At 38.3% G+C, this 144,179-nt stretch overlaps 3 protein-coding genes across 14 annotated transcripts in view; 2 read left to right on the top strand and 1 right to left on the bottom strand.

The window, feature by feature from the left end:
* The window catches only part of SEL1L2 (SEL1L2 adaptor subunit of ERAD E3 ligase), a 113,436-nt gene extending 81,861 nt beyond the window's left edge, over positions 1–31,575 (top strand). For 3 of the 4 annotated variants that reach the window (XM_032351441.1, XM_032351438.1, XM_032351440.1), the window contains 11 exons: positions 365–421; positions 7,248–7,316; positions 8,241–8,318; positions 12,656–12,718; positions 13,286–13,373; positions 15,936–16,084; positions 17,215–17,380; positions 17,489–17,563; positions 22,485–22,657; positions 31,117–31,245; positions 31,378–31,575. In XM_032351441.1, coding sequence (XP_032207332.1) covers positions 365–421; positions 7,248–7,316; positions 8,241–8,318; positions 12,656–12,718; positions 13,286–13,373; positions 15,936–16,084; positions 17,215–17,380; positions 17,489–17,563; positions 22,485–22,657; positions 31,117–31,245; positions 31,378–31,500 — 1,170 coding nt within the window. In that variant the 3' untranslated portion in view covers positions 31,501–31,575. The remainder of the gene's footprint in view (positions 1–364; positions 422–7,247; positions 7,317–8,240; positions 8,319–12,655; positions 12,719–13,285; positions 13,374–15,935; positions 16,085–17,214; positions 17,381–17,488; positions 17,564–22,484; positions 22,658–31,116; positions 31,246–31,377) is intronic. The other variant, XM_032351439.1, reaches the window with a different exon arrangement.
* A 22,432-nt stretch (positions 31,576–54,007) lies between these two features.
* Positions 54,008–83,351, bottom strand: NDUFAF5 (NADH:ubiquinone oxidoreductase complex assembly factor 5). Of its 8 annotated transcripts, XM_032351434.1 has the most exons (11): positions 83,061–83,351; positions 80,426–80,466; positions 76,613–76,676; positions 73,435–73,482; positions 72,262–72,365; positions 70,664–70,703; positions 67,806–68,003; positions 61,573–61,633; positions 55,035–55,118; positions 54,607–54,689; positions 54,008–54,445 (listed from the first exon to the last, which is right to left on the bottom strand). In XM_032351434.1, the coding sequence occupies exons 1-11, from the start codon at positions 83,280–83,282 to the stop codon at positions 54,353–54,355; spliced, it is 1,038 nt and encodes a 345-aa protein (XP_032207325.1). In that variant the 5' UTR covers positions 83,283–83,351; the 3' UTR covers positions 54,008–54,352. The 8 variants fall into 8 exon arrangements, 4 of the variants coding, with proteins under 4 accessions (XP_032207325.1, XP_032207328.1, XP_032207326.1 ...); XR_004287599.1 differs by having other exon boundaries at positions 54,404–54,445; positions 54,607–55,118; XR_004287601.1 differs by lacking the exons at positions 54,008–54,445; positions 54,607–54,689 and adding an exon at positions 57,413–57,509.
* Positions 83,352–83,376: 25 nt separating this feature from the next.
* Positions 83,377–143,689, top strand: ESF1 (ESF1 nucleolar pre-rRNA processing protein homolog). 2 transcript variants are annotated; one of them, XM_032351432.1, is made up of 14 exons: positions 83,377–83,477; positions 85,054–85,738; positions 89,016–89,410; positions 90,458–90,571; positions 92,622–92,722; positions 93,616–93,768; positions 95,919–96,033; positions 97,674–97,821; positions 103,263–103,424; positions 128,390–128,511; positions 131,730–131,817; positions 139,317–139,396; positions 142,318–142,464; positions 143,173–143,689. In XM_032351432.1, the coding sequence occupies exons 2-14, from the start codon at positions 85,096–85,098 to the stop codon at positions 143,464–143,466; spliced, it is 2,562 nt and encodes an 853-aa protein (XP_032207323.1). In that variant the 5' UTR covers positions 83,377–83,477; positions 85,054–85,095; the 3' UTR covers positions 143,467–143,689. The 2 variants fall into 2 exon arrangements, with proteins under 2 accessions (XP_032207323.1, XP_032207324.1); XM_032351433.1 differs by lacking the exon at positions 83,377–83,477 and adding an exon at positions 84,409–84,773.
* Positions 143,690–144,179: the final 490 nt, after the last annotated feature.

The following is a 144,179-nucleotide window of genomic DNA, read 5'->3' as shown; positions in this document are numbered from 1 at the left end:
GGGAATGGGACAGCATTTGTGTGACATTTTGAGAGCTAAGAGTAAAGGCTGCTAGGCTTATGTTTCCAGGAGTTGCTGTACAGTAGCAGGCCAGCTTCCTGCCACTAAGGAAGCCAGATGCCCAGCATCAATCAATTACCCAATAAAAGATACAGCCTAGAATGTTTTCTTCTGCTTCTTTTTTAGACATGCCAACTGCATCAAACTGAAACAGTGTACTATAATAAAATCACCAAGTAAATTCATTTTTCACTTTTTTCACCCTTTTTATTCATTTATTTTTCAAATTGTGGTATAATTGACTTATTTTCTTCATTCAAATTAATACTATTACTAAATAATTTTCAAAATTTTTCATTTCTAGGTATCTCTTGGACAGTTACATCTAATTGGGAGAAAAGGTCTGGATCAGGATTACTATGTAAGTCAGTCTCAGGATTCAGTCATGTGGGGTAGGGAGGAGAGTGGTGACGGAGGATGGGGTGAGGGAGGCAAAGAGAGAGGAAGGGGGCATGGAAAAGTTGCTGGGGGAGAGCCCATTGCTACACCCTTGGTCAGATCAGCTTTCTAGCTTTTGAGGAAGAACAAAGTTCACTATAGGAAGTTCTTTTCCTACCTACCTCTAAATACTAAGGAGTAGAGGCATTTGGGTCCAGGAAGCATTTGGGTCCTGAAAGAGCATTTGGGTCCAGGGAGTTTCCATGTTCCCTTTGAACCTAGCCTCTTCCCTCCCTAACTGGGGTGAGGTGAAGTAGATACCCTCACCTGCCAGCCTTGGACACACCCATTCCCAAAAGCCAGCTGTGGAGACTCCACCTGGGAGTTTCTTGCTAAGGGTCAGACTGTCTAAAATATAATTAGAAGTATTATTAAACATCTTTATAAATTTGCCAAGCTCCTTTCAGTCATTTTGCTTAACCTTACCTTATCCCAGTGAGGTTAGAAGACTAATTAACAATTCAAATTTATAGTGGAGGAAAGAGCAAATAAGCTTAACCTATACAAGATCTCAGTAAGATACCAGAGCCAGGGGATAAGGTCTTGTCTAGAGTCTAACTATGGTTTCAAGGCCATAGATCTCCCCAGATATGAGGAAGTAACTGGGATTCTTTATAAAAGATGGTTTTCCAGTCCCTGTCATTTTATAGGAGCCACATGCTCACTGTCTCCAAGGAACACATACCCTATTTCAACATAGTCCCAAAGGCTAAGCAATAGAAATAACTACTTTAATCAGGTGGTTACATAAAAGAATAATCTGTTGTTACTGTTCATTTCACTTTATATTGTTTTTATGAGTGTAACTTGTGTTTTATATGAGATAGAGTACACATTGGCTAAATGTCAAAGTTAATTTCATAAAATGTGATAAAACAGGTAGCAATTGAAATAAGCACATGCATCTTAAGACAGCGCAACTGAAGGCCTTAAGATTTTATTAATCCTCATCATAACCAAGGTTCTAGCTTCTTTGATGGGACATTCTAGATTCACAATATTCCTCCTGTGTCATATTTCAGCCTGCAATGAGTTTCTTGTGTTAAATAACAGATGCATAAACTGGGAACAATTACCCGTTTTCCATAGCATGAAATTCTGTTGGGTATGAAGGCACCCAAACCTCAGCTGTAGGGAATACCCATCAATCTTCGCAGAGTACATAAAAGCGCTACAAAGCTAAATACTCCAGGGCAGCTCCAGCCATTATGAACACCAGATGGAAGCTGCCTCCAGAGGAGAACGAGGTATAATCCCAGGGCTGGTGGTGAAGGATTCTGGTGTTGTAGTGGCAACAGCCAGACACTTGGGCGACACCAAGGAGCCCAGTCAGGCTCTCCGATGGGCTCATTCATAGAGGGTTTATTATCTCTATCTTACAGATGAGGAGCTGATTCTGGAGGGATGAAGTAAATTGTTTAAAGTATCACAGCTGAGTAGCAATGTTGTTAAGAATCAGAATGTGAAACTTGGGCTTCAGCATTCTTCCATCAAAGCTTACTTCCTCTTAACCTGGGGGTTGTGGCAGTAGGGGGGATAGTATACAGCCTCTAAAATCTAGTTTCCTCATTTATAAAACAAAAAGAAGGAATGATGTAATTGGGTTTCTTTAGCTCTGACTTCCAAGTGGTCAGCTTGGGCTCCGTGCTTCCCATCCAGATTGCCAAAAGTCTGGTTTAATTCCAGAACCATCAGCGAGGTTCAACACATGCCAGGGGGTTGTCCTTCCAGCTTTCCTTAACCTAATAAACCCAAACCTGCATGGAGGGTTCCAGTCAAGATTTCAAACCTTAAGACTGATTATGTATGGGTTAGTTTAGGCTGCATCCTAAACCACTCCCCAAATTATATGGCTTAAAACAACCACCAGTTATTTAATTCATGATTTTACCAGGTCAGCAGTTTTGGCTGGGCTCAGGTGAGTAATTCTTCTGGTCCAGCCAGGCTCAACCAATCTTGACTAGACTTGTTCATGCATCTGTAGAGTCTTGGCCAGGGTTGACTGGTTTGTGATGACCTCATCTATGAGTTCTCTCCATATGCTCCCTGCTTTCAGCCAGCTATGCCCATGCTTTTCACATGGCGGCCCAGGAATCTTAGAAGACAAGCGCAAAAGTCTCTTAAGGCCGAGAGTTGGAACTCACAAATCACTTCTACCACATTCTTCTGGCCAAAGCAATTTACAAGGCCAGCCAACATTGAAGGGACAGGAAAAAGGACTTCCCTTAATAGGCACAACTGTAAAGTATTTTGGTCGTTGCACCTTCCCACAGCTTAGCTGTACCAGGATCAACTTGAAGTGGCATGGGAGTGAGAGAAATTAAAAGGATAAACCCAATTTCTAAAAGGCTGTTACTATAGCTCTTCCCATGGCTGGTCTCTCATCTTCCAAGACTTACCTCCTTAGAGAGGACTTTCTTGATCAACTCTACTCTCCACCACTTATCCTATCACAGTTTTTGTTTTCCTTTTCCCATATCACCCCCTGAATTATATTGATCTTGTTTACTATCTTCCAACAGTGGAATGTAAGCTCTTGTCTGTCTTGCTCATTCCTATGTATCCTATACTCTGATAGTACATATTAGGTACTTGGTATTTTGTGAATGAATGAATGATAGCATTGTAAACATTATATGTTGGTCCTCAGTCTGAGAACTACCACTTGAGCCAGTATGCTAATGCTTCAATCCACCGAAGAAAATTATTAATGTAATTGTAAGTAATTATTATTTATAATTATAATTTTATAATATTACAATTATAATTTTATAATTATTACAATTATTTATAATTGTAAGTAATGCCCAGTTTACTGCCCAACAAAGTATTAAAATACCAGGAAATAACTAGTTGGCTTTTTTTCCCCTCCTCACTGTTTGATTAAATTAATCTCTCTCCTGAGTTGTCACTATAGGCAACATTTTCACCTCTCGCTCCCCCACTACCAAATTCTTAATTACTGAAAAATATTGTGTATGCAATCCTTGATTACATTATCTTAAATTTCTACACATACATTTTAATGTAATTTGCATTCCTAAATTTATACAGGCTCAGAGTGAATTGGATTAGGAAAACTGGGTATTTGGGTGCATATTATTAAAGTGGATATGGGATAATTAAATTAAACCTAGAAGAGGCATTATATCAGATATGTAAGGGCAACTGCTTTGTCTACTCTAACACCCATTAAAAAGACAAGAGCTAATATCATCCCTTTTCAGGTTGATTTACATATTTTGAGATAAAAAAAAGTATTCATAAATTTATTTTTAATAATACATTTTCTTGGCATTTCATTCTAGAGGAAATATTACAAACTGATTAAACCTAGGAATTTTCTTGAACCAATGAAAAATTATGTTCGTTGTAAGAACATATGTGTTTAAATAATAAAATTTCACTTCACATAATGCCTGGGACATACTATATTTCATCCTATCTAAGATTCCATCAATTATAAGACACTTTATATTCTACTGAGAAAGAAAAACATTGCCAATATAAATTATATGATGCCATTGATAGTAAGAAGTGTCCTGGTTAAGTGTGTGTGGGGGTTACATCCTAGAATCAGTAAAACACGACAGTAGGTACTCAGTAAGTATTTGAAGGAAGGATGGATGTGTCTTAGTCTGTTTTAGCTGCTGTAACAAAAATACCATAGTCTGGGTGTCTGATAAACAACAGAAACTTATTTCTCACATTTTGGAGGCTAGAAGTTTGAGATCAGAGTGCCAGCATGGTTGGATAGGGCCCTCTTCTAATTTATGGACTTCTCATTGTATCCTCACGTAACAGAAAGAAAGAGCTAGCTCTCTAAGGCCTCTTTTATAAAGGCACTAATCCCATTCATGAAGGCTTGGTGCCGGTCACCTTCCAAAGGCCCACCTCCTAATACCATCACCTTGGGTATCAGGCCTTCAAAAATTTGAATTTTGAAAGCACACAAATATCCAGACCACAGTAGATGGATGGATGGATGGATGGATGAGTAGACACATGGATGGGTAGATGGAGGATTGATGGATTGATGGATAGATGGATACTTAAGTGTTTCAGAGCAAGGACTCATCAAATTAGATTGCATGATACTTTTAACTTTAACATAGTGTTTAGTAAATGTTCATACAGTTAAAGCAATAACACTAAAGGCAGGTTCATTTAAAGACAAGTAAAAGAGAACTGAAATGCTAAGTAAACCATGAGAGTAGAAGGGTGTAAAAGGGGAAATTAGAGAAAGCATCAATTCCTTTGGTCTTTATGGGATCATTATATTGAAAGATGGGGAAAACTCTAGGGTTCTTATTTTCTTCTGATTCTTATTTGCTTGTTTTCTTTCAACAGTTCAAATATAGCTTCTCAGAGTGACAATTTTTTCCCAGAATTTTCTATTGCCAAATATTTTGAGAGCCAAATTCTGAAACTGGACAGTGGAAATTATTTCACAGATCATAGTATGAAAGTTATAAAGGACTATAAAGCTTAAAATCCAGTCCTCTTGTTTTAGAGATTTATAAACTTACCCTTTCATCCACTCCCTCATGCATTCATTCCAGAAATATTTCCCAAGTGCCTCATATACAGTAGACTCTGTGCTAAGTTCAGACAGTTAAATCTATGGGTCCATGCCATGATAGTCACCTACATGTGTATTTGTGTCTTGGCTCAGTGGAGGCATTCATAAGAAATACCTTTATTTTCTGTGTTAATGGGGTCTGACAAATGTGATTAGTAAATCATGCATTTGATTTGTTTACTGGTAGGTGATTGATAAATCATACATTGCTACAATTTCCCCCTATCCAACTGACGCTTAGGTTATTCCCAGACATTTTGGACAGTATTTGTGGTTTCAAGATTCCCTTATGCTCATAAATTTCCAATGGCTTCCTTTTTCTAGCATATAAAAGAGAAGTCTTGGCCTAGTATTCAGAATTGTTATAATAAGGCCCCATCATATTCTTGCAAGTCGTAACTTGTAGATATTCTGCTTCAACCATACTGAAGTAATTACTATTTCCTAGACATATGTTGGACATTTCTATCTCTATTCTTTGTTCATATTATTCCTCCAGCCTATGATGCCCTCTGCACTGGTGAATCCTGTCCATCTTTTATAAGACCTTTGCCATTTGAGTCCTCTTTCTTGACAATGTGAAGGCAGAGTACTAAGTGCATGGAAATTGAAATCATGCTACTAATGTGACTCTGGTACCCGCTGCTTGACTTTGAGTGTCACAAAATTGGCTCAAATATTAATAGTACCTTCCTTCTAGTGATGTTATGAACATTAGGTAAGACAAAGCTTGTAAAACACATATGCATAATTCTGTTATTCCATACCTCTTTCATTCTTTTTGGGGTTCCTTTTATTCCAACTATCACTTACTGTCATTGCTACTTGCATATATACCTTTCTTCTCGGCAGTATTGGTAGGGAAAAAATATAGGAATGGTTTTTTTTTATTCCTCTGTGACTCACCTATAATAACAAGCTACCATAGACCATAAACCATATACATGCCATATACATAGCACTTTCAATCAAGTTTCTGAAAAAATAAATGAAGACTAGGAGAGATGGATGGATGCATGGGTGTATGGTGTAGTGAGATGCAGCACTGGTGGCATTTATATTTAGTTGGGTCCACAAAGCAGACTGACTTTAATAACAAGGGTGTGGCTCCCAAATAAATTGGCAATATTTCTGGAGTAAATTTACATATAAAAGGACTACTCATGTTTCTTCCTTAAACCTCCTCTTCTCTTTGAGAAGGAGCAGATCCGTGCCCGTCAACCTAGTCAAAGCTTTTTAAAGAGCAGAAGAGTTTTGTCCTAAAAAGACACTTCAGAGAGTGTCTTCATTTCTTATTCCTGCAGCGGATTTCTGTTAATGCTTCACGTGGTTTCTGAGGAGAATTTCTGAAGGGTCACAATGAGGCCTAGGGAATAGGGTAACAAGGGTCAGGTCGGCCCTTATATGTGCTAAACTGAGCATTTCATTTAATGTGCTAACCTAAAGAGAAGCAGAGGCTGGCTGGTGTCCTTTGTTTTTGATTTAGACAGAATCAGGCTGAAGTTTACCTCTGTAAAAAGACCTGGTCTCAGCAGGCGGCCAGGTGTGCCTTGTTTCACTCACTCTGCCTTAGAAACATTAGGAAGCTACATATCAAATTCTACCAAATTATACAAACTGTCTTATAAAATAAGTACATAGTATCAACATCAAGGCATACTTTTTCAAAATAATAGACTATATGGTTGTAGAGCTGGGATCCATCTGTCCTCCACAAAGTCACATGCCCATCATGCCTTTCCACATGCAAGAAACAAGCCTTCACATTTTAAAATTATTTTTTTTTTTTTAAAGATTTTATTTATTTATTTATTTGAGAGAGAGACAGTGAGAGAGAGCATGAGCAAGGAGAAGGTCAGAGGGAGAAGCAGACTCCCCATGGAGCTGGGAGCCCGATGTGGGACTCGATCCCCGGACTCCGGGATCATGACCTGAGCCGAAGGCAGTCGTCCAACCAACTGAGCCACCCAGGCGTCCCTAAAATTATTTTTAAAATAAACTCTTCAGGTTTGGTTTGAAATAGCATTTGAAATAGTGCCTTAAAAAGTGTAGGCATTTCATAGACTTTTTAAAAAAATGCATGTTAAATGAAATAAAGTTTGGTTTGAAAAGACATTTCATAGAGTATGTATGTGACTATCAATAATACTGTTCCTTTTCTCTCCAGAAAGCGTTATACTACTTCTTAAAGGCAGCAAAGGCTGGGAGTGCAAATGCCATGGCATTTATAGGAAAGGTACATGCTTCATCTTGATTGGTATTTTTTCATTTCTTAAAAGTCTTAAGAAACTAATGGTACCAGTGAACTGAACCCAGTATAGCACGACAGATGTCTTTCATGGGAAGCAGCTGACCAAGGCATTCCATTCCAGATTGAGCATAGTATACTTGAGATGACCACTGGAGAAAAAGCCCCATACAACAGCAGCCTCTATCTGGGGCACCAAAGGTAGCCTTGAAATTGACCTGGCCCAGGCTCCTGGGCTGAGTGTAGTTCAGAGACCCCTACCACCCCCATGACCCTCTGCTCTGCCTTGTAACAAGACATCTGGGTCCGTTGAACATCTAACTAGTATAGGCTTCCACCCAATGAGGTGCCTCCTTCCTACACCGTGGGAATGAGAACCAGCTCTAGGCTGACCAAAATCCATCCTTGGGCCCCTATCAAGGGAGGCTCCTCCTCATATGCTGAGCAAGTTTTGTGGACAATTCCTCTAAAGAGGCACAGTTTTTTTTTTCCCTCTCCTTCAAAGACCACTGACTCCCCCAAGTGCTGCCCTTGGCTCCCTGCGGCCAATTTGCATTAGTAACCATGGGGACAAATGCGCCACTTTCCAAAGCACTACAAACAACTTGAGATGAAAGGAAATGTGAGAAAACACCAACAGGGTCCATTTCTTTGCCCTCCAGCAAGGTCACTCCAGAATGTATGTAAGAGATTATTTCTTGAGTTTTTTCCTTTCTTAAAATTGAGGTGAAATTCAAATAACATAAAATTCACCATAGTCTATCATTCAGTGGCATTTACTGCATTCACAATGTTGTGCAGCCATCACATCTATATAGCTCCAAAACATTTTTTAATCACCCGCAGATTCCATAGTTTATTACATGCTCTTTTTGTTTGGTTGGTTTGTTTTGTTTTGTTTTGTTTTTTTAGATGTATTTAGAAGGGAATGCTGCAGCACCACAAAATAATGCTACTGCCTTCAAATACTTTTCCATGGCAGCCAGTAAGGTATGTCTTCAGCCCATTTTTGTAAGTACAGAAAAACATTTGGCTTTTGTTACATGCAGTTTGATGTCGAAGAGTTGATTCCAAAGCTTCATGTTCAGCTAATGAGCCTGGGAGTTTTGTGTCCTGGAGAAGAAGAATATCATTGACAATAAAATATGGCATTGGGATAGGGGGAGAAGTCGCTTGTCTTCTTGGTAAATAAAGAATGGCAGTGACATATGCTGTTCTAGCAGGAGGCCAGACAAATCTCAGTTTTCCCTCCCCTGTGCAGCAGGTGAGGCCATCTAGCCCAGGAAATGGGAAATAAAAAGGACAAGGACAGAGGAAGGGAAAACTCAGAGAATGTCTGCAGTAAGTTCAGGACAAAAACAAATAAGAAAGGCCCAGTTTTTTCCAGTTCGATCTCTGCCAGAGGCCAGTATCTCCCCTGGCCCAAGAGGAAATCAGACAGGGGCCAGGACAAGATGGTTGAGAGCATGGCTCTGGGGGCTGAATCCATGGTTTAAATGCCAGCCCTGCAGCATACTGCCTGTGTGACCATGGGCAAGTTACTTAACCTCTCTGTGCCTCGATTTCCCCATCTGTAAAATGGGCATATAAGTTTGCCTCATATCGTTGTTGCCAGGATTTAATGGGTTAAAATTTATGGGCCTCATCTTGCAAAGTCCTGAAAGCAGTGCCTAGCTTACAGTAGACACGGTGTGTCAGCTATTATCTTTTGCAGTTTGGGGCCAGTGAGGTGGCGTGAACTTCAAAGCATATCCAAGGCAGAACTGATTGGACCTTGAGGGAATATAAAAAATGGAATAACATGGCTCCTGCCATGAAAATTTTTGTCTTGATTCCTGGGCTCAGTGAGCCTGGCATCCGTCTGATAAAACTTAGCAGACTACTCTGAATGCCTTCAGTGCATTAAGAACATCCTCATTGCAACACCCATCAGCCTAATGCTGGGGAATGGCCCTGATAAACTTCCTAACCCTGCACAGTAGGAAGCACCGTGCAGTCTTACAACCCCATACTGCAACACTGGGAGTAAAGATGTGCTCAAATCGGGGAATATTTTCAACTGCTCTCAGCGTTTAAAAGCCCACACGCTGCTTTAGGAGCCTATTTATAAATGACTAGCACCTCGGAGCTGCTGCTATTGTGGTGTAAATTACTGAGAAGGCTGGTACTCGGCTCCTCTCCCTTGTAATTTGTATGAAATTTTTGCTCAGCAGGCTAGTTATCTGGAGTACCATTAGATTAGGATGACAAGGGAAAGCAGACTGAAAAAGAGGTGGGCTAATGTAACAGGAAGGTCTCTTGTAATCTGGCAAATAATGCTGAATTTGTCAGCCCAAAGGAATAATGCCAGGAAGCTGGGTGTGTAAATTAACCCAGCTCCCAGACTATTCAGGGCTGTGTAACCAGCAGGAATCTGAGCTACTTGTGTTCTAAACCTGAGCTACCTTTCTTTACAGAGAAAATCTGAAATTATCTTTATGGTAATTATTCTGAATGGCATCAGGGGGACATGACCATATATTCCTTTATCATCACCTGGATGGTTTATTAGATTTCTCACTTGGGGTCACTACCAAAGTAAAGGGTTTCCGTCTTCCACTCTGCATATCCGTACAAATACACACATAAATGCATCTTTTAAAATTTGTTTTTAAGGCATATCAGTACCAGGATGCAAAACTACAGTCTTTATGTTTACTCAGAAACATGAGCAGTTATCCTGTCAGGTCCATATTGGACCATATGCTTCTACTTTTCTCTTTAAAAAAGAAAAAGATTTTATTTATTTATTTGTCAGATAGAGAGAGTACAAGCAAGGGGAGTGGCAGCCAAAGGGAGAGGCAGGCCCCAAGCCTCATGAGGGTCCATCCAGGACCCTGGGATCATGACCTGAGCTGAAGGCAGACACCTAATGGACTGAGCCACCCAGGCGTTGCCTTCTGCTTTTCTCTTTCACACCTCTGAACACATCAGGCCCATCCTTGTCTCCACACTTTTGTCATCTTCCTTCCTTCCCCAAACTTCCCATTCTGAATCCCACCCATCCTCCAGAAGAGAGCTCAATCGTCTCTCCTTCTGCAAACCCACCTCTACCCACCTTGGTTCATATAATTTTCCCTTTTCTGCACTTGCCCCACATTCAATCTCTGTACTGCTGGAACTTCAATGCTTCCACCTTGTGCCTTCTCTCCTAGTGTCTGGAGACCATGTCTCCTCAACTAGGAGGATAGTAGTCTTAGTACATAGTAGAGGTTCATCAAATACTTGACAAATAAGTGACCATCTGCTCTCTCAGTTCATGTCCATTAACCTAAGCAAGAGCACTGAGCCCTAAAGTGGAAATTATATATGGGGGGATTGCCTATACATATGCTTCGTTTGGCCCAGAAGGTGTTTCAGAAATCAGGCAATCTCACATGGTGACAGATGGTAGCTACACTTGTGGTGAGCACAGCATAATGCATACAGAGTTGTCAAATCACTATCCTATACACCTAAAACTAATGGAACACCATGTGTCAACTATACTGAAGTAACAAAGATTAGGAAATCTCATATAAAAGTCTGGACATCCAGCTTTCTTTGGAAAATGGAAAGAGCTGACCGTATGAGGCTGCTGTTCCATGTCACGCCGGTGGGCTGGAGCAGAAAGCAGAGGGGCTGCCACTGCCTTTAGACAGGGCAGGAACTCTCTCCTTTTCCTCAGTCCCTGTCACTCTGTCACCCATCAGTGTACTTCATTGTACTTCTTACATTACCTTAATGGTTCCTGGAGGTATATCTGAGTTGGCTACTCCTGACCTGAAAGTTACAAATAAGCCCTCTGGGTCCTTAAACAGTCGGTGAGTCAAAAGTCAGAACCCATCTCCTATTTCCTCCCTTCCTCCTCCCCTCTTCTCATTTCCCTTCCCTTCCATTTTTCTCAACACCTAAAATGAGGATAGTTGGAAGACAGACTCACTAGACTTAACCACAACCATCACAGCAGGCCTTACTATCTCTAGACCAGACTATCCCAAGCACCCTAGGACCACAGGTAGATGTAGGCAGGGGACAAGAGGGAAGAAGAGAGCAGTTGTGTTACATCTCTTTTAAATACAGCTGGACCATCCTTAAGAATTCTTACAATAGCTTGCCCTTTGATATGCAGAAGCTCAAACTTTGGAGTTTTGAAATTATTTTTCAACTATGCCTTTTCTAGTGATGTGCTATTCTTGTGTCACTGAGAGGTACTCTGGTTGCATCCATAATAACTCCATTTAGGAGGTAAGAAGAAATCTGGAGAAACTTTAACCAAAATTTGAGTTCCTGAGGAAATGCTGTAAGTCTGTAAAGCAAACCTACAAATCTGCTGAATGACAGCCAAGTGGCCAAATGTGCCTCCTCATTCAGTCACAAAAGGGTGAAGTGCATGATGGGAGACAAAAAGAAAAGTGAGTTTCCTGGTTAGGAAAGTCACTTTTAAGGTTCACTCTTTATCCTGGATTGATATGCTAAATACCAATATTTTTAAACATGTGTTAAATGCTAAAACATGCTAAAACGCCCTTCCGTAGACTCTTTAGAATACTAATTAGGAAAAAAAAAGGTAATTAATTTAGCATCAAGTGGAAAAGAAGATATTGATGATGTTATAAGCAGACAAATTTGAATAAAGAAGCATATACCAATGATTGAAATTCACAGACTCTCTAAAATGTTATTTGGCCATTTATATCAACCTCCTTTGACCAAAGCAGGTAACAAGTGTCTGGATAGACTTTTCCCTTCTGGAAAAGCTCCTACACATCCTTCAAAGCCAAGTTCAAATGTCAACCACCTTTAACAACTCAATCCTCTCAGTCCCTAGCCTCATCTAGGCAGTTGAGTATCCCTCTTCTAGGTGTCCACAGCATTTCTGAATCTGATTCTACTATGGGACTTACCACATTTGACATGGCTATTTAGGAGGCACTATAGTTGATTGGAGCCCACAAGCCTGTGAACTCTCTGAGGCAGGGATCATTGCTCATCTTTCAACTGTCACCTCCTACCCCAGTCCAACACCTATTACAGAGTCACACACAAAGCGAGCACAAAATAAATGAAGGATGAAAGAATGGAAAAAAGAGTTGGCTTTTGTTTCCCTCTTTTCTAGTCAAACGGGGTTATGAAGGTTTGAAAGGAGAAACTAGAGAGAGACAGAATAAATTACAAACTGCCTGATTAACTTGCCTTGATTTAATCCCTTATTGGGTACATTTTAAATATTTGAAGTGACTTTTTTCATAATTTTTCTTATCATGAATTGTTCTGGGACTTTACTTGGATTTTTAAAACTGTTCCAGGGTAATGCAATTGGTCTTCATGGGCTCGGTCTTCTTTACTTTTATGGGAAAGGAGTTCCTGTGGTAAGTTAAATAATTTCTCTCTCTTTTCAATGTATTTCTAGCAATTTATAAGGTAAAATTCATAATTGTTGACTAACTTAAAGGAATTAGTCTCTAATACCTTGTTTGCCAAACTATCATATTTGACATTAGAAAATAATTCAGTGGAATATTTGCCAAAAGAGACATAAAACAAATTTGTGACAAGAATAGCAACCCTAATTATATCTTAGAATTATAGATTCTAAGTAACCTTAGAAATCAAACAACGCCTGAGGATTTTTTCTGATAGAGAACTTTAGTTTCTTAGTGTAACCTCTGTCTTTTGAGTGACCCTCCCCCAATATCTAACAAAACCTATTGCCAGGGTAGGAAAAGGCATAATTTACAGTGAAAATGAGATAATTATTTCCTAATAGAATCTAACATAATAATGAAATAAAATGCATAAAACTTCTGATACTATTTTAATTAGCCTAAATCACATAAAGCTCTACCTATCCTTTTTTTTTTTTTTTAAGTGGAAGGCAATTGTTACCATGGAGTTATACATACACCTTTGAGTAATAGAATGTAATTATCTTGCAGAATTATGCTGAAGCACTTAAATACTTTCAGAAAGCTGCAGAGAAAGGATGGCCCAATGCACAGTTTCAATTAGGCTTCATGTACTACTGTAAGTGCTACAAATATGGCTGCTGTACCAAGAATGACAAATGCATTATTATTTCTACTCCATTTTTTTTTTACAAAGATAAAATTGTTGGAGTGATTGATTTAGATAGAATACTGAGGCAGCATTATGAGGATGCATTTGAAGACTTAAAGAAAGGACACCCATTGAGAGAGGAGGCAAGGAGGTATAATGAGGAAACTCACTTTTGGAAAGGTTGAGTTTGAGGTGCCTTGTGATAGCAAATGTGCATACTCAAAAGCAAGTATGCAACTCACCAGAAGGGTCAGAGTTGGAGAGAGGATTTGGGAGGCATCAACATAGAGGAGTTAGTTAAAAGTAGCTGAGAGTGCAAAAAGAAAAGAAAGAGCATGAGAAGAACAGTGAGCCATGGTCAGAAATCTGGTGGTCCTCAGTACTGTATTGAAAAGATAGGCAGAGAAAGAGTAGTCATGAAAAGACTGAAAAGACATGGTCAGAGGAATAGAAAGGAAAAGTGATCTTAAGGAAGCCATAGCATGGTACTTTCAAGAAAGAATAAATGAATGGGCCTCCCTGTGAAATGCAATGAGAAGCCTGCTTCTTCAAAACAAAAACAAAATGAAAAGAAAAAAAAGAGAAAAGAAAAGAAAAGGCTAAGAATCAATGGGACTTTTCAATATAGAGAATATTTGTGTGGTCATTGGACTGGTTGGGGGAGAAGCCAGATATGATGGAATGAGATATGAATGGAAGGTGAGAAAGTAGTTGGATAAAAATATTCTTGGAACTTGTGTGCCTTTAAATGGAAGAAAAGAAATGGAACAGTGGCATGAAGGGGATCAAGAACCAGGAGGGAGTTCTTTTTAAGGTGATGAGAGACCTGGGTATAATTTTTGGCGAAAAAGAGCCAGCCAATGGAGATGGTTAATGTATCTTGGGAGTGATGTGATAATTGATGAAGAGATTCTAGAAAAAGTTGAGTGGTATTAGGATCTGAATGCACCCAGGTAAGTAGAGGCCTCCTTAGTTTCAATAAAGAGGAGGGATTTCTCACCCTCAAAGATTGGAGAGTTGGAGGAAAGGATGGTGCAGATATAAATCTGGAGGGAGGGAGAGAGAGGCAAGTGAGAAAAGACAATGTAAGAATTTCCTTGGGTGCCTGGGTGACTCAATCTGTTTGACTTTGGCTTAGGTCATGATCCCAGAGTCCTGGGATCAAGGCCCACGTGGGGCTCCCTGCTCAGCCAGGAGTCTGCTTCTTCCCCTCCCTCTCCCTCTGCCCCGCCTCCCTGCTCATGCTCACTCTCCTTCTCTCTCACACACAAATAAATAAATAAAATATTTTTTTAAAAAGAGAATTTCCTCAATGAACTAGGCACCACCAAGTTCTCTTCTGAGAACAAAGGTAAAGTGATTGGGGTAGGAGGTCTCAGAAAGCCATGAAAGTTTGTTATACTCTGTGGGGATTGAGAGAGGGAGTGCCCAAAATGAGTACCAAGAGATCCTGAACATACCCGAGTATCTCCACTAAGTCCTTCATTTCAGAGGCAGGGCTAGGGCAGCAGGAGTTTGCATCATCAGCAGGCATTTTCCACAGTAGCCCAGGATGATGGCCTGTTTTATATTATTTTGGGTGGTTGCCAAAATGGCCTTGTTCTTCTAGTTCATTACAGGTCCCAGGCCGAGGATCTCTCAGATTCCTCCACCTTCTAGAATAAGAGTAATAGCAATGGCTAATATTTATTAAGTCTTTATGTGTGTCTACTCATTTGGTCCTCTCAACATGTCTAGGGGGTATCCTACAGTTTATAGATGAGCAAACTGAGGCACATCACAGGTCCAACAGCTTGCCCAAGATCACATGGTTAGTGGAGCTGGCATTCAAACGCAAGTGATTTGCCTCCAGAGTCTTTGCTCTTAGTGGCACTGCTTCTAAAGGTTATGGAATGTTGAGAGCTGGAAGACAAGTTAAGGACCGTCTAGTGAAAGCCTCTCCTTTTACAAATGAAGTTCCTAGAGGGTGCCCAACTCACAAAGGGTAACGAGAGAGCCAGGACAAGCTGCTAAGAGCATGCTGATTTTCCACCCTCGCCCTAAATGCTTCTCCTTGCTCCAAGTATGAGTTCAGTCTGAGCAGGGCCTCCTGGAACTGGGATTCACCTGCTTCAAACTCTGTAGTTATGACTGGGAGAAGCTCTACTGGTCTCCTGATGTGGAAAGACAAGAATGGTGAGCCACGTCCTGATGTCCTCGGTCCTCAGAGACCATCTCTTGGTCTCCTTTTCACTAACTTTAGGTACGCCGAATTGAGGAGATATTCTCATGAGACTTAAGAGTCTTTCTTCTTCAGGTCTCTGAATGGGTCAAGAACATAAATTTCCACATTCTTACTTATAAGCAAATTTAACTTCTTTCCCCTCCACATAGTGCATCATAACAGCTTGACTTTTGGTTGGCTTTTCTCATTCTATTTAAAATAATAGGCATCACGTGACCATTATACCCATAGATTATAACACAAAAAAAGATAATAATAATAAATAAAACAAACAAGGGGTGGCTCAAAACAATTTTAATTTTCAGCTGGCTCTGGAGTATGGAAGGATTATAAACTTGCCTTCAAATATTTTTACTTGGCATCTCAGAGTGGGCAGCCCCTTGCCATTTATTACCTGGCCGAGATGTACGCGACAGGAACGGGAGTGTTAAGATCGTGCAGAACTGCTGTGGAGGTAAATAATGGCATATGTTTAAAGCGTTTTTCATTTATCACAGAGAGGAGGTGATACTGTCCTTCAGTTGTTGGTGCCTTTGATTTTATAGATACTATGTCTTCCTGTTGAGAGTGTGATCATGGGTATTGGCCGGGCAGAAAAGCTGTGATGTAACTCGGGCTGGGACAGGAAGAGGAGAAATGATCCCTCCTCTCTTGCTTTTGGCTTTTCATCAGGTTTAAAGCTCATCTCAGAATTCAGTTAAGGAGCTCTGCCTCAGCCTTCATTCAAATGGCCAGGGCAATCTGGCCCTTCTAAGTGGGACTGGGAGTTGTGACTTGGGAAATGAAAGGCTTTGTTTAGCTTAGAAACTGTAGCCCACTTCTTCCCAGAAAGCAAGGTCCTTAAGTTTTTGATGATTTGGATGACAGCTGGAAAAGTGAATCCTTTCAGCCTGAGCCAGTGATGTACTTTTCAAAAGTAAGCTTTTAGGACCTTAATGCCCTTCATTGATTTATTAAACACTTCCGCTGAACCAAAATAAATACCTCCATGTTGCAATCTGGCCCCTCTGAAACTCATTTCAAAGGCTGCCAGCTAATAATCTATCTTTAGATTTGCTCCTTTGCCAACTTCCTAATGAATTATGTATGGCTAACCTCTTTTGGTTACATAAGGGCTATTCAGCTAAGTTGACGCTTGTCCCCACAGAGCTCTGCACACCTCCCTCACAGTTATGTCACCTACACCCTTAGGCACTGTCTTCCCTTCATTCTCTCCTTTCCACATCAGCTGTGGCCTTATAACTCACCCTTGCAGAGCAGCAGTACCCAGAACAGTCCTTTTTTAAAAAACAGAAGTCAAAACATTCTGTCCTGCCAAATAGCCTAAGTCAGGAGAGTTTATTACGTAAATTTAAAATAAGCCTCAGGAAGTTTCAGCTCAAGACCAAAAAATTTACACTTATAATCTTTGTGCCTATGAGAGGTATTATCTCTTCGCCCTAAATAATTTTCAAAAGCCATACTTTAGACCCGAAATCCTTGCCTGACCAGCCAGGAGAAGCCAAAGATTCACTTCATTTATCGTTTGCCTGGGACGAAGCATATAGGCTAACTTGTGTGCTTGATTTCTTTCTCCACGTACAGCTTTATAAAGGTGTCTGCGAACTAGGCCACTGGGCTGAGAAATTCCTGACAGCATACTTTGCCTATAAGGATGGTGACATAGATTCTTCTCTTGTTCAGTATGCACTACTTGCAGAAATGGGGTATGAAGTAGCTCAAAGCAATTCAGCATTCATTTTGGAATCTAGTAAGATAAGTTAAAATTCTCTGCAATTCCCCAATCATACATATGCATAAATGACTTTACTACACGGGTATTTTAAGCCTTCCTAATGAAATGTCTCTCTTTTTTTAGAAAAGGCTAAGATTCTTGAAAAAGAGAAGATGTATCCAATGGCACTTCTCCTTTGGAATCGAGCTGCCATTCAAGGTACAGAACCTAGATAAAAATGAGCACACGCCTAGTCCCTGTCCACTATCAGTCATCAGTTTGCTCCAGCTGAGCTCTCGGGTGTCTAAGCAGAAAGCTGCAGGCTATCAATCAGGTGGTCTTTCCTGCGGTACCATCTTAGGGTCAGCCTTTGATGAGGGGTCATTTCCAGGAATTTCTTTTCTTTGTTTCTTTGTTATGCTCGAGGTCCTTGGTTTGGTAAACCATAGGCACCAGAGTAGTTGTTTGAAACAAGACAGTTTTGACTCAGGAAACCAGTTTTCTTGTTCTGACTTGAGTTCACTCATTTGCTGAGTTTGGGTGTTTGTTTGTTTGTTTGTTTGCTTCTGAACTTATCAGAGAAGTGACCTATGTCTTAATGAATTTATAGGCAAAATTGATTATGGATCTAAGACTCATTTGATTGCTCTTTTAAAATACCACATGGATGATTACTACAAACTTCAGATCTTTATTGTAACTATTAACAGGTTAGCATCAGAAAACGAAAGAGAACAAAACCCAAAGTCAAATATCAAGATCCTCTCCCTATTCCTGGGGTTCCTGTACCCAGCTTGCAGGGTTCACAGCAATGAAGACTATACAGTAACACTGGAGTGAAAATATTGGCAGGTGGCATTAGTAAAAGCAAACAGATGCTGCAAAGCTCTCACGATCAGGATTTAGATATGTGAGGAGCTCTCATGCAGTAAAAGAGCAATTTTATTTCTGATTAAGTTTCTTAAAATTGTCCCATGGTAAGGTTGAATTGTCTCTTTTCCATAAGAAGTGAATGGGATAAAAATGATTCTCAACTGACACTATATGAAGCCGAGGGGGGAAAGTCATAGGGGTGCCTTTGCAGATCCCACTGAGCCAGGGACAGAGCGGCAAGCCAGCCATGCAATTTTAGCAAGAAGTTCCTGAAAGAAGAAAAGCATGTGTTTTCTAAAATGCAATAAAGACCTTGTTTGGTATAGGAAAACAATACCAATCTCTCCACTATGGCAAATCAGCTCAATTGCAACAAATACAGGCTTATTCCAAGCCAGGAAATGTGTGGACATTGCACCAAGGAAAGGAGGCATTGAAAGCAAGAGGACATTAATATTAAACAGAATTCACCAATATAAAAAAAAAAAGTCAGGCCGCTAAAAATAATTACGTGTCACAAGAGAGGTCAGGCATGAGTGTCCTGGAGATGAGGTTGCTGAGTGCCTCACTCGAGGTTAGGAGACATAATAATGAACATAGCTACTCCGCGCTGGTGGTGCTTCTTTCCGCAGTGGCTGTGTGTGAGGAGAGTGCTGACTCAGTCAGGACTCTGTCCCCATGCTGTGACTGTGAAATTCAAGGGGAGAATCCCTCCCACTGTCAAGGGACCCCCTGAGAACCTGCCATGGTCACCATATGTCCCTAGTCAGCCCCTTAATTATGGTGGAGCTGACTTCTCTGGAAAACCTGCTTGTTCACTGCCTTCCTGCTCAGGGATTTCAGAGGTCCTGCTTACTGCTTATAAAACTTGAAAATGCACAGAAGGCCTGTCCTTTTGTGGTTATGGCCCAGGAAGAAACTTAGGGTTAATGGAGGGCACCTTTGGGCAAAATTAGAAATAGAGTGGGTTTCTCATTAAGGCTTTAAGGCTCTTTTGCCTCTCCAGGTCTATCCAGGCCCCTCTCTTGGGTAGCAATGCCATAAGGACTTGTCCCCAGCTACCTGAACATTTTTTTTTTTTTTTTTTTACTTCTGGGAAGTAACCCTGCTAACCAATGTCTTCAGCAGCTTACGAATTTTATGATGATACCCTTACTTAAGAAGGCTAACAATGGCTCATGGTATTACACTTTAATAGAGGATTCTGGAAGATTAAAATAACTTCAGTACCCCAAGGAATCAATTCCAAAGGATTTTAGGCATTTCAGTAAGCCAAATATGGGGAAAATTCTGGGTGGAAGGAGTCCTATAGCCCTCAATTATATACCTCAGACCATAGTACACAGAGCACTTTCCTCCTTTTCCGAGTAAGTCTAGACTGTGCTAGAGGGGTTGGCCACACCTGAGACAGATGTCCTAGATAGATTTAGAGGTCCAGACCTTCCTCATCTTTTCAGTTAACATTTTCCCAATGAATGGAAACATGGACCCCAAAGCCACCCTAAGTGGCCTTTGAAAGATTGAAGTCTCATGTCTTAAAAAGTCAAATGAACTTTTTTCTACTCCTGAATATATCCAAATTTGTTGGAAAATAAGATCCTAAATTATTTAATGTTTGGGAAAAGCATTTTCTGAAGAGTTTTCTACCAGGTCTGTCCATTCATTCCATAAGTGTTTGTCAAGTACCATTTTAGTATGATAAATACCATTTTAGATGATATCAGTGATCAAGAACATCAAAGTTTTTGTCCTCCTAAGACAGAGAAAAATAAAATCATGAGACAGAGACAATAAACAAATAAGATAACAGTGATATGTGCTGTGAAGGAAAGAGAACACGGAGAGAGATAGGTAACTCCTGGGGGTGGGGGGGTGAGAGGACACTTTAGACAAGGCAGTCAGACAAGGCCTGTAGGAGAGAAGTGACATTTACAGTGAGACCCCAATAATGAGAAATCAGCGACATGAAGGGTCAGAGGAAGTCCAAACATGACAGGCAGAGGGACATGAAGAATCTCAGCGCAGAGGTCCTGAGGCAAGAATGAGCTTGGTGTGTTGAAAGAGTATTACGGATTATTAAGAAAGTGAGAGCCTATTAAGAAAATGACATGTGGGGGCGTCTGGGTGGCTCAGTGGGTTAAGCCGCTGCCTTCGGCTCAGGTCATGATCTCAGAGTCCTGGGATTGAGCCCCGCATCGGGCTCTCTGCTCGGCAAGGAGCCTGCTTCCTCCTCTCTCTCTGCCTGCCTTTCTGCCTGCTTGTGATCTCTCTCTGTCAAATAAATAAATAAAATCTTTAAAAAAAAAAAAAAGAAAGAAAGAAAGAAAAAAGAAAATGACATGTGATGCGGCTAGTCAGGGAGCCAGAAGGCAGATGAAGCATGACTGGGAGGTCAGGTCGGGAATCCGGATATTATTCCAAGTGCAAAGTGAAGCACTTTAGGGCTAAAGGGAAATAAAAGGATTTGACTCTACATTTTTTTTTTTAAGTCATCCTGGGGTTGCTCCTGGGCAGCTCAGTCAGTTGCACGACCCACTCTTGATTTCAACTCAGGTCGTGATCTCAGACCTGCTTGGTGCTCTGCGCTCAGTGGGGAGTCTGCTGGAGATTCTCTTTCTCCCTCTGCGCCTCCCCTCTAGTTGTGTGTGCATGCACGTGTGCAAGTACTCTCTCTCTTTCTCAAAAAAATAAATAAATCTTTAAAAGACAATCATCCTGGCTGTTAAATGGAGAATATAATGAAAAGTGGAGATAAAAGGACAGTTTGGAGGCTATTATAGTACTCCAGGCTTGATCTAGGTGGTAAAGGAGACAGCAACAAACCGGTGTCTTTTAGAGGTAGGACCTGCTGAAGCATTCAATAAGAAATGAGGGGGAGGGGCGCCTGGGTGGCTCAGTAGGTTAAGCCTCTGCCTTCAGCTCAGGTTATGATCTGAGTGTCCTTGGATTGAGCCCCGCATCAGGCTCTCTGCTCAGCGGGGAGCCAGCTTCCCATTCTCTCTTTCTGCCTGCCTCTCTCCCTACTTGTGATCTTTCTCTGTTAAATAAATAAATAAAATCTTAAAAAAAAAAAAAAAAGGAGGAGGAAATATCTTACTTACATTTATAGCCTGAGTAATGGTGCTAGTACTGAGATCGGGAAGGAGCTGATGATTTGGTTTGATTTGGTTTGAGGGAGGTAGGTAGCAGGGTGTTAGGAACTGCATGCTTTGAGATCCAAGTAGAGAAGTCAAAGAGATGATTAGAGGAGTTGGGGTTTAGGGAGAGACAGGACTGTAGATAAAATTCAGGAAGAGTGAACATCAAGATTGGCATGGAACTAATCTATATCACCTAGAAAAAGAGATAGAGGAGAGCGGTAGAGAGAGGAGGGGAAGAGAGGAGAGAGAAGAGAAACAAACGAAGAGGAGAAAAGGAAAAAAGGAGTCAACTAATAAACACTTGATGTTCCAACATTTACAAGCTGGGTAGAGGAGGACTGAGGCAAGAGTTTGGAAAGCAGAGGTCTATTAGGCAGAGGGAAATCAAGAAGGTGCAAGGTCACTAGTGTCAAGAGAGGAAAGTGGATGGGCAGATAGGTCCAATGACTCCAGAGCTGCTTAGAGGTCCAGTAAGATGAGGACAGAGACGTGACTGGTGGGTTCACCTGCATGGAGGTTATCAACCACCCTGAAAGAAGCAGTTTCATGGAGAGGAACAGAAGCCAGATTGGAGAGGGTTGAAGAGTGCATGGGAAGTGAAGCTTTGGAGACAATCAATATAGAACACACTTTGGAAAAGACTGAGTGTGAAGAGAACAGAGAAATGGGGAGTAGTTAGAAGGACACACCACGAGATAAAGAGAGGGTGTGTTTTTGTTGACAGAAGATACCAAAATGTGTTTAAATGACAGATGAGGCTGGTCTAGGAAAGAAGGAGACGTGGATGATGCAGGAGAGTAGACCTTCAGGGGTGAAGTTTGCGAACGAGAGAGGTGGGATCTAGTTTCCCAAGAGTTGACCTACCTTCAAAAAAGAATTTAAAAGATAGAACTCCTAATTTTTTTTTCTTTGAGAACATTCATGCTATACCGTGGGAGTGGTCCTGCAATAAAGACTGCTACAGATTAGTGTTGTGTTTTATATTCCAGAAGTTATATCTAATCTTGATTCTAAGATCCCGAGTGTTTTGATTTTTTTTTAATGTATATTACCATTAGGGTGAGTTACTAGGAACTGTACATGAATCATTGGAGTTCTTTTTCTTCTCTTTCTAACATTTCTGTCAGGCAATGCATTCGCTAGAGTCAAAATCGGAGATTACCACTACTATGGCTACGGGACTAAGAAAGACTATCAGACAGCAGCCACACATTACAGCATTGCAGCGGACAAGTACCACAGCGCACAAGCCATGTTCAATCTGGCCTATATGTACGAACACGGTTTAGGTATCGCAAAGGTAATAATCCAAACCTAGTAATGACAGCTGTGTGGGAAGGAAAAAAAGTGTAAATGTTTTTAATTTCATTGACGTCTTCAGTGTAGAAGAAGGAAGAAAAAGACATTTGCTGAGTCCCTCCCCCTGTGCCAATACATAATGCTTACCCTAACGTGAACCCTATGAGAAGGAAATTATTTTCTCCATTTATGCCCAAAGACATAACTAATGAGTTGAGATAAATCTAGTCTAGGCTAATTAGATTCATAACTTCAAGTTTTTCCAGCAATAGTAGTGGGCCCTCCCCCACTCCCTTCCACCTCCAGGCCTTTCTCTGTTAAAATTTCCATTGACACTCAAGCTCTCAGTAAACAAGGAGAAAGTGGGAATGAGGTCAGAGCTGGATAACAAGGGGACATTAATCCAGAAATGTCTTATAAATCACCCACTATGTAGCTGACACCGTGCTGAGCACTCTAGAGTATCCTAAGAAAATAGATCTCCATCCTTCAAAGACTGTACTTTACTTGAGAAGATAAGGCATATATATTTATTCAGAAAGAGAGCTAACACGACAAGGAGATATTGGGAGAATCCCTTAGTAAGTGTAATTAAGGCGAAGATGGCATTGGGTTCTGGTACAGTGAGAGAGGTGTATTAAATATCAATAATGATAGTAACAGCCAGGTATTTGATGTGTTATATATACTATGCCATTTATTTATTTATTTTTAAAAGACTTTGTTTATTCATTTGAGAGGGAGAGAGAGACAGAAAGAGCATAAGTGGAGGGGGGGTGTGGGGGGGTAGGCAGAGAGAGATGAAGAAGCAGATTACCCACTGAGCTGGGAGCCCGACACGGGGTTTGATCCCAGGACCTGGAGATGGTGACCTAAGCCAAAGGCAAACACTCAACCATCTGAGCCACCCAAACACCCCTATACTATGCTATTTAAATCACACAATCACTCAATGAGATAAGCCCTATCATTGCCCTCAGTATATGCATCAGGAAACCAAGAGTGTAGAGAGGTTAACACACATGGCCAACTTTGCAGAACTCACTGGTGGTGGAGTCAGAATTTGAACCCAGGCCTGTCTGACTCCATGTTTTTTAGGGTAAACGGTGAGCCCTGCCTCGAGTCTTTCTTAGTGCGCAAGTATATATTTCATATTAATGTTTATACTCCTGACTGCATTTTTAAAAACTTTTTATTTTTTATTAACATGTAATGTGTTATTAGCCCCAGGGGTGCAGGTCTGTGAATCGCCAGATTGACACACTTCACAGCACTCACCATAGCACATACCTTCCCCAATGTCCATAACCCAACCACCCTCTCCCTGCACCCCCCCGCCTCCCCCTCCCATCCCCCCACAACCCTCTGACTTCATTTTGAGAGCTAAATAATGAGGGGGTTATCTGCTTTTCTGTGCTTTCTTCTTTCTTCCAGTTGTACTAGTAGTTGAGTGTTATTGATGGGGAATTTCTTATTTGACTGCTAATGGCAGACCCTGAAACAACCAAGGGCTTCATATTCAGGCACTGACAATTAAGATTCCTGCCTTTCTGAGCTCTTCCTGTGGCCTGCCTTTTGGCTGATCACTTTTCATCATCCCCAGCACCCTAAGCTGTGGAAAGACTGTCAAATCCAAATCTAGTCTGTTTTCCCCATTCTTAGCATGTACAGGCTTCCTGTGTTTATAAAATGGGATCAAAGAGCTAAATCAGAAGATTTCTTTGGATGTCATTTAGCCACACCCCACTCCCTTCCAAGGATCCTCCACAGCTGTAAAACAGAAAAATGATACCTCCCCTCCCCAGGTTTAGAAATAAAACAATAAGCCTTTGTGAAGGAGCTCTGTAGTACTTGTGTGGAATGACTCGTGTTTAGATCAGAAGAGAATTTGAGTGACTGCTAAGTAAAGTTTCCGTAAGATTAAAGCTTTTATTCACAATTCCTCATGCAAAATGTAACAATAATGGTGACAAGAGCACTGTGTGTATCATGGATAAAGTGACCCCACTCTATGGGTTAAATTCAAATTAGCTTACCTGTCCTATGTGATTCAAGGAGCAGGTGCCTGTGACAGCCTTATCCTCACCATAGTGAGACCAGTTTGCCTTAAGACTCTGGGGCAGGGAGGATACAGGGCCACCTGTGAAGAGAGGACACTGTCTATGGGAGCCCAGATGGCCCACTGTGTCAGAGGGCCTGGTTTTCCTCCTTGGAGTCACCGCTAACCTCTCTCCCAGGCTCTTTCTTCACAATGTCAAATAGCAGTTGTCAAAACATACATTTCATACACTTGGAAAAACTTAGAAATTTCTCTCTGGCCACATTTCTGTTCTTGCCCATCCAGGTCCCACTGATCAGTGTGTCACAGTTATTACGGGTGTATTTTTTCCTCTAAAAAGTCTCTACATGCAAAAACAAAAACAAACAGGGCTGTATTCATACCTGGATGTGAGAATTTTAGATTTAGTTAATGAGGAGTCATTGCTCTTTGTCCTCATTAATTTCTTCAGTTTCACAATTAGAAAAATAATAACCAAGTACCCAGGGGCCTGGTTTCTTAATCTTTCTGTCTCATAGTCAAATTAAGAAGAAGATACCATGTTTTCTAATCTTTAAAATGAATATGCTGATAATTAAAAGCCGAAATCTTGTTCCAGCGATGGTTAATGAAAGCAAAGCAATTAGGAGAACAGACTTCCACAGCATTTAAGTCATCAAGTAATTAAGCATTTCTTTGGCAAGGCACTTCACAATTCTCTTTATTAGTTAATCCTCATGCAAACCAGTGGGAAAGATAATAATATCATTAGCAGGATTTCTCTGAATATCGAAAAAGGCTTTGTAAACATAAAGCCCTCTGGGAGAAGGAAGTGAAGTATACATCAACCATTGGTAAATCAATATAAAAATGTGGGTCGTCGTTGTCCTCATCTGTCTTTAGGAAAGGACATTGGGACAAGGGTGATGTAGGTGATTTACCCTAATAGCTTCACTGAGAAGCATCTCATTCCCCAATTTACGACTTTGAATTAAGCTCAATAAGCTTCTTGACTTAAACTGTGAGCCAAGACTGACTGCATCATTGTTTTGGGAATACAAAATAATGCCTGAGGAAAAACTGGGAGAGGAACTGAACTAATGTAGAAATATAAGCACTCAGCTCACAAGTTGTTACAAAACTCTATCTCAATTTACACTTGATTCAGAAGTACTTCAGAAATTTAACCATGAACAAAACATGTTGCCCATCCCCCTCCCGCCCATTCCTTCTGTCTGTTTCCTGGCTCAGGCCAGAGTTTCTACTCATGTAGGCTTATTGTAAAGGCTTCTCAGTGGTTTCCCATTCTGGTGTTCTTCCTTTAAATCTGCAGCAGAGAAAGCCATGTCTGTCAAAGATTTTAATCCCCAGTTCACAGAGAGGCCTAAGAAATGTGTCTCTTAGTGAGAGACTACATTTCCCAGCTCCCCTTCATCCACATGAATAGTTCTTACCAAAGGAATAGAAGTAAAAGTGAAGGGTGTCATTTCTGGGCTAAGGCAGCTAAGAAGCTTCTCCTTTCTCTCTTTGCCCTTCTTGAATGCAGAACACTTAGAGGCTCAAGGGATGGCAGAACCAAATGATGGAAGGAGCTTGGGTCCCTCAGTTACCATGTAAAGAAAACTCATCTCCAACAGGGAATACCTATGTTGAAATTTGGGGATTTACTTGTTATAGATGTTAGCATTACTTTAATTAATACATAATCCATCTAACAAAGCACTATCAGTTTATTTTTGATAAAATACATATGTGGTAGTGTTACTTCTCTCCCTCACTCTTTCCAAAATTATGCATTTACACAAAAAAATGCAAGCAAACACAAAACTAAAAGCATCTTATTGACTTTGTACTCTCCAATGAAGTCTGAACTTCTTATTCTGGCATTCAAAACCCTCCTTGACCTAACCTACTTACTTCCTTATATTCTAGACTACTTTTCCTTCCCTGCCTTGCCCACCCCCAATCAGAGACCTTGAACTAAACCCTCCTGACCTTTAGTCATATCAGCCCATTTTCTGGAATGATCTTCTCCTATAGTTTTGGCCATTGAAGACCCCTCTCTGTGTCTTTCAAAGATAGTTCCCATATGATCTCCTCCATGAACTCTCCAGTGATATGAAAGATATCTGCATCTGCTTCTAAACTGCCATGGTACTCTGCCTGGCTGTTCTTTATTCACTCAAAAATTTATTGAGTGCTTGTTTTGTGCCAGAAAGCACTGTGCTTTGTTCTAGGAATACAAGAATAAGACAATCTTCAAAGAGCTCGTAGTCTACTATGGAAGAGACAGTCTGCAGCTATAGTGAAAGCCTAAAATGGCACTAGAGCATACCCACACAAGTAAAGTGCTGTGAAAATATGAACGAGGGAACAATGAATTCAGGTGGACAGATCAGTGCTGCCCGGTCTGTTCTAAAATTATTTTATACCATGAAGTATAAAGAACACATGACAGTTTTTTTAATGGAAGAAAGCATGTATATTTTAAGATAAAGACTAAGAAATCTTTCATAAAGTAAGACAAAAGGGGGGAAGAATAGCCTCTGGAGATGAGTTTCCAACATGTATAGTTAGACCTACAAGATAACACGTTTTCAGGATCCTACAGGGAAAACAAAACCGCATTCATTGAATAAATTATAAATAGACCTGTCACAAATAAAAGTAATTATGGCATGAAGCATTTTAATTTCTCATTTGTCTGGTCTGACCACTTAAGGAGTGTTAGAGCTGAAGCTTTAAACACCAGAATAGAATTATTTTCTGGAAAGGACAAGTTCAAGTTAGATATTTAAAATGGCCTTCTCAGAAATACGACAGAACAGAACACACATCACTTAGAAATGGCCATGACTTCTCTTGAAATAAATGCCTTATCACCTAATAATTAGAAATGTGCAAAACAAAAAAACTTTATGTAGATAACTTTATTTATTACAGACAAAAACCCTGCAAGCACGAGCGTCTGGGTGGCTCAGTGGGTTAATCCTCTGCCTGAGGTCGTGATCTCAAGGTACTGGAATCGAGCCCTGCATCGGGCTCTCTGCTCAGCAGGGAGCCTGCTTCCCCCGCTGTCTCTGCCTGCTGCTCTGCCTACTTGTGATCTCTCTCTGTCCAATAAATAAATTTTAAAAATCTTAAAAAAAGAAAAACCCTACAAATAAACAAACTGCTCCAAAATAGAAGGCATGTTCTGTAAGTCATCATGTGGTAGTATACCATTGCATTCTGTATTCTATGGCCCTATGGTTAAGTGAGCAGGCTAGAAGGAGAATATTGGATTTGAATCTCAGCTCTGCTACTCACAAGTCGCAAGAACTTAAGTAAGTGACTTAAACTCTCTGTGCCTCAGTTTCTTCATATTTACGGTATCATATCTGTATCATCTGTCCTATATAATTGTCATGAGGTTTAAAATAAATGACAGTGGTGACTGGCACAGAGTACAAGTATTTAATAAGAATTAGCCTTTGTGGGGTGCCTGGGTGGCTAAGCAGGTTAAAGCCTCTGCCTTTGGCTCAGATCATGATCCCAGGGTCCTGGGATTGAGCCCCACATCAGGCTCTCTGCTTAGCAGGGAGCCCGTTTCCTCCTCTCTCTCTCTCTCTCTGCCTGCCTCTCTGCCTACTTATGATCTCTATCTGTCAAATAAATAAATAAAAATATTTTTTAAAAAAAGAATTAGCCTTTGTTATGAAATACTGTGCAACTATTAAAAATAAAAATATTATAGACTGAAGGAATATCTGAGGACATGGTATGTTGTTTGAAATACATTGTTAAGAAAGCAAAAGGCAAATATTAGGCAAAGTGAAAAATTCCTAAGTTAAAAGTATGTGTATATGAATATATATAAAAACGCTGGAATGCTGGAAGGTTGTGTATAAAATATGATCAGTACTTATCTCTGTAGAGTGAAATTGTAGGTGGGCTTTTAATAATTGTTCAGCTCTATGTTTTCAAAATTTTCTCCAATTAGAATATGGTATATTTATAGTAAGAAAACAAGGTTAAGTTATTTTAAAAATGACCTCTGTCCCCATATAAAAAGTTTTTGATGACACCCAAAGATTTAGGGCTGGAGAACTCCCACATCATGTAATTAAACAATTTTCATAAACCAGAGACTTTCTGGAGAATTCTGTATTTTTGAATTATAAGAAGCTATTTTGAACGTGTGAATATTGGGCAGTACTTTGGCAGAGCTGATATTTTAGTTGGAAACACATTATTTAAGAAGAGTCTGCAGATCACTTTACATCATCTCCTCAGTCGGTGAATTTAAAGCAAACTAAGCTCAAATGTACCACAGGAAGGTTAAATATAAGTGGATTGAGTGTGCAATTGATTTATTTAATGAAACTTGGCCATCGTCAAAACACTTCTGAAAGGAAATTTTTTGTTTGAAAGACTTGGATTTCTTTTCCTAAGTAAGGATCAAAGAACAAGGAGTCTTTTCTAGAGCCTACTAATAAAATTTCTTGTACATGGGTTGCCCTAATTAGCCAGTGGGTTCAGGAATTTCTCTGGAAATTTTAAAGAACAACTTTCTTGTTGGACCCCACCCCCACTGAGAATTGTGAGGCCCCTGGGGCAAGGAGTGAGCTCATCCCTCTTTAATGATACTTCTTGCTAGTTTTTATTATAAACTAAGCAACTGATTTGTGATGCTTGTGCCTCAAGAAATAAATTAATAACTATTGCCTGCTTCATATGAGAATGAATGCCTGAGAGATTGGCAAAGGCTGCTCTTCCCTGAATGCCCTATTAAAGTCAATATGCCTTTCATGTGTGGGGGTGACATAGCCATTATAATTTGCAGGGTGCTTTCAAATGAACCCCCACTGAATTTGTTGGAATTAGAGACACAAATCAGAGATTTTATGGCATCCATCTTCTCTGTTGTCAGGAAGGTTTGTTCAGAACAGTCTCCCGCATTTTAAATTTTTAAGCAAGAACATTCCTCTTTCTCCAACAAATCAATTCATGAGACCGCAAAGCTTTGGAAAAAATTTTAGAAAATGATAAGCAGAGCACAACTAAGAGAGAATACCACAGAAAAAGTGGGTTTAGCAGGGCCACAGGGATTCGCAACTATTGCACTCCGTGTAATGGAAGTTTGTGAGATGGAGAAGAAAGACAAAGAGATACAGGATAACCACGGTTTGTGAAAAATCTATCTTCCAATCCATTGGAAAATAATCCGAAAGCACCCAGCTAAGTACAATTCTGGTATTGGCCCAAGGCCCTTCAACCTTTAAAAGAAACTCTATTTAGCCTTTTCATTACTTTGTTTGGGAGAACAAGCAAATATAAAGCAAAGAAATAAAAACAAGTCGTAAGTAGGTGAAAATCAAAGAAAAACAATTTTTTTTATCTTCCATGGCTTAATTTAGTAGAGAAAAAAGTCCCCAGAAATATAGTATGTCATTTGAGGAATCAAATCCCAGCCTGAGAACTAAATAGATTATGCATTCATTCTGTAAGTATTATCAGAGACCAACTATGTACTCGGCATTTTACTAAGCACAAGGAATTGATTGGCTAACAGGTTGTCCAGGTCCTTGAGGACAAGGACAAATGAAGAAACAAATTCTGGAACTTCAGGTCTGATAAGTACTATGAAGAAAATTAGGAATGTTATATGCTTGTTAGTATCTGTATTGTTATTTGTTTGGGGAGCTGTACTGTTGGCATCTAGGGTTCTGCCTCTTTAACAGGAATCATATCTAAGGTCTGATCCAGCAGTATCCAAGAAAGCTTTTTGTGTTAGTTTCCTATGGCTATTGTAACAGATCACCACAAATGCAGTGCCTTAAGACAGCTTACATTTAGTATCTTGCAGTTTCTGTGGGTCAAAAGTCTGGGTGAGCTTGACCGGTCCTCTGCGTAGGGCCTCACAGGCTAAAATCAATCTGTGATCTTTCCTGGGAACTTTGGGGAAGAATCACTTCCAGGCTCCCCTGAGTTGCTGGGCATATTTAGTTTCCTGTGCCTGGATGGGACAGATGGTCCCATTTCTTTGCTGGCTGTCCACATTCCTTCTCATTCTTCCCACATGGCCCTTCCAGCCATGGTGAGTGGTGCCCTTCCAAAGCCTTCTGCCATATCTGACTTTTTCTTCTGTGCTCAGCCATGAGAAAACCACGTTTATGGGCTCATGAGATTCTATGGAGTCTGTGCAGGTAATCCAGGATCATCTCTCTATCTTAAGGTCTGTAACATTAATGACATTTTCAAAGTCCCCTTTGCCATGTAACACAACATATTCATAGGTTCCAAGGGTTAGGGCATGAATATCTTGGTGGGGATGGAGGGGCCTACCAAAGATAAATAGTGATATTTCAAACTGTGACTTTCATTGAATTACCCCTGAAGAATCTGTACCTAATGAGTAGGGGCTGTTCTTCTATTTCTAGGACATTCACTTGGCCAGGAGATTATATGATATGGCTGCTCAAACGAGTCCGGATGCTCACATACCTGTTTTCTTTGCTCTTATGAAACTGGAAACCATGCATTTTCTCCAAGATATCCTGTTTTTTAATGTAAGTTTGTATCAATAGGTCTCAAATCTCTGAAAACAACAATAAGGAACTTTTGGATGGTGGGATGGGAGGAGATGATGGCTCTGGATCGAGTAGGAGGCTTGGATTTTTTTGACATGATGTTTCTCCCAGCAGTTTACAATGAGATGGAAATGGATGAAATTGGACAACACCCTTGGACCATACTGGGATTTATTTGTCATTGGCCTAATTGTTGCTGTGCTGGTCTTCTTGCTTAGAAATCGCTATGGGTAGGATCTGGACCATAGGAAAACCTGCTCACGGGAACAGTTTACTTCAAGTTATCCTCGCTAAATAAAGAATTTCCTCCTCAAACTCAGGAGTCTGCTGCAGATTTCCACACAAGCCTATGATGGAAAATGGACAAAACTTAGGACCTGGCTTGAGAAACCATTTCAGACTTCCTACTTAGGTAGGGTGACCACTTGTGGTGGAGTGAGGTGCTGGAGACTGGTCACCAGAGGTTTCCTTATAAACTTGTTGTCTTGGTGATCCAGTCCCTAGCTAGGATAAAGGCCACCCCTTAACTAGGCCATCCTAGTTAGGATAAAGGCTGTGGTAACAGCCTTTCGTCTCTTAAGAGGACAACTGGGCTTCTCGGCTCCTTCATACATACAGAAGTAGGGAGGACGGGGAGTTTTGGGAGGGCAGGAACACAGTTCCCTCGGAATCTGATAAAGAGACTTACAAATAGACCCTTCATCATGCAAGAATGATCCTGTGAACCACATTGTAGTTCTGATGAGCGAAATTTCCTTGTGGCATGCTGTGCTGCTTTATGATGATGATGTGTATCATCATCATCACTTATGATGATGAGTATATCATCACGGGGGGACCTCTATCAAAGCTGCCCTTAGCACTTGTGCAGTGAACAGTGCCACCTGGATCTGTCCAGCATTGTACCCTTCTCTGCCATTCTTCACTAGAACCCTGTTTTCCCTGGGGAATCCCCTCTGAAGTTCCCATAGAGTGAGAGGATAGAGCTGAAGAGTCTGGTTCCCTGACTCCTGTGGCAGGGAGAGCAAGGACCTGGGGCTGGGGTAGGGTGGCTGAGGAGAGAGCAGGAGGCTGAGGACTTCTGTCAAGGGCCAAGCTTGAATCTCAGCTCCATAGCTCTTTAGCTATTTGACATCTTTGAGACTCAGTCTCCTGATCTGCAATGGGAAGATCTCAGCAAGCTGGTACAAGGATTAATGGGATAATGTACCTAAAGGAACTATCCCAAGGTCTGGTATTCTAGAATGAACTCCTCAAATGGTAACATCTAATACTCTTTAAAAGCTCATGGAAAATTGAATGGAATATGGGGGTAGCCGAGTTGATAACAGTCAGTGTGGCTTCAGTGCCCTGCAGTTGGTTATCCAGCCAAAATCCCAGGTGTTTTGGTAGGAAAAAATCATACTTGCCTACTTGAAAATCCAACCCAGGGACAGGAAAAGAGTGAATTAGTAATGTTCCTTGTAATCAGAAAGTGGAATGAAATGGTGAGAGAGCACTGAATTTAGAACAAAACAGCTTGGAGTTGAGGTCCAGCTCTGTCCCTTATCAGCTCTATATATGACGTTGGGCACAATTTCTATAAACGTCAGTTTTTCCCCTATAAAATGGGATTAATTCTTACCTCACTGGAGAGTTGTGAGGTTTAACATAAGCCTAACTTCAAAAATGCTTATAAACATTACGTGTCCAAATACTAGCCATAGTCATTTATTTGACCATGAATAATCCACACCTTTCTGAGGTCCAGGTGTTTAGAATTTCCTGGACAGAATCCATCACTTACTAGAAAGTTCCACTTCTTTTTTTTTCTTTTCAAATTTTTATTTAAATTCTAGTTAACATAAAATGCAATATTGTTTCAGAAGTAGAATTCAGTGATTCATCACTTATATATAACACCCAGTGCTCATCACAAGTGCCCTCCTTAATACCCATCATCCATGTTGCCCATTCCCTCCATCAACCCTGTTTGTTCTCTATAGTTAAGAATCGCTTATGGTTTGTTTCCCTCTCTTTTTCCCTCCTTCCCATATGTTCGTCTGTTTTGTTTCCTAAGTTCCACGTATGAGTGAAATCCTATGGTATTTGTCTTTCTCTGACTGAGTTATTCACTCAGCATAATACCCTCTAGCTACATCCATGCCATTTCAAATGGCAAGATTTCAGTCTTTTTCATGACTGGGTAATATCTATATCTATCTATCTATCTATATATCACATCTTTATCCATTCATCAGTCGGTGGACATTTGGGCTCTTTCCATAATTTGCCTATTGTGAATATAGAGCTCCACTTCTGAAGGAACTTTCACTTACAAACATGCAAAGAAGGAGCAGGCATCCAAACCTCAGGTCAGGGCCTAACAGGCCTGCAGTGAATTATACCCCACAAGTGCCTGCAGTGTGAGCACTTCAGTGACAGGGATAAGGACAACTAGGGGAGTATGGAAGGCAGATGGGGGGTCCTGTCTCAAAGTCTGGATGAATGAAGATTGAGCTTCTTAGAGGTAAAGCTTGTGAACAGAGCTGCTGGCAGGGAAGAAAGGGTGACTCTGCTGTGTAGAGAAGAGCACTGTCAGAAATACAGGAGCAAGGGCAGTGTGAGCTCATCAGTTTCCCATTTCTGTTAATCATACCAAGTAAATGTGGCAAAGCCACTGAAAGCATGAGCGGCTTAGGGTGATTGAGCCATTCAAATGTCCATTTCTGGACCTCTTGTCTGGAGCTGTGGCAGAGGCGGCTGGTGCCTGCATGAGCCCCTGCCACACCCATGCAGCTGCCTGACAACTGGCCAAGGGTGAAGGAGCCTCCCGCCTGTCCAACCCTTCTTTCTGCTTATGACAATCCCGCCTCCTCCACCGGCACACAGAGCTCGTATATTCCTTCTGCTTCTGATAGCTTCCTTGACTATAAGCTTTTTGTTTTTCTAAATCCAGTTTTCTTTGTAACTCCTTTTTCCCTCTACATTTTCTCCCCTGGTTCTTTATTAAAGCCCAGTAGGTATTCAAGTCAATAAATTTTTTTAAAAGTCAAGTATGATTAATTTTTTTTCCCTAGAGCAAGGGTCCAGAGTCATTTTATAAGGAGCATGCTTTCAGAATTCTGTGCTTTCCCCCAACATCTTAAGGGGTGGGTTTTGACAGCTGTGGCCGAGAGTGGCTGGTGAAAGCAAGAGAAGAGAATACAGTCTTGTGGGAAGCAGTGGCATGGTACAGCTTGCTGCAGCCTTTTTCTAGGAATCCCAGGAAGCACAGAGAAAAGGGTGTGGGGAGGCTAAGGAGACTCTTCTGTTTTTCCTTTTTTTTTTTTTTTTTTAAGATTTTATTTATTTATTTGACACAGAGAGACGCACCAAGAGAGGGAACAGGAGCAGGGGGAGTGAGAGAGGGAGAAGCAGGCTTCCCATTGAGCAGGGAGCTGACAGGGGGCTGGATCCCAGGACCCTGGGATCAGGACCTAAGCCCAAGGCAGACACTTAACCGACTGAGCCACCCAGGTGCCCCCTCTTCTGCTTTTCGCATTTCATCTTCACGATGAGGCTGGAGGTGCACATAATTACCTCTGTATTCCACAGAAGGAAACAGAGGCTAGGAGAAGCTATGCAACTTGTTAAGATCACACAATAATGTGATCACATAATAAACAATAAAGCTAGAATTTGAGTCCAGACCTGACTCCAAAATACCTATTCCTCCATATTACTGTTCCAGTTATTTCTTACTGCTTAACAAACTACTCAGAACTCAGCTGTTTAAAACAACCATCATTATATCTCAGGCATTTTGGGCAGGGAGTGGCTGTGTGATTCTTCTGTTCCACATGGCATTGACAGAGGTCACTGGTTGGTGTTCAGCTGGTGGACAGATGGTTCTAGAGACTCGAAGACAGTTTTGCAATCCTGGCACCTTGGCAAGGTCGCTGAAGGCTAGACTTAGCTGTGAGGGGTGACCGGACTCTCTGTATGTCATGATCTCTTCTGCATGATGGATGGAGTCATGGGACTTTTTACACAGCATCTCAGGACTCCCAGAGAGGTTCACAGAGACCCAGGCAGAAGCTGCAGGTTTCCTAAGACCAAGGCTCAGAAAATCCCAGAATATTACTTCTGCCACATGCTGTTGACTCCATCTCTCAATGGGAGTAGCAACAAAGAATTTGTAGCCATATTTAACCTACTACAAATAGACGATCTAAAAACTGACCAAGGAGGGGGAAAAAACACCTACCTACCAAGGGTTATATAAATTCACTGAGGCATTGAGCTACTTGGAAGACAGGATTGTCTGTGAGGTGAGATTCTTCTTCCATGTTATAGACTTCCCGCTGCAGTGATCTGATTACTTCTTCAGAATAGCGTGACTATTAGCAGAAGATACTTAAAAGCAGAATCATAGTATTTTGATACTAACTGATGAATCGGTTCTGTCTCAAGAAGAAAGGTACGTGTAAGCAAAGTACATGGATTGGCAAATGTAAGGAGTATGTCGAAAGAACTGAATGCAACAAGTAGGCCTGCTTCAGCCTGGAACCCCTGACTGAGGAGCAAGGGAGCATGGGAAATGGTCAGTTTGAGCTGTTTCCTCTCCTATCCTCAGCTGCCCTGATTCTGGCTCTTCCATGGTAGAGGGAGAAGGAGTGGCAAGAGGTGTGGCTTAAGGACTAGGCCAGGTTATGCTAAAGCTGCCTGGAAGAAATCTTGCAAAAAGTGCTCGCTGAACATGGAAGTTTACCATGTCCGTTCCCATGGAATACTTTTGTGACTTTCTTGTGGATTCCACTGCTGGGAACGTTTTTGTTTGGGATCTCCTGAAAGCTAAGCCTGAGACCAGGATTTGTGTCTAGACTATTCAACTGGAAGGTGATCCCAGGATTCAGAGTGAGGGAGCCAGAAGGATGAAAAGTCATAAAAGAAGGTGTATTATTGAGGTCACTACTGTGACCTCAATAGGTAGGACCTTGGGGGTCCTACCAAGGACCAAAAGTTTACAAAATATCTCCCAGAATTTTATGTCTGGAAAATGAGAGGCTGGGTCACTTGCCCATCAGTTACCTTCTCCAACATCTGAGGATTGCGCAGGGCTGCAATAACTCCCCCTCATCCCTTTCCAGGCTATTTCTCAGAGGCTTTGGGGATGTCTCTGAGATAAAGACCTGTGCCTTCCCTCAACATTGGGCACAGCTAGCAGGAGTCTGGGGTTGCAGGAAAAGGCCCTCCACAGCTCTAACTGAAATCAGAGCTGACCAAGAAAAGCATCTACTTCATGAGTGAGGCCTCCTGAGCCCAAAAGCCCTGCTCATCCATTAGTCCATCCAACAGATTCTCTGGTGGGACTCCCTACCTATGGTAGGCTGAATAATGGGCCCTCAAGGACATCCATGTCCTAATCCCGGGAACCTATAAATGTTAACTCCTATGTCAAAAATAAAACTCTGCAGAAGTGATTGCATTATGGATTATCGAGATGGGGAGATCATCTTGATTATCTGGTAAGACCTAAAAATCCAGTCACAAGTGTCCTAATAAGAGAGGGGCAGAGAAGCCTGAAACAGACAGAAGAGGAGGAGGCAGTGTGACCACAGTGGAGTGATGTGGGTGCAGCCAAGGAATGCCAGCAGCCATCAGAAGCTGGAAGAGGCAAGGAATGGATTCTCCCTTAGAACATATGGAGGTAATGTGGTCTGGCCAACACCCTGATTTCAGACTTCTGACCTCCAGAACTGTGAAGGAATGACTACCCATCATTTTAAGCCACCAATCTCGTGGTGATATCTTTACAATAGTTCTAGGAAACTAATGAAGTGCCCTCTCTCCAGGCAAGCTCTAGGCTGGCTCTATCCTTGTGTCCTTCATCTGGTCCCAGAAGAACACACATTCTTGACCCTGCCCTTGGTGGAAGAGCAGCCAGCTCTAAGGACAGCCCATTAGCGAAGGATGATATGGGAAAGCAGAATCATGGTATTTGATACTAGCTCATGAACAGTGTCTGTATCAAAAGGAAATGCAGGTGCAACAAAGTAAATAGATTAACAAATGTAAGGAGTATGTTGAAAGAACTGAATGCAGTAAGCAGCTCTTACTGCCTACTTCAGCCTGGGACTTCTGAGAAAGGGGAAAGGAATGCTCCTCTGATTCTGTTGGTCTCATTCTCTCTCTCTCCTCTGGGGCAGGTAGCCATAGCCTCTCCCCACTCAGCGTCTGTCACACTCCAGGTTACCATCCCCCACATTCTAGGCACTGCAGATGAAGTTCTCCAAGCTGCTTCCTTTGAGCCCCTCTCCTTTGGTGACAGTTGATGGCAGAGGTCCCTCTCTCCCTCCTGCCTTGGGAAATACAACAGCAATCAGAAAACTCCCTGCAAAAAAAGTTGCTTCAAATACTCGAGCCCCCAATCTCCACCACTTTGCAAATCCACGGAGGATATCCAGCCACTCAGTTTAGAAAATTGGCTCTTTTAGTTAATTCTCAGCCTATAGGCCTCAACATAAATCTAGGCACCAAGAAATCCCCATCTGACGATGTCATCACTGAGAAATGTGCGCCGAGCTGGGAACAAGCAAACAAAGAGCTCCAGTTCTAACTGTGCCAGAAACTACTGCTGTGGGCTCCATTAGTTTCTTTCTCAGGAAAGTACGAAGGTTAGAAGAGTCTGCAGTTCCAAAGCCACGAAACCAACAGTGAGGTGCACAAAAGTAGCTTCAGAGCTAAGATGGCCCCCCTACCACTGGCAAGTTAGAAAAGGCTCCTTCAGTTTGTAATGGGTTCATAAAAATAGTCTCAGCCAACTCTATTCCACACCCACGGAAAACACCTGAGGCATCAGAAAAGAAATTTATTATTATTATTTTTTTATAAAAGTCATTGTTACCAAAAAAAAAGAAAATGCAGAATGGGTGGAAACATAAATCATGGATTTCACATTAAATTTGGCTCCATGTGAGGTTACAGGTTTCCCCACCACTTCTGTGTTCCCTTCATTCCTTATTCTGCGAGAATGAATTCTTTCCCCATGGAGTATTTTCTTAATATGATTAACATGGAAAAGCTATTTACCTCCTATAAGATGTATCCTTTTCATAAGGAAAAGTAGCAACCCATAGCAAATATAAACGTGCCATTGTAACAATGGCTTATTATTAATAGAAAACTAAAAATAGTGATTCCACTAGCGCTACCTGGAGGAAAGCAATCTTGTGCTGAACATGCATTTCCAGAGGCACCATGGACCTGAAGGGTTTATAGTTCCCCAAACTCCAAATCTTCTCTTCTCAGCGTCTTCTGGGAAAACCCAAACTAAAATAATCTGTTGAAGAACGAATTGTCACATCTTCCAGATAAGAATATCCTGGCTCAGAGAACACATAGGCAATGTGCCCAAGGTCATACTGATGAGGGAACAGAAGGCTGGCTGAAGACAAAGCACCACCTCCCCAAGCCCCCTTGCCCCCACTCCTGGGTGGGACACATGTGACATTCTTCCAGAAATCTCCCAACTATGTTAATGTTAATGCCTTGCTAGAGGGGAAAGCAAATCTTTTTTAAGATTTTATTTATTTATTTATTTATTTATTTGTCAGAGAGAGAGAGAGAGTGCACAAGCACGCAGAGGCAGAGAGAAGCAGGCTCCCTGCTGCGCAAGGAGTGTAGGACTTGATCCCAGGACCCTGGGATTGTGACCTGAGCCAAACCCAGTGGCTTAACTCACTGAGCCACCCAGGTGTCCCAGGAAAAACAATCTTAACCTGACAATGGTAAGTCCTCTGGTATCTTGTAGGTCCTCTTTAGCATATGAAAGTTCATAATCAGCCACTCCTCACAACCCCAGGGCAGCAACCCTTTCTACCCACAGGTCCTGTCCTCGTGCTTTAATAAAATCACCTTTGACACCAGAGACGTCTTAAGAATTCTTTCTTGGTACTCGGCTCTGGACCTCAGTTATATTCTAAAACTTCATCAACACTGCCAGTTAGTGGAAAGATTTAGGATTCAAACTCAGAGCCAACCTCAAAGCCAGTGCGCTCTCTTCCATTCTATCCACCCTCCCCATTATGCTATTATCTTATTGTCAAATATAGCTTTTAACATGGCATCTATTATTTTTCCTTCTTCCCATTAAAAATATTAAAGTGAACTAAAGTTAAAATTTATATGTTTCTTTAGAAAAATCCTTGTTTTAATCATGTTTCAAAAGCATCACAGAGAAAACCTTGCCAACATACAAAAATCCAAAAGGCTATCATTAATCTTGCCATGTAATTCACTGACAACTCAAAATGGAATGTGAAATCTTGATCATCATCAATCAATGCCATTGACCAATACTGTGGGTCATTCTCTGAGCTATACTGACTTTCCTCACTGTCTGGTTTTTTCTCCCATTCCCAACCCCTTCCCCACACTGTGTAAATTTGCTTTCCAAAGATGGCTCCCTTTTCCAGATGAACAGTGTCAGTATCAGCGCCCCATCCGGGTCCTCTCAGGCCAGTTCTCAGATCACCTGCATCTTCCATGTGCAGTCCCTGCACGTGGCTTCCTACCTCCAGCACCTGCATTCCTCGGTCTGAGGACGGTCCTTGGCTGCAGGAGAATTCTTGGCCACACACAGGGCACTGGGACCAGGCCTCAGCCAAAGAAGAAGAGGAATTTCCCAGTCTCCTTGCCTGAGCAGGCTGATTTGGAGTATTTAGAGCTCTCAGAAGGTGTCCAAGCAGGATTGAACCCCAATAGTCCCCTTTAGTAACCTACTAACTAGCACTTTTTTTTTACAGACTTTTTCTCCCTTTCATTTTTCCATTCCCTCACTTCCCCACTCCCTTTCCAAATAAACTACTTGCCCTCAAATGTTTGTCTCAGGGTGTGCTTTGGGGGGAATTCAAACCAAGAAAGAATCTAAGGAAAGATCATATTTAAAATACCAGAAAACAGAGATAATAACCAAGTTGGAATGAAATCAGCATCTATTTCCATACGCACTAGATTGTACACTCTGTGGGAACAGGGATCATGTTTAATTTGTTCACTATGTATCTTGAAAATAGTTTATACTGTTTGGCCCCACTGTATAAAAACTGAGAAGTATGTATTTATATATGTAATATATTAGAAAATTCTATAAAAGCATACATGAAAATGGAACATGGATCTCTGAGGCACTATATAGAGACCCTCTCCCCAAATCCTGCAGACTTGTCCTGAATGAGAAATTAATTTTTGCTGTGCAAGCCACTAGTAATTCAGAGTTTATTTGTAACTGCTGCCTAGTCTAGACTAGTATAACTAAAATAAATAACAGGTAGATTAAACCACTTTATACAGAAGCATTAAGAATTAGCCTAGAAAAAAAAAATCAAGAAAAATATTTAACATCCCAGCATGAAGAAATAATTTTTAAGCACCAAAGCAGTGAAAGTTATCACAAAGGAAAATATTACAGATATGAGTAGAAATGAAATAAAATTTCAGTACATTAAGAAAGCCACCACATACAAAATGACAGAAATGTGGAAAAATGTATGGAATGAATAGGTCAGAGAGTTAAGGTCCTTAAAGTTTAAAATAAACTATGAAATAGAAAAAAGTGGGGAAAACACATGAAAAGACAAATAATTTAAAACATGATCAACATTGATTTGCTCTACATTTGCCTGCACTACACTTTATATGTTATATTATTCTTCATCACAGTGATTCTATAAAGGGGGGTACTATTATCATTTCTGTTTTAAAAGGAGATCACAGGCTTAGTGAAGCATTTTGCAAAACTCAAAAAATTGCACAGCTAGTAAGTGTATGTGAACTTGAATCCTATCAAATGCCAGAATGAGCCAATACCCTTTCACAGGAAAATACATGAGCTCATACTTAATGATCAAAGTAGTATTTGAAAACAATAATATATCATTTTTCACTTATCAAATTGGCAAAGATCCATTAAAAATTATAACTGAAATAGCGAGGGTGTGGTAAGACATCCATTCACTCACTCTTCATTCATCTGTAATTTCTGACCATTAAGTAATTGTTGAAAATCCATGAGGAACCAGGTACTTTCTAGGTCCTGAGAGTGTAACAATGAACAAAACAGACCAAAGTTTTTGCCTTTCTGGAACTGTCCTCTATCTAGCAGGTATATATTGGTACAACTTTACTAGGGGTGAAGCTTGATAATAATGATCAAGAACCCTACTTATGTTCGTGATTTTAATCTAGTAATCCCACTCCTAGTAATTTATGCTATTCATGTTATAGTTGTCTATGATGAGAAAAAAAATAGAAAAAGTTACAATCCTACAAAACAGAAATCTCTTACTAATATATGACTTACTCACATGATGAAATGTTACATTGTCATTAAAAAGTTGTGTTTTTTAAAGAATGACAGGAAAATGCTCACAGTATGATATGTGAAAAGGACAGGATGCCAGATGATATACTATATTTGATTTTTGTTATCTAGTTAGCTAGTAGTATAATACTGGAGAGATAGACACTGAAAATTTAATGGTGGTTGATGGGATTTCAGGGTTTTAAGAATTATCTCCCCAAATGTCCACAGTAAACCCATACAACATTTATAATGACAGTAGGAGGTAATTAGGAAACATGTTTTCAAAAAGTCTTGGTCATCTTTTAATGGACAGCTCAAATGGGAAGGAAGCTCCCTGCCTGTGTGGTATTTACTTCTCACTGGATACATTCTTCCTTCTCTCTAGCATTCTCCATCTTCTTCCCAGCTTCCAAGCTGATCAGTCAGTCATGGGTTCTCACTGATGACCACCTCGAACAGCTCCCGTCCTCACCTGTCAGTGTAGACTCACCTTCATCACCATCTGTTCCTCCATTTGGGATGCTTCAACCTCTTTGGACACTTAGCTCTCTGGACCTAAATGTTCTGTCTCCCTCATGGCATTCCTCACACTGTATCAAAAAGAAATGATGTTCCTCACACTGTATCAAAAAGAAATTACGTTCTTTTTCAAAAAGAAATGATGTACCACTCCTCAATTAAAATTCATCAATGACTCTACATTGTCTTTAGGATGAAGGTCAAACTCCCTATTATTCGTTTGGGTTCCCTGAAGAAAACCTTGAAACAAGGACTTGGTGTAAATCATTTACTCTTGTCTGGGCCATAGAAAGCACTCTGAATGATCTATTCCTACCTTATTTCATTAATTCTAAAATACATATTTTCCCCAAATTTAACATCTCTAAAATTAGGATACAAATCACAATGAACAGCACTTAGAATTGAAAAAAAAAAAAAAAATCCTGTATTTTTTGTTGTTGTTCTGCCCCAGCTCACTGAGGGCCCTTAAAGACTGCAGCCTCTTCATCATTACACCCTAGTACCTGGCACGATGTCTGGGACCTAGTAGGTGCCCAGATAATTGGTGAAATAAACAACACAATTAGCAAAGTCTTCTCTGATACCATCCCCACCCATACAGACAGCATATCATCTCTCTCCTTGAGTTCCCCACATGTTTTGGCCAGACTTCTTTTCTGGCATTTCTCATAGTCCATTACAAACTATAGGGGGGCACCTGTGTTACCCTGAACCCTGAAATGAAAGTAGGATCCCTGCCCTATTTATTTGAGAATCACCACACACTAATTTGTATAGTGTCTTCACACACGTGTCTCAATCAGAGTATTGTTGGTTGCAAACAAACAAACAAACAAACAACAAAAAAACACATAATGTCAGCTTCACTGTGGTCTCTAGTCAGCCCAGGGAGAGCTCTGTGAGGGCAGCGATTAGGTCCTGCTTATCACTGGGTATCCAGTGCCTTGTCTAGTAGATGCTCCGTAAGTACTGAATGACGAACTTGCACACACCCACCTTTCTTCAGCCTCCAACCCAGTCTGACACACTCTCTCTCTCCAACACAAGCTCATCACCAAGCGCACAAAGAAAGACTCATGTGTTTTTATAACCAATATGGCAGCACAAGTCCTTCAAAATCCGCAACCACAAGAGAAGAGAGGTTAAAAATGGGGTCTATCTGTGATTCAGTCCCGCTGCAGGAAAAGCTGTTGCTCTAGAGCAAGTTTTTAGCTTTTAACGCCCCCACCCCAGCTCTCCACCCACCCCTGCCCAAGCCAAATTAAACCAGAATCTCTGGGGTAGGAGCCAGGCAGTAGTACTTTTCAGTTCTCAACATTCAGTCTACTATAATCTGCAACATAGAAATTTGCTCTAAATAAATCCCACATAAGGGGTGACTCCAAGTTTTGCAAAGAACTCAATATGGAAAGCCCTTAAATGGAGTGTTGTGCAAGGGACCTCAAGGACATTCACTTGGCATGCTTCACGACTCTACATCCAGCGTAGGGGAGGTGTGGCAGCCGGGCCCCAGCTCTGCTGGGATTGCATGAAGGATGTCAGCCTTCCACAGGTTCCTACACCAGACTCCCTGGAACACCTGCACTGCAGACCCGACTCTCCACCACAAGCTAGTGACTTCAGGCAAATCCATCCCTGAATATGGAAACTAAGGAACTCCGTTTCCTCAATGGTAAAACGAGATTTCTCTGATGTCTTATACCTCAAAAGTTTTATAATTCTAATCTAGCCTCTAGAGAAGAAACAAAATGTCTACAATAGAAAAATGCTTTAAAATCTTTTCATGTGTGGCAAGAATAGAATTATTTTTTAAGCTATGAGGTTTATTTTAATTCTTAGTTGTTGGGTTTTTTTGACACCCAATTAATTTCATCCAGCATTGGTATCTATGTTTTGATACAGAAATTTTTTTTATCATGTGCTTGTGTGAAATAAATTATCCTAACTTGCATTTAATTAATCAGAAAATAATGTCTAAGTGCCTCTAAGAAAGAAACATTCAATCTTCACCTAAGAGAGAATTAGAACAAATCTCACTTAACTGAGATCTATTTGAATTTTGTGATAGAGGCTAAACAGCTGTCTGAGGTTGTGCAATTTATTCCTTTTTATTTTCTTAAAGATTTAATTTATTTATTTGACAGAGAGAGAGAGAGAGATCACAAGTAGGCAGAAAGGCAGGCGAGAGAGGGGGAAGCAGGCTCCCTGTTGAGCAGAGAGCCTAATGTGGGGCTCAATCCCAGGACCCTGAGATCATGACCTGAGCCCAAGGAATAGGTTTTAAAAAACTGAGCCACCCACAATTTATTCCTTTTTAAAAAGAGATAATGACTTTAAAAGTAGTGTCTGTTTATTAATCAATCTTCTTGTGTGGGCAAGAGGGAATTTTATGTAGGACAAATGGTAAGCTAGCATCACAACATAAGTCAGTAATTTATTCCTGAAAGCATCCTTAAAATTCATTCTGTCTAGAATAATAATAGCTAACATTTCATGCTTATTATGTGCCAAGCACTGTTCTAACCGAATATATTATTAACTCATTTGATCTTCACAGCTACCTTCCCAGGAGAATAGCCTATCATCTTTCCTCTTTTACAGAAGAGGAAACTGGGTCAAGAAACTTGTCCAAGGCCACATATTCAGGACAACCAGGTCAGAGTCCATGCTCTTAACCACTGCACTGGAATGCCTTGAGAAAGTTCATAAACAATTTTTCAGGTGAGTAGATTCTGACAATTGAATGTAGGTTCTCCCACAACTATTGAATTCAACAAGGCTATATAATGCCTAGCTTTATCTAGGCTAATGTTCCCTCAAACAGGTTCAAGGTCTTGCAAAGCACTCCTTGATAAAACGGTTATTGGGTCATTAAGTCCATTAGTCTGAAATTCAATGACGACAGCTGGACATCTTGCCTGGACTTGAGACCTACCATTCCAGCATAATGCCCACCAGCACCACTGCAGACCTTGCTTTGATTCCCATCATAGCTCTAGTCTTATTCTCTAGGACTGAGCTCTTCCCTGTTTCCCAGTCCCAGCAACTGTGTCCTGTACCGTTATCCGTATCTGCTTTGTTTGATACCCAGATCCCACCACAATAAGAATCTGGCCTTGAAGTCCAATCAAGTGGCTGATTCTTAGGATTTGCAGCTGAATATGCCCAATGCAACTGCTGGTCTTTCCTGTCTCCTGCTGTTTTCTGTGCTCACAGAATCCCATTGTCTGCTTGGCAGTGACTCCTCTGGGAGTTTCCTGAGGCACATGAAACTCTGATTATAGCAATGTCAATAGTTCAAAGAACTGAATATTTAGCTGAAGAGGAAGAACTTAAGGATGGGAAATAACATATAAATGGAGAAAGGAGAATGAACTAACAAAAGTTCAAGATAGTCTGGGACAAGAAAGTAAGATGAACTTGAGCTGGATTTCTTTTTTTTAAATTATTTTTAAAGACAAATTTATTTATTTGAGAGACAGCATGAGTGGGGTGAGGGGCAGAGGGAAAAGCAGACTCCCTACTGATCCTGGGACTCTGGATCATGACCTGAGCCAAAGGCAGCCGCCTAACCAACTCAGCCACCCAGGCATCCCAAGCTGGATTTAAAGGATGGCTGAGTGTAGAGCGGGAGGGATGCGGAAGAGGTCGGAGGGCAGGAAGCTCTGCAGGAACAGATTCAAACACAGGGGTGAGCATGTTTTGGACAGTGGATGGAATCACCTGCCTGGTGTGTACAGTGTTGCGGCAGATTGGGGAGACATAGAGGGAAAGAATGGTAGCTCTTGGAAGGCTTTGACCTTCCTTTGACCTGAATTGCACTGTTTGTCATCTATGAGACTGAAGTCCCATATTGTCTGTGCCATTTATGTGACTCTAAAGAACAGTCTCCCTGAAACCGTTTCCTCCTCTGAAAAATAGGGACAATCGGACTAGTATCCACCCCATAAGGAGCTGTGAGGATGAAATAATTGAGAATGCATATCAAAGGCTTGGCACAATACAAGAGTGCAAGAATGCACTTTAGAGAAAGGTCTCTACCAACCCATGACATTTTGGTACAGGGTAAAGGAAGCTGCCTTTGTTGAGAAGTTCAGCTGGCTTCTCAAGACACAATGCAGATTTCCTGATTCAGAGATCACAAGGTACTTCCTATCTGTGCCTTTGCTTGGTCTTCCAGAGTGCTGCCACTTGCAGCCAGAGCACCGTCTCTTCCGATCTTACTGACAGAACCTCGTCACCTGGACAAATAACTGGGAACTTCCTGTGAGATTCAGGAACACTTCCTAAATGCTAAATGTTTGGTGACTGTGAATAAATGGCATGTTCCATGAAAAATGTAGAAGGCAGTCCACGCTGACTATGTAAGGATGTGGAGCCCTCCTTTGTGGCCCGTGGACTTAGAGTAACAATGATGCATTTGGACCACTTCTAAGACCAGGAGACCCAAGGTAAACCGCACTGTGCCTACCTTATCCTCAAATGAAATCCAAGATAATTTTGAAAGGAGAAGTCTTGGGGCACCTGGGTGGCTCAGGGGGTTAAGCCGCTGCCTTCGGCTCAGGTCATGATCTCAGGGTCCTGGGATCAAGCCCTGCATCGGGCTCTCTGCTCAGCAGGGAGCCTGCTTCCTCCTCTCTCTCTCTACCTGCCTCTCTGCCTGCTTGTCATCTCTGTCAAATAAATAAATAAAATCTTTAAAAAAAAAAAGGGAGAAGTCCTCAAACATCAGCATGGGGTCTGAAAAACAGCAAAGGGAGGAAAAAGAAATGCAAACCAAGAAAGAGACTCTTAACTATATAGCCAATCTGATGGTTACTGGAAGGGAGGTAGGTGGGGGACGGTGAAATAGGTGATGGGGATTAAGGAGTACATTTGTGATAAAAACCAGGTGTTGTATGGAAGTGTTGAATCATTGCATTGTACACCTGAACCTAATATTACACTGTACGCTATCTGGAATTTAAATATTTATGGGGAAAAAAACCAATAAAATAAATCAGTATTGTAAAGGATTTCAAAAAAAAGGAAGAAAGAAATAAGGATGGAGGGAAGGAAGGAAGGACGGACGGACGGATGGGTGGACAGATGGAGAAGGAAGGATTGTGCAGCTGGGAGGGCAATCTTATCAACTTGTCTTGGGACCCAGCTCCAAGTACTGGGCTAAATGCTTATGATATCATCCCGCTGAATGGCTCACTGCCATCTTCCCACCATGACATGATGAAGGGATGTCCCATAGTCCCTTCAGTGACAGAAGATCCCTGTGGCCAAGGTTTCCAAACAATAGGGAGATGGTAGAAATGTTCCATTTGAAAAAGCCCCTCAGGAACATGGAAGCAGGCCTGTGCCCTCCTTTGAGACTGAGTATCAAACCTGTGATTTCACAGATGAAAACCCTGAGGTCAGAGATGGAGTTTGCCCAAATGTTAGGAACCAGCAGGGCCAGGACTAAACCCAGACCATGACTCCCAGGCACTGCACTGACAGAGCTACCGATGGCATCCTGAGCACCTGCATGACGGTCTTGAATAAGGAATCTGGAGAATGTCCAGACTACATGGGCCACTCCGAAAGTGCAGGCAGTTTACCTTTACCTTTTGGCAACAGCTAGCAAGCCTAGATCAATCCTAGCTTTAGGAAAGCCTTTACCTACTTCCACAGCATCACGCTCATCTGACAGCCTGGCAATTAAGTGCACAGTGCACAGTCTATACTGGTAACAAGTTGTCAGGAACTCAACAGTTAAAGCAAAAGGGAAGGGAGTGAGGAAGCCACATGTACTTTTTACACTGAATCCTCATGGTCAGAATTTGACTTTATGGTTTCATTTGACTTTACATAATTTGAAATAGCAGGCTATCTTCTATACTTAAAGCAACAGCTTGGCATACCCCAGGCACCCAACGTTTCTCGGACAGTATTGTCGGTTATCTATTGCTACATTAAGACATGACTGCAAAGACAGTAGCTTAAATGACATTTATTATCTCAGTTTTCGGGCTTTGGAAATTTGGGAGAGGCTTAGCTGGGTGGTTCTGGCTCAGGGTCTCTCAGGAGGCTGCATCGAGGTGTGTCAGCCAGGACTGTGATGACATGAGTTAGACAGAGTGGAGGATCTGCTTCCAACATGGCTCCCTCACACGGCTGCTGGCATTTCCTCACCTCTATATCTTCTCTACGGTGCTGCTTGAATGCCCTCACGCTATGGCCACTGGCTTTCACATAAGTGATCCGGGACAGAGCGAGGTGGAAGCAATGCTTTTCATCATCTTCTCTCAGAAGTGACACACCTTCTCTTCGGTATTTTACTTGTTGGAAGGGAATCACTCAATTCAGCCCGTGCTCAAAGGGAGGGAAATTAAGCTCCTCCACTTAGAAAGGAACATATCGCACAATCTGTGGATAGATTTTAAAACCACCACAAGTCCAAAGCATTATTTACTCATTTGTTAACAACTTAACAGTGCCCACTGTACCTTCCATTATTTTCAAATTAATTGTTTTTATACCAGCAAGATAAATCTCTGTCAAGTATCCAGGCAGAGAACCACAGCATATCAATTTCTGAAAGGGCAGGCCCACTTATGGTAAGTTTCCCAAGATAAACTTCACATTATTAATGGCAACAGTAATAAAACACTACTTCAAACCTCTCCCTGCAACCCAAAGCTCAAAACATTTCTTCTTGGGCAAGAGAATAAAACAGTAACTTACAAAGGAGTAAAATAACAATGACTGTGCCAAATATCCTTCTTTTTCCCCAGATATCTATTAATCTTCTTTCCTACACAGAATCCAATCCTGATAAAATACTTTGATCTCATCCTTATTTAAGGGCCAGATGTGGAGTATAAAAACTGTGTCTTCAGTACAGGCCATACTGTAATTGTTCCCATCTAACAGATAAAATGGTACTAAAACAGTCTGAAAAGCACAACCTGCTTCATACTTTATGAGTTACACACTTGTGTCACTTTTTACGGTCATATCACATACTTTTTTTTTTTTTAAAAAAGATTTTATTTATTTACTTGACACAGAGAGAGAGATCACAAGTAGGCAGAGAAGCAGGCAGAGAGAGAGGGAGAAGCAGGCTCCCTGCTGAGCAGAGAGCCCAATGTGGGGCTCGATCCCAGGACCCCGAGATCACGACCTGGGCCAAAGGCAAAGGCTTAACCCACCGAGCCACCCAGGTGCCTTTCATATCACATATTTGATGTCTAGGAGTGGCTTCCATCTCAATAAATCCTGCAAAATGTTTCTATAAAGCAACAATCTTTATTTTGTTTTTAAAATATTTTATGTATTTGACAGAAAGACACAGGGAGAGAGAGAACACAAGTGGGGGAGTAGGAGAGGGAGAAGCAGTCTTCCCACCAAGCAAGGAGCCCAACGTGGGGCTCAATCCCAGGACGCGGGGATCATGACGTGAGCCAAAGGCAGTAGCTTAACGACTGAGCCACCCAGGTGCCCCAACAATCTTTGTGGGGTTTTTTTTTTCCCCTTAAAGTTTTTATTTATTTATTTGACAGAGAGAGCGATCACAAGTAGGCAGAGGTAGGCAGAGAGAGAGGGGGAAGCAGGCTCCCTGCTTCCTGCCAGATGCGGGGCTCGATCCCAGGATCTTAAGATCATAACCTAAGCCGAAGGCAGAGGCTTAACCCACTGAGCCACCCAGGTGCCCCAATCTTTGTTTTAAAAATATAAATTTTCATATACACTGCCTGTTCTGGAACTCTCCATACCAACAATGTGGAATACTGTTAAGAACCAGAGAATAACCCAAAGTCTCCCAGCAGCCAACAGACGTCCCAGTGGCCACAGGTGGAAGCCATGTTAAACAAAAAGTATCCTCAATTAGTTATGCTAGTTTTTCTTTCCTTTGATTTTTTTAAGATGGTATTTAGACTGACAACTAAAAACAGCGAATTGGAAGCCTAGCACAAGAGACTCAAAGGAGATTTGTTAAGGGAACCAATAAAACCCAATGCATTTTACTGCAAAGGAGAGTCCTTTTCCCAAAACCTTGCTCCTCTTTCCTACCTTACACACTAGTCTAGAAACCTTCTAATCTGAACTCTAATAGATCAGAAAGTAGAATGGATTCAATAAAGTTCATTTTTGCTGAGCTGATGAAAGTGACAAGTGGCAGTAAATTTAAAAAGTGTTGGATAAGAGACAAACCACATCATTCCAATGTCAGAATAAGCAATAAAGTACAACTTGAATTTATGATAATAACTGTGGAGTTATAAAGAAATGGCCATGTCCTACACACCACTCAAGAATGTGACATATTGGGGCGCCTGGGTGGCTCAGTGGGTTAAGCCGCTGCCTTCGGCTCAGGTCATGATCTCAGAGTCCTGGGATCGAGTCCCACATCGGGCTCCCTGCTCAGCAGAGAGCCTGCTTCCCTCTCTCTCTCTCTGCCTGCCTCTCCATCTACTTGTGATTTCTCTCTGTCAAATAAATAAATAAAATCTTTAAAAAAAAAAAAAAAAAAAAAAAGAATGTGACATATTTTGGACTTATTATTGCTTAAATATTTTTCTAGATATGTCTCCTCAGGCAAGAGAAAAAAAAGGAAAAATAAACCACTGGGACTATACAAAAATAAGAAGCTTGCACAAGAAGGAAACCATGAACCAAATGAAAAGGAAACTTACTAAAAGGAGAAAACAGTTACAAATGATACAACTGATAAGGAGTTAATATCCAGAAACATATAAAGAACTTATACAACTTAACACCAAAAACCTCCAAACAATCCAATTAAAACATGGGCAGAGGACCCAAACAGACATTTTTCCAAAGACATACAGATGGCTAAAAGCCACATGAAAAAATATGTTTAATATCACTCATTAGAGAAATACAAATCAAAAGCACAATGAACTGTCACCTGCACTTATCAGAATGGCTAGAGTCAAAGAGGTAAGAAATAACAATTGTTGGCCAGGATGTGGAATAAAAGGAACACTCATACGCTATCAGTGGGAATACAAATTGGGCCAGCCACTGTGGAAAACACTGGAAGTTCCTCAAAAAATTAAAAATAAAAATACCATATTATGCAGTAATTCCACTACTGGGCATTTACCCCAAGAAAACAAAAACACTAAATAAAAAAAAAAATATGCATCCCTATATATATTGCAGTGTTATTTTATTTATTTGAAAGAGAGATAAAGAGGGAGAAAGAACAAGTGCACACTCAAGCAGGGGGAGGAGCAGAGGGAGAGGGACAAGTAGACTCCCCAGTGAACAGGGATCCCGGCCGGGGCTCAATCCCGGGACCCCAGAATCATGACCTGATCTGAAGGTAGACACTTAACTGAGTCACCTGGGTGACCCTACTGCGGTGTTATTTATTATAGCCAAGAAGCAACCCAAGCATCCATCAATTGATGAATGGATCAAGAGATGGTATTTATATACATATATACAATGGATACAATGGAATGTTATTCATAAAAGAATGAATTCTTGCCATTTGCAACAACATGAATGGGCCTTGAGGGTATTAAGCTAAGTGAAATAAATCAGGTAGAGAAAGACAAATACTATATGATTTCATGTGTAAGTTGAATCTAAAAAAACAAAGAAACAAAAACAGAAACAGACCCATAAATACAGAGAACAGATGGTTTCCAGAGGGGAGGGGCGTGGGGGTAGGCAAAATGGGTAAAGGGGAGTGGGAGATACAGTCTTCCAGTTATGCAATGAATAAATCTTGGGGATGAAATGTACAGCATAAGGAACATAATTAATGGTACTGTGATAGCATTGTATGCTGATAGATGGTAGCTACACTTATAGTGAGTACAACATAACATAAACTTGTCCAATCACTATGTTGTACACGCAACATTAATGAATGTGTCAACTATACTTCAGTTTTTAAAAATAAATTTAAAAAAATAAAGTATTGTTACTTAAAAAGAATGAGATTTTAATCACTTGGAAAACACAGCTATTCAGAAAAATGAATTGCCTGAGGTTTTCAAACAATTAAAGCTTGATAGATACTTCAAGCAGATATTAACTAAAAAAATAATTTCACTACTGTCACTCATGTTAAACAAAAAATATCCTCAATTAGTTGTGCTAATTTTTCTTTCCTTTGTTTTTTTAAGCCATGATCTTATTTATTTGCTTTTTAAATAGCCCAGGGTAGACTCCTTCCCAGGCTACCCCACCATCCATGTATCCATAATCAGCATGAAATAAACAGGTAATATTCTTGGTAAGAAACTTCAAATTTCACAGAAACATTAAAAAAAAAAAAAAAATGAAAAGTACAAGTCTCCTTCCGGCTTCTGGCCACCTCCTGCACCCAACATTCAAACCTGACAGATGCACACACACTGAGTTCCTCAGTCCCATTCCTCAGCAATAAGCACTTCACAAGTTTGTATGCATTCCTCCAAAAACAAATAATGCATACAAAACACATGTCCTTTAGGAAATACAGTCACCATAGAATATCCGTTCCTCAGTTATCAGTTTGCAATTTTAACAATAGGGTCTTTTATTATTTTTCTCTTCTTTCAAATTCTGAAAATTAAGCTTAAAAACTTGACCAAATCTTACTTCCTGAATATTATTTTCCTGTGTTAAAAACAAAATAAAATAAAATAAGAGTTAAAAAGAGTATCCCAGTTTCTATACTATACCTCTATCAGAAAGGATGAAACCCAACTTTTGTATCAATATGGATGAGACTGAAGGAGATTATGCTGAGTGAAATATGTCAAGCAGAGAAAGTCAATTTTTGTATGGTTTCACTTACTTGTGGAGCATAAGAAATAACATGGAGGACACGAGGAGAAGGAAAGGAAAAATAGGGGGGGAGTTAGAGGAGGAGACGAAGCACAAGAGACTGTGGACTCTGAGAAACAAACTGAGGGTTTTGGAGGGGAGGGAGGTGTGAGGTTGGGTGAGCCTGGTATTGTGGAGGGCACGTATTGCATAGAGCACTAGGTGTGGCAACGTAACTGAGTATCTACTATGTGCAAAGCACTATGCTGCGGACAAGGCAGATTAGTGCCCTTACCCAGGAAGAGCTTGGTGCCAGTGTGGTCAAGGGAAGGCAGGCAGGGGGAGATAAACAGTAGTAACTTAACTAAGGCTGAAGAGGGAGCTGAGGCCCATGCCTGGTGAAACGGTGAACTGTAAAGGGCAGCAATGGCTCTCCACCGCCTAGTGAATCAGACTCAGTTCTCACCATTTTTTTTTTCGAAAGTATGGTTAGTTTTGTACCTTATTCCATGTGAACTGGCATAGACCTGTCTCTGCTGGGTTTATTTCACCTGGCATTTACCAGTGAGGATGAAGTTTTAACACACCTGCTCAGGGTCCCACAGTTAGAAAGCTGTCAGCACTACTCCCTAACTCCCTAACTCAATGGAGCAATGGAAGTCGCCTCCTCCCTGCTTCCTCATCACCATCTTCTTCCCTCCATTCTAAGCTGTCTGAGCCTGACAGCTTCCACATGATGGTGATCCCCGCTAGATGATAATGGGACAGTGCGCCCGGATTAGAATAATAGTGTCAAAGGCCTGAAATGACAAAAGAAAATCAAACAACAAAGAGCACTTTTCATCACTGTGTGGATACTTTCACACAGGATTTTTCTTCTGTAATTCTTTAAAATGGTCCCTTCTTACCTAAGGTTGCATGGGGTCTAAAACCCTAGGGTCTTACACAGATCATGAAGGCAAAAAAGAATGACTGAATTCAGATGTTTAAAAAAAAAAATGGTGAGGAAAGATTTAGTAAAGGTCCACACTTTCCTGAAGTATAAAACTATGTAATAGCTCTGGAGAGACATATAACCCTATACTGTCTTCACAACAAAGATGACAGTGTGACAAATAATTTAGCTTGAATAACTTAGTCATTATAAAAACTGTTTTTATTCCAAATGATCCATAACTCTAGATAATCAATCAACTTGTCTTCTCATCTCCATAGCTATCACCCTCTCATGGCAATAACAAAAGATCAGGAGAAAAAGGTACAAAATGTCAGTGTGAGCAATGTCTTTCCATCAAGTCAGCATTTATAAATGTGAACATATTTGTAGATTTTTTTCATTGAAGTATCTTCCTGCTTTTGGCTGAATGTGTAAATAAGACATTCGAATCACCAGATAACAGTATCCATATGAAAACAGAAACCACATTAAAACTGAAAGGGTTACCAAATGTAGATTAGAATTGAATAAAATATTTATTGTGATTTTTTCCCCTGTGACATAAGATTGTTTATCTTTCCCAGTTCTCCAAATGACACAGTGGCCGAACCTCTTTCAGCTGGTCTTGCCTGAAAATAATGAAACATTGAAGATATTAGAAATAGATACACAGCTCTACATGAAATCCCTTAATGCCATCATATTTTTTTTTAAAGCCCACCCTATGTAAATAAAAAGTAAATGAAAACATGAACCCACTAAGAGAAATGATTTGTCTTAATAATATTACCTGTGAATCATGGTATTTCCATCCTATCATGTAATAGACCTGATATGTGGCAGGTACTGAACCATCCTCATTTTTGTACATTTCTATAAAGACAAATAATGGTTACAATCTGAAAAAAATGGAAGTAGGAAGAAAAAAACCCGCTCAGTAAAAGTCATGTCTCCGAAGAGAAATGGATATTGGGATATTTGGAGGACTTTGAGAATGCCTTACATGAAAAATCCTCAAAGCTGAGAAGCTGACAGAAATACAGTTAAGGGCTATTTGGAAAAAGGATATGGAACTACAGGATCTGTTCTGAAAGGAAGGACAAAAAATCTGATGCCTCAACGGGAAAGGAAAAAGTACTAGCAACTTTAAGGGATAAACCCGGCAGGGCACACGTTCCTTAGTGAGGCGAGGGTGGGAAAGACGGCCCGCTCGCTTACCTCCGTACACCGCTGCGGCTGCCAGCATCGTGTCTCGGTGCAGCAGGCCTTTTCTATTCCAAGCACAGTTACTCTCACCCATACCTAAAAATACACTACAGGCAGTTTTAGATAATACCGCCAACAGCTGAGCTGCTCAAAGCACAATTTTAACCTCACATCCAACAGTCTACCCATCCCCATTCCCTAATAGGTTGTAGCTAGGCTCCTTAGGGACTCTAAGGCAAAAACTACTTGAAGTTTCTAGATATTAAGACCAGAGAAGTCAAATTTCAGGAGGCAAGTCCCATAAGCACACCTCACTTGCTAACAGTGGCCAGGTGGGCAAAAGCAAGGCAACTGACCCTCCAGGTGAGTCACAAGGAGTTGAAAGTACCTTTCCAAGGATGCCACCTTTCATGCCCCTTTTAGATGTTCTTCAGAGGACAGAGCACTGCTACAATGCCTCACTCCCTCTAAGCCACAAATGTCTGACTATGAAACCTGGGAGAGGGCTCTGAAATTCATTAGACAGTATCCGAACTACAATGTGTTTTCAGATTTTACAATCTTTTCTTACTCCCAGATTAGGAAGAAATTATGTGCATTCTTTACAGGGGCACTTTTCCTAATGTTTTAAAATTTAGACTTCTGGGACACTTGGGTGGCTCAGTTGATTAAGTATCTGACTCATAATTTCAGCTCAGGTCTTGATCTCAGGATTGTGAGTTCAAGCCCCACATTTAATCCAAGTCCAGTTTGGAGCCTACCTACATACATATATACATACATAAAATTTTAGACTTTTCAAAAAAAAGATTATTTATTTGTCAGAGAGAGAGAGCACACACAAATAGGGAACAGCAGGCAGAGGGAAAAGCAGACTCCCCACTGAGTAAGGAACCCATTGTGGGACTCGATTCCAGGACCCTGGGATCAAGACCTGAGCTGAAGGCAGATGCTTGACCCACTGAGCCACCGAGGCATCCCTAGACTTCTTTTCAAGTTGATAGCTAAAAGCTAGGATTGATATTTTTCTACAATGAGTGCTGTGTATTTAATTTTTTTATGCACATATTTAAAATTCCACTGAAAGGTCACATTTTAAACTAGTCCAAGAAGAAATTAAAACAAATTTCCAAAGTAAAAATCCTTTACATTTATTCTCTATATAGCATACCATCAAAAATCAGTTTACTTTTGTTTTTCTCCTTTCACAAAAAAGCCCCAACAATCTTCCCAATATCAGTTGTTCTTTAGAAGTTTTCAATGGCTTTATTAAAAACAATCAACAAATCAGCTCTAATAAGTGAACGCTTTTTTTTTCCTCCAATCCCAAAAGGTTCCTATTATTCCTTAAAATAATGATTCTCTGATACTAAAAGCAATGTCCAGCATCCTGTGAGTACAACAGCCCCAATTCATGAAACAACAGACATATGAACTAGACTGCCATGAAGAAAAAGGCGGATCGTATTCTTACTGTCACAACGATGCAGCTATGACCTTAGACCAATTGCTGTGGGTCTTCTAGGTGGCCAGACCAGATGACCTCTGAAGGCTTCTATGGCTAACATTAGAGACCTATTACATAACCTGATTTAAAAACATTCTCCTACACTGTGAGTACCAAACATATCAAGTGACCAGAGGTAAACTGGAAGCTGGATTGAAAGACTCTAAGTTGATGACGGCTGTGGTGTTTTCATTCCAGCTCACCTTCCCAGTGTCATGACTTACTACACATTAGATATAGGCAATACCAGTGGAAAACAGGTTTAATTTATTTAATGTAAATATTTAATACACAAGGATGGGGGGAATGCTTAATACACCAGAAATTCTAAAATGCCTTTTAAATAATTGGTATTGATATACTAATTAAGATGATCAGGCATAGTGTTCTCTCTGATAAAGAAATTCAAGAACACTACTGCATAACACAGTCAGTAACTCTGCTGCTAGAGGAGCACACTCTTCCCTCACAAGAGAAGCAAACCACCATACCAACCTTCCTTTCTCTGCATGGTAGCAGTGTGGTGTGGTGCAGGAAGTCTAGACTTTAGGATCATAATCCCAGTTCTGATCCTTAAGTAATCTCGGGCAACGTCACTTAACTCTAATTATAAACTGTTTTATCATCTTCAAAATGGAATGACAGCACTTCATAATGCATCATGGTAGACCTTTACTGAAGACAACCTGGGAAACACATCTAGGAATTTCTGACCAGCTCTGGGTTTTGGGATAACAGAAAAATCCTGGAAGCAAGTGACTGTTATAGACTCTCACAGTGTTTTTAAGGTTAAGTTCAACTGCTAGTATAAAAATCTAATCTATTCTGCTTTAGGAGGAACAATACTGAGTATTGTCTTTTTAAAAAAACAAACTGAACTTACCTTAAAACTACTGTGAAAGCCTCCAAAACTTTTCATGCATTCATCAGCTGATACACACTTGTTTTGTAAAATTATGTCAACATTCTGGACTTTTTTTCTGTGAATTAATAACAATGGCAGCTCAAATGAGAAACACTACAACATCAAGAAAAAGTGTAACAATATAAAATACCAAAAACTAATCTGAAGGTAACACCATCTTCCGGTTGGCAAAGCAGCATACCTGGAAGTAGTCACCCAAGCTCCTCCCCTCCTCCGTTCATCCCTGGACTACTCTTCTTCCCATCTCAGCTGCCTCTGACCTTTTGAAGGCAGAGTGGTTGAGATTTCAGAATCTGAGTTGGGCTGCTCCACTGGACTTAAATCCTGTCTCTATCACTTATATCACCTTAAGCAAGTTACTTAATTTCTCTCTGTGCCTCAGTTTACTCATGTGTAACATGAGAAATGAACTATATTAGTTCTCGTCTAACCTTTCTCATAGAGTATGCCTTATAAACAATGCTGGAGGATGAGTTTTTTTTAACACAGTGATCTGACAGTCACTCTTCTGCATGAAATTCTCCCCCACAGTACCAGGCTCACCTGATAAAATCTGGAAGCCTCTGGTGGACTATGCTGCATCACTTCCCATCATCTCTCCATTCTACATATTCAAGCAATAGAGAATTACTGTAGAGTTTCTTAATTAGGAATGTGAAGGAAGTTGTGTATCCTCTCGCATCTCCGTGATTTTACACAGACCATTCCCTTGACTTGGAAGGCAATGTCCCAAACCTGCACCCATTGACCCACTTTCCTGGCAAACTCATTTTAGCTTAGGTTCTGTCTCTTCTACAAAAGCATCCCTGACACCTTAAGCAAATTTAGGGATTCTGTTTTTCCCTATACTTTAAACCACAATTATCTCATTTTACAGTTAAATGGCTATGTCTCTCTCTTTATTTTGGTGTCTCTACTAGAGCACATGCTCCCTGAGATTAGGAACTATGTAATTTCATCGCTGGCTCAATAGTTGGCACATGGTAGATAGATGTTCAATAAATGGTAGGGGAATGAATATAAAATCAACCATTTACTGTTTATATCTACTTTGTTAAATACCACTTCTTCAAGTTATCTTTACATAATTCTTCTTAATTCTCCTAAGGATAAGAGACTCCAAGACTAAAATATATGATTTATGTAAAAGGCTTAACAGTAAAAATAAGAGGCAAAGCCTCTTAAGGTAAATAGTAGGCAACGGGTCCTCAAAATAAATGACCATTTAAAACGTGTGGGGGAAGCAGAGGTTCTCAACTGGATAGTGGCATGAGGCAACCTTCTGAGGGGCTGGAAATGTTCTAGTCCTTGTCTGGATAGTGACTAAAAATACAAGCAACTATACAGGTAAGACTGGAGCATTATACTATGCTAACTTCAACAACAAAAAAAAATGCGCACAGATAAGTAGGCAGTATTGGACTTCGGATCCAGATCCAGTGTGACCATGAACAAGATACTCCTCAATGTCTCTATTTGCTCATTTGTAAAATTAGGATATCAGAAAATGTCACAGAACTGCACCCAGCACAGAGTAAGTCTGTATTTTTAAATCAGTGGGTAGTAAACTTTTCCAGCTGATGCATCTAATTTCTAGTCTCTTTGTTGCTTCTCTCTTGAAATCAATCATGAGCATAGCATTTATTATAGAGCAGAATGAAAAAAATGCTGCATTTGGGAAATATTTTTATCATTAGAGTCTGAATGATACATCATCAGCCCACCACCACCGGCCTTTAGATGAAGGGGCTCCATGACTATGTCATGGGAAGCTAAGTGTTTGGGGCAGTGCCTGGGAAGGGATGTGTGATTGATCATAGATCCAATCCTTGAAGCACACACGATAGTAATTTAATCCCTGTATTAAATTATAATAAACAAAGAGTGACTATAGTAGTAAGTTTTTAGCTACATAGCTTTCTCCTTGTAAAGCCAACAGAAGTACCATACTCAGAGGAGGCTGGATGATGGGTAAAATGGACTGTTATTAAACAGGCAGCCAAATGAAGTAGAGTCGGGTAAGAAAGTGCCAGAACAGGAGTCAAGAAGGCAAGAGTTTGGTACCTAATTCTGCCACTAACAGGCAAGTGTTCCCTTTGGGCCCCATATTCATTCCGCACTTGTAATACAGGCATTCAGTAGTTACCAGAGGACTACCGAGAGAAGCAACTCAATAGCATTTAAGAAAAACTATGTATCTGTAAACAACTGCAGGGTATTTAGTCCTCCAATCTCTTGCTTGAATCATCTTATCACTTTTCAGGATCCAGATTAAGGTTGCCCTAGGTAAGCACAGTTCTGGTTTCAAGGAACATACCTTTAATCTCTTCAGCTTCCCTCATTTATCAAAACTGCCTATGCCATTTGTTTAATACAAAGTCAAAGCTCATCATTTCTTAGGCAAGTCGAAGTTCTTCTTAGAAAAAATCACTTCTCCAGCAGCGCCGTTTGTGGCAGACATGTGTGTCTGAATGCCTTACCTCCTTCAGAATTAGGAGGTAAGGATTTGTATCTCTGGTGTTCCTCCGAGCCTCTTCCAGGCCATTTTTTTCTCTAACTTGTTAAAAACCCTTGCTCTGCTGGGACTCACACTATTTGGCCGTCACCTTCTCCCACTCCTGCATGCTGTGACACAGACATCAGGCTCCCAGTCTCTCTTCTCATTACTGGAGGGTTGGCACCTGGTTCAGGTCCCATCTGTACCCCAAGTCCTGCCACCACCTTAGGTGACTTTAGTTTTAACAATCACCAGTACCACGGTTTCCAAGATTCTTTAGTCTCCCCACCGCCAACGGATCTCTGTTACTCTGCCTCTGCCACCATTCAGTAATACGTCCAGACACGTCCTGCTTCTACACAGTCACTGTCTATTAGGTTCCTAACGGCTCCGAATCTGGCCGTGTTCTCTTCTTACTTCATGCTCTCGTTTCAGGCAATTGCTTCAAATACCACCAATTCACAAGTGACTCATGATATTTTAACCAGGCAATCACCTCCTCTAAAACGGCACACCCACACACACAGCCACCTACTTGACATCTCCTCTTAGACATTTCACAAGCACTTCAAACCCAAAATACCCACATGTGAACTCAAGAGGTGTCCCTGCCTGTACTTGGTCTTCTTCTACTATTTTCTCTGTCAGCGAAGGGGCACCATCTGTCTGGTTATGTGAGCCAGAAACTTAGCAGTTATGTTTGAAATAGCTCTCTCCATGCACCCACAGGTAACCCATCAGCAAGGACAGCCAAATTTACATCCTAATTATCTCTAGAATCCATTCACTTCTCTCAAATCTCCATGGCCACCACCTTAGTCTAAGCTGCCATCATTTCTCAATAAGCTTTACAGCAATGAGTCTCCCCTACTAGTTGATCTGCCAATCCACTTTATCCAAAATGCAAATCTGGAATCATGACTTTCCCCCCCTCTCATTCCATTAAATGCCTCAAAGGGGTTTTAAGATAAAGACAATCTCAACAGAGACAAAAGGTCCCCATTTACTCACTAAGTTCATTATTTAATGCTCTTTTTATTCCCTATACTCCAGTCAAAATGCCCTGCTTTTAGTACCTGCCATGCTTTCTTGCCACAGAGCCTTTGCACCTGCTATTCTCCCTGCCTGCAACTCACTTCCCTCCCCTCTTCACCTAGTTAACTCATCATCATTTTTTAGAGCACAATCACCACTTCCTCAGACATGACTTCATTGATTTTCTCCCACTAGGGTTTATCCCTTTAATAAACCCCAAACCTACACTAGCCCAACGACCCCGCTTTCTTGTGCCTGGATCTGAACTGCCAACTGTTGTTGGAGAAAGTCACTGATGTGCTCTACCAGCCTCAATGCACCCTTCCAGAAAGTCCTGCCCTCTTTTTAGAAGCAGTCACAGCACTATGCACTTTCATTTAGTAGCACTTATCACAATTCTAATTTAACATTTATCTTTACGGCAGCTGTGTGATGTCTGCCTCATCCATTTATTTTATAAGCTCCATGAAGACAGTCTGCGTTCTCCTCACCAATGTATCCACAGTGCTTAGCCCCAGTACCTGCCATTGGGTCTGCTCTCAAATGGTTCTCAAATAGAGATTAAACATTCTTTAAAGGGTGTTACCTTGTAAATCTTCCATCAATTCAAACATCCCAGGATAGTTAACTTGAATTTCATCAGTATCCTATTTTAAAAAGAAAAAGGAATATTCATTTGACATTCATCATAAAAGACCCAGATTTGAAAACAGGCCACAGAGATTACCTAGACCTGTTTCTCATGGCAAACAGGAATGTTCTTTATAATAATCTTCACAAGGGCGCCTGGGTGGCTTAGTGGGTTAAGCCTCTGCCTTTGGCTCAGGTCATAACCTCAGGGTCCTGGGATGGAGCCCCACAACGAGCTCCCAGCTCTGTGGGGAGTCTGCTTCCCCTTCTCTGTCTGCCTGCCTCTCTGCCTACTTGTGACCTCTCTTTCTCTGTCAAATTAAAAAAAAAATCTATAATAATCTTCACAAATGTCATCTTGATTATGCTTGATATAGGAAAATGTCAAATTTCAGAATAAATACTCACTATTCTAAAAGAAATCTTCCTAAAACTCCATCAACCCAGTTCTAGTTCTCTCCCTGGAAACAACACAGAACAAATCTATTTTGTATCTACAAACCATCACCCTCTTCTTCAAGTCTTTGAAATTTTCCAGGACACTATAGATTTTAGAAGGAGGAATTAATCTTCTGGACAAAATTTCTAGATTTATAAATCCTAACACACCTTTACTGTGTTACATTAATGTAACACATTAATTAATTAGTTAATTAATTAATGTACTAACTACATCGTCAGTTATCAGTCTCTTAAAATGTGGCACCCAGGGGCACCTGGGTCATTCAGTCATTAAACGTCCAGATCTTGGTTTCAGCTAAGGTTGTGAACTCAGAGTCATGAGACTGAGCTCCACATTGGGCTCTGTGTTCAATTCAGAGTCTGCTTGGGGTTCTTTCTCTTTCCCCACCTTCCCTGTCTCTAAAAATCCTTAAAAAAAATGTGGCACCCCAAATCAAGCCAAATAGGGTCACCTCCCAAGATGTTTCCAATCTGGGCGCCTGGGTGGCTCAGTGGGTTAAGCCGCTGCCTTCGGTTCAGGTCATGATCTCAGGGTCCTGGGATCGAGGCCCGCATCGGGCTCTCTGCTCAGCAGGGAGCCTGCTTCCCTCTCTCTCTCTCTGCCTGCCTCTCCATCTACTTGTGATTTCTCTCTGTCAAATAAATAAATAAAATCTTTAAAAAAAAAAAAAAAAAAAAGATGTTTCCAATCTGCTTCTAGTAATGCAGCCATACTGCACTGCTCACTTGGGAGATAGGCACACCACTGGTATATTTCTCAAATGGACTTCTGGGAAATTATGTTCCATTCTTTCTGAAGCCTGAAACAAGAGTTTACTGTTGGTACAGTGGCTGAGACTGATGCTCCCCAAATAACCTGGTGCTCCTTGATACTTCCCAGACCTCAGAAGGCATTTCTTCTGGCCTACCACAGCAAAAGGAAAGGAAAGAGCAGGTAATAAAGAACTAGTGAGGCTTTTCCAGGCATCCCTTTTGCTGTGGTAACCTAAGAAGATGCCAAGGCCAGGTGGCACAACTACGGGACGGAGAAAAGCTGCCCAGCCAGCACAGGGCTGTGATGTGATAAAATTCTGTGTTAAGCACAAAGATATAGAAGTTTGTCCATATTGGAAATTGGCTCCCAAATACAGGACACATACTTTTTATTTTTTTTCCAAGTTTGGTATCAAAATGCTGCATTTATCTCAAACTTTATCTTATTTGCACTAACTACTTTTGAAGTGTCTAGATCTTTGCACGTTTTCTAACTTTATTAAATGTGTTCATTATTCCTCCTTATTTTGGACTTTAACGTTGAACAGAATCAAGATAAAGCCCAGGGGCGCCTGGGTGGCTCAGTGGGTTAAATCCTCTGCCTTCGGCTCGGGTCATGATCCCAGGGTCCTGGGATGGAGCCCCACATCGGGCTCTCTGCTCAGCAGGGAGCCTGCTTCCCTCTCTCTCTCTGCCTGCCTCTCTGCCTACTTGTGAACTCTACCTGTCAAATAAATAAATAAATAAAAATATTTGGAAAAAAAAGAAAAAAAGATAAAGCCCAAAGAACACTTATCAAAAACATCCATTCTAGGAGTGCCTGGGTGGCTCAGTCAGTTAAGTGTCTGACTTCGGCTCAGGTCATGATCCCAGGGTCCCAGGATTGAGTCCTGCATCAGGCTCCCTGATTCTTATATTGTTGATCGGGCACATAAATTGATGCTACATTTGGAAAGTCATCTGACCCTATCTGTCAAAATTTCAGTGTAGAGCTTCTTTGACCCAGCAATTCCATGCTAGAAATTGACCTGACAGATATGCCAAAATTATGTGAAAGGAAATTCACTGCATTGAATTAGAATTGAAACAGCAACAAAACAACAACGAGAAACCAAAAAACTAGCTGTAAATAATCTAAATGTCCATTAATGGAGAAATAGGTATATGCAGGGGAAGATCTCCAAGATATGCTATTTAAGTAGGGCATGTGGGTGGCTCAGTCAGTGAAGCGACTGTCTTTGGCTCATGTCATGATCCCAGGGTTCTGGGGTTGAGCCCTATATCGTGCTCCCTGCTCAGTGGGGGAGTCTGCTTCTCCTCTCCCTCTGTTCCTCTCTCTGTCCAATAAACAAATAAAATCTTAGAAAAAAAAATATGCTATTAACTAAAAAGAAACCTAAGAGTACTTATAGAAAAAAAAAAGCAACCAAATATACATATTGTTGCAAATATACGTTTAAATGACATAACTGTATAGCGGTGTATAATGAAAAATTGTTCTGAAAGAAATATACACACAACAATTGTCATCTTTGGGGCAAGGGTCCAGGTATCAGAAGTTGGGAGGAGGAGACTTCTTTTACTTTAGACCTGCTCTTCTCATCTCATTTTATCTATACATTTTTAAAAAATTTCTTTCCTTGTTAACACACGCATGGCAATGTTGTATGTGTACTTTTTAATAAGACCATCTCTGGGTAGTCACTTTCTTTTAAAATTTCCTTTCTTGTTAACATATGCATGACAATGTTGTATGTGCACTTTTTAATAAGACCATCTTTGGGTAGACACTTTCTTCTCTATGTTTTTCTACCTTAGGAAACTATTTTTTAATAAGAAATCATAAGATCGGGGTACCTGGGTAGCTCAGTGGGTTAAAACCTGCCTTCAGGTCAGGTCATGATCCCAGGGTCCTGGGATCTAGCCCCATATCTGGCTCTCTGCTCAGCGGGGAGCCTGCTTCCTCCTCTCTGCCTGTCTCTCCACCTAATTGTGATCTCTGTCTGTCAAATAAATAAAAAAAGTCTTAAAAAAAAATCATAAGATTAAAAACAAAATTCCTTCCAGCCTGAAACATAGCCATTAAGCAAGATCTGTCAAAAACAATCTTTCAATGAAACTAAAAGCACTATCTCCATCTCAATCCAAAGAATACTATAACTGCTTTGTCAAAGTCCTTATTCAAATTAAGATGGACCATATCTGCTGTTTCCTCCTAATATATTAGTCTGGCAACTCTAAAAGGAAATGAGCCTCATTCAGAATGCCCACTAACTCTGAAAATAATTCATTATGAAAGTCACATAAATGTAAACAGGCAAATCTTGAATTCATGTTAAAAATAAAAACCGACTGCAGTATAAAAATGATATACCTAATGTTGTATGCACCATAAACCTGTGTAACGAATTTTATTAGCTGTTTGGGATGAGATATTTTAGACAACGAACCATGATATAATGTTAATACAACATATTAGAGACAGTGTAAATGTACCAAGGAACAAATCTGTATATATTTATTATTAAACTTGCAAATTTCTTAATTTTTATAAACCACAAAGAAGATTCCACACCAATATTTTTGTATTATCTTATTGAGTTATTCAGCTCATTTTTAGAGAAGAATACAGAAGGTATTTCAATAGATTTCCCAACTAACAGAAATGTAGTATTTTAAGTGCTATGTTAGGCTAAACATTTTTAGTAGAAAATTTTAAAATTTTATTTATCTATGAAGCATGCATGTGCTAGTCGGGTGGGGCAGGGGAGAGAATCTCAAGCAGACTCTGCACTGAGCACAGAGCCCGATATGGGACTCAATCTCACGACCCCAAGATCCTGAACCTGAGCCAACATCAAGTTGAACACTTAACTGACGGAGCCACCCAGGGTCCCAGCAGAAATTTTTCTAAAATGCACAGTCCACTTTACAACATAGAAAACTGCAAGAAGGCACACCTTTGGGGGTCCACAAAGTCAAAAGTTAAAACTATTCTCCCCCCCCCCACCAAAACTATTCTTATAATAATACTAAGATGCTATTTGGCTTTTTCACCTCTCAATCTCTCATGAGTACAATGGATTTTTCATAAGTTACGCGACATGTGATACTTTAATAGTCTTATGACTACAGGAGGAGGATGAGAATTTAGCACTTTTATTATGTCATACATCTAAGAAATTTGTAAAAATGTAAAGCAATGACATTCTTCTAAATTTTTCTTTTAAAAAATAGTTTCTTTCATAGGTTTTTTTATGTTAACACATAATAGGTACACTATGTTAGTTTTTAAACTTATTAGTAAAAACTAAAATTCAGTTTTAATTTCTAATTTGGTTAATATTGATAAATATAACCCACATAACCAAAGATCTCTAAGGTCCCAATAATTTTAAGTGTGTAGCATGGTCCTAAAAGCAAAATTTTGAGAACTGTTTCTTAAAGGAGAGAGCTAAGATTTGGGGGATTAAAGGCAAATAAACTGCCACTTTATATGTACAGTTTAATGTTTACAAAATATGTTTGTGTTATTGCTTATATAATTAAAAAGTGTTGAAAAATACACAGTGATCCCTCTTGTACAACTGCCTGTGCTTGCCAGTGTTTGCTTTAATTACAAAGCAGAACCCTCACATGAGGCAGAGCTTTCCCCTTTCCAGCTGCCAACAGCTGACTGTTGTCTGCTGACTCAGGCCATTAGCAGTTTACAAAAGACACAGCTGTGAAATCTTGAGGGTTGCTATCATTTCCTAGCCTACTGCCTCCTCCCTTCTTAAGGCCCCTTTCCAACTTCAGAGACCTTAGTGGTCTATGGTTTATGCCCTGTGCTTTGTACCCAAACAAGGAAGGACAGGACAACCTTTTCTTGGTTGGTTGATTTTATGAAATATATTCACATTGAATCTCCTTAAATGCTTATTTCAGTCTTAAGCCTATCATCAATGAGAAGCTTTCTTCGTCAGTAAATTCCTATTTCCTCAAAACAGAGATGTGTTTAAAGCTGAGGGGTTTGGAAATCATAGCAAGTCTGACCTCTGAAGGCAGAGTGACTATCCTTTAGAGTGACTATGCTAGTGAAAGGAGCTGGAAGGGGGCAACTGTCTCTCCAGATACTCCCTGTTGGAAGCCTTGGATAGCAAAGTACTAGATGTATGAGGAGGGGGAGAGAGGAAGGCAGGAGCAAATATTAATTGAGCATCTACCATGGTCCAGGCATTTCACATCCTTTATCTTAATTCTAATTGCCACCTGAGGTGAGAAACATTGGACTTTCTTAATTAAAAAAAAAAAAAAAAAAAAAAAAAAAGAATGCTCAAAGAAGAGAATTAAATCTCTCAAATTTCCCCAGCTAGTAAAGGGACAAGATGAGGAACCAAATTATCCCTGTCAGACATCTAGGCCCCATACCATCACTGTACCATGCCGACTCTATGTTTCTTCTGACAGCCTACAGGTCCTCTTTGCAGATCTCTCTAGCCCTAATGGAGTATAGCCCTCTTTCCTACCATTTTGGTTTTTTTCCCCCTACCATCTACCATTGATTTTCTACTGTTGACCGAAAATGCACATACCTTCATCTCTGCCTCATTTCAGTTAAGGGCTGGTGGTAGAGGTAGAGCTGTGCTCCTGCACATCTCCTTTTCTCCATCATCTGAAATGCTGTCTCATACTACGTCTAACTCTGGTTTTAAAGATTATAATGGAATAGTAAGTCTTGGAAAACAATCTCCTTGTTAACTGAGGTTTGGATTTTTTGAGCTACATTTTCAGACACCAAATACTAAAAATTTCACTTCCTACCTTTATCAATCAAGACGTGTTTATACAAACTAAATTTAAAGAGAGAAAAAGTGCAAAAACCTCTCTATGATACCATCAATACCTACATATTTTTACTTTAAAATGAGAAGTTGTTTCTGAACTGTGTGATTAATGGGTTAATGAAAATTAATCAACTCTCTTGATAGTTACCACAGTCAGTGTATTAAAGCCAGCTCTCCCAAGCAGATGTCCTAAGTCACTGACAGCAGTGAAAGGAGAAACATGTGGAGAAAATCCTCCTTCCCTTTCTGTTTCTGCCAACTGTAGTGAACACCGAAGTTCATAGAGTGTGTCACCTCCAAACATTGCACCAATAAATACTCCATCCGGTTTTAAAACATAATGAATCTGTAATAAATACAAGACAACAAAAGTAGTTAAAATTTTATATTAAAAATGTTAGAAGGAGAAAAACGTTAAAAGAACATACGCTAAATTAGTATTTTACAATTACCATTCTTATTTTGTCAAATAATGAAAAAATAAATAACACCCAAGGCAACCAAATGTCAGAAAGGAACTGCAGTGTAATATTACAAAGATAGGCAATAATTCATTGATAGCATTAATACCTCTAAAATATACTGAATGTTTTCAATTCTTCTAACAATAGACAAAAATTACTTTTATAATGAGAAAATACTGAAAGAAAAAAATTTAAAAGTGTGGTAGACTGCAAAAATCACAAACCTCTACTATGCCCTTTACACATCACTCCCATCAAACAATTCCATCAGAAAATGAAGCTATTTCCCCTCTCCCTGAATCTGGGACAGCCTTGTGACTTGCTGCAGCCAAAAGAATGCAGTGCAAGTGGCAGTGTGCCAGGGTCACACCAAAGTTCGAAATGGCCTTACCTGATTCCCTATGCTGCCACCATGCTGTGAACAAGCCTGAGCTAGCCTGGTGAGGGCTGAGAGGTATGAGGAGCAGAGATCTCTGAGATGTCCCAGCTAATGCCATTCTTGAGAGGCCAGCTCTGATCTAGCAATAGATCACAGATACCGGCTTCATGAGCCAAGCCAGACCCAGAAGGATTTCCTAACTAATGCCAACACAAATTCCCACCCAATCCACAAAATCCTGAGCTAAGTAAACTGTTGTTTTAAACTGTTAAGCTGGGGTCACTTTTTAGCAGAATAAGCTAATTTATACAGAAATTATTATGATTCACATTAACCCAATCAGTTTCCTTTAAGGAGAAGTAACTAACTTATTTCCAACTTTCAAACAAAAGCAATTTTTAATTGATAACTCAAGCAAAATAGTGGTTATAATGGCTTCCAGAATCACAAATGTTTACTCACTGACTCTCTTAGAACTACCATCTGCAACTAGATTTGATGGACTATTCTCAACAATGAGGAACATTACAGGAAAAGGTAGATTCTAAAGTAAACCCCAAATCATAGTAGGCCCTCTCATCGAAGTATCCATCTTAAAATTTATATTTAAATTTATGAAGCAATTACAAAACAGTGTATAAGCAAACCAACCATAAAATCTGCTTTCTTCCCTTCTACCTCTTTGCTTCCTTCTCTTATCACCAAACTATAATATAGCAGGGACCTAAGATTCAGTCCTCAGCTCTCTGCGGCTTCTTTCTACCTCAGAGGGGCTTATCAATTCCCATGGATTTCATAAGGATGACTTCCAATCACTATCTTCAGTCTGGACATCTTCCCAGAACTCTAAACTCATTTTCATTTGCCTGTGCCATGGCCACTTGTATCTTGGCAATCCGCCCCCCAACACAACCAACACACACATACAACACTTAATTCTCAAACCCACTCCCCTCTCCAGTTGCTGTATTTCTGTCAGTTACCATTTTCCATTCCCTTTATCTGATCATTACCATTCTTTCCTCTGTTTCTACTAATTACTCTTTCAGGCATCCAGACTTAACTTTAAGGTGAGCTTGGACCCCTCCCTGTCTTTGATCTTCAGATCCAACCCGCCACCAAACCGAATACCCTCTCTTCCTGTTAACTCCTGCCACTGCCACCTAGCTTTAGTTTCTCTCATATCTGGACCATGGAAACAGTCTCTTTAATTGAACCAAAACTAAGAGCGTAAGTTTTCCAAGTAGCAAAATGAAGACATCCTACAGAGTTATTTATTTAATGCACATATAAAACAGGGCACAGCAATTGGCAAACAGTATGTGCTTAAGATGTGGTAGTTATCCTGCCTACCAGCCTTTTAATCACATCACTTTCCTCTTCACAATTCTCCAGCAGCTCTGAATTGCAAAAAGAATGAACTCAAAATTCCTTAATCTGTTACCCAAGTCTCCCTAAATCTGGTCCCAATATGCCCTATCTCCTAGTATATTAATCTCCCAACAGGCTTCCTCTCTGTCCCTCATGCTCCTGAGGCTCTTTTACCTCCCACCTACCTACCCTGTGATTCTGCCTTCCTGCCCCAAGTCTGACCTAATCCCAAAGGCCCTGCTCAAGTAATTTCTGCTTCTTGAAGCTTTCTGAGGCCACTCCAAGTCACAGTGATCCCCTTCCCTCTTCTGAACACAATGCTTTTTACTTACTCTTCACCAGTTCACTGATAAATGTCAACCAACAAATATACCTCACACTAATTATAAGCTGCAGGGAAGACACAAATATGAAGAAATAGTATCCTCCCCACACAAAACTTATAGACAATTAAGAAAAGGGACCCACATAGGAAATGTCTTATATCAATGTGATGTCAATATTATTTTGTCCAAGTTATTTTGTATGACTTTTCATAAATATTTGGAACATCTCCATAATTAGATTTCAATTCCTAGACAAGGGAGTCACTCAATGTACTTCTTAATATGCCAAAGGGCACCAACTATATCTGGCCCCTAGAAGATAATAAATATTTGATTTGGTTCCATTTCCAACTGTCAAAAGCATAAAATGGAGAATATCTGAAGTTTCTGGTAAAAAGTAGAAATATTTAGAAGTTTCTACTAATAAAATAACACAGGCTATTAGAATCAACATTAAGTTTCTTACCTGTTCAAGCGCTCTAGGAAGGTCATTCACCCAGTGTAAACTAGAATATTAATAACATATTGCTTTTAGCTTAATTCATGTAATTAATTGGTATAATTATCACTCCTATAAATAAAAGCCAACAAAAAGATATTAATTTTGAAGTGTGAAGTTGCATATCAAAATTCACTGATTGTTTTCATATGTTTTAAAGTAAAAAATATTCCTGGGGAAAACCTTCCTTCTATGACACTAAAAAATGTGACAGTACTATAAATACTACAAAGCGTTTAGAACTTAATTTAGTAAATCTCTTGCATTTTATTTTGCCTCTATTCACCCCCTACCAGTGTGTGGTGATATGTGATGGCAAGAATCACAGTCTCTGTAGAGTATGGTCATACTTTCCTGACAGAAGTGGCATCCTCTTATACTGACATCCAGGATAGCACTGAATACCCATTTCAAACCATACTATGTTAAGATCACATTTATCTTTCATAATGCTTTTTAGTAATTATTAGGTAGTTTAAAAATGAAGAAGGTCATACCACAAGCTCTATCATACTTATGGGGAAACTGAAAGCAACAGAATTAGGTACTTGCAAACAGCAAGTAGAAGAGCCAAAACTCATTCTTACTCCCCGTCCAGGACTCTTTCCCTTAGACCAACATTCTTTATAATGTTTTTCATTTCCTGATAGAATGTACTTTTCTAAATTTGCTTAGCATACCTTAAAAAGCATGGAAGAAATTACAAACTCACTGAAGAAAAAGCTAGATTATGACTCTCCCAGTCTGGGAATGAGGGGTTCCCGGGAGATAGGCCTTTCAGTGCTAACACTACCAAAGTCTTAGGTGAACCACAGTGACTGGTCACCCTAAAAACAGCTATCAAAAGGGCTGGGCTGACATGAAGAGCATGTTGAATTTTTGTAAGAAAATAGGACTATAAAATGAGGTAGGGGAAATAAAGTTACATACAAACTATTACTGCTGAGTTGTTTGAGGACAGGATCTCTGTCCGGACTCATTTGTGTATTTCCCCAAAGCATCAAGCTCAGAGCCTCACATATTACAAACTATTCAATAAATATTAATATGTTTATGTAATCAATGTGGAGGGGACATGGTAGGAAGCACAAATGGGAAAACATAACCTTAAGGACTATATTTCTGTGTGAAGAAAAACTGAAGTTGAAGGAAATACTAGCTTTTCCTTACTGGCCGAGATGAGTTTCTAAGACTGCTTTAATATTTGAATGCTGGAGCCAGTATACTCTTTCCAAATCCTGCCTCCATCAATATGGATACTAAGTTATGTATACTGGGGAAGAAACTCTTCTATCACAGATGAGCTTCAGCAAATTGAAAAAAAGTTGTGGAGAAAAAAGTTAAGATACTATACCATATCAACTCCACTAGGGAGCATATAATTCGTTATTCTTTCCCAGAGAAATCTTATAGTTTATAACATAAGAAAACTGGTTTGTGACTTAAAAAAAAATTATTAAGAATTTATTTCATTATTTTTTCTTTACCCCCTAATATTAAAACTGTACATCATGAATTATTTATTTATAACATACATTTTTAAGAAGTACAAATGGATTACCAACCTTAAACTGCTAACCACCAAGTCAAATGTATTTTCTCTGAAGGGAAGGAACTCTTCATCAGCTAAAATGCTGACAGTAGGAATTTCCATTTCTATGATATTTTTCTAGTGGTTAAAAAAAAAAATTCAAAATACATTCATATAGAATCTCAGTTACTAATGCAATCATTGTTAAATTTAAGTCAATGTCATATTTACTTGGCAGTTTCTATTCCTTCCCAAAAAAAGCCACAAAAAAGCTCAAGAAATATTTCTTTTTTTTAAATATATATATATATATATATTTAATTTATTTGACAGACAGAGATCATAAGTAGGCAGAGAAGCAGGCAGGGAGAGAGGAGGAAGCAGGCTCCCTGCCGAGCAGAGAGCCCAATGCGGGGCTTGATCCCAGGATCCTGGGATTATGACCTGAGCTGAAGGCTGAGCCACCCAGGTGCCCCTCTTTTTTTTTTTTTTTTTTAAAGATTATTTATTTATTTGACAGAGAGAGAGAAAGAGTTTGAGGGAGGGAACACAAGCACAGGGAGCAGGAGAGGGAGAAGCAGGCTTCCTGCTGAGCAGGGAGCCAGATGCTGGGCTCAATCCTAAAACCCTTTATTCTTTCTAATGGCAGTCTGATGTATATGAAAAATTTAAAGATGAACATCAATGAATCTGTAAATTCTACTAGTAGGAATTTATTTCCGGGAGAAAAAGAAATCAAACGTACCAAGTTGCTTTATATAAGGATGTTCTTTACAGTATCAGTTATTAAGAAAACAGAAATATAGCTGCCCTTCAATAGAAATTTAGCTAAATACACCATGGAATATTCTTATATTGGAATACTATATAGCCATTTAAAAAGGTGGAATTTGGGCTTATATGTATCATTTGCTGATATAAAAGAATGATACCCTGTGAAAAACATGGCATGTTACCTGAATAAAATTGTATGTTGGGAGACAGTTATACATCTGCAAAGGTGAAGATCAAAATGTCACCCGTGGTTGCCCCTGAATGGTGGAACCAGGGATGATATTTTCTTTCCCTTTACATTTCCTGTATTGTTTAATTCTTTATATGTATTATATATAATCAGGAAAAAAAAACTATTTTCATTTTGAAGGAAATAAAAAACTAAAAATAAAACCAAGAGATCAGAAATCATGACTGTTATAAAGGTACCTACCAAAGCATTTTCTGCAATGTCTACTTGGAAAAACTTTCCAACAGTTTCCTGCAATGGAATAAAGTTAATCAGGTAAGACAAAACAAACAAAAAGCCACTGACAAAACAAAATAACTGCTGAAATTGCTAAAAGAGAAAGTGGCAATCATAGAGTCATTTTGAGCTTTGTAAGGGTATTTTTCTGCAATAAAACCAGTATAGTAAACTATCAGCTTTAATAACATATAGGAAGTCACACAGATTTGAATAAATGCAATCATGCCTATATTTAACACATTTAACTATATTTAAAAAACACACAACATATGTATGAGTAATCAGCCTCTTCAGTTCACGTCACTGGATTAAGGCTTATGTGTTAACTTTTCCATAGCACAACAGGCTGAGAGTTGGTCTCCACTCCTGGGCCACAAAAGACCTGGACCTTTCAGTTGTTCATTCCAAGAGTTTACAAAGAGTAAAGAAAGACTTAATAAACGCAGACACTTGGGGAGAAGGGGAACTCACTGGTTTCATTTTTCCCTGTTTCATCTCTCCTTTCTTTCTTCCGAGAGCCCTGCACCATTTCTTTCCCAGAATAACACTTTCCACTATGCTCTTTTCTCCAGGATTCTGCTGCCCCCATCATCATCTCTATTAATCTTCCATCTCTGTCTTCTGTGTCTCCTTCCCTTACCTTGAAACAGGCATAAGCCTCCCAATCTCTCCTCACCTCTACCTTCTAGTTGTTCTGTTTGCAATCTACAACTCCAATCTCAATGTTTTTCTCAATTCTTCGTAACCTATTCCAACTTTCACTGCTCTAACAACACTATTTACAAACACTATTAACAACCTAATCAACTACAACAGCATGTCTGCTCTCAGTCCTACTTTACTTGACCTCTCTGAAGTCCAGCACTGTTGGTGGTCTCCTAGAAACTTCTTCAGTACTTTCTACTCTGCCTCCCCTCCTTCTGATCCTTTCCACTTCATGCACACCCCCTTCTTAAAGACCTTTCTTGCCCACAACTTGGAAAGGGTACCCTATTATTGCCTGGTCACTGCTAACTAGTCAAGTGCAACTGGTGTGCAAGTGAATGTTTAACTACAGGCTGTAGTGTTTGCCAGTTTCTGTGGTGTAATTCCTCTTCATTCTCCCACCCCCAGAAATAATTGTGGACGGTTCTTTTCTATATGCTTCTCAAGTAAGCTTATATTCCCATGGCTTCAGTTATCACCTCTGATAGGCTTCCAAATAAGAACAATAGCCTCCACGTAACCTTGTCTCACTTTATCCTGTTACTAACCTTTGGAGATAGGTATTACTGCTCACATTTTACAGCAATTGAAGTCTGGAGAAGTTGGGTAACTGGCCCAACAGTATATAGTCAGTAAGTGGCAGAGCAGAATTTGAAATCCCTAACTGTCCAAGTTCGAGTCAGTGCTCTTAACCTCAACACCCCAATTCCAGTTTCCAGCTACCTGTCAGACATTAACGCTAAAAACAGTCCACTGTTACCTCAAACGTAACATATTTAAAATGGGAAATTCCCGGGCTCCTTGCCCCATTACATCCCCTGACTTTTTCCGGTCACTGAAGTAACTTCAAAGTTATCTTGCATTTATTCATGCAATATTAACTTAACAAATCTTCACTGTGTATTCTAGGTATTGAGAACTTAGCAGTGACCTCAAATGAGCAAGACTATGGCGTTTATATTCCAGTAAGAAAAGAGAGACACCAATTAAACAAACATATATCAGATGCCATGAAATAAGCTATGGAGAGACGCAAATACCCAGTGGTGAGTGGGGACCCTATTCTATAGAACAGTCAGGAAAGGAATCTTTGATGAAGAGTCATTTGAACAAAGACCTGAAACAGGTAAAGAAGTAAGCCACCCAGATATCATGAGGAAGAACAGAGAACAACAAGTATAATGCAAAGCCCTGGCCAGTTTGAGAGACAGAGAGAAGGTCAGGGTTGCTGAAAAGTAAGGAATCAGGGTAAGGACATAAGGCCAGATAAATGTTAGGGGAGCCAGATCACTGAGGGTCTTATGGATTAAGAATCTGGATTATTACTGAATTAGAGGAGAAGCCAACAGCTCTGAGCAGAGGGCTGGCAATGAAATGACTTGTGCTTTAAAAGAATTACTTTGCTGTGAGAATGGACTGCTGAGGGTGAGGGTAGAAGCAGGGAGGCCAGTAAGGAGGCTACTGCAGTATAGACCAATATGATAATAATGAAAGTAGTAGGAAGTGGTAGTTACGGATATATTTTGAAATCCAAGTAATATTTGTTGATGGATTCAATGTGGGAGGTGAGGACAAAAGAGGCATCAATGAACAAGTTTTCTGGCCTGAGCAACTAGAAGAATAGATTTGCCCTGTCCATGACAACAGTGTTTTGGGAGCTTCTCACACCCTATTCCTACCAGCCTAGCCCAAGTGTATGTTTTTGTTGAAGTAGATTCAATATAGAAAGCCCACTATAATCTGGTGTCCAACACAGTGTCACATATACAGGAGCTAAGATGATAAACAAATGTCTTTATTGTCTGAATTAGAAAATGCAAAATAAAATGGTATAAGCCTTAAAAAAGATACTTATATAAAATCACATAGAAATATTTCTAATAACAATATTAATATTTTTCTCAGATAAAAGATTAGCTTAATAATACTTTCCAAATGAATGTCAATCTGATTTTACTTGAAGTATCAAAAACATTTGCACAAAATGGGAATGAAGAGCAACACATCTCATACAGATTTAAAGAAATTTTAAGTCGGAATCACTGTATAAAACAGATTGAAAAAAAAAACCCACTTTAAGAAAAAAATACTTAGGAGAAGACACAAAACCACCACTGGCTCACCATTTTTTAAAAATTTAGTGATTTTGATAAAATCTAAATATGAGGGGCATCTGGGTGGCTCAGTGGGTTAACCCTCTGCCTTCAGCCCAGGTCAGGATCCCAGGATCCTGGGATTGAGCTCCACATCAGGCTCTCTGCTCAGCCTCTTTCTGCCTGCCTCTCTGCCTACTTGTGATCTCTGTTAAATAAACTAAAAAAACAAACAAACAAACAAACAAAAAACTAAATATGATACAAACTGAACTAAGGAAGACTTTCTTTAACAACAGTCAATTTTATTTCTTAAGGTAAATTAAGTCACTGAATACATATACCTTATTCAAATGTTGTGCTATGTATCCTCTTCCACAACCAACATCCAAAGCAAGGGAAAAATTTCTAAAAAATAGACACAGAAGTTATATTTTGTCTGTAATAACACAGTCTACAGAACAATTGCTAAAACTGATTTTTCTTAAGTAAAAACATTTTAATGAACACAACTTTCAAAAAGTTACACCATCCGCCTTTTCTGCCTCACCTTATAAGCTGTTTCTACCAGAGAACATATTAAAGGAGCAAGTCTATCTGTTCCAGACATTCACAGGACCTCACAGTCAACTGGCTTCCCATGAGGTTGGTCCATGATGCGGATTCAAAGAACAAATTTAGTGGGGATACTTTAATTTAATTACAGAAATAAAGAATGAAAAGAAGCTAACATAAGTTAACATGAAAATATCAGCATAGCTGTCAGGAACGTAATGATCCCTTTTTCTCAAATTTGTCGAGGCAGCAGATAACTTAAAATCATGTAAAATACCGTGAAATACTAATATGTTAAAATAAAAAACAAAACAAAACACCAACTAAATAGTAGCTAACTTTTACTAAAATCATAGCAGGTTCAAAGCAATATGCTAAGTGTTCAAAGTAAGTCAACCCAAGGTCACTCAACTAATAAGCAGTAATCAGAACTTGAATTCAGTTAGTCAGAATCCTGAACCAGAATTTTTTTTTATTAACATATAATGTATTATTAGCCCCAGGGGTACAGATCTGCCAATCATCAGTCTTACACAATCCACAGCACTCACCATAGCACATACCCTCCCCAATGTCCCTAACTTAGCCACCCTATCCGTCCCTGCCCACCCCCAGCAATCTTCAGTTTGTTTTTTGAGATTAAGAGTCTCTTATGGTTTGTCTCCCTCCCTGTTCCCATCTTGTTTCATTTTTTCCCTCCCTATCTCCCACAACCCCCTCCCTGTCTCTCAAATTCCTCATATCAGAAAGATCATACAATAGTTGTCTTTCTCTGATTGACTTATTTCACTCAGCATAATACCCTCTAGGTTCCATCCCTGTTGTTGCAAATGGCAGGATTTCGTTTTTTTTTTTTTTTTTTGATGGCTGCATAGTATTCCAGTGTGTGTGTGTGTGTGTGTGTGTGTGTGTGTACACCACATCTTCTTTATCCATTCATCTGTTGATGGACATCTAGGTTCTTTCCATAGTTTGGCTATTGTGGACATTGCTGCTATAAACATTCAGGTGCACAGACCTCTTCGGATCACTACATTTGTATCTTTAGGGTAAATACCCAGTGATGTGATTGCTGGGTCATAGGGTAGCTCTATTTTCAACTTTTTGAGGAACCTCCATACTGTTTTCCAGAGTGGCTGTACCAGCTTGCAATCCCACCAACAGTGTAGGAGGGCTCCCCTTTCTTTGCATCCTCAACAACATCTGTTGTTTCCTGACTAGTTAATTTTAGCTATTCTGACTGGTGTGAGATGGTATCTCACTGTGCTAAACGAGAATTATTATCTCTCATACTACACTGCCTCCTCTAAGTATATGTTATACAAAACCAGTTCATACATCTAGTTGTAAGCCAATTTCATTGACAAGAAAACTTAAAAGTTTTATCCACTAATAACATTTTTTCTACTGGAACCAAAATTAGGAGTCCTTTTTTAATTTCTGTTAAAAACTTATGTCAAAAATATAGAACACCAGAGAACTGGTGGTGAGAAAGAACCATTTACTTACATAACACCCTCTATCTTGATTGTGAACACAGGCAGTATGACATGATAAAAGTATACAAGCTTTGGGATCGGAAAGACAAGATTTAGAATTCTGGGCCTGCAATTTACTGACCATGGACAAGTGATTTAATCTTACTGAATGTTTCCCCATCTATAAAATGAAAAAGTTACTACCTCCCTCAAGAGAAGTTTATGAAATGGTACATTTAAAGTATCTAGCACAGTACAAATGTTCAACAAAAGTTAGTTATGAGTTATTTTTATCACAGATTATAACACTTTTTAAAAAAGATTTATTTATCCATGAGACAGAGAGTGCGTGCCTGTGTGCACACAGTGGGGGGACAGGAGGATGCAGATTCCCCATCAAGCAGGAAGCCTAATCCCAGGACCCTGGGATCATGACCTGAGCCAAAGGCAGACACTTAACCTGCTGAGCCACCCAGGAGCCCCCAGTTTATAAAAGTAATTAAATGGACTTCAGATACCACAAAGAAGACACTTAATCTGTGGGGTTAAGTTTTTTTAAGAATCAACAAAAGATCAGTGTGGACAATATAAACTATACTTCGTAACAATAGAACATTAGTGCAAGGGCATTTACACTGGTATTTTTTTTAGACTGTATTTTTAATAATTTAGTTCTAAAGAGTTAATGTTAGCTTAAAACATGCTTTTAGCCACAATCCCAAGTCTCTCTGTAGATCTATGTTTTGCTCAGTACTATGACATAAAAGACTGCAAAATCCATACTAATTTGGAAAATTTATTTCATTTTTATTCAATGGCCTATAATCCAGGCAAATGACTGCAGTACAGAGAGCTAGCTATTTGTTTCAAATCCTTAAAATAATGGAACTAATAAAACAGATGAAATGGGAGTGATTATCCGTAACAATGAAGCATTTTTTACCATATGACATTAATTCATCCCTAAACTCTTTTAAGTAGCAAGAAATCGCTAAAAAATGACTTGAGTTTTTGATTTAAAAAAAAATTCCCCTTTTTATAAACAAATGTAATAAATTCATCCCTTGTTTGTCTAATTTAATGGATGTCTTTAGAAAAAAGAGCACAAAAAAGTGATTTGCTAACATCATAGAACAATCTACAGTAAAGACATTATTTAACTATTATTTATGTGGTTCCTGCCACACATCTATAAACTTGAATTTGTAAAATTTTTGTTATGCCTAATACAGAGCAATGAATTCATCAAGGTTTTATTTTTTAATAAATTTTTTTTTAATTTGACAGAGAGAGATCACAAGTAGGCAGAGAGAGAGAGAGGAGGAAGCAGGCTCCACTCCGAGCAGAGATCCCGAAGCGGGACTCAATCCCAGGACCCCGAGATCATGACCTGAGCCGAAGGCAGAGGCTTAACCCACTGAGCCACCCAGGCACCCATGGTTTTAATACTTCTTCAAAGTGTTCTCAAATCTGCCACTATAATTGTCAGAGAAACCTACTGCCATTAACAATACTTAAGATAAAATGGCCAAAGTCTCATATAACCTGAGTGGGGAATGAATCTAGGTAGTCTCTTTCCTTCACTTAGCCAAAGATTCTGTTGTTAATTGTAGTTAAATTTTTAAAGCTAGGTTTAGTAAATCTTAAAAATTCACAGGCGGTCAATTTTCATCTTCATTTTTGGAGCAATGTTTTCATTACTGGCTTTTAGCCAAATGAAACTGAATCAGTCATTCAGGTTCATAAAGAAGCTATGAGCTGAGCTTCTATTATTTTTTTTCCAACAAGGGGAAAAAAGAACACTTGCTCTTCAGACATTAAAAAAGGAGCGATCTGGGGTGCCTGGGTGGCTCAGTCAGTTAAGCATCTGCATTTGGCACAGGTCATGATCTCAGGGTCTTGGGATCAAGCCCCACATCAATCTCCCTGCTCAGTTGGGAGTCTGCTTTAAAAAAAAAAAAAAAAAAAAAAAAAAAGGGAGAGACTTAAGAGTGATTAAAATCACTAATCCCGGTAATAAATTCCTTCAGATTCTGCCATTCAAAACATTAAGCTCTCAACATTCAATCTCTTAAATCTTCAGTCAAAAGTTAATTGCATTTTATTATGATAGTCATCACATACCTCGCTATGTCATACACGCGGTCTGCGATCCGACTTCCAACCTGAAGGATTACAAGCAACAATGATGTATACAAGTTGAATAGGTTTAACAAAGGAGCAACACTTTTTCAGTATTCAATAATCCACAGGTTACTTATGTTTCTACATATTGTTAAGTACTTCTCACTATCCACTTTCAATTTGACCACAAATTATATAAATCTGACCATAAATTATAAACAAAATAAATTATACTATCCCAGGAAACAAACTGAAGTGAATTACGTCAGCAGTCCATTTAATGAATCCAAGACTAAATATCCCTGAATATGTATGTATACGTTGGCCTTTACATTCTAGGTTCTATATAAGATTATAAGGATAAGAAGCAACAGAAGCATAACAGATACATTATTGTCCAGAGATATCAGCATGAAGTATATGAAAGTGAAAAAATATTGTTAGCTAGGGTTTATTACAGATCAATGTATAAATCATCAATTAAAAACTCTATTATCTGAAGACTCATAGGAAATTCTGTGAAACTACTACACAAGTAAACTGCTTTTCCAAGGAACATGTGCAAATTAGAAAGTCAGTCAGATCTGAAGAACCTGCGCTTCATGCTATTCTTCCTAGTCCCATCCCAATTTAAAAGAGGCCATAAGGAAAGTGCTTCCTTTTGCCAGGCTAGCTTCATCTGACAGGAGTAAAGATGTGAGAGCCCAAGATTCTCCACATTCCTCTATTCCTTCATAAACACCCCAGAGCTTCTATTAGACTTGGAAGTTCAGAACATATGTGTACTTGCTTTGGGGGGAAAGAAGGGGAAAGGAAAGAGGTATACCAGAAGTCTTTCCCTGGAGGAGTCTACTTTGTATATCATTCTTATTACGAATAACTTGTTTATTACAAAAAGAACATTCATATACTTCACCTCATTTATTCTAGTCCTACAGATTGATAAGGCCTCAGTCAATTCATAATCTATACACTTTGCTTGGAGAAGAGTGGTTAGAAATATACATCTTCTAAGTATATGTCATTATAAGCCCTAAGAACCAACACAGTCAATCATCTGGTCAGGCCAAACTTGCACAGAGTTCTGTCCAAAGGAGCTCAAAAACTGTTTCTTGCTTTGGCTTTTAAGAGTTCACTACGCTTAACATCAATTTTAATTCATTCCCAAAGAAACATTCACTTAGGCCTGAAGTTGGAGCTGTGTGTCCAGAGAGTACAAACCCTCAGTTTCTAGTCCACTTGGGCAGAGGAAGAGGTCTTTCAAACGAGTACAAATCAGAGATCTTAATTTATCTTAATTAATTTTCCTAAAACATAAACCAGATCCCATCATCCCACTACTTAAAGACATCCAGGCGCTCAACAGGCTAGGAGTGCCCAGATGGTTCAGTTGGTTAAAAGACTGACTCTTGATATTTGGCTCCAGTAATGATCTCAGGGTTGTGAGATCAAGCCCCAGGGTTGATTTTCCACCCCCTATCCCAAAAACCAAAACCAAAAAACCATTAAACAGGTTCACATTCCTCTAGAGCAGGGCTGACCAACAGAAAAACAATGAGAACAATATATGTCACTTTTAAAAAGTAAAAAGGAATAGGAGAGATTATTTTTCACATATTTTACTTAACACAATATATCAAAACTACCATTTCTTTTTTTAAAAAAATATTTTATTTCTTTGACACAGAGAGGGATCACAAGTAGGCAGAGAGGCAGGCAGAGAGAAAGGGGGAAGCAGGTTACCTGCTAAGCAGAGAGCCGGTTCCGGGGCTTGATCCCAGGACCCTGAGATCATGCCATGAGGCGAGGGCAGAGGCTTAACGCACTGAGCCACCCAAGCGCCCCTCAAAACTACAATTTCAACAGGTAATCAAGATTTTTAAAAATCTACTAATGAAATATTTTGCATCCTTTTTTCACACTAAGTTACTGAAATCCGGTGCATTTTACAGATGCATTGCATCTCAATTGGACTAGCTATATTTCAAGCACTCAATAGCCACATGTGGCCAGTGATTATCATACTGACTGGGCAGTTCAGCTGGACGAGAAAATCCAAAGTTCCTATCTCCTGCCCTAATAACCTGCGCCCTCCCTGACCTCCTCTCTCCCACTCTCTCCTTCACCGAAGCTTCAGTAGAGACCTCAATAAGGTTCTTTCCGCCTCAGAAACTCTTCTTCCTTTTGCTTAAAGGCTATTCCCTCCAGATCTTAGTTTGCCTAATTCATCATGTCGTCTGCCTGAGCGGCCCTCTCTGACCATCGCAGTCATTATACTACTTCACTTAAGCACCTCACCTTACTTCTTTGGCTGAAATTACATTTCTTGTTCACCGACGCCCACAAGAATGAAATCTCCTGAAGGTAGCGGTCTTATTCTGCCCATGACAGAGCTGTAACTCAAGCAATATTTGCTGTGAGTGAGTGAATGGATGAATGAATAGCAACGTACAAATAACCTCACCCACCCGCTCAGTGATTACGGTAGACGCTCAGATACGCAGGGCAGCTGCTCAAGGTCATCCGGCGAGATGGGGCGAAGTGGGTTCAGGTGGGGTCAGCTGGAGCCTGGCCGCAGCCCCTCATCCGGCGCCAAAGCTAGAGGCCGTCCCCTCCCACTGCCCGGCGGACTTACCTCCTCTTTCAGGTAGTCAAACTTCATCGGCTCAGGCTGCCGGGCCGCCCAATTTTTCTGTTTCCTCTTCAAATCCCGATCGAAGATATTTAGGGCTCTCGGCGAGGTGCTGCCTGGGGAAGAAACGCCGGAGGCAACCTCCCTGAGGCCGAGGTTCTTTACTGGGACCCCAACCGCGGGAGATCGCATTCTCAAGACCCAAAGACCGCCGAGCCGCAGCATGTCCGGCTGAGACGCCACTTACCGGCGCACTTATCTTGCGCATGCGCCACCGCGCCTCCCGCGCCTGCGCCGAAGATCGCCGCAGACAGGAAAGGGGAGGTAGTTTGTCCGGCCTCTCTTGCCATCACGGCGAAGCGTCACGCAGAGGATTGTGGGTGTGGGTCGCACGTGAGACTCGGCGAGAACTCGGGGGAGGTGAGTGGATTTCGATTTCTAGAAGATGGGCTGTGGAGAGTCCGGAACCGGTTTTTGACAGGGTCTTTGGATTCATGAGGGGTTGCGCCCTTTTTCTTTCCCATTCCGGTCTCATTTTTCAGACTTCTTGGTCCTCGCCAGGGTCCTGTCGAGGGACCTCAGCCCAGTAGCTGTGCCTTAAGGTTTGGGCTTGGAAAGGAGATCGCCGTTCTAGGACCACCCTGGTGTTCTCTGCCTTAGAGGGTGGTTAGAGGGGAGAGTGAAGGTGGGCGTCGGAAGGTGAGGTCAGGTCATCCATCTCTGAATATCTAATGTTTATCGAATGCTTTTGTTGTAAACATTTATATGCATTGCCACTCACAGTTGGATGAGATGGTACCTGCCTCGGTCCCTAACTGTTTAGAGGGTTAAATGCTTCATGTATAAGTGCATTATTGAAACCTGTGTGTCTTTTTTTTTTGATTTATAAAAATTGTTTTCAAATTTAAGTAAAATTCAAGGCTTGCTTTCAGAACAAAGCACTGCTATTGCTACCCTGCTTGATCAGTTCCTTTTTGTTAATAATAGTCAACGATTCTGGGGATGCCTGGGTGGCTCATCGGTTAAGGGTCTGCGTTCGGCTTCGGTCGTGATCCCACGATCCTGGGAACGAGTTCCCCGTGGGCCCCTAGTTCAGCGGGGAGCGTGCGTCTCCCTCTACCTGCTGCTCTCCTGCTTGTGCGCGGTCTCTCTCTCTCTCTCTGACGAATGGATAGATAATCTTTAAAAAAAAAAAAAATTAGCTCCGCAAAAATCTAATCGAGATGGGGAAAAATACTAGTCTCTCTCTCTCCCCCTCTCCTTCTCTCTCTCTCGAAAAATACTAATCTCTCTCTCTCTCTCCCTCTCTCCTCTCTCTCTCTCTCTCTCACACACACACACACACACAAACACACAGTCTAATATGTTTGGGGAGAATCAGCACACTTGGGCCTTATAGAATAAATTATAGAGAGAACTGATGTTTGTTAATAACTAGGATAAAAATTTGCCAGGTTTTTGAAGGATGGTAGGATTTAAAGAGGGAGTTTTGTGAACCGAATCTGAATTGATTTGAGTCTATTTAGTTAGGAGACCAGCCTTGTACAACTAAGGACTGATCAGAGTAGTAGCATGAAGTAAGGACTAACAGGAAGAGTGGGACCAGAATGTGAAGAAACAAATAGGATCAACTGAGGCGTGGGAAACTTTTGATTACGTTAGCTTTTAACTTTTAACAGGTACACAGGTATACAAAAAGAAATGTAGAAATTCCAGGTGAGTGCAGTTGGCTAGTAAGCATTTGTCTCCCTCTGTAAAGCCCTGGAATTGTGCTTGGTTTTGTTTTAAATTTATTTCTATGCTCTGTAGTCAAAAGAGGATATTCTGATAGTTTTTGCTTTTCTGTATGTGACTCAGAATAAGTTTGGGAAATGAAGTTGGATGTGTTACCTTTATTTATATTTAACTTAGACTATATTGTGAATAAGCATTTTTTCCCCTAAGTATCTTTTCAAAACTAATTCTTCGTTATCATAATATTTGTTTCACTTCTTAGGATTTGATTTCTTGAAGCATTTGTCCAGTCAGACATTTAAAAATGGCATCCAAACAAGAAATAATGAGTGACCAGCGGTTTAGGAGGGTTACAAAAGATCCAAGATTTTGGGAGATGCCAGAAAAGGACCGAAAAGTCAAAATTGACAAGAGATTTCGAGCAATGTTTCATGACAAAAGGTTCAAGTTGAATTATGCTGTGGATAAAAGAGGACGCCCTATCAACCACAGCACTACAGAGGACTTGAAACGTTTTTATGATCTTTCAGATTCTGATTCAGATCTATCTGATGAAGATGGTAAAGCATTGAACCAAAAGAAGATGGAGAAGGAAAAACCCCAGACTAACAACAAAATAGAATCAAAAAGTATAGTTGAGGAGAAAAAGAAAGAAACCAAGAAAATTAACCAGAAGGATTCTGGAGATAAAAATGATTTAGATAACTCTGACAGAATCCAGAAAATGAAAAAGTCATGCAAACCTAAGAAGGTAGATTCAAAAACAGTTCCCAAGAAAGACACAGACGAATTTACACAAAAAAGGACAAAATTGAAAAAAAGCATTATTCAGCATAGTACAGACTCATGTCCCAAAGGAAAACTAAGCACAGGCGACTTGGGCCACTCTGAAATTGTGAAATCTCCCAAGGTCAAGCACTCTGAAGCAAGAAGAGAAATGCAGTCAGGTTGGTTGGAAAGAATTATAGGTTCTTTTATATTACATTATTTGTTTTTAGACTGATTTTTTAAAAAAGGCATATATAGCATTTTCATAGTCTAATGGGAATGATCAAATGCTTATTTGGGAGCATAAAGCTGTGAAAGAAAAAAAATGCCACATAATGATTATTTTTTATTTGGTGCTATAATGGCTAGGAGAGAAAAAATTGAGGCTAAGCAATGATTTTGATTTGTGGTAGGCACTAGTGAAAGTTATATTCTTCAACCAGATCAAGTGTTATATGTTGTCATGAATAGTAAGAGGAGGTGTGTGTGAAGAGGGCTAGTAGAGTTGTGTATTCATCCATCCTTCATTCAACTACTTTTAGTAACTAATATGTGGCAGGTAGAACGTGAGTAAGACATGGTTCCCCATCTTGGGGCTACTGCTAGCCTGTGCAAATTAGAAAAAGTTATGCCCTTTTGGATACATAGAACTCCTAGAGTTCACAGTTTGGTAAGGGACAGCATCTTTGAGTGAAGCGGTAGGTTTATTCCCCGTGAGTAGACACAGCACCTTTACAAGGTGCATAGCTAGTTGAGTGGATTTTATCTTGATTTCAGCCCTTCATAAGATCCTGTATTGCAAATAAAAGCCTGCTAAATTCTGCAGTGGCACCAGCCAACTGTTTCAATATATAATCAACTTAAATTTTAATGGCATAGTTCACGTTCTATTTTCATACTAATCTGAAGTATAGAATTTGGACGAGCCACATTACAAGTGCTCACTTGCTGCATGTGGCTGCTGGCTACGTATGGGACACCACAGATCTAATGTAGAAGAAATTAGGTCTATAATATAATATAAATAACAGTATGTGCCATAAAAAGTGTTTAGCAGAGGGCCATGGGAATTCAGAGGAAGAGGTCACTCTAAGGTATGGTAATCAGAGAAATTCTTAAGGGAAGTACCAATGGGTTTGGAAAAAGTAAATCAAGAGACCAGAGTACTCAATATAGAAAGGACTTTGAGCAAAGATGTGGTTGGATATGTTCAGAAGAGATCAGTATTCCCATTTAATTAGATAATAAGGTCTCTGAAGGGGTAAGTAGGTAATACAACTAGAGATCGTTGTTCGGAACTAAGACACATCTGTTCTGGTTCATGCTTGCTTGTTTACTGAGCTTGTTAAAATTTGGTGTCACCTCCAGTAGCAAGAAATTTTGAGTGTTGGTTTTGCCTGTTGTTTATGTTGTTAACTGAAAATTGGTATTCAGATGAGCCAAAGCCTGGCCATGGTTACAAGATTCAAGGAAGATAGATATTGGGAAAAAGTCAGAGAAAACTAGACAGGCTGAGATCACATTTGAAAGATAGGAGGTATTAGTTAGGTAGGGGATAGAATTCTAGACAGCAGGGACTAGGAGGTCAGAGTGGGATCTCATTCCTTTTGTAGTGGAACCAGGAGGCAGCAAACTGAGGTATAGGGAGAGGGATAGGAGTTTGGTTACTGAAATTGGAGAATAAGATCAAAATAGGAACAGCAGCAGGGTTTGTTTGATGCTGTTTGTGAGGTAAATTAGTCTAGCATCTTTCAAATTTCACTTGATTTAGGGCACTGGATTAATAAAATATATCCATACACTCATTTGGATTGATTTTACAGACTCTTTTTGCTTATCTTTTTTATTGAAATTTCTCAGTAAACTTGAGAAATTAGGGTAGATTAATCAGGAAACAAGGCTAAAGTGATTTATGTGAGGGTATACAGAGTCGGGCCTGCAGTTCACGTCTTCGAAAAATCTTTCTACTGCATCATGTTGCTTCCAGTCGTTTACATCCATTCCACAATCCAGAAAGGCATTATGTAATAAGTAGGGATAAATGACTTTATATGTACACCATCTTTTGTTCATGATTCATCAGTTACCAGCAACTACTGTGTGCAGAGAGGTGTGTTCTTTTTGTTTTTTAAGATGTTATTTATTTGAGAGAGAGAGAGATCATGAGCAGGGGGAAGTGGGTAGAAGGAGAAGCAGACTCCCCACTGAGCAGGGAGCCCCATGTGGGACTCCATCACAGGACCATGGGATCATGACCTGAGCCAAAGATAGGTGCCAACCTACTGAGCCACCCAGGCACCCCTGCAGAGAGCTTTTTAAATGCTACAAGGTAAAGGTGATGGAAAGAGTGCGATTTGGTATTTTGTGTTGTAAATGTTGATGCCCAGGACTTGCACTCCTAAGAACTTATTTTAAGTAAAAGCTTGCACATTTGTGCAAAGAATGTGCATCTTAGGGCTGCCTGGGTGGCTCAGTTGTTAAGCCTCTGCCTTCGGCTCAGGTCATGATCCTGGGGTCCTGGGATCAATCCTGGCACTGGCTCCCTGCTCAGTGGGAAGCCTGCTACTCCCTCTCCCACTCCCCCAGCTTGTATTCCCTCTCACTGTCTCTTTCTTTCTGTCAAGTAAATAAATAAAATCTTAAAAAAAGAAAATTTACACCTTAGCATTGTTTTTAAAATTTAAAAAGTAATATAAATCATTAGGGACTTGATTAAATTGTGATATACCCAAACATGTTTATGATATATAAAGATTTTATTTGTTTATTTGGCAAAAAGATAGAGTACAAGTAGTCAGAGGGAGAGGGAGAAGCAGACTCTCCACTGAGCAAAGAGCCCTCTGCGGGGCTCGATCCCAGGTCGCAGGGATCATGACCTGAACTGAAGGCAGAGGCTTAACTGATTGAGCCACCCAGGCACCCCTCCCTTTTCCTTTTTCTGAGCTCAATGCATTTTACATAGTTGATGATAAATATTTAGTCAATGAATGACTATTATAAGACTATAGGACCAAGAAAAAAATAAGTTCGAATTTCATTCCAAGTGTTAAGCTTTTAATGTTTTTTTTCTTTTAATTCTGCAAGCAGAGCCTATAAGCAGAAACATAAGTTCCAATTTAAAGGTGAATAAAATGTGCAAGGTACTGTATAATCAACATATTCACATACCCACAGCAGAATCATATGATTGCTTTAGAAATAGAAAATAAGTTTTTTCAGAGTTATGTGTATAAAAAAATCCAACTTAAGTAAAAAGTCTTACTTTTCATATATCGCTAACCATAGTTAGTTACTAAGTTCAAGATTTAGCAGAAAACTTACTATTTTGCTCTGCATTTGTGATCGCATCCACAACACAACTTATATTCTTCCTGGATTTGAGGTCAAAATTAGTTGGATTCAATTTAATTGTGTCTGCATTTTCTTAATTTCTCCCTCCTTTAATCTTTTTTGCAGTGATTCCTCTAATAATGGCAAGAGACAGTGACGGTTATGAAAGCTCTGCAGGTGGTAAGATGGTTGACAAAGATGCTCTGGAGGAAGATTCAGAAAGTGCTAGTGAAATAGGTGATGAGGAATCTGAAGATGGAATTACACGCACTGGTAGAGCTTCAGCTGATGATGATGATGATGATGATGATGATGGAAATGAAAGTGATGAGGAGGAAGATGAAGATGAGGATAGTGACAGTGATGATGAAAGTGACAGTGGCCCTGATCTTGCAAGGGGTAAAGGAAATATAGAAACTAGTTCTGAAGATGAAGAAGATATGGCAGATTTACTGCCAGAGGACTCTGGTTTTGAGCATGCTTGGAGAGAATTAGATAAAGATGCTCCTCGGGCTGATGAGGTGAACTTCTGAATAAATAAGATTATTTGTGAAAAAGCATAGTTAAAGTCACTTTTATAGATGGTAGAATTGCTGTCATTAAACTGAGTTGGAAAACGTTTTTAGTAAATAATAATCTTAATGATTGTTCTGATTGAAACTTTTTGATACAAAAAAACTTCTTGATATGGATTGTAGCTATATAAATTAGATGTTTGTCCAAGCAAATAGAGATTAGTTAAAGAAATAATTAAAGGTCACATGAAATTTTTGAGATTTTATTATGTGACAGACAGTGAGAGGGAACACAATCAGGGAGAGTGGGAGAGGGAAAAGCAGGCTTCCTGCTGAGCAAGGAGCCTGATGGTGGGACTTGATCCCAGGACCCTGGGATCTTGATCCCAGGACCCTGAGATCTTGAACCAAAGGTAGACCCCTAATGACTGACACTCAGGCACCCCAGGTCACATGAAATTTTTAGAAGATATTTACTGTAGCTGGTAGTTTATATTTCAGTTCCTACTGCACTGTTAGAAATGCTTTAGGGTAATATACTCAATCTCCATACTAATGCACAGGTAGCAAAATAGCTTAACAAACTTGGGTGTTAAAAAGTAAACTGATTGGGATACCCAGGTGGCTCAGTTGGTTAAGCTTCTGCCTTCTGCTCAAGTCACGATCCCAGGGTCTTGTGATTGGGTCCCATGTCGGGCTCCCTGCCCAGTGAGGAGCTTGTTTCTCCTTCTACCTGCCACTTCCCTGCTTGTACTCTCTCTCTCTGGCAAATGAACAAATACATAAAATTAAAAAAAAAAAAAAAAGTCAGCTGATTATCAAGTTCTGATTCAAGAACAAAGAACTGAGTAAGAGAGAGTGCTTATCTATCTGTTGACATTTTTACCATTGTCTGACTCAGGCGAAGTTCAACATATTGAAACGACTTAGATAAATACTGTATTTTCAGATTTCAGAATTTGGGGGAAAGAAGACTTTTTTTTTTTTTTTTATATTTTGCAAGTGATGGGAATGATAGAGATTATGTAATAATTAATTTTTCTCATTTCTTAGGTTACACGTCGATTAGCAGTTTGCAACATGGACTGGGACAGATTAAAGGCAAAAGATTTGCTAGCTCTGTTCAATTCATTTAAACCTAAAGGGGGTGTTATATTTTCTGTAAAGGTGAGAACTGATTTCATTTTGAAATATTTCTAAACATTTTTAAGTTTAATCTTTTTTTAAGTCATAGTTTTCCTTTTAAGGAAAAATAATCTGGCAGTCGTCTGGTATAGTTAGGCACAAAACTTGTAGAATAGATGTAAAAGTTAGAAAGGAAGAGATAAAATTATTGCTCTCGATACGTTATACGATTGTATGTATTTTAAAAATCTAAAGAATACAATTGAAAAGCTGTTATAAGGCTCAATAAAGGGACAAGTAAAATAAATAGTTTTTAAATTGCATTCTTCAATTCTTAACCAATTAAGAATAATCTATTTTTGCTAGCAGCAGAAATGTAAAATCCTTGGGAATTACTTTAAATATATATGCTATATATGAAGTAAACTATAACACTGGATAAATTTGAAAAATTTAAGTAATTGTTGAGATACCATATTTCTGGAGAGCAAGCCTAGTGATTAAGAATCTAGGTTTTTCAGTATGACAGACCCACATTCAAATCTCTCACCTGACAAGTGGATGTAATAATAGTATTTCCTAGGGTAGTTATAAGAATGAAATGAAAAGAAGCTCACATTAAGTATTTAGTTACAATCTCAGTTCAGATCAAAGAAAAAGGATACCAGTAATCATCTAGAAGAATAAATAAGTGTGGGCACCTGGGTGGCTCAGTGGGTTAAGCCACTGCCTTCGGCTCATGTCATGATCTCGGGGTCCTGGGATCGAGTCCCGCATCGGGCTCTCTGCTCAGCGGGGAGCCTGCTTCCCTCTCTCTCTCCCTCTGCCTGCCTCTCCATCTACTTGTGATTTCTCTCTGTCAAATAAATAAATAAAATCTTTAAAAAAAAAAAAAAAAAAAGAATAAATAAGTGAGAATGACTAATAAATTTTTAGGAAAACTTACCAGTATAAAAGGATTCGCTCTGTGAGGTACAACATGTGAACATTTTATATTACTACAAGAGTTAACAGTTTGGTTAAAAATGGAAAGACAAATTGATGGAATGAAATAGGTAAATAGAAAAATTCATATTATAATACAGGCCAAAGTAAGCTTGAATTGGGACAAATGAGTGAGTCTTTGTATAAAGAGCTTAGTTCAGATCTTCACCTCATCATAGTCCAAAATAAACTCCAGATAAAGTAAGAAAAAAAAAGTTAAACCATAGAAACAGAATAAAATAGGATTGTGTTTCTATTAAATCTTGTGTTTCAGAAAATGCATGGTAAGAATTTCTAGACTTAGAAAAACAGAATCAGCAGATGCGACTACATATGTATTTAAAACTTCTACATCAAAACCTATTACCACTCAAATTAGTAAGGAAAACTCAAATCCCCTATTTAATAAATTGCATATTGCAGAGAACTCAGAAAAGCATGTATTGGTTAGCAAAAATATATTAAGCCCAGTAATGTCAAAATAAGACAAATTAATACAGTTTTATTTTTTCTCAAAAGTAGCCAACATACAAAAATTACCAAATCCCAGTGAGGATGAATTCTTTTTCTTTTACCAAGACCCTCTAAACTGTGTGGTAAGATTACTATCAGTTCTTTTCTATTTAAAGTATTTCTTAAAAGAAGGCATTGGATAAATGATATGACTTAAGAGAGAAAACAAAATTGTTTTTCTTTATGTTTTATATACTTCCTTAATCATTTTTGTGTATTTTATGCCAACTATTTAACCTAGTCGTGTGTGTGTGTGTTTGTGTACGTACTTTAAGTTCCTTGAGCACTTAGAGTCTTCTTTTGCTTTTCTTAATTTTTCCTTTGGATCCCAGGACCATCTTGTTCTAGTTGACATATGCAGGAGATAAATCTATTTTTGTTCTCAAGCTCCGTATCTGTTACTCTCTAGCGAAAACTATTTTTAAGGAGATTCCTCAGGGTGTTTTAGCTTCCTGTAGTAGGTTTGGAAGTGAGTCATCCTTGCTGTTTTCATCGAGTTCGCTTGTAACTCTCAGAATTCCTGACCTTGACAGGTTTGGACGTTTTAAGATAAGTAAAGTATAAATTACATTGATCTTATTTTTTGTGTGTCTAGATATATCCTTCGGAGTTCGGAAAGGAGAGGATGAAGGAAGAGCAAGTTCAAGGACCAGTAGAGTTATTAAGTATTCCTGAAGATGCCCCTGAAAAGGACTGGTATTAACCTGTTACAGAAAATAAAACTAAATCTAAATTCATGTCACTAACTCAGAATTCTGGTCACTTTAATGGGACTAAAGTATATGTTGTGCCTGCCTTTTATAATTTAAAACAAGTTGCAAGCAGATTAAAGTCGATCAGAAGTGGCACACTATTCCAACAACCTTTTGTGTGTATATTCATATTTCTATATTCACCAAAACAATTATTGAAATTTTGAAAAACATTTCATGATTAGACTGATTTAAGGTTCTCAGCCTCTTTGCTCTTAGTAAGTTTTGCTTTTTTCCTGGAATAAGTTTTTATCATCGTAATGTATAGAAAAAAATTTAAGGTAGTTTTTAAACCACTAGGTGGAGCTATATGTGCACGTAATAAAAATGGTAGTTAAATAGATGAGTGGCAGAACAGCCAATGAAGACCCTCAAGGAGTATGTTGTAGTTCAATGAAATTAAACTTATAACCATTTAGACTTGAAAACACATAAATCTGGAATAAAAATTTTCAAGATTAGGAATTTCTTTGTACTTAGAGCTAATGTTTTCCTAGCATATTTTATAATACAGTGATCTTGTTCAGGAGTTTTACTTGAGAGACTATAGGTGGTAGCAAAACAAAAAAGACTATTCAAGAATTAAAATTATGAGTAAGCATATGTGATTCTCACGTGCTCCTTTTCTGGATACTAAGTTTCAATCAAAATATTATCAGAATAATAAATTAATCTTAAATATCTAATGCCTATAAAGGTAGAATTGAAGGAAAGATGGATTGGGATGAAGGCCAGGTTGTAATATGTTTTTCTTGAAGTAATCACATTTATTTTTTAAAGGAAGGTAGGTATTTGTGTTCCTGAATAAGTAAGCTTAATGAGTTTTCTACCTTTTAGGACTTCTAGAGAAAAATTGAGAGATTATCAATTCAAACGACTCAAATACTATTATGCAGTAGTAGACTGTGATTCTCCTGAAACAGCTGGTAAAATTTATGAGGATTGTGATGGCCTGGAATTCGAAAGTAGTTGTTCATTCATAGATTTAAGGTAATCCAGTATGTGTCTTGCCAATTTTATCTTGTGGCATAATATTATTGTAGGAAGTAGGATATTAGATTGCTAGTATTTTCTGTTGTTTCATATTGTAAAAGAGGATTTTTTTGCTTTAGGTGAATTCTGTCCTATGGAACATCACTCTCTTAACAAAGAAAACTAAAATGAGAAAATTTTAAAGTGTGTGTGAGTTACTCCACATTTATATCCTAAATTTCCAATATATTGGCAGTGTTTTTAGGATAATGGCTTATATGCGGTGATATTTCTTTGCAACTCTCTTTTAGAACTAGGAGCCAGGTGAATTAACTCTGAAAAAAGGCACTGAGGCGGGGCAAAGGCATTTCCTAATAAACTGGTTCCTCTAGAACTGTGCTGTCTAATATAGTAGTTACTAGTCATATCTATTTAGTTAAAATTTAAAAAATTTTTAAATTTATTTATTTGCTTCATCACTAGACACATTTGAAGTACTTACTGGCCATATGTTGGACAGAGCAGATACAGGACATTGCTATCATCACAGAAAGTTCCATTGGATGGTGCTGCTCTAAATGCTCAGTGAAAGGATGGTGTTACTGGCTTTGTCTTCAGACTTGGGCATTATTTTCACCCTATGTGCAGGTTTCACTGGCCCAAAGCTGAAAAACCTTAAATGGTGGTAAATGTCAGTTCTGAGGAAACGGGAATCTGAACTACTATACCATTTTTTCATTAGCCTAGTGTTTTTGAACTCAGTAAATCATTCTCCTGTGACACTTGGAATAGAAATCAGTTCTTTCTTTCCAGGTTTGTGAGAGGCTTTGTTCTAAAAATGAAATATTTCTGAAAAAAAATATGCATCATTTCATAGTCCCTGGCTTTCATATTTCAAAGGTATTTGGACTGGTATAAAAATACAAATAAAAGTTTTTGAATTGATAATTTAAGGTAAGATTTTAGTACATTGGCCTTTATAACAAGAAGGGCTTATCTCATCAGACAAGTGTTTCTTTCTCTTCTTTTAACAATTTCAATAGGAGGTACTTGTTTTGAGTGTTAAAATAGTAGGTACCAAACATTTGTTAGAATGTCAAACTCCTGGGGTTTCGTGAATTCATGTTAACATGTTCTTTTCAGAATCATTTTGTTCTGTTTCCTTTTTGGAATAAGGATAGAATAAGGATAGTTAGAATAAGCTCTGGCAGGCCTAGAAAATAAGATCAATGAGCATGTAAAAAAATCGCATTCCCTGTTTTATTTTGTTAAACATAATATCAGAAAAGAAAGTTGAGTTTTCTGCTACCATCCAATTATCTAGAAACTTTGTTTCATCTCCCCCAAAATATAAATGCATGCATATTAATAACACTTAAAAATATTGATTTCAGATTTTTTTCTTCTAGGCTTTGTAAAAGTATTGCTGGAGAAGGATATTTTGTAAACCTAATGAACCTTAATTACCTGTTTCTTCCCCCTAGAATCATTTTTGGTGGATAATGGAGCATATGCCTTTTGTGTGTATGGAACCAAAATCTCCTTATATAAATTACAAAACCTAATATATTAACCATAGGGTTTTTCACCCTATGTTTTAGCCTGATGCCTAAGCATTGTCAGACAGTTACAGTGGTTAATTTACATCTAACAGCTAATTACTTGTGAAAATAATTACAAATTATCTTTGAAAGATAAGATTTTGAGGATTTTTTAGTCATAAAGAATCAACCTTAAACGTTTTTCTTATTTTCAGTGACACCTTATGTGTCTGATACTTTACATTCAGAACACTTATCTACTACTAATTCTATTTGATATTCAGTATATCATATAGCAAATGAAGACTGTGCAGGAGTCTAGGTCTTTTTGAAACATGAGGAACCCATGTGCGTTTGCACCTGACTCACATTAACTGACTCCCAGCACAGGGCTTCTGCCCACAGATTTCACTCAAATTTAGTGGAATTAGAGATTCATAGTTCATGAATTTCAGAAATTTTGTGCCAAGGTTATTTCTAACATAGTTTGCCCCATCTACGTATGTGTTCTATAGAAGCTTACGGTATGCATATATAAACTATAACTAATTAGAAGAGAACCTAAACTGTGGTTGTTTATCACTACAGCATATGTTTAAATGAATTTATTTTTTCTTTGCTTCTTAGGTTTATACCAGATGATACTACATTTGATGATGAGCCCAAGGACGTAGCCTCAGAAGTGGATTTAACAGCATATAAACCAAAATATTTCACATCTGCTGCAATGGGAACATCAACGGTATCTCTTAACTTTTAAAAATGTATAGCTGGACTCTTGCTTTCAAAAAAGAATTTGTGTATTATTTACTTATAGCATCTTCAGAAATGGGAGGTATTCAAAATTTTAATGCACAAATACAAATAGAAGTGAGACACAAGAATATTTGCATTTTTATCTACCACATCTGTTTGAACCTATTTTCAGATTTTTGTTATCCTTTTAAGCTTGAGTCAAAACCTGCAAATGTTTCTTTTTTCCTCTCTCTTTCCCATATATTCTTATTCAGTTAAATTCTTTAATAAGTAATATGTCAGTTATTAGTATCCTGAGGAGGGAGAAGGAGGTAACAAATAATCTCAAATCACAGTTAAAACCAGTGGAAATTTTAAATAGGAACACATTTTTTTCTGCAGATACGATCTAAAATTATAAAAACAATTGAAGTAGAATAATTCAGGACTATTAGATATCACATTATTGCTTAGTAATGAGGAGCCAGAAGATTTATTTGAATTAATTTGTTACTTAGCTGCCTACCTTCTCTTCTCCTTTTCCCCACCCCCACCATAAACCTTCTGCCCACGGATAGACTCTGCAGGAACCACACAGGTTTCCCATTGCTTTTTCTGTGACAGACCACTGTGCTCTTCTGAGAATAGGCTGGTGGTAGAGAAAGCTACCATATCTGTCACCTGCATACTATGTTGGGTACTGTTTGGCCTTGTTTAGTTACTGAGTATGGGAAAACCCCACTGTTATGCAGTAAATGACGTTTAAAAGCTTCAGTAACATAAAATATAGGGCCAGGTTATTTTCAAGACTGAAAAATGACCGAGGCAAGTCTGTCCAGACAGCCATTCTGGAATTCTAGGGTTTGGCCATACCATCCACATATAGACATCCAGTTCCAGCAGCAGTTTTATGGTTATCACTCTGACAAATTATCAGAATAGAGATAATATGACTGACTAATCAGAACTTCTAAGGTAATGACAGCTATCTTAAAGATTCCCTTTGTTAATTGGTGCCCATTTTGTTGTCCTTATCTGAGGAGATTAGACTGAGGGAAAAAAAAAACAAGGGTAGGAGACCTACCCTGTGATGAAGCTAAAACTTCTGACAAGACCCTGTCTGAGAATGGGGGCAGCATGGAGGACAGGGGCCAAACCAGTCATGCTATAGATGAATTTCTGTGTCATGAGGGTTTGCCATACTTCCAACCAGTACATGCGTTTCTTATCAGTGGCTCTTAATCTTTTTTGGAAAAGGAACCCTACTGAAATTCTGTTGAAAGCTTTATGAATGGATTTCGTGTAGTTTGTAGACCTCCTGAAAAACTTAGAATTCCAAGTGAAAAACATGTTTTTGTTGATTCATAATGTTAACTTTTTCACTGTGCATTTCATTTCTTTTCCCTACAATTAGTTGAATTTTTACTCCTAATATTAGAATAGCTTGCATATAGCAGAGAGTTAGGAAGGAAAAGGTACAGGTTAATGGATATGGTTCCTCTTTCATAAGTAAAATACTTTGTTATGCGTGTCATTAATTATTTGTTTTAGCATGTCTTTTTTAGCTTACATCCACAGTAGTGGTAAATATTCTGTGAGTAAGAGTTACTGATACTTCTGTTTTTATGTTTGTTTTATTGGTGAAAGGTGGAGATCACGTGGGATGAGACTGATCATGAAAGAATTACAACACTCAACAGGAAGTTTAAAAAGGAAGAGCTTTTGGACATGGATTTTCAAGCCTACTTAGCTTCCTCTAGTGAGGATGAAGAAGAGATAGAAGAGGAGCTACAGGGTACTTATTAATCTTTTGATATTTTACATTTGTAAGCATTTAGACTGTGCCTAATCTAGACTTGTTAATGGAAATATGTCTTTGGTGGTAGCTTCATACTTCTGCAAAGCATACTTCCATGTATAGTGTTATATATACCTGCAGATAGTATTTGAAATTTTTTATTTAGAGGTATTTTTTTAGCCTGGATTTCTTTAACCATGAACATTTTGTTTAAAACTGTACCAAACAAAAAAAAACCTGGCCTTTTACATTTGTCCTAATTCATATAGTTTTGCAGTCTCTTAACAAACTAGTAAAATGCACTATTACCCCTCCTTCTTTTTCTTTTTTTTCTTTAACTAAGAGCTTCTTTGGATTGACAGATTATTTTTTTTTACGATTTATTTATTTATTTTAGATAGAGTACACAAGTGGGAGGGACAGAGGGAGAGGGAGAGAGAATCCCAAGCAGACTTATCACAGGCCTGAGCTGAAACTGAGAGCTGGATCCTTAACCAAACTGTGCCACTCAGGTGCCCCAGTTGATTGAATATTTTTATATTCATTTCTCTTCGAGTAGTTTAGAGGGTAAACTGTTTCTGTCCATTTAGTGATTATCCTAGAAATTGTGACTTGCGTTCTTAATTTGTTAAGGTCTAATAGTAATTAATATTTTTACCCTCCTAAATAATACAGGGAATCTTAAAACAACTCTCATCCTATCCTATGTATTGTAATTCTGGTTTTTTGTAAGTCCTATGAGCTGTTAATATTTAAATTGCCCTTATTTCCATTTACCCACGTTTCTTCTACTTTCTTAAATCTCACACTTATATCTAGGATCATTTTCATTCTACCTTATGTATATCCTTGATAAGTTCTGGCAGTATTTGCTGGTGTCAAACTCTCTTGAGTTTTAGTATAAAAATATCCTTATTTTGCTTTCATTTGTGAAAGATACTTCCACACGCAAAAAAATTATAGGTGGGAAGTCCTCTCCATCCCCACACTGATGATAATATCCTACAGACTTGTAGTTTCACTGTGTTTTTGAGAAGTTGGTTGTCTTTTTTTCAGGCTTTTGAAATTATCTGAATTTTCTTTTTTCTTTTGACTGCATTTAAATTTTTTTTTTCTTTTTTTGGTCTTTCTGCAGTTTTACTACGATAGTAGATTTCTTTTTATTTGTGTGCTTGGGGGCTGTTGCGTTTCTTGCATTTGTGTCATGGCATCTTTCATCAGTTTTGGAATTTTCTCAGTCATTATCTAATTACATATTTCTTCTAACCTGTCCTGGGATTCCAAGTAAGTATATATATTATTTCTTTCCAGTATGACTTCCATCTTGCTACTGTCATAGATTTCTTATTCTGTTGTCTCTCTGCTGTGTTCTGGATATTTTCTTTTGACCTATCTTTCAGTTCATTAATTTGCTTTTCAGCAGTGTTAATCTGTTGATAGACCTATCCATTGAGTTCCTAATTTTGGTTATTGTATTCTTCCTTTTTGTTAAGTCCTGTTTGGCTATTTTTCAAATCAGCAATAACACTTTTTATAATTTTCTATTCATGCAGATATTTTCAGTCCTTATCTCTGGAAATGGTATAAGCATGTTTTTGTAGTCCATGTGTGATAATTTCAGTATTTTAGGTCTTTTGGGGTTCATTTTTTGTTACTTTACAAGATATTTCTCCTTTGTTTATTTGTATACATGGTTAACTTTGTGTGCTAATTTGATAGTTGAGATGAGTATCTGATCAGACAGAACTTTCATTTACTATGGTCATTCTAGGACTACCTTACTCCAAAGGTTTAAGGCTTCAGGTTTCTGGGACTTTGTGGGTGATGCAAGTCTTCATGAAGGCTGGTTTACTTCTGGTTGGCTTCTACCCTAATTGTTCATCCTTCTGGGTCCCTGCTTAAGGTGGACATAGTAGTTGTCTTCTCTTCTCTGGTAACATTTGTCCTCTTGGCCCTGCCAGGCTGCCAAAACTAGTTTAGTTTTATAGTTTTTACAGTTTTTAGTTTTATAGCTGTTTCTTCTGTGGATCAGTAAATGTTCTCAGGAAAAAAATAAATCTTGAATATAGGATCAACTCCCTGGTACTCCCTTCTTGATTTTGAGTCAGTAATTTTTTACTAATTTATCAGTTCTTTGAAGGTTTTTTTTTCTTTTTTTAAACTCCTTGAAGATTTTTTAAATATTTCATCTGACTTGATATGCTTGGTGAAAAGATTGGTCTGAAGTGTCTAGCTTGCCATGAATAGAAACAGAAGTTCTCAAATTATCTATGTTTTATTAAAAATTTTGTTTTGATGATTGAAATGTTCAGTAGCATATTTTCTAATTGTATGTGCTATTTACTTAAAATAACTCATTTTTAAAAAATAGAACCAAAAAAAAAAAATCTTTTTTCCTGTATGTAGTATGGCTCTGTTTGGAAATGGTTGCTTAATTGTAATTGCTTAATCAGTTTTTGGTTGATGTCTTTGTCTCCCTGATATATTCACATCTTCATTTATTTACCTGATAGAATTCCCAGTCATGCAAAATTGTGTTAAGAGGTTTAGAGCTGATAACGAATACCATAAATGTTAAGCATAAGTATTTTAAATTAGCAGTCATGAATATTCTTGCTTTTATTTATAGCTTAATATTTTTCATAGCTGTCTTTTGGTTTTGGTATTTTATATGTGTTATTTTTGGGACCTGAACATCAAATTATATAAAATTCTTTTTTAGTATTAACATAGGGCCACTAATTCTTAACTTTTTTAGGTCCTGTGATTGGCCTGTCATCGTTTCTTTAAACTACTGGAGACACTGCTTCATTTTCTGAGTTTTTCATAAAGTGCTACTCTTGAACTATGCTCTCACATGGAATGGAAAATCATGCTTAATCATTCTAGTTTCTTTGTTCAGACATCTCATATTAATAAAACCACATAATTTCTTAGGTATTTAATAGTCTTTGAAAAAGTATGATTTGCAGGAGTAGTTATGGGCACAAAAGCCTTCTCATTTATTTTAAGGCCTCAGTGGCTGTTGCTTGTTAATGTTTTGGCTTTCCAAACAATTGAGTGACCATTTTATTTCTAGTGTGCCCAGAAGAGCTAAGCCCTTTTCAGATAGTCTTTGAAATATATATACTTACTTATCTATATATTCTTTTTATGCATAATGCTTATGTGGTCATTTAGCGCTTTCTGAAAATTCTGGTTAGTTTTTCTTCATTAGCTCTAGATTAAAGGAAAGAAGAGAACATGTATACTTGTGAAGAGTGGTTGTATGTTAACAGTTTTCTTTGATACTGATACAGATTTTAAAATGACATTATTGGCATTTGGACAAAAATGTATTAATTTGTCAGAATATTCTTAAGATCTTGGGCCCTCTGGTTTCAAAGCCTGAGTTTACTACATAATAGAGTTATATAGATTACGTTTCCTAAGCCCTTGTGCTTTTCTTTCCATAGCTATGAAATGAGGATAATAATAGTACCTGGCTCAGGTTGGAAAGATTGAGTTAATGTTCTTAAAGTGCTTAGCGTACTATCCCATATCAAATATTTTTATTTCTAAAACTTTAAGAATTAATAGCTTTTTGTTTGACATATACTACTCATTAAGTTTTAAAAGCGTGCATTTTTCTTCAGTATTTTAATTGATTGCCAGCTTACTTTAATCTATAATTTAGTGGCTCTGATAGATACATTAGAATATTTGAATGCGTTGAAGTTAGTAGATGTTCCCAGTGTTTATAAAAGATCGTTGCAGGGCTTCCAACTATTGGATCTTTTTTTCATTCCTTATATAGTAGTAAGGCTTTCACAAATTATTGTCTTTGAATTGGAAAAAAATAGACATACATGAGTTATCCCACATTTTAGAGCTTCAGAAAGTAAAATTTTAGTACTGGAAAAAATCAATTTAAAGTAGGCCATCAGAGACTTACCACTAAAATTTCAACCTGGAAGGAGCTTGCTTCTAATTATGTTTTCAGAAGTAAGCTTTTAATAGAAAGAAATACATTGCCATTTTGTTAATGTGTTCCTGATGTTTTATCCATTGAATTATGGGATACATGACAGAATTCCATCCGACATTATTTTTGTGGCACAAAGCACAAACAGGAAAAAAATGAATTTCAGCTGTTTGAGTGAAAATATAAAAGTGTGATAGGATGGAAAGAATGTCCTGGACTATTTTTTTATTCATTTAGAGAAAAAAAACTATGAAAACATTTACTTAACCAGTGCTTTTTCCATGTTACCTTTTTTAAGATGTGAGGACAATCTTAATATTGATGTTTGACAGCTAAATGCTTAATGGTGTTAGACATTTTTAGTGACCAGTTAGCCATAGCTTATAGAGGAGAGGGTCTTCATTATGCTGCTTCTAAATTTTCCTCTTCCAGGGACGTTTAGTCAGTTCAATAAGTCTGTATGTTTTGCATTAAAACCCAGGTTCTCAATTTATATTTTTGACTTGGAAAATTACAGTGGAAATACAGAACAAACAAACTTTTCATGTATTAGTTTTCTTCAGTATTTGTTGGCCATGAATTTTATATTGTTCCTTTGTATTCTGATTCTTTTTTATAAAATTAGGAAATGGAAATGTGGATATTTTTCCACACAGGGATATTAGTTGAATTAATTTCTAATTTATTCACTTTTATTCTCAGTGTATTAATGACATCCTGAGAGTAAGCATACTTTTATTCACCATCAAATGGAAAAGATTCATAATTGTTTGTTTTGGATTTAATGGAGCTTCCTTTATCTGCCTCTTGAGCATGAGTAGTTAAATCCATGTACCAAATGCATCCCAACAATATTCAGCCTCCTTTTAGTGACCATAACATTTTAAAGCCAGTGTGCAGGTGATGGAAGACATAAAGAGGGATAAAATGCTGTTTCCCCTGTCTTGTTTATAGGGAAGAGGCAGTCCAAGGATGTTGCATATTTAGTAAATTATTCTGAAACATGAATTTTAATAAAAAAGGGAGAGTCCCAATATCCTACTTAGACAGGGCTAACTTGCATTGCAGTTGATTTTTATTATAAACAACACCAAATGCTTTCATCTAATTCATTTAATATTAAGTTTGTCTGAGGGGCGCCCGCCTGGGTGGCTCAGTTGTTAAGTGTCTGCCTTCGGTTCAGTTTGGGTCATGATCCCAGAGTCCTGGGATTGAGCCCCACATTGGGCTCCCTGCAGCAGGAGGCCTGCCTCTCCCTCTCCTATTCCCCCTGCTTCTGTTCCCTCTCTCGCTTTCTCTTTCTCTGCCAAATAAATAAAATCTTTTTTTAAAAAATGTTTATCTGATTTTGGTATTCTGTTGTTGCATTTTATCTGACGACAACTTTTAGAAGGTACTGTAGTGACTGAAATTTAAATACTGGATTTAAAAGTCAATTATTCTGTGTATTAAATGAAATTTATTTTTTTATTAGGTGATGATAAAGTCAGTGTGGAAGAAGAGGGGAAAACAAAGAAAAGTCAGATGGATGATGAAGAACAAATTGCTAAATATAGGCAGCTCTTGCAGGTTATTCAAGAAAAAGAAAAGAAAGGCAAAGAAAATGATATGGAAATGGAAATTAAGTGGGTTCCAGGTAAGAATTAGATATTCATTAAATGTTCACTTGTTTTTCTTCATTTCAAGATGTTGAGTGCATTTTAGATATGAAGGAAAAGAATATTAACTCTTTGAAACAAAAGCCTAAAAAAAAATCTTATTTGCCGGGAATATTCTGGTGAGGAAGTTAACATGGTAATTGCATACATCATTTAATTCCCTTAAGGACTAGTGTTTTAGACTCTTGCCAGTTTATTCTTGATTGGTTTCTTTGATTTACTAACTACAGATTATTTCTGTGTACTTACGAAGGTAGAACTTGCCTACGTTTGGTTCCAGTATGCTCAGTATATACAGACTTGAATCCAGGCACCATGCATTCTAAGATCGTTAAACGTCTTTTTAAAATGTGTAATTCATAAGTGAACTTTTCTCCCATAACTCCTACTAATCCTTAATTACCAAGGTTTCACTAGCTCAAAATATGTAATACATAGTTTTCCATCTCAGTTTTGCTGTGAAGAGCCAAAGAAATACAGCATCGTAAGTGATTTTTATAACTGCCTTGAAGGACTCCACAAACTTTTTTTAAAGTGGTACAGTACTAATTAAAACCATGTCAAAGCTAAGCAAAGAAAAAAGCTACTATATATGAGGATTGTTTTCTAGCATACCCATTTTTTTAGCAACCTGAGCAAAGCAGCATGTACTCTTGGAACCAGTATTGGTTTTGGAGATTACTGCTGTTTACATACATGTATATCTTTTTTTAAAATTTCAGTATAGATAACATATGGTGTTACATTCATTTCCAGTGTACAACATACATGTATATCGTTTAAAGCTAGGTAGAATTTTTGACCAAGATTCAGTTCTTTTGCCATAATTCATCTCCAGATGAAAGAATACTAACAACTTGTAAGAATATCATTGCTAAAAATTAAGTGTTCTATATTCAGTTATATCTTTTTTTTACAACTAGTATGTTTATTCACTGGGAAAAAAATGTTTGCATAAGATTTTTATTTGTGGGCGTATTTTGATATTTGAGAGTTGATTGACTTGTAATAAATTTCCTAGAGTGGAGTCATCCCCTGCATATTCCTGTAGGAAGGTGGTACTATGTTGTAGACCATTTCTTTTAAATGTTTGTCTTTCACAAGAAGTGGTGGTGAGAAAAAAATGAAATCTAGTAGTGTTATCATCTGAACAGTGGTTGGGAGAACTCAGTTTAGCCTAGAGAGGGAAAGTCTAAAAAGTGACTTACTAATTATTTTCAAGTTTTTGCAGAATGAATATATTAATGAAGACTTCATTACTCTTAATACTTCAGAAATCAGTATTTTTGCTAGTGAATCAAATTTGAAGGGAAATAGAGTGTAGCGTAATATAAAGAGGAGTTCTCTTCATCATTAGAATTGTCCAGCAAAAAATCAAAGATGCTACTTTAAGTGGTTGGATGCCATTTTCTGTAAGTCTTTCAATACAGTGATATTACCATATCACCTAGGGATATTTGTGAAGCCATATTTTACTTGAAGTTCTTTACTTTATGGTTCCAAGGAATGTTGAACTCTTTTTTTTTTTTTTAAGTCAAATAGGTTATAACTGCAGTTTAATCTTAGAATGAGCTCATTGAATTAAGATTTTTTTTTAAAGATTTATTTATTTATTTATTTTAGAGAGAGAGAGAGAGTGTGCACGTGTATGCTGACACATAGAGAGGGAGATGAAGAGGGAGAGCAAAATCCTTAAGCAGACTCCCTGCTGAACGCAAAGCCCTAGCAGGGCTCAATCCCATGACTACGACCTGAGCCAAAACCAAGAGTCGGACCCTTAACTGACTCAGCCACCCAGGTGCCCCCAAATGAAGATAATTTAAATAAAACTTAAAAAAAAAAAAAGATTTTATTCATTTGACAGAGCACAAGCAGGGGAATAGCAGGCTGAGGGAGAGAAAGAATCAGGCTCCCCACTGAGCAGAGAACCTCAGAGATGCAGGGCTGGATCTCAGGACCCTGGGATAATGACCTCACGCGATGCCCAACTAACTGAACCACCCGTGTCCCTTAAATAAACACTTAAATTGAAGTATTCACTGGACCGAGTGAATTGAGTTTTGTAACAAATATTTCAGCTTTGTCAAGTGAACCAGGTCAGACCTTTGTCTATGGTAATACAGTTATATATGGAAAATATAAAGTGATAGTTATACTTGTATTTATAACTGGAAGATATAAGCAGTACAGTTTTCCTGGGTTAAACCTCACTTGGTCGTGGTATACTACATTTTTTATATGTTCCTGGATTCAGTATAGTAATATTTTGTTAAAGATTTTTGCACCTGTGTAAAATGAAGAGTATTTGTTTATAGTTTTTGTTTCTTGCGGTGTCCTTAGTTTTTGGTGTCATTCCTGAAATGAATTGTGAACTGTTCCCTTTTCTATTTAGCAGTACATTTTTTATCTTTGACTTTAATTTCCAGATACAATATTGTCACAGAAAGTATTTTGAAAATGAAAAATTATCATCTATAATTCCACTACCCTAATTTAGCCACTGAATGATTAGTTGGATTGATTTATCATTTCTCTGTTGTTGAATACTTAATCATATTTCTAAACTTTCATTGCCATACACTTACGGCTGTTGGGAAGAAATGTGAGTAAAAGCCATTAACGATCTCAAACCCACAAATATCAGTATTTTCTTTTCTTTTTAAAAATTTTATTTATTTGACAGAGAGAGATCACAAGTAGGCAGATCAGCACACAGGGATCGGGGGGAAGCAGGATACCCCCTGAGCAGAGAACCCAATGTGGGGCTTGATCCTAGGACCCTGGGGTCATGATCTGAGCTGAAGGCAGAGGCTTAACCCACAGAGCCACCCTGACACCCCAAAATAACAGTATTTTCTTAGACTCTTCACATTCATCACTGGCTAAGTAATTGACTTGCTATTTTAGGGCTTTTTTACTTTTAAACATTTTTTTTTTTAAGTTGGCCATCCTCTCCCTTCTCCGTTTCAGAAATGTCTGTGCCTATAGAGAGCAGTCAGAACACAGGGAAAAGCTAATGCTGGCAGTCAGGCTCACTCAGTAGTTAGTTATGTGACTTCCTCATTCACATAGCAACTTGACATATGCTGTGGATCAACCTGTGGTTCTCTCACAAGCTGTTAAAACTACCAATGTTAAAACCTCAAATGTTAAATCTCAGATGTCAAGCATCTAGGATGTTATAAATAATCTATAGCTTTTTCCATATTTTGAATTATTATTATAGGATAGCTTCCCAGAAATGGAATTACTAGGAGAAAGCATGAACACTTTTTGTGTCTTGATATTAGTGCCAAGTTGCTTTCCAAAAGGGTTGTACTAGCTTATAATGCCTTCAACAATAGGTAGAAGTGCCAGTTTCATGGACTTAATTGGGAATTTTTTTTTTTTTTTTTTTTTTTTTTACTGCTAATCGAATGGAGGAAAATTGATATTCTGATACATAGTGCATTTTGTAAGTCTTCAACCATAGTATTTTTGAAGGCCTCAGTTAGGGTATCCCTATCTGTGGATCTTTGGTATATACATGAACACAACTATGTATGTGCATAATGTTACAGGTCTGTTGTATACTACACGTTAAATGACGTAAATGAGCTAATCTTTCAGGATCTCTGTTAGGAAAGTGGCACTGATTAATACCTTTCTTGCTGAATCTGAGATGTTTATAAAGGTACCTAATGAGTTAGAGTATGATTCATGTCCTATGTGTATTTTGGTGGATTTGTGTCTGACAGAATGTATGTTCCCTATAACAATTATCCTGAACCTTGGGACTTTTTACAATGCTATACTTCAGTAAACCACAAAGGGTCAGTATGAGATTATACTACATCGTTCATTGGTTTCTCTGTGGCTTCATTTCCAAAATATTAAGCTCTTCAGAAATATAAGTATCCTAATCACTAACACTTGTTGGAATATGCTCTGGTTTGGTTGGAGTTTTAAAAGGAATTTTAGTTCAGACTATTTAAACTTATCTTTTTACATTGGGTTATATGCTATAGTAACACCAGGAGTTTAACTCCTTAAAGGTAGAATATTAAAGGAGGCAGATAATAGGTATATAGGTGTATAACAAACTAGCCTTTCTGTTGATATTCTAGTTCCCTGAGACACCCAGGTGCCTCGAATTATAACATTTTTAAATAAAGTCCTAATTCAGTATTTTGATGTTTGTAGAATAATATTTTCCATCTCAGTGTGTTGCTGAAAAGATACCCTGGCTGGCTGACTTTGATAAATAGATAAGGTGATGTACATTGGGCCTTCATCAGTGAATGTGCCTCATTAGGGAATTTATAACATACCTACAAATAAAGGATATTCAGTTTTATCTCATATATTAAATAACTTCTCTTATGTTAATAGTTCAAGCTAACAATTTTTTGTAGCTAATACAAGATACATATACATAATATCTTTGAAATTCCATCCAGAATATGAATAATGACATGTTTCTTTGTTTATAATCTTAAGAGAGACTAGATATGAAAGACTAGCTATCTTTGGTTTAATAGATGCTGGTGAAAGAGTATCTGGTCTTTTTTTTTTTTTTTCTTAATATCCTTCAGGACCCCAACCTTCCTTTAAATACTTATCAGGCACCTAGTAATGCCAGGAACTATTCTAGACACTTTGTGAACAAAATATAAATTCTTGACCTCATAAATCTTACATTCAATTGAAGGGGAGACCGACGAGTCTAATAAATAAAATATTTGATTAGAAACTAGTAGAGGTCAGGAAGTGAGAGATGCAGAGAAGAGTGTAAGAGCAGAGGAAATAGTAAATACACAGTCCTGAAACTGTAGCTTATCCTGTTTAAGGAATAGCAGAGAGAGAACAGTGTGGTGGGAGTGAGTGAGTGGTAGAAAGAACAACTGATGAGGTTAGAGTGATAACATAAAGCCAAATCATGAAGGTCTTTTAGGTTATTTTAAGGGCTTGAACTTTTTCCTCTGAGTTAAATGATAAGCCACTGGAGGTTTGAGCTGATCTGAATTATTTTTTAACAGGATCACTCTGGCTGCTGTCTTGAGAGTAGATTATGGTAGGAGGTAAGGACAAAATAAGGAAATCAGTCACAAGGCTATTGTCATATTCTTAAGATAATGACCATCGTGGGTAGAATAGGTTTGCAAAGGAACCTCAGAAATTGTCTTTTGGACACATGTTAATTTAAGATGCCTATTAGATATCAAAATAGGCATGTCAAGGAGACATTCGGATATATAATTAAGCGTTTAGGAAAGAGGTCAGAACTGGAGATCTAAATTTGGGGACCTTCATTGTCTAGGTCTTTCAAAGTGAAGAACACCAAAAGAATGAATATAGGTAGAAAAGAAAAGAGGTTCAAAAACTGATCCCTGGAACACTCCAGCATTTACAAGTTGAGTAAAACATACATTATCCAAAGGGCTGGGAAGAAGCTACCAAAACCACAGCAGGAAATTCAGTGCTATAGGGTATCCAGACATCCAGGTGTGAAGAAAGCATTTCAGTGAGAAGATGGGCAGTAAAATACAGACTAAGAATAATTGGTGTGGAGATCAACAGTTATTTTGAGCTGTTTTGAGGGAGTAGAAGGGATAAGATTAATGTGGGATCAAGAGAGAATGAGGAGTGGAATTGGAGAGAATAAGTATAGACAACTCCCTTTTTTAAATATTTGAATGCTCAGAAGTTGCAGGCATTGTGACACTGCATCCGTAAAATGTACTTCAACATGTAACTCCCAAAAACAAAGACAGTCATCTAAAGGAGTGCAGTGCTGTTACGACACTAAGGGAATTTAGTATTGATACAATAATAGATATTTTACTCATTCTAATAATTCTCTTTATAGTTCTGTCATGGTCCAGTGTCAGTTTTAAAGTGTCTACTGTAGTTGCTTATAGAATATCCACAATCTGGATTTGTCTGATTGTTTCCTTACAGTTAATTCCAATAAAGAGTTTTGGGCAAGAATTCTCCATATGATATTGTATATTTCCTGTTGCCTCACATCATGAGGTCCCCGATGTCAATTTGTACCATTATTTTCACTTTTAACTTTGCTCACTCAGTTAAGGAGGTATCTGACTCATTTTTATCTTAAAGACACATTTTGTTTTTGGTAATTGGTGAGTTAATTAGTGAGTGGGGTTGTCTATTTCCCAACAATTTAGCTCACGCCATTGGCGTTCTTTGATGATCCTTGCTTGAGTCAAGTTGTTATACCATTCATTGCAAAATACTGATTTTCTGTCATTTCTTCTACATTTATTAGTTAGCATCCACTCCTTTCTTAAGTTACCATGCACTAATGGATTGACAGATTTTGAGGCATTTTCCTGTAATGGGTCACAGAGGAATGGAAAAGAAACTGGAGGAGGAAATGAGATCAAGAAAGCATTTTTCTTTCATATGGGGAAAATAACAGCATGCTTCTGGGAATGATCCACCAGCAATAAGAAGAAATCATAATGCAGATAACTGTTCTAAATTAGGCAAAAGGAGTAGGAATATTTTTATGCAAGTGGAGGAAGTGGCTTTTGGTTCATGCACATGGACATTTCATCCATTGTAACAGGATAGAACCCAAAGAATATGGTCACAGGATAATGTAGAAAAATGGCAGTGAGAGCTTGCAGTACTCTTCTGTTTGCTTGTGTTAGTGAAACAGGAAGGTCATCAGCTGAGAGCAGGAATGGGGGAGGAGGTAGAGATGTTAAAAAAAAAAAAAAAGATATGAAATAGTTGTTTAAGAAGTGGTGAAGAGGGAAATTTAATAGTATTACTGAGCAGCAATAAGAGTGGACTTGAAGTTCTTACTCTTGTAAAGTTAGATGAATCAACATAATTATGTTTTTCTTCAGCCACATTTAATGATGTACAGTCAGGGAGTAAGGAGAGAGTTGGATTAAATCAGTGTAGAAGATTTGTCAAGTATGACCAAGCAAGAGAGGGGCAAGGGGATTGAAGGTTATATGCAAGGGGTTCTTCGTAATAATATACCAAGGTATCTGTGTTGAGTTAGGAGGAAAATGAGGGCACATTGAGAAGTGAGGAATGGGGAAGAGATGAGAGGACTGATGGATTGTAGTCCCTATAAGACCTAAGATTAGCCTTGTTAGCCTTGGGATATTAGAATAAAATGGAAAGATGGTAGCTAGTGTTTGAAGAATAGGATACTTAAAGCTAAGGTTATGATTGGGACTGCAGTTTTGGGTTATGACATGATCTAGTTACGATTCTAGGAGTAAGTTTCTAAGGTGAGATGGAGTGCAGCGTGATAGGAGAAGAGGAGGTCAGTGAACTGGGAGGCCCACGGTGTTAGAAGGATTGTCTGTGTAGATATTGCAGTCACCAGGAATTATGACAGGACTAGTATCAGAAAGAGTAGCAGTGAGCCAAGGGCTTAGTTCTTTAGGAAATGAGAGAAGAGACTATGGTCATTAGATATCTCAATAAGAAGAGATTTTAGGTGGTATGGCCTCATAACGTGATATTCACAGTCGGGGGCTTTAGGGAGAAGGGCCAGCCAGTAGACTGAAGGTGGCAGTGAGAAGTAAGGAAGACAAACTATGGGGGAGAAAAATTAACCACCTGAAAAGAATATAGGAGTATAGGCCCCAGAGGAGAACCAGGTTTCAGTGAGACTTAGACTAACAGATGAATGAAGAGAATTCTATTGATGAATATTAATGACTGTGTCTATGACTGCTAGAAGGAAGGGTGAGAAATGGGAATGTTTACCACATTATTAGAAAAATAATTTGAAAGTTGTAGACTTCTTGTGACAGTTTTAAATAGGGATAAAGGGCATGATGAGATTAGTGCTGATGGTCTTAAAGCTTTATTTATTTTTGTTTAAAGATTTATTTATTTATTAGTGAGAGCACATGAGTGGGGGTGGGGACCAGCAGAGGGAGTGGGAGAAGTATGCTCCCCGCTGAGCAAGGAACCTAATGTGGGGCTTAATCCCAGGAGCCAGAGATCATGGCCTGAGCCAAAGGCAGATGCTTAACTGACTGAGCCATTCAGGCGCCTAATGGTAGTGAGACTGTGAATGTCTTGAGGGAGTTCTTGTCAGGAACCTAGAGCTATAGGATGCTTTTTCAAAGGAGACATGGAAGCTAGAAGAGAAGCAGCAAGGACTCCTTTTTGCTGTCTAAGCCAGTTCACTGAGGCAGGAGGTACAGTTGCAGCTCTTCCTTACTCAGCTTGCTCTTTCTTCCACTCTTTATAGTTGTAATTTTATGTTTATTCTGTTATTTGCTTTGTCCTTTGTCCTTCCTTTTTTCCCTTTTATTCCGCCTTCATTCCTCTGTTTAGTGTCCCACTGGGAAGCTTAAACACAGAGGCACATTAATGACAGGTATCTATGGCCATTGTATTATTTATTTTCTATACAGAAGGAAAACGCTTTTGAATCAGTAGGGTCTTCTTTCTGGTAGGCAGCCCAGTTTCAAACATTTTAATATTCAGACATCTCAAAACCTGTTTACTGTTTACTTTTGGCTATATCAATATTTCCATTTATTGTCAAGGTATCCACCTTATGGATATATTTGAAATATATTTGAAATACATTCACAAAAATGTTTTTTTGGTAAGATTTTAAAGTAACAGGCTGTTTAAATTTTGAGTTGCATGGAGAGAGGAGAGCATTAAATAGAAAACCTGAATTTTAAAATAAGCTAAAGAATTTGCAGTATGCTTTGTATTTTGATGATAGGATGGAAGTGAGTTTACAGTGCACTCTCGTATCTTGTACACAACTGGTAAGTGGCTAGAACTTTAAAACTTAGGTGTGTGCTCCTTCCTTGAATCATCTAGTTAATAGGTTGGCTATAAGGGTTTTGTAAGGTAATAAGCTGAAACTTTTTACTATGCAAAAAAAATTTCTTTTGAATCATTTGTGGAATGTGTAATGAAAACAAAAAGCAGCCAAGGTTATCTGAAAACAATGCTAGCACATTCTCTCCATAGAGTTGGTAGAAAATGTTTCCAAATTTCCTGGATTATTTTAAATTTTATTTTCTCTCTTAATAATACTAAGACTTAATTTAAAAGAGCTTTCCAAAAAAAAAAAAAAAAGATCCAATGCAAAAATTTAGGATATTTTTATCCCAGTCATAGTGTCAGAAAGTGTAAAATCCCCATATGTTTTGAAGTTTCAGATTAATTGGTCTGCTGTCTTAGGATGGTTGCTAACATCTAGGATGATTTTTTGAATCAGTTCTTCCTTCTCTGCCCATACGTCACATCAGTTGTACCGTTTGCATCTGTAGCCACTATTTCCAGACAGTAGTACTTTTTTTTCGCCTTTGCCATAGATTTATAATCTGCCTGAAGTCAGTTCAAGAAGAGTGAGCTTGTTTCATGTATTATTTTCCCACAGCCCACAGTTATGCTGATTTGTTTGAAGTTGTGAATTCTTTGGTCTTTAAAGCAGAACTTCTATTTGAGGTTGTCCCACATCATCATTCTATATGCTAACTGCCTGGCTAGCAAACCATCATTTTTCTCACACATGTTCCATATGTTATTTTGACAGAATCCACTCAGACTACTTACTTTCAGCACTTTCATTATTCTTTTTTTCCAAAAACCTGAAAATCATATGATCTTAAGTTTACTACTTGAACACATTAATTTTTTTCCCGATTTTTTTGTTGCAATAAAATACATATACATTTATCATCCTAAGCATTTTTTTAAGTGTGCACAGTTCAGCGGTGTTAAGTATATTTATGTTGCAGTGCAACCATTACCGCCATTATCTCCAGAACTGCTTTTCCTCTTTGCAAATCTGAATCTATATCCATTAAACAGTAACTCTTCATTCCCCCTTTCCCTTGCCCCTGGCAACCACCATTCAACTTTCTGTATCTATGATTTTGACCACACTAAGTACCTTTTAAGTGGAATCATACAGTATTTATTTTTTTGTGATTGGCTTACTTCAGTTAGTGTAATGTCTTCAAGGTTCATCCATGTTGTAACATTCAGAATTTCCATCCTTTTTCAAATCTGAATAATACACACACCACATGTTGCTTATCCATTTATCCATTGATGGTCACTTGGGTTACTTTCATATTTTAACTATACGTTACCTAACTGTACATTATTACCTTTTCTGCAAGCAGACATAATTGAGAGGTACCTGGGTGACTCAGTCGTTAAGCGTCTGCCTTCTCCTCGGGTCATGATCCCAGGGTCCTGGGATTGAGTCCCACATTTGCTCCCTGCTCAGCAGGAAGCCTACTTCTCCCTCTCCTACTCCTCCTGCTTGTGTTGCCTCTTTTGCTATCTTTCTCTCGCTATCAAATATATAAATAAAAAATTTTTAAAAATTATTTTAAAAAAAACCAACCAAGCGGACATAATTGAATAGACCCCCATTTTGAGTTCTCCTTTTTAAATTTCATTTCTCATACTTATTTTTACATGTTTCTAAATAATCTTTATAATCATTATGCCTGCATCACATTCCATTGTGTTTCTGATTTATAAATTATGGAATACTTCCCTGATATGTTTTAGGCTGTTTCTAATGTTTTGCCATGTGGATAACGTAACCTTATATTGGATTTTCTTAGCATAAATCCCTAACAGAACATCTTCGTGTCTCTTATCATATATCTTGAAATAGTTCTCTTAATTTATGGTGCTAACTGGGAAACATTTTTTAATTTATCAAGGTGCCTCAGAAATGCTGATAACAGGGGTGCCTAAGTGGCTCAGTTGGTTAGGTGTCCAACTCTCAGTATCAGCTCAGGTTATGATCTCAAGGTTCATGAGATTGAGCACTTCATTGGGCTCCACGCTCCTCATGGAGTCTGCTTGAAGATTGTCTCCCTTTGCCCCTCCCCCTGTTCCTGCATATGTACGTTCTTTCTGTCTCTCTCTCTTTCCCAAATAAATAAATTACAGATAATAGGTTTAAATTTAAGGAAAAAAAAGGGGGCACCTGAGTGACTCAGTGGGTTAAAGCCTTGGCCTTCGGCTTGGGTCGTGATTCTGGGGTCCTGCGATTGAGCCCCACATCGGGGTTTTCTGCTCAGCAGGAAGCCTGCTTCCCCATCTCTCTCTGCCTGTCTCTCTGCCTACTTGTGATCTCTGTCTGTCAAATAAATAAATAAAATTTAAGAAAAAAAGTGCTGGTAACATTTTACACAAAATCAAATCTAGCTTCTACAGTAGGTTCAAGTTTTGTAACCACATAAGGAAAGGGCATAAGTACTTTCTGCAGATCTTTAATTTGATGCAAAACTTAATCCCACTGGGAGACCATATGCCATATCCTTGTTTTCTGAAACATTTGCCAGTCTTTCTCAGTGCCCTTTTGGTTAGACCATTGTAAACAAATGTTCACTGACTATAATGCAATGATAATTTTCAGTTATGAGGTCCAAGATAAAGCCAGTAAAATGTCTGTGGCTTGAACTGGTGGCTAGGCAGGCCAAATCTGCCGACTTCATGTGGGAAGGACTCTGTGTTATTCATTTCACATTGATATTGTTTTCCTGATATAACATATTAGAGAAAGAGGTTATAGGGGTACTTTCCTCCGTTAGAATAATCTTCATTGAGGGTGGGTGGGATAGCACTCATCAAATGAACTGTCAAGAGATAGATCCTTAGCTTACCCTACTCACTCAGTGACATGGAAAACCTGTATCTGTAAAATTATTTGGCATAACGTAGAAGAGCCTGGTCCTATGTATGCCAAAAGGTGAGTGCCAGTAATTTGACTTGGGTGAGTTCCCTTTGGTGTTTTGGTGTAATATGCCTTAGTGATAAGTTGGAACATATACTTTGAAAGCATATACTTCCCTAAGAATTGGCTTGTGTAAAATAGGGAATTCTGTGTGCAAAGGACTTAACCAAGATTTTCCTAAGCATTTCAGCTTAGATTGTCATAAAATACATTTCATTTAAGATTCGCATTGCTCCCCTCTGTAGAAGTAGAAGGAGATTTTAAAATATTTTTAAAGCAGTTTATTTGCATGCATAATTTTGATCCAGAAGAAATACATTTTAAAATGCTCACTAGGGGTGAGAGGAGACATTTGCACCTATCAGATGCCTGTGCTCTATCAGAAACTGTGCTCTGTGCTTTGCAAAAAATTTACATTAAATTCTTCAACAGTTTTGTAAAGTGGTTATTAAGCCACTGTACAGAAGAAAAAACTGAAGCATAGATTTACTCAAGATCACACAACTAGGAGGGGCGCCTGGGTGGCTCAGTGGGTTAAAGCCTCTACCTTCGGCTCAGGTCATGATCCCAGGGTCCTGGGATCGAGTCGCACATTGGGCTCTCTGCTCAGCAGGGAGCCTGCTTCCTCCTCTCTCTGCCTGCCTCTCTGCCTACTTATAATTCCTGTCTGTCAAATAAATAAATAAAATCTTTAAAAAAATAAAAAAGATCATACAGCTAGGAGCTAGAAGAACTGTAATTCAAACCTTGATGTGTCTGACTTCTGTACCTGTTAGAGTATTTTCCCTGGATTACTAATTGAATTTGGGTCCAGTGTCTTCATTTCGTGCTTTTCTCAATCTGCATGTGTTTACTGTTGTGTGCATAAAGACACACAAAGACGTTCAGTGAGTTTTACTTGAGAATTTGGATAAATTTTATAAAAAAAACTAAGCACTTATCAGGGACGGACCAGTATGTGCTATTACAGACTTCTCAGGGTGTGGGAACATTTTGGTCTCCAGCCAGTGTCACCTGTGTGACAGTGTCAGAGAGGGCTGTCTTGTGACTAATAAGCTGTTCTGGAGGTTAACAAACAAACAGAAAAGGCAAAACATTTTGCCAGTGTTGAACACTGCAGGCTTCTGGGGGCATACATGTTAATAGTTGGTATTCTAAGATTCTATCTTGGGACCTAAGACTGCTTGGCTTGTTACAGATTTCCTCAGTAGATTCTGTCACCAGAGAATTCCCAAGAATAGAAACAATACTTACAAGACAAGCTCTGGAAATATTGAAGTCCTAAATATTAATGTTACTTTCATTCTATATTACTCTCATTCTGTAATTTTTTTAATGTTGCAATAGAGGATATTGCCCATGAATTAACTCTGAGTTAATTACAAATACTGCAAAAGTTGAAAAGTAAACCTTGAATGATAGTCTGTCAGGGATTCCCAACCAATATGTTGATCCCGTTAGCCCTTAGCCCAACTGGAACCCTCAGGGTGATTTCCTTCTCTGGTTGCCTCCTTTATTTCCTATATAAATCTTATCCTATATAAATCTTATCATTTATAAGTGTCCTATATAAATCTTATCATTTTTTTTAATCTACCAGAATAGGAAGAAGGTTGGCAGTCTATTGCTCTCCTAATAGTTATTTGTGACATCTTCTTAAAGTAGTCAGAATGTATAGTTTACTTACATATAACTCCAGTAAATGTGGAAGAAAACAGAAAAATCTAGCTTGAAAAGTTGTTAAATATTGAAATGCTAGGGAGGTTGATATATTTTTCATTTCCTTTTATTCTTATAAAGTTTTTTTCTTTAATGGACTTAGAAATTCCATTTTGGTTGGATCCCAGCCTCAAATTGTCCTTACATATTAATAGCTTCTGTGGTCAGAAACTCTTCCAGGGAAGAAAACAAACTTAGTTTCAAGCCACCAATTTATAGGTGGATTTTTCAGTACAGTGTATAGATTGGGACCTGCTTACAGTGAAATTTGGAATAGCATTAATAGTTTACTGTGATTATTAAAAGAGGATAAAGGGCTTGCTATCAGAAAATCTGGGTTCAAGTTTTTCATTATTTGGATGGGGAGTAAATGAGAAAAGGCAGGTGAAAGCCATTTTTGCATACAGTTGTCAAAGAAGTAAGCACTCTTTTTTTTCTTTTTCTTTTTCTTTTTTTTTTTTTAATGCTTTACTGTGGGGGGTAGACAACAAAAGATTAAAAAAGGCAAAAACAGTGAGTTATACAGTTTAAAGAAAAATAATAAAATGAACACCTGTACACTCAGCTTAAGAAAGAACTTTACCAATGCCTGTAGTCACCTATGAGACTCCCCAGTTGCACTCTCTCCCTTTCTCTACTAGAGAAAATTTAAACTGTATTTCATGTTAATCATTCTCTTCTATATAATCATTTTACCACATATACATATATCCCTAAACAGTCTTGTTAATTTTGATCATTATAAAAAGTATCTTCTCTGTATTCTTCTGCTGCTTGTTTTTTGTTACTAACATTCTATTTTTGAAAGTTATCCTTATCAGTATGTAAGGATATGTTCTATTAATTTTCACTATTAGACAGAATTCCATTTTAGATATATCAAGTCTGCTCTGTTGCAGTTATTATAGTATTGCTGTTACAATGTCTTCGTGAATATTCTTGGGACTTCTCACCTAGGAATATATAGAGAGAATGTCTTGGATATGTGTAGAGTTTGTTGGTTGTGGAGCCTGCTCACAGAGTTACATTTACTAGGTTATGCTGAATTGTTTTCCCAGGGGCCTGTACCATTTTAACCAGTGGTGGGAGTTCCCAAAGCTCTTTATCCTCATCATTAATAGATATTATCAGGCTTTTCAGTTTCTGCTAGTTGAATATGTAGCTAATGGTATCTCATTATGGTTTTAATTGTGTATTATTCTTAAATATTTGTTGAGTTCCTGCTATGTGTGCCAGACTCTTTTCTCTGGACAAAACACTGAACGGACCTTTATGGGGACCTACATTGTATTTGTGGGGGAGAAAGGGGAAAAAGGGAATGAGACAAATAGGTTAAATAACCAGGTGATGATTCAGGGCTGTGAAAACAAAAGGATAAAGCCTGAATGAGGAGTAGGAAGTTCAGGGATGAGAGTAGGTAGCTATTTCAATAGGTCAGGAAAAGCTTCATTGAGAAAGTGACATTTGCACAAAGACATAATAGAAAGGACAATACATACTAGTTGTTATCCTGTGGCAGAGCATTTCAGGCAGAGGAAACAATAAATGCCAAAACCTTGAAGGGGGAGCATTTCTGATTTGTCCAAGAGCATTTAAGAAGCAGCAGTGGCTGAAGCAGAATGGGCCAGGGAATGGACAGCACTAGAAGATGAGGGCAGAGAGGTAGCCAAATCATAGAGGGTTTTGAGACCTCTGAATGGACGTTAGCTTTTACTGTAAATGAAATGAGAAGTAGAAGGATATGACCTGACTTAAGTTAAAGACTTGCTCAAGCATTTGCCTAATTACTAATGAGGAAGAACATTTCTTTTTATTTCCTTATCTGTGAAATACCTGTTTAGTCTTTTGACCATTTTTATGTAGTATTCTGTTTTAGTGATTCATAGAAGTTCTTCAGATACTCTGGACTGGTGTCTATCAGTCATATATTTTACAAATATGTTCTTTTTACTCTTTATAATATCATTTGAAGAACAAACGGTGTAGTCAACTTCATTAAACTTGTTCTTTATTCTTTTGTACCTTTGGTTCATATAATTAAATCAATTATAATCCTTTGATTAGGACACTCATCATTGGTCCAGCTTGGCCCTTTTATTTATTTATTTTTAGTAATTAATAAATGAACCCACAACAAAAGCTAGAACCATACAGTAGCTTACATTTATCCTTTTGATCTCCCTTACTTCTCCATACCTGTTATAACCATTATCCAGATTTCAGTATTCACTCCATTGTATATATTTTCATCTCATAAGTTTTCCTAAAAAGCATGAGTGCATGAAAAGGAATAAGGTGTACTGATATATGCTACAAAGTGGATGAACCTTGAATTTTCATGCTCAGTAAAGGAAGTCAATTACAAAAGACCAAGTATTTTATGTGAAATGTCCAGAGTAAGAAAATCTATAGAGAAAGTAAGTAGATTGTTGGTTGCTGGGGAGAGAGGTAAGAGTGTCTTTTTGAGGAAATACAAATGTTCTAAAATTGACTAGTGACAGTTGCACATACTTATGACTATATTAAAAACTATTAAATTGTATAAATTAAAGCTGTTAACTTTGTTCACATTGGGGAAACAGGTGTGGGTTTTAGATACTTAAAAAATCTTTGGAGACTGATTTTTTTTCACTCAACATTATATTGCTAAGATTTATCCGTATTTTGTGTAACTGTAGCTCATTCATTTGAGTGTATATACCACAGTGTATATCCATTCTCCTGTTGGATATGCATCTGGGATGTTCTTTACTATGATGAATCATGCTGTTATGAACATCTCTATGCATCTTCTGGTAGGTGTTTAAGTTTTTCTGGGTATTTATCAAGGAGTATAATTGCTGGGTCATAGGGTATGTGAATGTTCAACTTTACAAGATGAAATACTTAATTCTTTTTTTTTTTTTTTAAGATTTTATTTATTTTATTTGACACAGGGAGAGAGAGAGAGAGCGTGAGCAGGAGCACAAGCAGGGAGAGTGCCATAGGGAGAGGGAGAAGCAGACTCTCAGCAGAGGAGGGAGCCTGATGTGGGGCTCAGTCCCAGGACCCTGGGATCGTGACCTGAGCCGAAGGCTGATGCTTAACTGACTGAGCCACCCAGGTGCCCTATAATTAGTGACTTCTGTGTTTCATGTACAAAATCCTTTTCAATACAGATAAGACTGATACTCATCTTTATTTTCTACTGAAGGTAGAAAGTTTTAATGTTTTCGACATTGAAGTCCTTGATTCATCAGGAGTTGATTTTTTATATGATATAAGGTAGACATCCAATTTCATCTTCTTCTACTTGGACTTTTTTATCCTGTTCCATTTATTGAATAATCTCTCACTTCAGTAATCTGACATGTCACCTCTGTCATGTACCCAAGTTTCAAAACTGCATGATCTCTTGCTTGGCTTTCTGTTTTATTAGTTAGTCTGTCTATCCCTGGACCTGTACCATACTTCTTAAACTGGATAAAAGGGCACTAATGACCATCAAAAATATCCCACCCCCTCCCAGAACAATTGGTTGAGGTTTCTCTGAAGAAAACAAGCTCCAACAACAACAAACCATTTGCAAGTGCTGTAGTTTGCAGTATCTTCTGGGAAGAGCTGAGTTTCAGTTAGAGCAAGAAGATGAAGAAAATGTTCAGAGATAAAATAATTGAGTTTTTACTGATAAGGCACTATGAATTCTGGAGAATTTATTGGTAGAGAGTTGGAGGGGAAGAAAAATAGTGGCAGAAGAGTCGATTTGTAGTTAACCTCTGAGGATAAAAACATGGGAGATTAGGAGGAACCTGGTGATTAGGGCTTTTTGTGGTAACCGAAATGAGTACAGATAAAAAGGCCACAGAGTTCGTTTCTTGTAGGTGTAAGGCAGATTTTGGTGGTGAGGTTTGAGTGTTGAGGATTAGGGAGGGAAAGGTATCTGCTGTTGCCATGAATGCACCGAGCTAATCACCGTCTTAACCCCTTTCTGGGGATAGGCAAATTTACTATGAGCTCACAAGGGTCCCCCTTGACTCCTGTTGGCAGTTACAGGTGAGGAAACCAGTATAACTAAAGAACACAGTTGCCTTGCTCCACAGTGCTGGTTTTTTATTCCTGGATTTTAAAATACTTTAATGTTTTGGAGTTTCATTATGGTTTATCTAGGTCATACTTTCGCTTGGTAGCTTTAATCTTGTGTAGAGGTAATTGGATACCCAGAATCTTAAAGATTAGTACCTTTCATCGGTTTTAAAAACTTCAGTCATATTCTTTTAAAATATTACCTTTTTCTCGTGTTCTCTCTTTTTGCCTCCTGGAAATTCTGTTTGATATATGTGGTACCTTCTCATTCTATATCTCATAACTGACATGTTCCATACCTTTCAGCCTGTGTATAATGCTATGTAATTTCTTAAATTTATCTTTCAGTTCATTAATTTTTTCTTTAATTCTTACAGGCTGTTGTTTAACTTGGCTGCTGACTTTATTATTTCAATTATATGTTTTATTTGAGGAAGTATTTTTTTTTCTTTTCCAAATCTGTTTCATACTTTTGATGATTTTATCTTTTCATTTTCTCTTTTTTAATTTTTTTTAATTTTTATTTATTTATTTTTTTTTAAGATTTTATTTATTTATTTGACAGACAGAGATCACAGGTAGGCAGAGAGGCAGGCAGAGAGAGGGGAGGAAGCAGGCTCCCTGCGGAGCAGAGAGCCCGATGTGGGGCTCGATCCCAGGACCCTGGGATCATGACCTGAGCCGAAGGCAGAGGCTTTAACCCACTGAGCCACCCAGGCGCCCCTCAATTTTCTCTTTTTTTAATGTGCTTTTTTTTTATTCTGTATCTGATCATTCCAAAATCTTTAGTCTTTATAGACCTGGCTTTTATATTTTGTTTCTCCTTACTCTGGTTCATATTGAATTTTTTTGGTGATCTCATTGTTCTTGGATCTTTTTTCACCTATGGGAATTCTCAGAGGCCTGGGTCAAAAGTACTTCTTTAGCGAGTGCTTGAGAGAGTATTTGCCAGATACCTAAGGGCACTTCCAATCCAAGACCAATTGAAACCAAATTTTTGCTTTGGGTTATTTGGGGCCCCACAGATAGTGTGAATTCTAACAAACCCATGGATTTGTGGGCTTGTGGTTATAAATTCTCTAGGGGGGAAAACGTGTTTTTACTTCCCTTGTTCTGCTCAAAGCCAAAGCCCAGAAAGGCAAGTATTCTAAATTTTTGGAGGAAGGGCAGCACCACTGAAGGCACCCTTAAGGATCCTGGCTTCATGGTAGTAGTATCAGTGGGACTTTCCACTATAATCAGGCTCCAAACTTTGTATCCTGTCTTCCTTGGCTAGCAGCCCATTAAAATCCAAGATCCATCCTGGACCCTAGTGGAATAGGGTATGTCCCCAAAGGAAAGTCCTTGCTTCTGAGCTAGTTTTACAGTTCTGATTGAGTTTTCTTATTGTGACTAGACTCCAGAAAATCCCCTTTGTTTCCTTATGTTAGCCATTTGCTGAAAAGTTTTATATTTACTTTCCACCTTGTCTGTAAATATTAATGTGTAAAAAATAACAGTAGCAAAGGCAGTTCGTCATTCCTCTTTGCCATAAATTAAATAGCTGTATGGCTGGCTTCACCAAACTCAGCCAGAATTTTACTCTGTTATTATTAGGTTATTAGGACAGGTTGTTATTATGTATATTGTGATTACAAACTATTTGAAAAGCAAACAAAAACAAAAATAAAATACAAATAATTACAGACAAATACAGAAAACAGTAGCTCCCTAAATGAGGCCCAAATGTCTTGTATTTGAAGTCAGCTTAAGAACATTCAATTCTAAGAAGCAGGGACACCTTGGTTCACAGTAAACTGAAAATATTTACAAATGGAAGGTATCACTCTAAAGGAGGGTAAAAGGAGATTTAGAAGAGGTTAGAGTATAAGCTCAAATTCAAGACAAAATGTGAAACAGTTGCTACCCACTGAAATAGCTTTTAGATAATCAGCAACAACAAAAAGCATTAACATTTATTCATTCAGTACAGACTTGAGAGGTAATCTTCTATGGATACCTGATTGAATATTTTGGGAGATAACAAATTAAATGTTATGTGAGAAACCTTTTCTAGTCTAAGCAGCTTGCCTGTGTCCTCTTATTATTATCATCTTTATTAAAGATGTCTGTGTTGTTTCCATATAGTAGGCATAATAGTATACTAACAGTATTAAGTGAATAAGAAGAGCATTTTTGGTTTTGGCTGACTGGTAATGTTTACTGTTGTTCCCCAAACTAGTTGTTATTTTACTTCTTTAATTTCATGAATTGTTGCCCTTTGTCCATAAGGTTGGCAACAAATTTGACTTGTTTATCCTTTCATTTGTCAACAGACATTTACTAGGCTAGGCCCTCCACTAGCCACCGGGGTGAATCTCACTGGGACTGGTAGAGAGACAGGCTATGAATGGCCTCTCCCCTCATGGAGCTTGCAAGCTAATAAAGGAGATAGCTATTAAGAATAATTTTAAAAATCTCACAAATTATGAAGTTGCAGCTGTGATATAGGTACACGATAAAAATACAGTACTGTAAGAATTTGAAAAGGATTTACAGAAGTTAAAATAAGAAAGAATGGACCAAATTCTGAACATGTTCTGAACAATTTCTTGTTCTGAACAAGTCTTGAACCAAGTTCAAAACATTTCAAATCTTCATTTTTCTCATTATAAAGATGGATAGTTTGACTTAACCAGTATGCTTTGAGGATACCCTAAGTACTTGATTACTGTAGAGGGAAAAAATGCCACTGGTGAAGATCGCCATTACTCACAGGGAACAAATATTCCTGTGACCTCTATTATATAAGTAAATGTGTTCTTCCCTCTCCCCACAGCATTGAGGATAACTGGCCAGTTTGAAGGGGTGCCTTTGATGTCAGTGTTCTTAGGACATGGTTGGTGGTTTTCCTTTAAAACCTTTATACCCAGAGTGAATTCCAAGTTGGGAGTTCCTTGCAATGGTGGTGGTGGTGGTAGTTACATTTTAAAAGCTGCTTTTGGAATTGAGTGTTACACTGTTTGATTTAAATATACAACCATAAATAAAGATAGAACCGTAAGTGTTCATAAATATTCTCAGTGGATCCTAAGTCCTCATTTAAGTAAAAGTGCTAGTTTCAGCTTATATCAGAAATCTTAAAACATGCTTTTTGTTTTTATAAACAAAACCAACTACAGTACCTAGTTGAGTTAATTTAAGTCATTCGTGTCCTACCTGTTGAAGACTTGCCAAATATTTCGTATTAGTAAGGTCAGGGGAAATGTATACTTTTGTTTTAGTGGATTTTGAAAGCATATTTAAAGTATTTTTGTACATATGCAAATTGCCAAAATAATTCTGAATGGATTCTGCTTAAATTATTGTCATAATTGAGTAATCTGTGTTCATGGTTGGCTTTGAAAGAGTTTTCTATCCCTTATTTGTAGGATTATTGATGTTATTTTTAACTAATTTGGCAGTCTTTGGCTATACACTTAAAATTTTTAAAAACAAATTTGTGCAAAACTAAAAACAGCTAAAATGAAGTTGTTTTTTAGTCACATAGTGGCTGCTCTCAAATGAGGCTGAAACTGTCTGAAGAATGTTCTTGTGCATATGCCAAGAGACTTCTGGAATGGACATATTTTTTAAGAACCAGAACATAAACAACTGTGATCTGTGGCAAGAGATTTAAATGACCTCATGATGACAATGAGAACAAAGCATTTTTAAGTTATCATGGTGTTGTGTTAATTCACTGCAATGTGTTTGTCATTCTACTTAATACAGATTTGGTGTGTTTAAGTGAGAGCCAGGCAAAAAATTTCAGACTGTATTTAACTGAAGATAACTATTTCTTTGTTGTTATAAACAAGCTAAACACCAAAAAATTATATTTTCTGAGAATAATATTTCATGAATTATTCTAGAGCTGTAGATCTGTTAGGCATGCGTGGGAGCATACACACACACACACACACACACACACACCCCACTTTGAGATGAAGGCCATTTGTATTTATATCTTAAATTTGATTCATTTTCTGTTGGAGAGTATGTTCCAAACTTGCAAGATCAAACAGTTGGCTTGAAATAAGAATTCTTCCTTTAAGACAGATCAATTAAGTGTTTATTAAGTACTTACTATGTGTCTGGCAGTATGTAGCATATCATGGAATACAAAAGAAGGTGACTTTAGCTGCCTTTGGTTTAGTTGGGAGAAAACTCGAAAGTGAAAGACATTATATAATCAAGTACCAAATAAAATTACACATAACTTAATATGATGCAAATAATGAAATAATCTTTTTTTTTCAGAAGTGATTTCTAATTATTGTCTAGAACAGTGGTTCTCAACTAGGAGTGATTTTGTTCCCAAGAGGACATTTGCAATATCTGGAGACTTTTTTTTTTTTTTTTTTAATTTTTATGATTGGGGCTGTTGGCATCTAGTGGATAGTGAAGAGATACTGATAAACCCCTTACAATGTACAGGATAATTCCTCACAACAAAGCATTATTTGGTACAAAATGACAACAGTGCTGATATGAGGAACTGTGCTGCAGAATCTACAAATGTCAGTGCTAATGAGTTTTCCAGTTTTGGGAGCTGGCCTCCCATTCTCATGTAGACTTCTGCTGCCTCTGAGACCCTAAGTCCTTACATAGAAATGAGCATCGAGTATCCATAAGCCCCTGAACACTGTATGCAAGTGTTTCCAGTACTACAGTGTTTCAGGGAGAGATTCTGTATCTTTTATCAAATTCTCAAGGTATCTATGTTCCCAAAAAAGATTAAGACACATCAAAGCAGGGGTACCTGGGTAGTGGCTCAGTGGGTTAGGCCTCTGCCTTCGGCTCAGGTCATGATCTCAGGGTCTTGGGATTGAGCCCCACATGGGACTTTCTGCTCAGCAGGGAGTCTGCTTCTTCTACACCCCCCCCCCCCCGCCTACTTGTGGTCTCTCTCTGTCTAAATAAAATCTTTTAAAAAAAAAGATACATCAACGCAGTGTCCTAGTTACCTGAGACAATGATACAGAACTTTCCTTAGCAATAGTAAGTTTCAAAGATCAAAATTAAACAAAGAATACTTTTTTGGTGAAAAAAAAATGTTTAAACATACTAATTTAGTATTTTAGAGTAATAAAAGCTTAATGTTTGAGGAAATTATACTAGAATACCTTAAAGATTATTTAAACATCATACTCTTCTAATAATATAGTACTGTGCATGTAGAATTGCACTGAATTGATTGTATGCTAACCCATAGGCATAATATATAAACCTATTATTTTGTGATTTAAAACCAACTTCTTTTGTCAGGATTTGCTGCTTTCTCCCAAGGATCCCAGTTTACATTTCCTAAATACTGTATATTTGTTGATTCAAAGATCTGGACATCGTTTTATACTGCTCACATTTCTCTTAAAAACAGTTTAGTAAGGAGAACTGTATTTTTCTCATAAGAAACATCTTTGAATTGAGAGTTGTGTTTCTGATTTAGCATTCAGTAAGTCAGAGATCTTACCAGCAGCGCATCATAAAAACAAATCAATATAACCTTGAGTATGCAGATAATTTAATACTTTTCTAAGTCATAGAAATTTGAAGATTAAGTCTTGGCCTAAAAGCCAAGGAAGGGACCTTAGAGAACATCTGTTCCAGCTGTTTCAGGCTGTTCTTTGAGGCACAAGACCCAAAACACTACTTCTAGTTGTTACATATTTGGACTTCTACCAAATATTTTCTTTGAGCGGGGAGAAAAGGTGTATGTGGGTGGGAGGGTTACATTTCTGATCTACACCAAACAAACTCCTTTTGCAGATAAGGAACCTGAGGCGCAAAGCTTTTGACTGTATTCATTCACTTTATTTATTTTTTTAAGATTTTATTTATTTATTTATTCGACAGAAACACAGCGAGAGGGAACACAGGCAGGGGGAGTGGGAGAGGGGGAAGCAGGCTTCCACTGAGAGGGAGCCTGATGTCAGGCTTGTCACAGGAACTTGGGATCATGAACTTAACTGAAGGCAGATGCTTAATGACTGAACCACCCAGGCCCCTCTATTCATTCACCTTACACATTTCTTTATTCTGGGTCAAATCAGCATTTTAGATGTATCTGGTCATAGTATAGAGGATAACCAGGCAATTTTAGTCATGTGGCTTCCTCGCTGCATGTTCTTAGCAAGTTGCTGAATACTCTTTGTCTCAGTATACTCATCAGGAAGAAAAAGAATTGTTATATCCTTAGGATTGCTTTCACCTTAGAGTTTAGAGTATTATCTGGGAAGATGATCTGGATTGACCATGTCTCTCTCAAAAAACATTTTGAGGGGCACCTGGGTGGCTCAGTGGGTTAAGCCTCTGCCTTTGGCTCAGATCATGATCTCAGGGTCCTGGGATCAAGCCTCGCATTGGGCTCTCTGCTCAGCAGGGAGCCTGCTCCGCCGCCCCCCCGCCCCGCCCCGTCTGCCTCTCTGCCTACTTGTGATCTATGTCAAATAAATAAATAAAACCTTTTAAAAAAAAAAAAAAACATTTGGAATCATTCCATTAAGTATTACTTTTCTGAAATGAATATTATGTCATATAAATAGTGAAGCTTCCTCCTCCTCAAACCAAACTGTAATGTCCAAAAAATACTACAAAATAAAACAAACATCTTTATTATCAAAGGTAACAGCACAGTAATCACATTTCCTTTATTTTGGCAGTAGTGAGGGTCTTCAAGGACTGATAGGTCAGCATCAGGGCTTTTTCTTTCTCACTGTCATCCAGTCCAGTTATTACATAAGCCACCTAGAAACATGAATTAGGAGCTGTAGAATATAAGAAATAAGGACCTTTAAAGATGAAATACAAGAACAGATAACGTTGAAAGAGGTAAACCATACAAAGTGGGATCTGACCTTGGTGGTCCTTTTGATCATAAGGATGTATCTTACAGAGTACTTGAGACATGAGAATTCTTTTCTCTGGGGGTGCTTCAACAAAGATTGCCTTATTAATCAATTTTTTTTAGTCACCTATAGTTTCCAGGGAATGCAGTCTTTTATTTGGGCAACAGAAGCAATTAGAAATAATTATGTTAAAGACCACTTATCTTTTTGCCATCAAAAATGAATTACTAGTCATATACTGAGAAGATTTTGTTCCAGGATTTTTCTTAGAGTCTCAAAGCGATTAAGTATAGAGAAATGAAATTTGAACCTAAATGAAAGACTTTACTTCAGTGGCTTGACTGTATATCAAGTTGTTCGGTTTGTTTATTTATTTGGTCTGGTTAAATTTATTGTTTTTTTATTAAGAAATAACTTTGATATGAGTTGATCCTATATTACTCTGAGGAGTATTACACAATTTAGTATTGCATTTTATTTTGTTATTTTGGTAAGTATATGTAAATTATCTTTTGAGGTAAATTAACATTTTTAATGGATAAAGATACAACATTTTAAGTTGAACTCTGTTTTTTCTTAGGTCTGAAAGAAAGTGCAGAAGAGATGGTCAAAAACAAATTGGAAGGAAAAGATAAACTGACCCATTGGGAACAATTTTTAGAGAAGAAGAAAGAGAAAAAAAGACTAAAGAAGAAACAGAAGGTATCAATGATATTTTAAGCAAATATTTATTGAACAACAACCATGTATCACAAGGTACCAGGTCCTTGGCATCTGTTATCTCATAATGTAACCACTCACTAGAATAGGCCTTGTTATCATCACAACTGTAAGAAAGGACAGGAAGAACCCGATAGCTTAAGTGTTTTCTGCAAAGTGATGTACTGAGTTAGAAATCCTAATAAAAGCCCAGAGCCACTTTAACTACAGTGCTCTAGTATTTTACCTTTATATACCACCAAATAAGATACATAGTTTAGTTGATACCTAGATATAAAACAGCTCAATTCTATTTGTGTTTGAGGAAGAAAGATACAGAATTTTTTAACTTGAGGATGTATATATACAGAATTTTTAAGATTGTTTATTTGAGAGAGAGAGCACAAGCAGGAAGGGCAGAGGGAGGAGAAGAGTCTTAAGCTGGCTCCACATAAGTGCAGAGCCCTGTGCAGGGCTTGATCTCATATCCCTGAGATCACAACCTAAGCCAAAACCAGGAATCACACACTTAACCAAATGTGCCACCCAGATGCCCCTACATACAGAAATTCTTGACATGAGTGAAATTTTTTTCTCTACATTTCTCAACCTGCATTTTTCATGTTTCACTATTACCATATGGATCTATTAACATCTTGTCATTAAATCCCTTTTATTAAGGATATTTCCTCTGCACTAAATATTGTCTTGAAAAACCTGATTTGACTCCCATTGTTTGAGGATAACATCTTTTCCACAGACTCTTTAGAAATAGCAGAGACCACTTAATGATTTTTGCCACTAAAAATACTCTTATCACTGAAATGCAGCATTCTAGCAGTACTGGTATAGCCTTAAGATAGTATCAGTAATCACAGAATTTTTCAGTTTTAGTAATCTTAAATGATTTGTTCTAGTCCAATTCTAATGCTTTATAGTTGTAGAAAAATAACTGATTTATCTCCGGCTACGGAGCTTGTTAGTGGCTAAGCTGAGACTAGAATCCAGATCTCTCTTACTCCAGTGTCCTTTCTACTGTACAGTATTATTTCCCTCTGTCCTACAGAAGCTTGTGCTTTTGGCACAGCTTTGACTTTCCAATGCTTGTAAAGACAGAGGGCTGCAAAACTGAATGATGGACTGGAGGGATTTTTTTTTTTAATACTCCTCTATTTTAGTCAGTATTTCTGGAAATAGATAATAAAAATGAGGAGGGTAAGGGCCCTGTCCTCAGTGATAAGCTGCCTCTCTTCTTCAGGAAACAAACTGAGGGTTGCTGGGGGGTAAGGGGGAAGAGATAGGGTGGCTGGGTTATGGACATTTGGGAGGGTATGTGCTTTGGGGAGTGCTGTGAATTGTGTAAGACTGATGATTCACAGACCTGTGCCCCTGAGGCAAATAATACATTATATGTTAATAAAAAAATAAAAACTAAGTAAGCAATAAAATATCTTCTAAATGGGATAATCTCACAAGTTATTAAGCCATCAGTTTATTGTAAAATTTACAAGTGGGTCCTTTTTGGGTCAATAAAGTAGTCACTTGTGTCTGAGACCTTTAGCAACTATTCTTTTTTATTTTTATTTGCTGGGCACTTCGAGCTTATCTTACGCTTTTACTCTTTCCCTTCATTGGGCTAAGATGACTAATTTTTATTACTGCTATTAAAAATATATTTGTTGAAAGCCAGTTTGTTCTAGACTCAGTGCTCTGTGCTGGATTGATATTAGATGCCAACAGATCCCTTCCATCCATAGTTTTCATGTAGAGAAGAGTTTTAAGAATTTCCTTCATTTTGGTTTTTTTTTTTAAGATTTTATTTATTTATTTGAGAGAGAATGAGTGAGAGAGAGCATGAGAGAGGAGAGGGTCGGAGGGAGAAGCAGACTCCCCAAGGAGCTGGGAGCCCGATGCGGGACTCGATCCTGGAAGTCTGGGATCATGACCTGAGCTGAAGGCAGTCGCTCAACCAACTGAGCCACCCAGGCGCCCCCAAGAATTTCCTTTGTGTTAAAAATACTTTTCCCCTTTTCCTCTCTGTGACTTCGGTTTTGAAACTGGGAAATTATTACTAAAGAAATCAGTACATGGTTATGGGCCAAAATTGATATAGCTATAGTTTAGACCTAAAAGCAGTTAAAGAAATATGTGGATAGATGTGTAGGGGTTTCATAATCTTCGTTAGAAACATATTATTACTGAACCTGTTGTAAGTTTGGTGAAAAATTTTTAACTCTTGTTCTTAAAAGGATATTAATATCGGACAGCTATGTGGCACAGTTTGTTAAGCATCTGATTCTTGGCTTTGGCTCAGGTCATGATCTCAGGGTCGTGAGGTCGAGCCCTCTCATCGGGCTCCTTGCCAAGCGCTGAGTCTGCTTGAGATTTCTTCTTCCCCTCTTGCTTGTGTTCTCTCTCTCTCTCTCTCTCTCTCTCTAAAATAAATAAATAAATAAATCTTAAATAAAGGATAGTAATATTAAAATGAATATTCTTTAGGGCTTGGTTGGTCTTCTTCGGCATGCAAGGTGATATTTAGCAATGTGCACTCTAAATATTTTTATTAAAAATGACTTATTTTTTAGATTCCTCGGAATAAAAGTCAATCTGGTTAGTCTGATCTTAGTTCATATGTTCTATTTATTTTATAGGCTTGATTTTTAATTTAAAGATTCTAATTTAATAGACCATCTGTTCAAATTTAATTAGGAAAAATTTAACCAACAGTTCTTAAAAATAGCCAAAGGGTTTTCAGGGGCAGATACAGATGAAGCAAGATAATTATTGAAATTGGGTGTCCTTAACTGCTTTTGTATACATTTTAATTTTCATAATTTAAAAAATCACTTTCTTGAACCAGCAAATAAATTGTTTTAAATAATTTAAATGATAACCTACCATATACTTCAAACTATTGATAGTCACTGCAGTTTCTCAGTTTTGTGAGAGAAAAGGCCACCTACTTTTGCTGTCAGCCACATAAAAGTGTTCTTCTCTTTTGAATGTCTTTATCATTTCATTTTTGCCCCTCTAGCACTACCTATTTTGAACTAGTATTACTGATATATGTGTCTGGTTTATGTGTCTAGCTTTTGTTTAGAGATTATAAAGTTTTTAAAGACAGAAACTGTATATTGAACTATTTGATTTAAAAGAAATGATAGGATTTTCCTTCATGGTCTTTGTAGTAAATTATATATATTCTTATATTCAACTTTAAGGCTCTTGCTGAAGAGGCCAGTGAAGATGAACTTCCCTCTGACGTTGATTTGAATGACCCATACTTTGCCGAAGAAATGACAAAAATAGGTAAGCCAGCCCATATTTGAGTTTTTAATTGGAGGTATTTTTTAAAAGGTGATATGGGTAGAAACAGTATAAACTACCATTCTCTTAAAACTCCTAGAATTTGTGTAGCTCTGTTAGTGGCTTATAAACAGTCTGTCCAATGGGGTATTAACATCTCTCAGCTTAGGAAGGGTCAGCATGCCCCTGTACAAACAAGGAGAAATTTTATTAGGAAGCTTTTGGTGATGTGATTGAGGATTGATTGATTAATGGTTTACCAGGGATTCCTTTCTCAGAAATACCCTACGGAAGGATTGATGAGAGAAAGGATGAAAGAAAAAGGAAGTCAGCTTCTTGTGTGCTTTCACTGCTTTGTTATGATGCATCTATTCTAGGTCTTTGCAAAGGCTATGAAAAAGTGAACGTAAAATAAATTTATGTTCATGTGGATGTGTGTATAAATTTCTTTTAATTTTTACATGGTGTTAGATGATGTGTAAAAGCTTTTCTGCTCAAATATACAAAAACATCTATGTTCCATTTTATCCATTTTACATTTGTCCTGCTTCATCATTGCAGAAGAAAGCCAACTTCCTCGTTTTTCCTTGGTTCCTTGAACTATCTGGCATTCGGTTTCCTGTATCCAAGGAGCTTTGTTTCCATTGTGTATGCACTTCTCATTCTTTCCTGAATTTTTTCATTCTTACCTTTTTGGTATGTGTAAATGTGTGTGGTAAGGTTCAGGCCATATTTAGACCTAAGTCAGTGCAGAGACTACTGTAAGCATTTTCCATTTGTTCTCATGCATTTTGCCTTTCCCTGATCTAAATACCACACACATGAACTCCAAAAGACCTGCTCCTGGAGCAACTCCAAGCTGCCATTGTAAAGAGAAGGATTTTATGAAATTTCCCTGCTTTTGTCCCTTGTGACTAGTGGGCCAGAATAGTTCTCAACAGGAAAGTCAAAATTGCTCAAAATTATTTCCTGGTTGTTATAGCCTTTTAACACTGACATTTTATTGATGAAAAGGAGATCAAGATGAATAAAGTCTATTATAGGATGTCAGATTCTTAGGCATTGGAAAGGGAAATGGAAACTTAGCATATTCTGCTTTTTATCATACCTGAGCGGTCATTTCTAGAAGATGATGGATTTTAGCCTTATCCTCTGATTTCAGGAAACCAAATTTATAATGGAGAAATGAGAAGCATTATAGTTTCCTTGTTCTCATTCCAAAGTGCTTCATTTGGCATGTACAATCTGGTCAGATTGTAGAACTCAGGGTAAGACTCAAAGAGTAAGTTAAAAATGTTTTGATGGCTTGGGTGGTTTGTTTCCTGGAATCAGCACATTTAAATTGTGAATAAGCTCCCTTAAAAGGCAGTAGCAGAAGTTCCAAAGGAAGGTATAGATAAAATTTGTTTGCTTTCAATATACTTTTGATTTCAGAGTATATCCTAGGAGTAATTATTTATATCTGGGCTGAAGTTGTTTCTTTAAAGGAAAAAGGCTGAGAATTTTTTTTACATAAGATTTAGGGCCAAAAAATAGTATCTTGCCGTGTTTATTTATTCATACAAATAGTAAGTATTACCTACTGGGTGCTGGACACTCTGCTAGGCTAAAGATAGAGCAGTAATAATACAAGGAAGGTTATGTTTCTTGAGAAGTCTATGGTATTAGGGAAGACATGCTAAATAGGTAAACAAATAATATTATGAGAATATGGTCAGTGTTTTAAAGAAGATAGGGCAATATAGAGAATATAACTGAGATGAAGGAGTGTAGCATACTCTAGACATAGGGTAGGCAAAGAAGACTTTTCTGAAGTGATGACATTTGGCTAAGCCCTGTAGAATGAGTCCTGCATACAGAACGTCGCAGACAAGAGGTAAGTGGTAGGAAGGCTGTGAGGAGAGAAGGAATTATGGTGTTGGAGAAATTGAAGGACCCCGATGTGGCTGGAGCATGGTTAGAGGAGTTAGGTATGAGGCCAGACTGGAGCACAGAATCAACCCTGCAAGGTCTTGTGTCATGGCAACACATTTGGATTTTACTCTCCTGACAGTGGGAAGCCACTGAAGGGTCTTTAAAGCAAGAACATGACAAGATCTGGTGTGTATTCTGGTTCCCGTGAAGTTCACAGATTGGGGCGCCTGGGTGGCTCAGTGGGTTAAGCCTCTGCCTTCGGCTCAGGTCATGATCTCAGGGTCCTGGAATTGAGCCCCACATCGGGCTCTCTGCTTAGTGGGGAGCCTGCTTCTCCCTCTCTCTCTGCCTGCCTCTCTGCCTACTTGTGATCTCTCTTTTTCTGTGTCAAATAAATTAAAAAATGAAATCTTTAAAAAAAAAAAAAAAGAGCACAGATTAAAGCATTGGTGAGAACTGGGAGAACAGGCTTTGCAAGAGATGATGGTTGGTTTAGATAGCATGCCAGTAATGGAATTGGAAGGAGAAAAGTAAGTGGAATTTTAGATATATTTTGGATGTAGACTTACTGACTTTCTTGAATAAGGAAATAACTTAACATAACTCTAGATTTTTGGTGTGAGCCTCTGCAGGAATATTCTTCCATTTACTGAGTTAGGAAGGAATGTAGGAACAATAGGTTTAGGTGGGAAGTAAGGTCAGTAGGTCCTTTTGGGTATAATCACTTTGAGATGTTGGAGATATTAGGTTACATTTATAAAGGAGTCTGGGTGATCAGCTGAGAAGTCCATGCAGTTATAAACTTGGGAATAAATTAGTAGCATATAAATAGCATTTCAAACCATGGAACTGGAGGTGAAAAGCATTGGTAAGGGAGGAGAATGCAGGATTGGGCTCTGAGGTCGGGTAAAGCCTACACAAGGTAGTATTACTCTTTCATACTGGTGAAGGTACTATGGGGGGATGGACACTGAAGAAACTGAGAAGGAGCAGCTGCGGAGTAGGAAGGAAGGCATTAGATTTTGGAAGAGTATATAGTTCAAGTCCCGTGGTTGAGCAGGACAGAGACATTTTAAGCCAGATGGACTTGGATACGTTTATAACACCTTTGCCCTTGGCAGTCCTGTGGAGCTAAACTTAACATACTCTTCAAACTATGGAGGAATTGAGTTCATTAATTAATGCCAGACCTGATGTTTGGCTTGAGTTAGGAGCCAATGTGAGTACTAGAAATCTTTTCTCATTTTTCCTTCTATTTTTTACCCCTACACTATAAACTTGCTGTAGTTTTTTTTGTTGTTTTTTTCTCAACTGTAAACTTGATATCAAATGAGAGTTTCAAAAATATAATGTACTTCTAGAATTAATTAAAAGTTACTTTTTTCTTAGAAATGAAATACAGCTGACCCTTGAACAACATGGATATGAACTGCACTGTGAACCGTGACTCCACTTTTACATGGTTTTTTGTGATAAATGCAGTACAGTACTGTAAATGTATCTAATATTTTCTTAATAATGTTTTTCTTTTCTCTAGCTTACTTTATTTTAAAAATAGAGTACATAATACAAATATATAAAATATGTATGAATTGACTCTTTATATTATTAAGGCTTCAGGTCAGCTATAGGCTATTACTAGTTATGTTTTGGAGAAGTCAAAAGATATATGTGGATTTTTAACTGTGTGGGGGGTGGGGGTCAGTGCCCCTAATTTCTGTGTTGTTCAAGGGTCAGCTGTATTGGAAAAATTTGTTTATTGCTGTCTAATCACATAAACTCTTTAATAAAGATTTTGTTTTTTAAGAAGTAGGAATAAAATAAAGTATATGTAAATCTACCCTGTTAAAATATATCCTTTGTTTTGACAACTTTAGATATTTGATAAACTACCATGAAAATATAACAATATGCTACATATACTTGATTCATTCAGTCAGTATGTTGATTGCTTATATCATACTACTTGTATATATTGGTCTACAGTTTAAAAATGCTTTTTTATATATTCTATCCTCTAATCTAAACTTTAGCCCCCCTTATAAGTGCATAAATTGGAGCTCAGAAAACATAGCTGAATTGCACAGGGGTCAGTGGTAGATGGTAGAACCTGAATCTTGATGGACTCCCTTTACTATTTGTAACCCTCAAAGTATGTAGTAAAGGCCAAAGCCAGAGCCAGGACCCATGTGTATAAGAAGTTGACATGGGGAATTGCTGGATTTCCAAGCAAAGCCAGAATGCCCAGGTCCAAAAGACAATTAGCAGTGTGTGTCTAATTATGAGCATTGGAATTTGCTACAAAAACAGTGAATTGCAAGGGGACTTACCACTCCTCTCTGGTCAGTACTGAGATTGCATTTGACCTCCAGTGAATTCTTTTAACTGATATAAGAAGTGCTCAGCAGGGCGCCTGGGGGACTCAGTAGTTCAGCGGCTGTCTTCAGCTGTGGTCATGATCCTAGGGTTCTGGGTTCGAACTCCGCATGGGTTTCCCTGCTTGGTGGGAAGCCTGCTTCTCCCTCTAGTACTCCCCCCTGCTTGTGTTCCCTCTCTCACTGTGTCTTTCTCTGTCAAATAATAAATAAAATATATATTTTTTTAAAAGTGCTCAGCTAAACCGTTTGGAGGAAGTTTTTTTTTATGAGAATACTTGTTGGACATTACAAGTAATGAAAAATGGAATTTCCTTTCACAGGTCAACGTTTTGCAACACATCTTTATCCATAGATATATTCTGTTACATTTTTTGCTTAAGGAGTTAGTAGCCTCAGTAAGGATTTTTAAATTTATTTCTTTAGTCCATAACATCTGATTTAGAATTATTCAGTACGTTAGAATCATCCGTATGTACTTCGCAGCAGTCTCAGGACACATGGTTTCTTACTTGCCAAAAGATTTACTGAAAAATAAAGATAACATTTCAGAACAGGGATTTTCATTTTCCTAGTACTCTTTATCTAACTTAGGTCTGATAACTTTCCAAAGGAAAAAAACCAACACGTTTTTTAAAAAAAATTAAGATACACCCTCTTAATATGATCTTGTTAACAGTGCAGAAAAGATCTCTACACGTTATTTGTTATCTGGCTAAACAGTTTGGGCCAGCACAGTAAATTCTTTATGAGCAAAGAAATTTTCATCATGTTAAAATTGAATATCATTTTTTAGCCCTGACGATTTTGGAGATTCTTTTTTTTTTCCTCCTTTGCTACAGTCTTTCTTTCAAGTTTATTTTTATGACTTTTCACCAGGTTGTTATAAAATCCGGAACAGTTCACTGTGGGCTCTTTGATATTATTTCCCACAGCTGTATATGAAGATCTTTATCTCCTTTATGTATTAATCATAAACAGCCTGGGTTTTTTTCCTGCCACAGAACAATCTTCTGCATTTGTCACTTGTCTGTTCACTTCAAAAAGGAGCTCTTGCCTTGAAAACATAGAGCAGAAGTAAACTTAGGATGTAGAGAAGTCAGACCCCAAGAAAGTGGAACCTTGCTGATACTACGTATAAATAGGCATATTTTAAAATAGAGAAAAAATGATAATGAGAAAGTAGATACATCATTTCCTGGAAAACGTTTGAGATAGGAACAATAAAGTCTTTCACTCTAGGAAAAAGGGCTGTCTACAAATATTTCTGGCAGTGCAGACAGATGCCTTGGTAGCACTGAGGGGCACACCTAAGCAGCACTTACATGCTGTCATTTTCTCTCAACTGGGCATGCTGCAGAGCAGTTTCTAAAGCCTCTCTCAACTTTTAGTCTTCGTTTTTTTTGTTACCCTTATTAGCTGCAGTTACTCAGCCATTATATGCTATGTGAATTTTCTTACTATCTCATGATAAAATGTATTTTAAACAGAAAGAGTTGCTACAAAGAGAATGACATTCAATAGTAAAGGAGTGTTGTTTAGTGATTAATAGTAGAGACCCTGAGCTGGACTCCTTGGGTGTGAATCACGTTTTCTTCACTTACTAAACTTGAGAGAATTACTTAATCTCTCTGCTTCAGTTTCCTCTTCCACAGAATGAAGATTATAACAAATAATGGGATCTACCTCATAGCATTATTGTGAGGATTATATTAGTTAATACATGTAAAGTGAGTAGAACAGTACTACTGCCTGATACACAGTAAGTGCTATGTAATCATTAATCAATATTACCTCGGAGACCATTAGTTTCTCTGTGTTGGAAGGACAGAGCACAGCCTAGCCAAAGAGGACAGCATTCAGTAGAGAAGATTAGCATTGTGTAATAATATTCTAGAGTAACAGAACATGTCTCTGTAGCTTCTGAAACTTTTTACTCATTAAACTAGTTTTTCATACTTCAGTACCCTGGTACCAATTCCCTTTGCACCCCTCCCACTCCAAGAGACACCAAAAAAAAGAAGAAAAAATAAGGCATCAGCTTGATCACTGAGGAGCCCAGGACATCTTATTTATGTGTAGTAATAGCAGGCACTTTATAGCATCATGTGTCAGGCATTAATTGAACTCTTTACATTTACCAATTTATTTAGTACTCACAATAACCTTGTGAGGTAGGTGCTGCTATTAGAATCCCCATTTTACAGATAAGGGCTTAGGTCCAAACTGCCACAGCATAAGTGTGGCACAGCTAGAATTTAAACCCAGTCCAGCTGTTCAAGGTTCACGTGCCCTTAGCTTCTGCACGTGACTATCTCATTCAGGATGAGAACACATCTTCTCTAACATCTTGTCTCCAGAAGTCCCTGAGTCCCTGGAAATATAAGCGGTGTTACTAGTCAGGAGCCACTTTTACCATAAGTAGTTGTATTTAATAATAGGCATAGAAAGTTAACTGAAGACCAGTTTGGTCTTTAGAGAAGGAAAAATTGTTTGTTAAACTTTTACTATGAAATTCTTATTGTAAAGAATTTTTCATTTTCCAGATTAATTTTTTAAATGCAGAATTTTAAGTGTTTATATATTCAAATCACTTTTGTGTGTGTGTGTGATTTCTTCTATTCTTATGCTAAGAAAATATTTCTTCTATATAAGATCAGGTAACTTGTCTTCTGGAATTTTCATAGTTTTTTTTTTTTTTTTTTCTTAGTGTTTAACTCTTTAGTCCATTTGCATTTTATTTTCCTGTACATTATGAGGCAAGGCTATAACTTGATTTTTTTTCCCCCAGAGTAAAACAGATTTTCCAGCACCAGTTACTGAATAATCCCTTCTTTTTTCCAGTGATATAGAATAGTGCATTTTATTACACACTAAGCCATACTGTTCTATTATATGAATGGATGTTGAATTTTACCCAGGGCATATTCTGTATCTATTCAAATGATCTCATGGTTTTTCTTTTTTAATTAATAATGTAATTATACATTACTTCCGGAAGAAATTCTTTCTTTATAAGTCACCCCATCCAGATGTATTTATTTCATTCATTTCCATAGTTATCTCCAATGACTTTTTTTACTTTCTTTAGTTTCTGTATGCTTATTGATAAGATTGTTCCTAGATATCTTGCATTTTTGTTCCTAGTATAAATAGAATGTCACAGATAGTCTTGTAATTTTTTAACCCTTCTGTGTTGGTTTGTTGTGCCAGGTATAAAAGAAAAGAAAAAATCAGTGAAATCTACAAAAGGTGGCTTATCAGTGGAAGATGCTGAAATAGAAAGACAAAAGGTAAAACATGATCATTGCTATATTCCTAGTGGATAATTGATATGTACAATTTAAATGAAGTGGTCTACATGAGTTTCTAGTGTCCCTAATAAATAATTGATTTTAGCAATGAAATTTACAAATAAATTATAAAACACAAAATTAAACATTTTAGCAATGTAGGTTTTTTTTTTAAAGATTAATTTGAGAGAGAGAGAGTGTGTGTGTGTGGAGGGGAGGGGCAGAGGGAGAGAATCTCAAGCAGACTCTGAGCCTGATGTGGGGCTCAATCTCACAACCTGAGATCATGACCTGTACTGAAATTGAGTTGAATGCATAACCAGCTGAGCCACTCAGGTGCTCCTAGCAATGTAGTTTTTACCAACCATTTTTCCAGCCAATACAAAGTGGAAATTTTATCTCAAACCTAAGTCATGTCCCTTTTTGATTTAGAGGAAAATAATGTCACTATTAAAAATTCTTACTATAGCTAAGACAAAAAAATGCAACTATTAAAACCTTGAAATAATATTGCCATAAGTTTAATTCTTTTGACTTTTTAAATTTAAATTCAATTAATTAACGTATAGTGTATTACTAGTTTCAGAGGTAAAGTTTAGTGATTCATCATTTGCATATAACACTCAGTGCTCCTTACATCACATGCCCTTTTTAATGCCTGTCACCCAGTTACCTCCCACCCACCTTCCCTCCAGCAACCCTGTTTGGTTTTTGTAGTTAAGAGTCTCTTATGGTTTGTCTCCCTCTCTGATTTCATCTTATTTTATTTTTTCCTCCTTCCCCTATGATCCTCTGTTTTGTTTCTTAAATTCCACATGTGACTGAAACCTTATGGTAATTGTCTTTCTCTGATTGACTTATTTCATTTAGCATAATACCCTCTAATTCCATCCACTTTGTTGCAAATGGTAAGGTTTCTTTTGTTATTGTTGTTGGCTGAGTAGTATTCCATGTGTATATATCCACCACATCTTCTTTATCCATTTATCTGTCAGTGGACATCTGGGCTGTTTCCATATTTTGGCTATTGTGGATATGGCTGCTATAAACATTGGGGTGCAGGTGCCCTTTCCAGTCACTTTGTTTATGTACTTTGGCTAAATACCTAATAGTACAATTGCTGGGTCATAGGATAGCTCTATTTTTAACTTTTGGGGGAACCTCCATACTGTTTTCCAGAGTGGCTATACAAGCTTGCATTCCCACCAGCAGTGTAAGAGGGTTCCCCTTTCTCCACAGCCTCTCTAACAGATGTTGTTTCCTGACTTGTTAATTTTAGCCATTCTGACTAGTATGAGGTGATACCTCGTTGTGGTTTTGATTTGTGTTTCCCTGATGTCAAGTAATGTTGAGCTTGGGTCTTCATCAAGATAAAAAGCTTTTGCACAGCAAAGGAAACAGTCGACAAAACCAAAAGACAACCTTCTGAATGGTAGAAGATACTTACAAATGTCTTATCAGATAAAAGGCTAGTATCCGAAATCTTTGAAGAACTTAGCAAACTCAACACCCAGAAAACAAATATCCAGTCAAAAAATGGGCAGAAGATACAAACAGACATTTCTCCAAAGAAGACATACAAATATGGCCAACAGACACATGAAAATACTGCCTTAAGTTTTAATTCCGTCTGAATCTCTCCTATAATTCAGACTTTGTTTTTGTGTTGTCAGGTGCTAATTTCTCTCATTACTGCAAACAACATAAATGTAATGTATAAAATTGAAGTCTTCCTTAGAAACGCAGTGACCTTTATGCTTTGCAAACTCTACAAAGATCCATGGCACAGGTTAATAGTATTTTTGCTGAGGCAGGAATTAGAGTCAACAATGACCCTATGACTGATGTTCCTATCACTGTCTGGGAGTGAGCCTAACTGGTCACCTAAACTCTGCATGATAATGCATCTTTTCTGTCCTCCATTTATTGCACACAGTAATGTTTATAGAGTAAAGCAGTGCAAAGAAAATCCCTCTTTTGTGGAAAATGGCTCTAAAAAGAAAGCCAACTGCAGGTGCCAGTGGTGTAAGTGAAAGAAAATTAAAGCAGTCTAGAGTTGCATGGGTGGCTCAGTTGGTTAAGCATCTGCCTGCAACTCAGGTCATAATCCCAAGATCCTGGGATCAAATTCCGCATTGGGCTCCCTGCTGGGGGGGGCAGGGGGGCGGATGGGCGGGGAGCCTGCTGCTCCCACTGCATGTGCATGCTCTCTTTCTCTCTCTCTGAAAAATAAATAAATCTTTTAAAAAAAGTAATCTAAAGTGGTAGTATAGAAAGATTCATATAGAAAGTATAGAAAGTTTGGCAGTATACTCTGTATTTTCTCAAGTACACGTGGTTTATTTGGTTCCTAAAGTTTCATGTTTAATCCCATGGTTGGAAGAAAATTCCACTGTTTACTGGAAACAGACATATCTCAGAAGCAAATATTAAGATCCTGCATTCATAGAAATGTATCAGTTTTGAAAAGTAAAGGCAAAAAAAAGCAAAAGAAAAAAGAAATTCCTTGCTGTTAAAACACGTTTGGAAAATGTAGCCTGTTTCACAAAATACTGCATGTTTGCTGATTTAGTGTCATTGCATGAAAAGACCAAAGTGAAAATGAGAAATTTTTATTTGGGGGTCTGATTGAGCCACCCAAGCACCTCTGTGGTCTAGTTTTTAAATACAAACTTTCACACCTCTCCTACTCTTGGTGATGTTGTTTCTAAAAATTTTATCTTACTGCTCTACAAAGATCTTGGAGTTTCTTTTTGAGTTTTGGTAATTCAAAATCGGTTATGGATGGCAGATGTTATCCCAGAGCATTAGTGACCGGGATCTCCTTTCCTAGAGGGCATATCTGTGCCCCATACTTCTGCCTGGGGAAAAAAAAAAAAAACCACTGTTGTATATTTGATCTTTTCTTTTTCTCTCCACAGGCTGAAATGGCTTTGCTCATGATGGATGAGGAGGAAGAGAGTAAGAAACACTTCAATTACAATAAGATTGTAGAGCACCAGAATCTGAGCAAGAAGAAGAAAAAACAGCTTATGAAGAAGAATGAATTATTAGAGGATGACTTTGAGGTAACCAGGGACACCTCTTAAAGCTGGTGTTGAATTTAAAGTCAGCTTTGGAGAGGAGTATTTAGCACAAAGTTAGCCTGAAATGTCTTAGGAAGGGCCCATAGGGGAGCCAAAGCTGCTAAATTTTAGTCCAGAAGAGCTGCTTTATCCCAGGGAGGATCAAATTACTGTTTAGTTGAACACGAGGTGAAGTATTGGCTTGTCTTGTGATTGCGCCAAAGTTAGGGCTTTGCTTCCCCCCCCCCCCCAATACTTAGCTTTTAATGTTAGAATCACGTGCAGTGTGTCGCTCATGATAGGAAAGATGTGCATACTCAAGCTTGACTGAGAAAGAGCAGGTTCATGTCACACCATGTCACACACTCACTGTGGACAGTGACCACTGCAGTAGGCCATGCTGTTTTTGTTGCTCCATCTCTTTGTTTCCATCACTCCCTCTCTTCCCTCTTTTTCCTGGTCATTCACTCCTATGTATGAGTTTGAGCCTGTACAAAAAATCTACAAATAGCTGTCAGCAACTAGTTAATGACTTCCAAGACAGGCCTTAAAACTGCATTGAAGATCTGTGGGAAAACAATTTTTAATGAATCAATACAAAACACTCATATTTATATTTTATATAATCGACAGCTCACTTTCAAAATTGGCCCCATTTCTGGGCCTTTTGATTTACTAATTTAATTATTTGTTTTTCTTTTGGATTTGCAGGTAAATGTTAAGGATGCACGGTTTCAGGCGATGTATACCTCGCACTTGTTCAATTTGGATCCTTCAGATCCTAATTTCAAGAAAACAAAAGCTATGGAAAAAATCCTTGAGGAGAAAGCCCGGCAGAGAGAACAAAAAGAACAAGAACTTACTCAGACAATAAAGAAAAAAGAGAGTGAAATTCAAAAGGAATCACAGAAGAAATCCATTGATCCTGCCTTGTCAATGTTGATTAAATCTGTAAAAAATAAAACAGAGCAGTTTCAAGCAAGAAAAAAACAAAAAATCAAATAGCTATATGTTGTTTCTTTTTGGATTGAGAATGTATTCTTGTAAAGTATAGTGAAGTGATAGAGGGATTATTTATTGGGAACAAAGCTATCTTTCAAGAATATGAATAAAATCTTATTCTGACCATTGTAAAATTTCACCTTTATAATAGTTTGACCTAATTATGGATGATATACAAATTTGCTCTGTATATTTCTACAAGTTAATAATAATTTAACTTAATTAAAATACAGAATTTGGGGCGCCTGGGTGGCTCAGTGGTTAAGCCGCTGCCTTCGGCTCGGGTCGTGATCCCAGGGTCCTGGGATCGAGCCCCGCATCGGGCTCTCTGCTCAGCAGGGAGCCTGCTTCCTCCTCTCTCTCTCTGCCTGCCTCTCTGCCTACTTGCGATTTCTGTCTGTCAAATAAATAATAAATAAAATCTTTAAAAAAAAAAAAAATACAGAATTTATAAAATTTTTGTATTTTATGAAATTCAGCCTTTCTAGTAGAAACTTACTCTTAGCCTGATTTTTTAAAAGATTGTTTACAATTCTGTGTAAAGAACAGTGCCCAGTTTTTAAGTCTGAATAAGTTACAATTTGGAAAAATATATATGCTATACATTAATTTCTCTGGAAACAGGAGGCAGATTTAGGTATCTGTGTAAATAGTTTATTTTTCTAGCCAAATTGGATAGAAGCCTGTAGCTTTCTTTATTGTTTGTTTGTGTTTAT

Source organism: Mustela erminea, chromosome 7, assembly GCF_009829155.1.
Source record: "Mustela erminea isolate mMusErm1 chromosome 7, mMusErm1.Pri, whole genome shotgun sequence".
NCBI classification, from domain to species: domain Eukaryota; kingdom Metazoa; phylum Chordata; class Mammalia; order Carnivora; family Mustelidae; genus Mustela; species Mustela erminea.
The sequence above is the reverse complement of the archived record's forward strand: the minus strand, read 5'-3'. Positions and strand labels throughout refer to the sequence as shown.

Excerpts from the sequence above, each read along its gene's own strand:
- NDUFAF5 (XM_032351434.1), bottom strand. The coding sequence starts at position 83,282 with ATGCTGCGGCTCGGCGGTCTTTGGGTCTTGAGAATGCGATCTCCCGCG. Across the intron at positions 72,366-73,434 it reads ACATTGCAGAAAATGCTTTG|AAAAATATCATAGAAATGGA; the intron begins GTAGGTACCTTT and ends TTTAACCACTAG. Across the intron at positions 61,634-67,805 it reads GCTTTAATACACTGACTGTG|GATACTGATGAAATTCAAGT; the intron begins GTAACTATCAAG and ends TTTTTAAAATAG.
- ESF1 (XM_032351432.1), top strand. The coding sequence starts at position 85,096 with ATGGCATCCAAACAAGAAATAATGAGTGACCAGCGGTTTAGGAGGGTT. Across the intron at positions 139,397-142,317 it reads CTGAAATAGAAAGACAAAAG|GCTGAAATGGCTTTGCTCAT; the intron begins GTAAAACATGAT and ends TTCTCTCCACAG. Across the intron at positions 142,465-143,172 it reads TATTAGAGGATGACTTTGAG|GTAAATGTTAAGGATGCACG; the intron begins GTAACCAGGGAC and ends TTGGATTTGCAG.